The sequence below is a fragment of the Equus asinus genome, chromosome 7 (assembly GCF_041296235.1).
Source record: "Equus asinus isolate D_3611 breed Donkey chromosome 7, EquAss-T2T_v2, whole genome shotgun sequence".
NCBI classification, from domain to species: Eukaryota; Metazoa; Chordata; class Mammalia; order Perissodactyla; family Equidae; genus Equus; species Equus asinus.
The window spans coordinates 101927551-102071729 of NC_091796.1; the positions used below are offsets into that span (position 1 = coordinate 101927551).

The 144179-nt window shown below is 41.4% G+C and overlaps 1 protein-coding gene across 5 annotated transcripts; it reads left to right on the top strand.

Annotated features, from left to right (window-relative positions):
* The first annotated feature begins 41164 nt into the window (after positions 1 to 41164).
* On the top strand, positions 41165 to 121238 carry VRK1 (VRK serine/threonine kinase 1). Of its 5 annotated transcripts, none has more exons than XM_070514282.1 (13): positions 41165 to 41286; positions 75216 to 75380; positions 79940 to 79995; positions 88600 to 88669; positions 89578 to 89665; positions 94607 to 94715; positions 94835 to 94927; positions 96949 to 97081; positions 97860 to 97980; positions 98276 to 98334; positions 101962 to 102140; positions 112970 to 113060; positions 118068 to 121234. In XM_070514282.1, the coding sequence occupies exons 2-13, from the start codon at positions 75221 to 75223 to the stop codon at positions 118097 to 118099; spliced, it is 1191 nt and encodes a 396-aa protein (XP_070370383.1). In that variant the 5' UTR covers positions 41165 to 41286; positions 75216 to 75220; the 3' UTR covers positions 118100 to 121234. The 5 variants fall into 5 exon arrangements, with proteins under 5 accessions (XP_070370383.1, XP_070370384.1, XP_070370382.1 ...); XM_070514283.1 differs by having other exon boundaries at positions 41170 to 41286; positions 112973 to 113060; positions 118068 to 120843; XM_044774291.2 differs by lacking the exon at positions 41165 to 41286 and adding an exon at positions 70375 to 70576 and having other exon boundaries at positions 118068 to 121238.
* Positions 121239 to 144179: the final 22941 nt, after the last annotated feature.

The following is a 144179-nucleotide window of genomic DNA, read 5'->3' on the forward strand; positions in this document are numbered from 1 at the left end:
GGATCGCCACGGGCTGACCCGCCTGGCGCCGCCGCCTGCATCTCCTCCCGGGAGAGGATGCGGGGCGTGCAAGACGGTGCGGGGCGAGGGGGTGCACAGGCGCCTTCGTGTGCATGAGTCCCCTCTGCGCCGGGGGCGGGGGCTGGGCGATTCTATTGCAAACTTTAGGGAGCCCCTTCTCTGTCTGGGGCCGCTGGCTCGTGGTGCCCCACGTTTGACATTCCCTGGACGCACGGCGAGTAGGCCCCAGGCCGGGCCAGCCGCCCGCTTTCGTCCCAGCCTGCCGCCTGCGTTCGGAGGTCGCAGCGCGCCGCGGGGTCGGATTTCCCGGAGAATGGCCGGCTCAGCGCGACCCTCTTCTCCCAGTCGGCTCCGCTCCTCAGTGCACCCCTGCCCGTCTGCCTTCTCGCTTGTGCGCCATCACTTGGGGCTCTCTCGTTCCGCGCCCCGGCTCTCCGACTGCATCTCCCTGTTTCTCTTTTTCCTCCCTGTTTCATTTCATCCCTTCTCTCCCAATATCGGTCTTGCAGTCTCTCTGGTCTTTTTCTTTTTCCCCTGCAGTTTTCTCACTGTTTCTCTTTCTTTGCTTCCCTTTTTCCTTTTCCTGCCTTTCTGCCTCACTGGTTCTTTGCTCTCTCTCAGTTTGTGTTTCTCAGCCTCTAATGTTATATTTCTCTTTATATTTTCTCTACCCCATTTCTCTTCTTCCTCCTCCACCCCTTCTGTCTCCTGCTCCCCAGGGAATTTCACAAATACATCAGGGGCCTCCAGTCTCATAATCTCTAACGCCAGCCGCCGCCTTCTTCATCCACCGCATTCGAATGAGCTGTGGTCCAAACCTTGGAAGATGAGCTGCTGGTCCGGGGGGTCACGGGTTCCCTCTGCAGCCCAGCCGGGCCTGGCTGTTTTGGTTTGGTTTTTGCTTTAAAAACGCGGTGTATCGGAATTCTTGGGGAATTCACTGTCTTCATTCTAGGAGTGGCTTTTGGTGCCGGTTGGAAGGTGGTGGGGGGGCTGGCGAGGAGATCCCAAAAGCCAGCTGGCAGGGGGAGAATCCTCAGCCCGTTCTCAAAGTTTGGACTTTCCGAGAAAACTGTAGCTCCTGCCTGGAGATGTGGCAGTCCCTGAACCAGGCTCACCTTGCTTAAAGATGTGTCCAGTTTCAGTCCCCAGGAGACTGTTCCATGGTTGTTGGGATTTGAGAAAAGGATCAACCACCAAAATAATGAAAGGAGTTCAGATCAAAACACTATGTTGGTACTGTCACCTACGAAGTGAACAGAGATTAGTGTAATAAAACTCCAGGCTGGTGAGAGAGGAGAGAAGGAGAAAAGCAGACAGAGCTTTGGGGAATATAAATTGATACGACCCCTTTGGAAAGAAATTTGGCAATCTGTATCAAGAACCTTTAAAATGCTCATACCTTTTTTTTTTTTTTTTAAAAGATTTTATTTTTGTCCTTTTTCTCCCCAAAGCCCCCCGGTACATAGTTGTATATTCTTCGTTGTGGGTCCTTCTAGTTGTGGCATGTGGGACGCTGCCTCAGCGTGGTTTGATGAGCAGTGTCATGTCCACGCCCAGGATTCGAACCAACGAAACACTGGGCCGCCTGCAGCGGAGCGCGCGAACTTAACCGCTCAGCCACGGGGCCAGCCCTGAAATGCTCATACCTTTTGATCCAGTAATTCCACTCCTGGGAATCTAGCCCAAAGAAATCATCTGAAATGTGGAAAGAGCTTTATGCCTGGAGATGTAAATCCAGCTGCCATTTATGAAAGAAAAACTGGAAATAATCTGAATGTCCAACACGAGTGGACTGTTTAGTAAACTATGGTCTGTCCACCACCTAAAATTGATGCTGGCCTGGAAAATCATGTTTGTGAGAAGACGATGACCTGGGAGACGCGGGTGAGCAAATGTTGAGACAGAAGCACATTCAAAGCTGAAACTGCCACGTGACACAATGATGCTCAACAAAGTAAAAGTCACACACAGGAAACAGGTTCACAGCACAGAACTCTGTACGGTAGAGCGAGGGGTGATTTTTTTTCCTTATCCTAATTCTCTTTTGCCTTCTAGTTTTCTGGAAGGAGCGTGAGTTTCCTTTTAGAATAGAATAAAACAGTTGCCTTTCTTTTTCTTTTTTAAAAGTGGTTGTGAAAGTGACAAGGGCTCCGAGAAGAAAGCTGAATATGGTTGATGGGAAGGAAACCAGGTCCTCGGATGAACTGAGGCTGTGAAATAGAGAGGAGCGATAGAGAGCCTGGTCTCTGAGAGGATGTAGGGGTGAGGGAGAGAGCGTGGGTTTTGCAGAAGAATGGAGCTGGGTCCGATTCCTGCCTTCACTCCCTGACCTGGGGCAGGGCTGGGCTCCGGGGAATGCTTGCTGCCACCTTAGCTGTTAAATGTGGGGATGGCTTCTTCAGCCACCGACCCACCCTCTCTGTGTCTGCAGCTTGCATCCTCTGTGGCCATCACCATCCTCCTTTATGCTGATGCACAATGAAGATGCATAGGATGCTCTCTTTGGAGAGACAGCTACTTCCCAATTGGGGTTTCAACCCAAACCAGACCCTCTGTTGGCTGCACCTGAGCGTTCCCTCTGCAGTAACAGCAGCTCTGGGCTTCAGGGACCACAATCAGCAGTGTATCTGGACAGGCGATTCCCAAAGGGTGTGCAGTGGAACACTGTCCTGGAGATGGTCCAAAATGCTCGGTGCGTGCATGGAGCACCTGCTCTGTGCCACGGCTGTACATTCCTCAAAGACAGGGAGCAGACTCAGCCAGCAGGAGACTGCCGCAGACAAGGCCCCTGACACCTTGACTTTTCTTTCTTTCATTCAACCCATCCTTCACTCAGGGCTGATTCTTGGTAAAAATGGGAAGTTGAGGAAGTTTATTTTAGATGAACTTTCATCTCCCATTTCAGCCAGAAAATCTCCACTTGACAGAAATTCCTGCTCTCTCACCCTCCTACCTTACAGCACTGTCCAATAGAACATTCTGTGATGATGGAAACGTTCTCTAATCTGTGCTGTCTGATGTGGTAGCCACCAGCCACATGTGACTATCGAGCACTTAAAACATGTCTAGTGCCGCTGAGCAACTGAATTTTTAGTTTAATTTAATTTTAATTAATTTAAATTTAAATGAAATAGCCACATATGGCTAGTGACGGCAGTATTGGATGGTGCAGCTCCATAAAAACCTGTCTTCAGTTCTGCCTCTGGTCTCACTCAAACTCAAATCCACCCTTTATGTCCAAATGTTATCAGCTCTTCAGGTCTCAGGCTAGCTGTCACGTCAGCGGCGTGCTGGCGCCGGCTTGCCCTGGCCCGGAACAGCTGTGCTAGCTGACGTCTCTCTTCCTCACTCTGTAGCGACTTCACATGGGTACTTTGAAATCCATTGTTGTGGATGTCTTTACACCATGGCAATGGGCAAACCCTGCAAATCGGTCTGTTTTCCCAGAAAGCCAGTCGTTAAATATTTACCAGCACACCCTTGTGTATCAGTGCCGCTATGAGCAAGTACCTCCTTAAATTTTGCTCACTAAGCACCTTGCTTGTCTCACCCTAGTCCTGGCTCTGCTGAGTAACTTCCCCCTGGCTGCCCAGGGTCAGATTGGGCCCATCCTCTGGGATCCTGTGGCCTCCAGGGCTTACATCTCTCATTGGACTCTCACACTGCATCTTTCTGTCTGCCTCCTCCATTAGACTTAGAGTTCTGTGAGGGTAGGTAGTTCCTGCGTCCTACTAGGTGCTGGTTCCCCCGGGGCTGGCACATAGTAGGTGCTTGATAAGTACTTGTTGAATAAATAAACAAAAACGCTCAGTGGGAAGAACTTGGGACTGGGAGCCCATCTCTGGGGCCCCAGGTTTGTCTGACTGGCTCTTACTAGCTGTGTGACATTGAGTATGTCCCCTTTCTGAGTCAGCATCTTGGTGTGTCACATGGGCATAATAATCCTTTTCCTGTCCACCTCAGGGGATATTGTAAGAATTAAGTAAAATATAAGGCTGCTTTGACAAACTGTGCAAATAAGCAAATTGCTTTTGAAAGTCCAGGGACATCTCGAATTCTCTTTGGTTCTCTGCTGTCTCAGGTTTGGGCGTCATGTGGATGAAAGAGGACCAAGGGGGATCTCTCTTCTCCCACTGAGCTAAGGGAAATGGGACCAGCGCAGCAACCGGCAAGTGAGGGAAAGGGTGTGCATTTGCTGCTAAGCAGACCCTGACCTTCCCCTAAGGCTGCAATTTCTTTCATCTTCCTCAACAGGAAAGCTGAGCCCGGCTCCAGCCAAGAGGGTTCTTTGTGTTTATGGACTTGAGCAAGGAAGGAGCCCTGGTGGTGAAGGCTGAACTCTTGGATGAGAAATTGTTTTCTCCTGACATTTAGGAAAGAAGCTTTTTTTTGAAAACCCACAAATATTTGTCAGTTATTTTTCTCTTTGAGAAATGTTTTTCTCCGATCTGCGATGCTGAAGACCGTCGTGGGCATTTCAGCTTCTGTGGCCTGTGAAAGCCGACTGCGTACCAGCACTGCTCCGAAGGGTTAATTGCATCTAAGCATTGGAAAGTGATTATCTAATTAAACTTTGAAATGGAATGGTAAAAACACTGGGTGACAGACTGTCTGTAGGAGGGTCCCCTGAGGTGCTCTCCATTTATTGCTAATCATTTTCCCCGCCCGGGCTCTGCCGGCTTCCAGTTGAGCACATGCACAGCCCGCGCTCTCGGAGCTCTGGCTTCACTCAGAGATTTGCCAGGCAGCTCTCCCCCTCGGCGTCTTGTGCCCTGCCTGAACTCCACAGTTGTGCCTGGCAATCTTGAAAGACTTTCATCCCTGGTCTTTCGCTCCCCAATTCCTATTTAAAATCAAAAGGTTATTTCTATGCTTAGAATCATAAAATCAAAGAAATTTGAAGTGTTGGGAGTTATTCTGGATAGTTATGAATATTGCCCAGAAAATTTGGGCTCGAGACCTAGGATGCCAGCCATAAAGCACCTGTGTCTTATCTGCTGGTGTTCAATTCTTCTGAGCAAGGACCTGGGTAGGCCCTCCGGGATGCAGACCTGAGTCTGGGATATGTGCCCTGGAGCAGCCTGCAGGCCAGAGGGAACAGACGGGATGTGCTGGTATTCAGACGGCTCTTTGTAACCTAGAAAACTATCCTGTTTGCTCCTCGTTGCTACCTCGTGATGCAGCTACCTGCACCGTGGCCATTTTGCAGATGTGGAAACTGGGCTCAGACTGCTTCAATGACTTCCCTGAGCCCCTCAAAGCTGGGCCGCCTGACATGGGAACTCACTTCTTTGTACCTACTGCTCACCGTAAGCAGCAGCCTGTGCTGGACACTGTGGAGACACGGAGAAGGAGGAGTTCGTTCCCACAGGTGGCAAGGAGGACACTGACATAGAGGAGGTGGCCTTTGGGCAAGATGTTCGCAGATGGGGCTCAACCAGGAAGAGAGAAGGCACAGAGAAAGAAAGGCAAGTGGACGTTGAGTTTGGGGACCAACAAGTTGGCAGCACTGACTTGAGGCCTTGCACTTGGTTTTTATTTTTTATTTTTGAATGACTCCTTTATGTAGCAGTAAACATTTCTTGAACACCTATCATGTGCCAGACCCTGGGGGGTTAGCGAGAAACAAAACAGACAATGGGTGCTCCAGCGTCCTAGAGGGACAGTGGCAGGGTTTTGAGCATGACAAGATATACTTAGATCTAGGTTTTAGGACAATCGCTGGGGTGACAATTTGGAGGAGGAGCTGGAGGTGGACAGGGTCAGAAGCTGGGGGACCCTTGAGGAGACTCCTGTGAAAGGCTAGGAGAGACGAGGAGGAGCTGGTCCGGGGCCACGGCGATAGGGATGAGGATGAGGGGACCGATCTGAAAGCAGCTTAACTAAAATTCCAGAATTATTCCTGTGTGCTCTTTGTCTAGAATTAAGGCACTAGAGTTACTTAAATTTCCCCTTAGAATTGCCTTTGTGCAACAACACTTTAATATTTTGCCCTCAGCAAAGGTTACCCAATGATATAAGAAGAACCACATGAGGAACATCACTGCATTTGTTATAAAATGACTATTGGGGACGTAATTCATTACACTGCTCAATGCCACTTATGCAAATGTCCCCAGACAAATGCATCCTAGGGCGCTGGGCCAAGAAAGATTGGTTCTCCTGACATGCCGGCTGGCTCCTACTCTGGACGATAAGAACCCCACGGCCTGCCATCCCTCCCTCTGGACTCCAGGTGTTGGGGAGGTCGGAGGGAAGTTTTGGGCTTAATTTTTGTAGCATTACCTGGAATCTTGTACTCGGTTGCTTGATCTAATTGTATTCTGCTTTTACTGTCAGCTGCTTTTTCGGAAATGGAGGTGGGGAGAAAGCTCATGATGAAGTCAATCCCTAAATGGCTTAAAATAGCTTCTAGTAGCTATTTATTAAATGGAGTTTGCATATGTCTCCTGAATACTATTTCCCAAACTCTGTTCCGTGGCATCCAGAGGTTCCGTGAGATGTTCCAAAGGAGGGGAAAAAGTCACATCTGGTGGTATTTTTTATCTTCAATTCCTTTGCAAGTATATAGAAAAATGCTAAGCTCACTGATAGAGCTGTTCTAATGATGCAATGAGAGGCTGAATGACGTGAGTTAGGAGTGCAGGCTCTGGAATCAGAGTCCCCAGGCACAACCTGACCTCGGAAATTACTCCATCTCTTTGTGACTCAGTTTCTTCATCTGTAAAATGGCACTAATTGTCATATGTGCCTTAGAGATCAGAAGAGTGTCTGGCACACAGTCAGCCTTTGGCTGGAGTAGCTTTGATTTCTAAGTGATCCCCTACCTTAGGGAACAGGCCTCCCGTACCTGACAGTGTCAGGAAGTCATGGGACAGATGGTGGCGGGAGGGTGATGTTGGCAGTGGATTGTATATTTGTCTGGCCACTGCCAAGCTGTGTTCTTTCTACTGGATTTGACAATTGCCGTCTTTGTTATGCATTTTATCTCATAATTTTAACATTTATTGGTGCAATTATTCAATGTTTACTTTATATTAAGCATATGGATCAAATTTTGATCATTTCTTACTGCAATTAATTCAACTGTGAGACCATTATTTTGTTGTCTAGTTTAACTTAAATGATATTGCATGAGCCTCTATTGGCACCTCGACAAAACAGTACAACTTAAGTAACATTTCATGGTCAAGCAAGTTGGGGAAATACTGCCTGAGGTTGCATTCTGGTTTATACAAGTCCTTTGCGCAAGATTACTATGTGCAAGATACAGGAGCAGCCAGCTTGTTCCTTCAAAACACCTCCACTCTTTATATGCAACCTTGATCTATATAAGCCCTAGGTGTTTTTACCATGGGTAATGGTTCTACCCACCAACACCAGCTTGAAATCAATGACTGTGTGTTTATCATTCCTTTAGTCATTCAATAATTATTCACTGAGTCCCTCCTATGTGCCAGCTACCATGCTAAGCATTGGCGGCATTGAGTTCAACCTTCTGTGTTCTAGATCTGTGCTGTCCAATATGGGAGCCATGAGCCACATGCAGCTGTTGAGCACTTGAAATGTGGCCAATATGAAGTGTGATGTGCTGCACGTGTGAAATACACACCAAGTTTTAAAGACTTAGCATGAAAAGGAATGCAAAATATCTTGTAAATAATATCTATCATATATTAGAAATATATAATAGTATAATTTAAATAATTAATATTGGTTACATGTTGCAATAACAATATTTTGGATTTATTGGGTTAAATAAAATTTATTTGTAGAATTAATTTCACCTGCTTCTTTTTACTTTTTTTAATGTGGCTACTGGAAACTTTTTTAGATTACATATGTGGCTCACATTCTGTTTCTATCGGACAGTGCTGATCTAGAAGATTCTCAGACATGTAATTGGCTAACTACAACACAATAAGGGGAGTGCTGTAATTTTCTGGATCCTTCTAGAGCTGGAGCCTGACATGGAGAGGACTCCCCTATGGCAGGTTGGAGAGGTCAGCTAAGGCTCCAGGTCTGTGGGGATGCTCGAGGTTCTAACTGAAGTTGGGGTCAGGAGGCTGGAGTTGGGATCCAGGGAACTGAGAATGAGCATAAACATAATGGGATCAAATGGTGGTTTGGGTGTGTCAGCTTTTGCTGTGTAACAAACAATCACGAAACTGCAGAGACAAACAACAACATGCGTTTTCTTCTCACTCACATCTCTGCAGATTGGCTGATGTCCAGCTGATCTAGACAGGGCTTGGCTGGGCTTGGCTTCTCCATGGTGGTGGGAGTTAATTTTCTGAACAATAACCTAATCTGTCCATGGGGTTGGGGGCATGGTTAGAAGTGGGGTAAGGTTCTGAATGCTTGTTATGAAGGGAGTAGAAAACTCCTGGTCCATGGGTAGGATAGGTGACCATATAATTTATCATCCAAACAGGATGCTTCTGGGGGAACGGGGGGGGGGGGGGCTATCAATAATTACTCTGGAATGATTGGGATAAACCAGGATCATCCCAGGAAAACCAGGACATATGGTCACCCCAGCTACAAGCCAAATCCCCAACACGGATGTTTTGTTTTACTGTCATAACATTTTTTCTTTTTAAAAATAAATTAGAATGTTCTTCACAGAGGCTTATGTTCTCCTGCTCAACATAGGCCCAGGCACTCTCTTTGGTGTCGGCAGGCTTGGTTCTTCTGCACGATCCAAGTGAGAGTCCATGCCGCTCTCCCAGCTTCTGGTGTTGGCCGGCAACCCTCGGTGTGCCTTGGCTTGTAGGTGCATCACTCCAGTCTCTGCCTCCATCTTCACGTGGCCTTCTCCCTGTGTCTGCCTGTGTCTCTGTGTCAAATCTCCCTCTCCTTTCTGTTATAAGGACATCATTCCTAAATCCAGGATGATCTTATCTTGAGATCCTTAACTTAATTGCATCTGCAAAGACCCTACCTCCACATACAGTAACATTCACAGGTGCTGGGGGTTAAGGCTCGGACGTCTCTTTCCTGAGGGGCACAGTTCAACCCAGTAGAGTGTGGATGTGTGGATGTAGGGCTGGGTAATGGCAGAGGTATCAGAACAGGCTGTCAATTCTCCTGGTGCAGGGGTAGAGGGGGGTCTGGGGTGGCATCTTTCTGGAACCCTGAGGCAGGGTGGTTCTGATCACAGCGGCAGCCCCCAAGTGAACCTCTCTGTCACCCCGAGAATGACTCAGAGTGCTCATCAGCTACAGGACTGTGCTTTACAAATTTGCCAGTAGAAGTCTCCTTCGTCCCTCCTCCTCGGGGAAGGACAATGTCCTGATCTGGTCCTTTTGTGTTCAGGGGCCAGCAGGCTCTCAGCGGATGTTAGATGCAATAATACCCACTTATTTTAGCAGCCTCTGCTTTGCTGCCCACTGGTAGCTGGAGGAGACACACATATGCACACACACACACACACACACATACACACAGCCCATGGGGTCTGGCAGATGCAATTAGCCTCTGGGTCCCTCCGAATTAGATGCAGGTGGCTAATTGTCCATGCCAGGAGGCAACTGTGGGCACAATTAGTCATGTCTCTTTCCCCACTCGGGGCTAATAATGGGTGGGGAATCTGAGGCACAGGGAGAAAATCCAAAGGGGCTCAGTTTCTCCCTTAGCTCAGGGCTGTGACAGGCAGCTTTGGGTGGCAGTGCTCATCCTTCGGGCCTGGGGAGGGCTGTGGGGGCAGGGGAGGGGGAGGGTGGCAGCTCTTCCGAGGAAAGGACCCTGTGCGGCTCCGCGCCCTCCCCTCCCCCGCCCCTTCAGCACGCTAGATCTGTGCATCCCAATCTCATAATGATGCCAACCCCTTGCTTTGTGTAGCTTATTAGGGTTTTCAAAGCCCTTTTGCATACATTATTGCATCCAACAGCCACACGATTGGGAGAGGGTGTGGTTCTTAGGTTTCATTTTACAGATGAGGAAATGGAGGTTCGGCTGGCAACCGGCAGAGCCCGTGTCAGAGCCCAGGCCTGGGATGCGAACCCCGTGCGCCGTCTTTTTACTTCATCACGCTGCCTTCTGTCCTTCTTCTCCTTCCTTTCTTGTAGGGGCAGAGGGGTGGCACCACAGGGAGCAGAGAGCAGCTTAGGGCGGAACAGGCCTGGGAAATTCCCAGTGTGGAATTTGCTTCAGTAAATTGTAAACAATGCTTTCTTAAGCACGGACGGTCTTCCCTGTCCACTACCCCTTCAAGGAGTCCCGGGGGCTATGGAGGTGGAGCAGGCGCAGCTCCGGCTTCTCAGGAGCCTGCGGCCCAGTGGAGAGAATAAGATGTGTCCATAATGTCCATTATCCAGCAGGAATGTGATTGGGCACTCAAGGCATCCTAATTAGTCCCCTAACTTGTGGAGGGATTTTGGGGCTTCTCGTGGCCTCCCTGGGCCTCAGTTTCCCCAGGTGCTAAAGTACGGTGTTAAGCCTCAGTGGCGTCTCAGGCTCTGTCCAGTCCTTCCAGCTGACTTCCAACAGGGCAGTGGATCAAGGAAGACGCGATTACTTCTGATCCGGGAGGAGAAATTGGGAGAGTGGAAGGTGGCAGAAGGGGCGCACCACAAAGCGTGTTTGATTGGGGCTTGACAGGTAGGATTCCGCGGGAGAGGGCAGAGCAGCCCTGCACCCCAATCCAGGCTCTGCTCAGACTTGCTTTTGGTTGAGAGTGATGACAACCTAACATGAGCACTTTTAACTCTGGCTGATGGCGGCAGCTCGTCTCCAAAGATGGCCTTCCAGCGAATCACGCCTCCGGGTATTCTTGCCTTGCATAGGCTCCTCCCCTTGAATCTGACCGAACCCCGAAACTCGCTTGTAGCCAATAGAAGTGGCAGAAATGATGCTGCCTGACGTCTGAGGCGGAAGAGGTGTTGCATCTTCCACCTTCTTCTCTTGGAACGCTCACTCTAAGGAAAGGCAAACACTGTGTGAGAAGTCCAGCTATCCTGAGATCTCCATGCTATGACGAAGTCCAAGCTAGCCATGTGGAGAGGCTGTGTAGGGAGAGACGCCTGGCCAGCCCCCAGCTGGTCCAGCCAGGCCAATCCAATAGACATGTTAGTGAAGATGCCATCTTGCACATCCAGCTTGCTTGACGTCTGACTACAACAACATGAAAGATCCCATGTGAGAACCACCTAGCTGAGTCCATCAACCCACAGAACCATGAAGATAATAATAAATAACTGTTTTAAGCCACTAAATCTTGAGATGGTTTGTTATGCAGCAGTAAACAACCAGAATACATATATAACGCAAAAGTCCAAGCTAGTTTCAAGTGTGGCTGGATCCAGGGGCTTAAATAATATCCCTGGGTCTTGCTTTTCTTTCTTTCTCATGTCTTGCATCCTTCTGTGCTGGTTTTTTTTCCTAAACCACTTCTCTCCACTGATATTTCCCAGAATGTCCAGACTTGTTTCACCTCTGCTTCTAGCACTACCAGTGGACAGACCTGCTCTTTCTCAGGAGTTACAACAAAACTAGGGATGTGTTCCTGGAAATATATCCCATTGGCCTACTAACATGATCGTCCTTGAACCTTTCCTGATGTGGCTGGAGGGGAGGGATGTGGAAGGAACATGAACATTCTCCACCTCTAGAAGTGGGCCTGGGTATCAGCCCTGCCTTGACCCTGGGGGATGACACTTCCTAACAGGATGTTTAAGGGGCTATTACCAAAGAGGGGAAAATGGACCCTCGATACGCATAAATAGAAGTCCCTTCCTGTGACCTTGTGTATGATTCATAACTTTCCTAAGTCTTTGTTTCCTCTTATTGCAGGAAAATTCAGGAAATAATTCTTGTCCTGCCCAACTCATTGTGAGGCTCAGATTTGAGAATGGCGTGGCAGGAGGCCTGGGGAAGTTGTCCCCAGCACCTACTTGGAAGAGGGGACCGTTAGCACTGTTAGCAACCTGGAGACTGGTTAAAAGCTGGACAAAGCAGGACAAGATGTGCTCCCCCAAACCCAGTCCTGACCCTAATGAGGAAACCTCTGCAAGGTTTCCAGATCAGTAGGCAGAAGGAGGTGTCCCCAGACACCCTGCCCCGCGGGAGACTTGTATCCTGCGTTTCCTGGGTCATACATTTGTGTGCATCAGCAGAGTCTGGGTCATCTAAGGATTCCCTAATATCTCCTGCTCAGCTTGAAGTGAGGGGGAGGAGAGGGCCATTGGCTGGAAGGAGGAGGTTGTCCCCTGAACCTGCGGAGGGATCAGAGACACTGCCCATGAGGCCCCAAACTGGAATGATACATTTTACTTGAGGGCATATACACACATTTTTTTCTCTCTAGCCATTACCCTTAAAAGGCCCTGAACATATCTAAAGAAAAGAGACTTTCCCATTAGTCAAGGACACAGAGCAGAAACACAAGGCAATGTAAAAAATAAAAAAAGAGCCAATGCTAGAAGAAAACCAGCGCTCTTTCTACTATGAAGGCAATTCAGTTCTTGAAATTCTTAAAATTCTTAAATCCAGTGCATTAAAATGGTATCATTCATTCTTTGAGCCTTGGTGTTCATGCGATGATGCCTTCATTCATTCATTCATTCACCCAGCCATCCACCCACTGCTCTATTCACGTGGTCAACTATCCACCTGGTCATGCCCACACCAGCCTCAGATGGAGAAAAGCCCCCATGCCTGGTAGAGGCCTAGAGAGAAATCCTCAGAGCAGGGAAATGGTTAAAATAAATCAAAATAAAATCGGAGTTGGCTGTGGTGCTTATTCTTAATGACACACAGGAAACTATAAACCAGCCATGCTACATAATTGACCACTGAGGATTTTTCGCTCTCAGTCAGTTTGAGATGTACCGAATCCAATATCATATCAGTGATTTGATTTGTTAATAATCAAATTGCAAATACCTTTTCATTTGGCTTCAAAAAGCAAACAGCCATTCGGAATAATTTTTATGGGTCTTGGAATGCAATATAAACTTAAAATATTGTGTTTGAAAGTCCTATTGGCATGACCGTATTATAATTTATATTGGCCTATTTTGATGTACAGTGGCATAATGAAACTTTAAAAAATATATTCTGCAAAGCTGCATCTAAGCCCAAGCTGACAGCACAGATTAATGTAAGAACATCGTGGGGATTCTTTGCATATTTTCTTAAGGAGATTTCTAGAGAATGCTTTTCTACTCCTGAAATTTTGACTCAAGCAGGGATTGCAAAGTCTTTCAGAGTTTTGCTTCTTGTCACCTTTCTGGGCCCACTGCCTGATGCTCCTCCTCCTGCCCCCCTCCTCCATGTACCCCCACCCTGCCCTACTGTTTGCAGTTTTCTGAATATGTCGTGTGTGTACATTTCTGTATTCAGCTTTCTATTCCCTCTGTCTGTAATGCCTTTCCTCTCTTCCATGCTTGGAGAATATCTCTTAGACATTCTTCAGCTCCTGGCTAAAATGCCATCCCTCCTGGAAACTTTCTCAGACACCCTCAGAAGTTATTACTTCCATTCTCCCACAGCAATTTAAAGGGGACTCTATTATAGCACTTGTCACAGTGTGTTCTTGTTATTTGTTTACACACACTAGACTCTGAGTTCCTTGACAGCTCCCCTGTGATATGTTCAATTCCAAAGCCCCAGTGTTTACCACCATGCCTGGTGCATAATATGTGTTCAATAAGTGCTTTTGGAATAGTGCTATGGATGGATGGGTTGATGGATGGATGGATGAGTGGCTGGGTGGATGGGTGGGTGGATGGATGGATCAATGTTTGGATGGATGGATGAGTGGCTGGGTAGATGGGAGGATTCATGGATGCATGGGTGAGTGGGTGGATGGATGAGCAGCTGGGTGGATGGGTGGGTGAATGGATGGATGGGTGGATGGGTGGATGGATGGGTGGGTAGGTGGATGGATGGATGGATGGATGAATGCATGGATGCATGGATGGGTGGCTGGGTGGCTGGGTGGATGGATGGTTGGATGGGTTGGTGGATGGACTGAAAGAACAGATCCTCCTGGAGGATAACGCTTTCTCTGGCATTGAAAACATTCAAGCACAGGTTGTACAGAGACTTTAGGACCTAGATAGGTTGTTGAACAAACTAATCTGTTAGGTTTCTTCCAACCAGAGAACGCTTGATTCCATTTTATTCCTTTAGGGCTTTGCCTCAGCACAGAAATGCAATAAAACTTTATTTTACTTCTAGTGCCTTGGAAAAGAAATCTTCTTTCTCTTGTAGTAGATAGATGTGTGAGGTTCCCAATTACAGCTGTTTGAGAAAGAAGGGAAGGAACAAAACTAACTGAAGGTTTCTATATTCCAGGCATGGTGCTGGGCATTTCGCAGTCTTTTTCTCATATAATTTTCACGATAATCTCATGAGGAACTATCATCCCCATTTTGCAAACAAGGAGCGGAGGCTCAAAAAGACTTAATAAGTGGTGGAACAGAAACTTAAATGGATGTCTTTCTGGCTCCAAAGTCCAAGTCCTGTCCACTACAACACGGCCTACAGCGGCAGGAGTGCTTAGACAAAGGAGCGTGTCTAGAATGTCAGCTTTACGAACGTTGCATGGACAGCAGTGAAGACGCCCAGTAGTTATTTCAGGGAATTCATTTGGTGTGCAGAAAATATGACACTGATCCTATTTGGCATCCTGGTGCTTCTTACCTATCCTACTGTAGGGTTTGGGGCAATGGTGTGGAATGAGTTTTCTCATTAACACCAACGCTCAAGTTGCTATTCTGGGGAGGCATTGTGGAACAGGGAAAACTCCCTGGACTAAGAATCCAGGGACCTGAATTCCTGTCCCAGCTCCCCCATGGATCAGCTGTGTAATCACGTGCAAGTCAAGCATTTGCCCAGAGCCTCCGAACTAGTAAGTAAAATGTCCAGATCCCCATCTGTCCCCTCCCAATACCACTGCCCTTCCCAGATAACCATCTGTCCGACTTCCCACATATCTTTCTGGTCTTTTTTACTATTATTTATAAACACATACACATACACGTGAAAATATTTAGGATTTCTAAAAACATAAATGGGATCATATTAATGTATGATTCTGTGACCTGGTTTTTGCATGTGTCTTGAAAATCTGCTCTGTTAGCAATTCCAGTTAATCTCATTCTTTTTAACTTCTACATACTATTCCAATAGTACAGAGCTATGATAATTTACCCTCCCATGTTGACACACACTTAAGCTGTTTCCAGTGCTGCTATGGACATGCTTATTACATATGTTCCTGTGCATACGTGTACGCATTTCTCTAGGATGGAGTCCTAGCAGTGGAAGTGCTTATTTCAAGGCTATGTACATAAGAATTTTGCTAGACACGTCCTAGATACTCTATCACGTTACCACTAACGCTCCAACCAACGGGAGAAAAGAGCGCTTTTTCTCTCACCTTCACCAACATGAAATATTATCAATCTTTAAGAATTTTTTTTTTTAGCTTTCAGGTGAAAAATAATCTTTCATTGTTTGAATTTTCACTAATTATATACTAGTTGTGTTGTACATCTTTCATATATTTACTGACCATTTATATTTCTTCAGGGAATTGCCTGTATACTTTGTCCATTCTCTGTTGGGTTATCTTCTTTATTTTGTCGTAATTATTTTATATATTCATTTAGTTGACAAACACTGCTTGAGCAGCTATGACGGGTCAGGGACTGTTTCCATCATTGGATGGGGAGCTGTAAATAGAAGACACAAAGTCCTTGCCCTCAAGGAGATTCCTTTGTACTGGGGGAAGGGGGAGACAGACAGCGAGCTGATGAATAGCAAAAGCTGCAGTTTGTCAGAGAGCTGTGAATGCCGTCCTAGAGAAAAATAAAGCAAGGAAGAAGGACAGGGAGTGCCAGTGCCAGGGTGCGGGATGGAGTGGGGTTGCTATTCTTTAAAAAAGAGTAGTCAGGAAAGGCCTCATCAGTAAACTAATATTTAAACAGAGATCTGGAGGAAGAACATTTTAGACATAGGGAACAGCAAATGCTAAGCCTCTGAGGTGGAAGCATGCTAGAAATGTTCTGGGAACAGCTGGGAGACCAGTGTGGCTAGAACAGAGGGAGAGAAGGAAGGGGCCACATCACAGAAGGCATTGCATTGGTTTCCTAGGACGGCACCACAAACAGGGGGACTTAAAGCAATAGATATTTATTCTTTCACAGTTCTAGAAGCCAGAAGTCTGAAATCAAGGTGTCAGCAGGGCCATACTCTCTCTGAAGGCTATGGGGGAGAATTTGCTCCATGCCTCTCTCCCTCTCAGCTTCTGGTGGTGCTGGACGTCCTCGGCATTACTTGACATGTAGGCACATCCCTCCAGTCTCTGCTTCCGTCATCGCATGGCCTTCTGTGTGTGTCTCTGCTGACACCTCCTTCCCTCCGTGTGTCTCTAGATCTCTGTGCCTCTTCTCCTCTTCTCATAAGGATACCAGTCACATTGGATTAGGGCCCACCCATATGACCTCATCTTAAGGGCACATTTTGAAGTACTGGGGTTTAGGACTTCAATCTATCGTTTCTAAGAGACACAATTCAACCCAAAACCGGCACCACAGGTCATGTATTAATTCACTGTCGATTATAATATTGGAAATCTTTTCTTCAGTATATTCCTTGTATTCTAAATTGATGATAGTGCTTTTTCATCTTACATAATTTTAAGATTCTTTTTTGATACCGAATTTGTTCATCTTTCCTCTTGTGAGATAATTGAGGGATTGCAAATTGACAACAAGTGGATTGAATTTGGCCCCCAAGAATTTTCTGATTAGTCTGCACCGTGCTTTAACTGTAAAATTGTAGATGTCTTTAGGCTGGGATCACGTACTCCTTTTATTCAGCTAGTCTCCACCATCCTGATCAACTTCACCCCCAACAGATTTATAACGTTCTGTAATCTGCCAGACCCCTGAGGGATTTGGGTTTGAGATCCACTCTTGTTGCTTCTAGGTTTTGTACCTTGCTTATGCAGGTTTCACCCATTCGTCATTCTAAAAACTGTTCTCCGATGTTTTATTCCTATGCTTTTATAGTCTAGAATTTCACCCTTAGCCCCTCGATCTATGTTAAATCCGTTATTGTGTACGGTGTGAGGCAGGGTTCTAAAATTATTTCTAAATGGACAGTCAATTATCCCAAAGTCGTTTATTGAATAGCCCATGCTTTCTATTGATTTCAAATGCCATCTTTCCCACAAACTAATTAGTCATTGATACAACGGTTCTTTTCTTCACACTCTCTCATTTCATTGATCTATTGGTTTATTTCTGTGTTGATCCTATATTGATTTAGCTGCTTTAACGTTTTAAGATGTTTGAAATCTTTCGTTTTCTAGGACTCTCTTTTGTATTTTCTTTTACAGATGGACTTGGAAATCAGCTTGCCAAATGCCATAAAATTTTTATTGGGAATACATAACATTTAAAGGTTAACTTAGGGAGTATTGACATCTTTATAGAAGTTTACCATCTCAAAACAGTATGCCATTGACTTTTTTAAAGTTTTTTTTTTCAAATAGGATATGCACATTTCTTGTAAAGTTTGTTTCTTGGCCATTGTCTGACTTTTGGTGAATAGAAGTTTTTCCTATTGTATTTTATAATAGGTCATTGTTAAGTATAGGAAATTGAGTCTCTGTGTGTGTATATATATGCATGTGCATATATACATATGTGTATATACGTATATATGTGTATATATATATGTACACGTGCGCCAGTCACTTATTGACATCTATTATTATTTCTAGTACTTTTTTAGTAAGAAAGCAGATAATAATAGCGCCTGCACATAACGGACATCTTAATCTTTCTTATTTTATTCTCACCCAATTGCTTTGGCTAGGACATCCAGCAAAAATGATGAATGATAAAGAACATAGCAGTTATCATTTCCTTGTTCCTGACTTTAATGAGAACACTTCTATGATTCATCACTGGAAATTATGTTTGTGGTGATTTCTGGTAACTACTGTATTAGTGTACCAGTTAGAGCATAGGCTAAATGGCACAACAAAGAGACTCCAAAAAGCTACAGCTTAAATAAGATAGAAGCTAATTTCTCACTTACATAAGAGTTCACAGTGATAGTTGAGCGTAAGTAGCCTGGGGCTGGTTCTGCCATTCTCTCAGGTAGCTTCCAAACTTGCTCCAATCATTGCCATTTTCCAGCCAGCTAGAAGAAGGAAAGGAAAGTCTAAGGAAAACAGCTTTCTCTTTAGAACAACCACCTGGCAATTGTAGGTATCATTTCTATTCATATCCCATTGGCTTGAACTTAATCACCTGATCACACTCAACTGCAAGGAATGCTGGGAAATGTAGTCTCTGGCTCAGGGGCCGTATTGCCAGCTAAAATTTGGGGTAAGGTACAATTACAAAAAGAGGGAAAGAGAGAATGGATGAACTAGAACAATCTCTGCCATAATATTCTTTATCAACTTAAATAAATCTCCTTCTATTTCTAGCTAACAAGCAATTGGTTTTATTTTTAAATCAAGGATTAGATGCTTAATTTCACCAGATTATTTTTCAACATCTTTTGTGATGACCATGTGATTTTCTCCTTTAATCTGTTAATGAAGTGGACTTCCTAATGCTGCACCATTTTGCATTTTTGGGATTCGACTCTTCTCAACGAAGTTGCATTATTCCCTAAACAGACTGTTGACCATGTTTTATTTAGGATTTGCTCTTATATTTATAAATGATATTGACCTATAGTTTTTATGTGTGCACTATTCCTGTTTTCAGTTTCAGGGCCATGCCCACCTGAAAAGATAAACTAGGAAACTTTCTGTTCTTTTCTATGCTCTATAATAGTTGATATATCATGAAACTACCTATTTTTTTAAGTCTTGAGAGCATTTTTTCTGAAAACCATCTGGCATGGTGATTTTTTAGAGATAGATCTTCAGCTACTGTAGCAGAGAATGCCAATTGTCCACGATATCTGTTTTCTCCTTTTTCTAAGATGAGAGAACTCTCAATTTGTAGCTTGGTATAAATGCCTGGAATGAGACAACTTTTCCCAGCTTCTCTTGTGGCTAGACGTGCCCATGTTCCAAAGTTCGGATTGTGGAAGATTTCAGAATTCAGGTTGTAAAGGAAGTGACGTTTGGGTGAAACTTCTGGCACGTGCCTTTCAATGTGGAAGTGTTCCGCTTCCTCCCTCAGTGTGCTGCCTAGAAGGAGGCCCTAGAGGTGAGGCAGCTGGCAATGAGCTAGGACGGCAGATCAATGAAGCAGAAGGAGCCTGAGTCCTTAGCACCAGGCCAGCTTCCATGCCAAGTGCAAAACTGACTGCTCTTTTGTTTAAGCCATTTATTTTAAGTTCTTACTACAACCACTGACCGCACATCTCATTGATATAAGCCATATATTCAATAACTTGCCCTCTCCTTCCTCCCTCTCTCTCTCATCAGTATCTTTCTTGCCTCTTTTGCAAACACATCAGGCATACTCCGCCCTCAGGGTATTAGCTCTTCCTGTTCTCAGTGCCCAGAATGCTCTTCTCCAGCTGGCTGCATGACTTTATTCCATGGCCTCCTCTTGGTCTTTTCCCAAACGTGCCTTCTCAGTGAGGTCCGCCTCCACCATCCTATTTATAATTGCAAACCAACCCCAACCTGGGACTCAGTACCTCTCTTCTATGCTTTACTCCTCTCTGTAACACTCATCATCACCAGACATATTTGGATTTTACTTGTGTGTTTACTTATTATCTCCGCACCTCCACCAGAGGGTAATCTCTGCGAGGGCAGGGATCTTTCTGTTTTGTGCACTTTATTTTCCCAGTGCCTAGAACAGCGCCCGGCACATAACGAGTATTGCAGAAATTTTCAGTGAATCCTTGATGAAGCATACTTGCTGACAGTATGTCTACTTTATTTGTCTCTTAAAGTGTGAGCTTTTGTTTTTACTGGTTCTCTGTTTTCTGATTTTCTATTGAATCAATTTCTGCTTTTATGTTTATTAATTTCTTCCTTCTACCATCTTCAGGTTTATTTCATTGTTCTGCCCACCTCTTCAGTTTCCTGAGTTAAATGCTTAGCTCATTTATTTTCAATCTTTCTTAATTTCAAATAGAAGATTAAAGGCTATAGGTTTTCCTCTGAGTATTAATTTGGCTGCAATCCATAAGTTTTTATATGTAGTACTCTCATTAGCGTTCATTTCTAAATAGTTTTTAATTTCAGTTTGCTTTTCTCTTTAACCCAGAAGTTGTTAAGAATGACATTTTAACATTTTGAGGCACATAGACTTTATTTGGCTGTCTTCATTGTTGTTGTTAATTCCCAATTTTATTGAATTATGGTCAGAAATGTGTTCGCATCATTTCTCCTTTTTTGTTTCTCTTTTTAAAAAAAGACTTTCTATTTGGTTTACTATATGGCCAGATTTTATGAGTATTCCAATATAAGAATATAAATTTTATGATTACTGGATTCAAGATTACATTTTCTATTACATCAAGCTTGTTAATTATGCTGTCTAAGTCTTCCGTATGTTTCTTTCTTTCTCTATTTGATCCATTCATTTTTGAGTAAAGTTTGTGAAAGACTTATACTATGATTTCATATGAGTAAATTTCCTGCTTTATTTCCATCTTTTTAACTAAAATTTTAATAATGTCAGGTACAAAAATTTCATAACTATTACATTTTCTTTAAACTGTACTTTTTATCAATATGAAATATTACTTTTGCGATGTATTCGATGTAGCCTTATATTAACATTACAAAAACTGCCTCTTTTTCTAACATTTGCTACATCTTTTCTCATGCATTTATTTTCAGTCTTTTTGTGTCTTTTTTTAAGTTATGGCTTGTATAAATTGTATATATCTGGATTTTTTTTTAAAAAACCTCAGTTTGAGTTGCTGACTTTTAATGTAAGAATTTAATGCATTCACAATTATTTTTCTACTGAGATTATTTTATGTTTTCTAGTTACCATACTTTATGGTATCTCTTTTCCTCCTCTTTCCGGCTTTTTTGGGAAAGATTGAGTTTTCTTTGTTCCACTAATTTTTCTTTTCTTAACATTTATAGTTATACATCTCGTTCATATTCATAAGCTTTTTTTTTTTTAAAGATTTTATTTTTTCCTTTTTCTCCCCAAAGCCCCCCGGTACATAGTTGTGTATTCTTCGTTGTGGGTTCTTCTAGTTGTGGCATGTGGGACGCTGCCTCAGCGTGGTCTGATGAGCAGTGCCATGTCCGCGCCCAGGATTCGAACCAACGAAACACTGGGCCGCCTGCAGCGGAGCGCGCGAACTTAACCACTCGGCCACGGGGCCAGCCCCAATATTCATAAGCTTTTACCCTTTAATTATTAGCACATACATTTAAACATATATTCCTAGCATCAACTAGAATGAATATTCTCCTTCCACACAAGACAAGAACTGTTGTCATTTGATATGTGTCCCTCCGGAACCTTGTCTGTGTACTTATACACATATATATGTTCCCGTCTGTGGTAGATAGAATTCTAAGTGTGACCTCTCATGACTCTTGTCCTGTATAATGCTCCTTGAGTGTGGATGGAACCTGCAAATATGGTGAGATATCATTCCCATGATTATGTTGCTTTATATAACAAAAGGGAGATTATCAGGGTGGGTCTTTAAAAGCCCTTTAAAAGCAGAGAGTTTTCTAAGGCTGGTGGCAGAAGAAGCAGACAGAGAGATCTGAAGCAGAGGAAGGATTTGATTTGCTGTTGCTGATTTGATGATGGAGGGGACCCCAGACAAGGACCAGAGAACAGCTGCAACAATCTGACAGGACCCGAGTTCATAGCCAACAAGAAAATGGGGTTCTCAGACTTACAACCACAAGGAGCTGAGTTCTGCCAATAACAGGAACAGCTTGGAAGAAGACCTGAACTCCAGATGAGAAGGCAACAGGCCAACATCTTCATTTCAGCCATGTGAGACCCTGAGCAGAGAGACCAGCCACACCATCGGTGTCTTCTGACCTACAAAACTACCTTCTTCCCTCCCTTCCTGATCCCCCCTCCCTCTTTCTTCTTTCTCTTTCCCAGGTCATATTACATGAGACACCATACTGGACCCCAGGTTGCCATTAAAATGGTCACAGCTCGGGGAGGGAGGCCACAGAAGGCACACTCAGGTGCCTGCATCAAGTGATACAAGACAACATCTTCCAGCCTCAAAGCAGGTTGGCCTTGACTTACTGGGAGAGGAGGGGCAGGGGGGAATGAAGGTTAATCCAGTGATTTTCCTTACTGAGTGTGTTAATCCGGCAGGGCTGCCATAACAAAATGTCACCAACTGGGCTGCTTAAACAGCAGAAAGGTATTACCTCCCAGTTCTGGAGACCAGAAGTCGGAGGTCAGGGTGTGGGCGCCAGCTGCGGTTTGCAGGTGCCCTGACCTTGCTGAGAAGAATGCGCTTCCCTGGGTGGGCGTTCGCGCTGCATGAAGTTATTTGAGGTATGGTCACCTCAGAGCCACACTGCTGACCCACCTGCGCCTCCATCCTCGACCCCTAGGGATTTGCCTTTGAGCTATTTCACATCCCTTCTGTCGGTCAAACACGCCCAAGGTTATGTCTTTAATAAAGGATGCTTCTAGAAAAGAGGTTTGAGTTAGGACATGCTCGCCTCGGACCTGAGTTCCTCCTTTTCCTCTCAACTTCAGCACTTCAAGTAAGTGGGTAAAGGGGCTTCTCCTGAAAGAACAGAACCCTGTGTGCAAAAAAAAAAAAAAAAGGCCATTCTTGAACAATTTATCTGAGAATTTGTCTGGGGCTTCTAATATTCACTGTTGGGAATAAAGGCAAAGTTCTACCTTGAAATGAAAAGACAAAAACGTGTAGGTGAGGGAGGGGGGTATTCATGGCCAAACTACCGGGAAAAGTCGGAGGTCCAAATTCCACGATTTCTCCCTCACGTGTTTTCCTTTTGAGAGTAGTACACAAATACACTGAGATGCAGCAAGGAACTAATGAGTAAAATCAGGTAAATTAACATAAGAGAGCAATTCACAATAGGCCTCCATTTCACGGTACCGTCTATGCACAAAGGCCCCAGGTTAGAGCATTCATTTTGAATTTGTTACTCAGTAAGAACAACATGTATGAGGCTTGAATAATTGAAAATTCCCAATTACAGATCCGACAGGTGGGGTTTTCCAGCCGCGTCTGAGTGACGAGCTAGACAGTCTCGCTAAAGCCAGTCATAACGTGAGAGGGAGACGCTGTCCGTCCTACCTTTTTTCCTCCGAACAAAAGCTGTGATGGCTTTGTCAGGTCCCATTTGGAAACACAATATCAATCTTGCCTTATCCATATTATTGATGGGTTGTGGGTATTCTACTGTAATTATGTCAAAAATGAAATATTTCAAAATGTGATTGGCAGGCTGATTACAATAATGCATGTGATTAAACCCAGGGCTTGCTTGTGTAACTAAAGGGAGAATGTCAGTGGCAATTAACTGTATTTTCTTTAAAGTTTGCCAAGATTTCTCTTGTTTTTCATTGTGTCGTTGTGAAATAACCCACCGAGGCACCTGGTGGTAGGCGTCCTTAGTATTCTTCCTTAGAGGAGCCAATGGGATTGGAGGCAGGGATAAAAGGAATCCTCAGCTTTTGTCTCTACTGGAGAACTTTGCCAGCTTCAGGAAGGGACCAGAACCAGGAACAAAGACGGATCAAATTCTCTCTTTCTCTCTTTCTTTCTTTCTCTGTCTTACTCTCTGTCTTGGACGCTCTTGGTGTCCCTCTGTCTCTTCCATCATCTCTATTCCTCACCTATTCAATTCAAAGTCCTTGGAAGAAGGGAGGTAATGGCTCAGCTTCCGTCAGAAGGCCAGCTGGCTGCCATTCTGTATACTGTGACCCCTCCCTCCCACTGCTGACTCGTCGCATTGGCCTCAGACGAGTGGACTTGATGAGTAGGTCCACTGCCCGGTGTGAAGGAGCTGGTAGTCACAGTGGTCTCCAGAGCTGTGCAAACACTCCAAGGCTGCCTCGGAGCCTGATGGCCCCGGGAATGGGCTGGACTGGGGTTCAGTTCTGCTCTCATTTCAGTTCAATAAACACTTTCAGAGAAACTCTTAGCTGCCAGGCTCTGATCTTGTCCATGAAATACAAGACTTCTCTGCCGCGTGGAGTTCAGACAGAATTGTGAAGTCACAAGAAGACCTCACTGCCCTTCTCCAACACCCCTAGCTGCTCTTCTGCTAACAACAACTCCTATGTGGAAAACAGGGTTCTTGTCTCGGCCACACCCTGCCATTTGGGGTTTTACTCTTGGATAGGAGAGCATGAGTCAAGTGCCAGAATCCTCCAGGTGAAACATAACAGTGACCCTTGTCAAACGAGGAACTTGTCCTTCCCAGCCCTGTGGGCTACCCAAATCTTAGATGTCACTTCTCAGAAGCCTTCCCCGATTCCCTGGGCTGGGTCCGGAGCCTCTTCTCCGCACCTTGGCACTGCCATTATTTTGGACTTAGCACGTTGCTGGGTCATGAGTTTCTCTCTCCAGAAGGCCCTTGAGTACAAGGAAGGACTGTGTCTTATTCATCTCTCTATATGAGGCCCAGGACATAGAAGGAGCCTAATCAATTCATGTTTGTTAAATGAATGGGCCATTGCGACAGTTTCCCAGGGCTGCCATAACAAAGTGCCACAGACTGGGTGGTGTACACCAATAGAAATTTATTCTCTCCCAGTTCTGGAGGCTGGAAGTCTGAGAGGAAGGTGTCGGCAGGGCTACGTTCCTTCTGAAGATGCTGGGGAAGGACCTAGCTTCTTCTAGCCCTCTCTCCTAACTTCTGGGGGTTCCTGGCTTGTGGCAGCATAACTCCACTCTTCACATGGAGTGTGTGTGTGTGTCTGTGTCCATATTTCCCCTTTTTCTGAGGACACCAGTCACATTTGACTGGGGGCCCACCCTACTCCAATTGACCACATCATAACAAATTGCATCTACAATGACCCTATTTCCAAATAAGGCCATTTTTGTAGGTGCTGGGAGTTAGGACTCGAACACATAAATTTGGGGGAGACACAATTCAACTAACAAGAACTCTTTTAGAAAGCTGATCGCAGGCTCCTTCTCCCAGACTTGACAGATCGTTTGCAAGTTTACCCCCTCACTGTGGCCCCACAATGCCCGCTGAGACAGATAAACAGCTGTCACATTCAGGGACTCTCAGGTTCCGAGTCAGGATCTGAGCTCAGGTCCCCTGACCCCAGGGCAGGCGGGGCCTCTCAGGGAGTGTGCTGGCAAGGATGCTCTCTCTGGGGCCCTCCAGGGCTGTCTTTCTCCTTCCTGCAGAGTGGCCTCCCCTTCGCTAGGCTGCTCTCTGTCCCCGCACTTCTGTTCTAGGTAGACTTCGAGCCTTGGAAGGAGATGAATGGCTTGAGAGTCCCCCAGATGCCTTCCTCGAAGGGAGGTTTTTGCTGGCTTTGCAGTCAGGTCTTGGATTTGACCCAGGAACAGAAGAAATTGCTGCAGAGATGATTCTGCCACAGGAACGAAACACCGACTGACATGGTGTTATTGCTCGGCTCCTGGAATTGCATTAAATTCTCATTAGTTAACGAAATCCACCTACTAATGATGTTCTCCATATTTATGCCATGCTCTTTCTCAAATGGACCACGATCTCTGTGCCTTCAGAATTGTAGCTATGAAGTGACACAAGCTGGAGCAGGAGACAGGGTGAGAATGCACTATGAAACAGGAGATGTGTCTGAGAAGTGTGTGTGTACGCACAGGCGTGCGCTCAGCACTTATCTTTTTTTATGAGCCGCGCATGCCAAGTAGCTTAGGTATCCTTCTGAGGAACTGGAGAGCTGTATGTTTGTGAGTATGTGTGCATGTTTTTTTATAAGATATTTTTTACTAGATTTGATGCTTGGAGCTTGTCTAGTGTTCTGTTTATCTCCTGCCGTGTAACAAACTACCCCAAAACTTAGTGGCAGAAGACAATAGCTGTTTAATTACATGCACAATTTTATGGGTTAGGAATTGAGGCAGAGCTGCACGAGGGACAACTGGCCTCTGCTCCACCATGGCTTGGCCTTGGCTCGGATGTCTTGAACAACTGGAGATGGCTGCGCAGCTCAACTGGGGCTTCAATGCTGGGAACTTGGTCCTGGCTGCTGGCTGGGCTCCTTGATTCTTCACATTGTGTTTGTTGGGGCTGGATTACCCAAGATGGCATTCGTACTCACATGTCAATGACTGGACTGCGACAACCAGAAGAGCTGGGGCTGGCTGGCCATCTCACTCTCAATACACAGCTCTCCTTGTGGCCAGCTTGAGCTTCCTTCAGTCTGATGGTCTTAGGGGAATTGGATAGCTGGCCTCCCTCTAGAGTGAGTATTCCAAGAAGGTTAAGTGGAAACTCTAAAGGTTCTTGTGACCTAGCCTTAGAATTCACACAGTGTCCCTTCTCCCATAGTCTATTGGCCAGGCAAGTCACTAAGGCCAGTCCTGACTCAAGAGGATGGGAAACCAACTCTACCTGTCGATCAGAAGATTGACAGCGAATTTGTAGTCATCTTTAACCTCTAAAGCTCATCCTGCCTATCAGCCATTATCTAATGCTCCAGGTGGTCTCTCCAAGTCCTCCTCCATGGGGGTCTCAGAAATATCATTCTCAACTGTAAATCTAACCATGTTATCCCCTGCCCCATGCGTGTGCATGCACACACACACACACATACAGCCGTCAGTTCCTCGGAAGGATACCTAAGCTCCTTGGACAACAAGCTCAGTAAATTCTTCATGGCCTGGCTCCCACTTACCTTTCTACTTCTCTCCTCTCAGCTCCTATTTTCCGTCCTAATTTAATTCCTGGTAATTCCAGAAATGCCCATGTCTTCCTTCTGGGTCTTTGCAGGTACTGCCCCTGCAGCATTCCCGCCTCCCCCAACTATTTCCTTGGGCAGCAACTCATCTTTCGAACAATGCTTCTCTGACATTTGCGCCACTCCATACCAGCCTACGAGGTGCACATTTATCTTATGGGCCTTGTCACTTTGTCTGTTTAAGTGTCTAGCTTCCCTTTTACACAATGAGTTCTTTGCAGCCAGGAGCCATATTTTGGAGGGCATTCTCTCTGCCTAGAAGGGGACATGGGAAGCGAAGCACACTTTGTGAACGTGGGATGCATGCATGAATGAATGCTTTGAGAACAGGTGGATGGTGTGCCCTGAGGAATGGCTATATATTGGAATACTCGAATGGAAGCACATGAAGTATCAGCGGAAATATCAGCGCTAAAAAATAGCTAAAAAATTCCATTCAGCTTCTGGAACCTTGGAGCCCCAAGTGTGCTCTGCCTTCCATTACACGGCTGTATGTGCGGTAGAATGGTGCTGGACGTTGCTTGGGGGGAAGATGTTCTGCGATGGAATATGTTTGGGAAGCCCAAGATTAAACAAAATTAAAACTTTTCCCTTTGACACCTTTGTAGGAGTTAAATATGAGGATGGGTCTTGGAAACCTCCTCACAGAAAGTACAGGGTGCCATCTTTCCCAAACTTATTTCACTCTGGATCTCTGGTAGGGCCACTGGTCCATGGCACACGTTCTGGGAAATGTTGTTCTATTATTCTGGCTTCTCACCGCTGCTCCGTCCACGGCCCATTTCAGCGGATACTCCTGCCCTTAGTCCCTGACAACCAGTGGAGCAAATGTCCCTGGACCCCAGCTATTGGCAAAGGATGAGTCAGTGACCAAAGGTGCCAATCACATTCTCTTTTCCATGGCAGGTGACTGAGCTGAAAGGTCACATGGAATCGGGGTGGAGGCAACCATATTGGTCCAGGCACAACCTAAGTGGCCATGACAGTTCTGTGACGTATTCAAATGCCCCTTTACAACAAGGAAGTGAAGGCTTGGAGAAGCGAGTGACTTGCCCGGGGTAGAGCCGAGAGATCAGCGGTCTCTGGGCTCTAAGTGTGGGGTTCTTCCCACTGCACCACTGCTCTCTGTGGGACCTGAATCCCTCACTTACGGAAGAATCACATCAACCGGGGTCATGGAAGCTGCATACACTGAGCACCTGCATGTATCAGGCTTCTTAGCAACTGCAATTAACTGACCCCTCACAAGAACACCGGGAGCAGGTATGATTGAACTTATGCTATAGATGAAGTGACCCAACCAAGGAAACACACTGGCATAAGGAGGGGCGTCGAAGTAAACACCATGGGCTTTCTGGATGGCTGAGGGAAGTGCCTGGAGAAGCTCGTTGCAGTCCATCGGAATGGTTTTGATGTCTGCAAACGGGTGCATGGAAGGTGCAGCTCTCTGAGACGTGTCTTACTCATTGGCTGGAGGTCCAAGCCGGCCAGGGGCTTTGCTACTGTCATGGGCTGCCTCTGGAGCAGGCTTCTGGGGAAAAGGATCGACGGCAAAATTGGTAGCTCTGGCAAGGCTTCTGCAGTCAAAGCTTTTTATGCTTCTTGTTCAAAGCGTTTAAGTGCCTTTCAGATCAAAGATTGAACCGTAGACATTATAAAGTGGAACCTTTTAATACCAAAATACACTTCCAGAGTAAAATTCCATTACGGGAAAAAGCATTTCACGGCACCAGGCTAGATAATAATTCTCTCACGTGTAATAGGATGTATGAAATGTTTGATGATAAACCAAGTTTCTCAGCATTGTAATAAGGCAACTCACACTGCAGGGTATGTGTGCATGTGTTATACACACATAACAAATCACATCTCATTCTGGACACCAGTTTCTTTATCTGGAAATAGTGAGAATTGGACCTGATGTACTCTGAGGTGCTTCCTGCTGTCAGATTGTTGGGAAGAGACATTTTTCCACTCTGAGTTTCCATTTCCTCATCCTTAACATGCGGGCTTTTATATCAATCAGAAAACTTTTAGCTGCAAGTGATAACTCAAAGTGGCTTAAACCAAAAAAAAAAAAAAAAGTGTGGGGGGGAACTATAATGGCTCATTAACCAAAAATCTCAGCGATGTCTGGGTTCTGGCAAGGGTGCCTCCAGATGCTCCAGCAACGTTACCAGGACTTGGCTTCCCTCTGCCTCTTGACATCACTGTCAGTCAGGCTCCCTCTTCATGCTGCCCTCCCTTTGTTCCAGGTTCACGTTCTCAGTGCTTGGCAACTGCCAGCAAGAGGGCAACTTTCTCCCACTATTGTCAACAAAAGCCCCTGGAGTGAACCTCATTGGCTCAGATTGGTTCACGCGTCTATCCCTGAACCAATCACCATTTTCACAGTGCAAACTACACTGATTGGCCAGGGCTGGGTCACATGACCACTCTAGAGCAGAGCTGGGAGTGGGGTCAGCCCATTGCAACTGTAAGGTAAAAGTGATAGAGGACAGGTCCCCCTTGGAACAGTGGGAAGCTGCTGATAGAGGGCGGAGGAAAGGATGTCAGGTAATGGAAACAGCAGATATCTGTTTGGGATTTGAATGAGCTCTAACTGGCCTTGAGGCTCATCCAAGCTCTAGAAGCTTATGAATAATAAATGCTTAGTGCTAGAGGCGCTTTTTAGCAGACCTACCACTAAAACTCGGGTCTCCTACCCTCAGCGCCATGCTCTTTACCTCTCCTCCTTGAACTATGCAGCTAGGGGGGCCTCCTGGGAAGGGTTGACCCAAGGGAGCCTCTTGGCAGAGTCTGGCGAGGACTTTGCTATTTAAACTTCTTCCACTGACACAGCCAGTGTAGGAGATTTCAAATTGGCCGATATCTTCCAAGTTTCCTTATGCAGAGTTAGGACCCCCAGGTGTGATTTCTGATCATGCTACTGATTTGCCGCATACTCTTAGTCAAGTCACTTACCGTCTCTGGGCATCAGTTTCTCAATTTGTAAGTTTACTCTCCTATTTATTGCCTCTTTCCCCACATGCATACCCCTGGGATCTCTAGATCCCAGATAGGGATCTGTTCTAGAAGGCAATCTAATACACTCTTCCAATCTGGGTTTCCATGAAGGCTAGGGTTCCCTTTCTCAGGAGGTGTTTGTGTTTTAACAAAGGAGCTTAAGGATATGGTGGTTCTCTAACAAGAGGAGTGTTTCTGGCGGGTGGGATGGCATATGCCTGGCTTTGGAGAAGACACACCTGAGTTCAGACCTTGACCACTCCATGTGTGTGACCTTGAGCAGCTGAGTTCACCTTTTCAGCCCTCTGTTTCCTTGTCTGGGGAGTGGGGGCCTTGCACAGTGGTTGCGCTTGGGTTAGAGCGGGCTCCAACTTGGGGAGGACACATCGCAGCAGGAGACGTGCCCAGCGACACCTGAGGTCAGCGGGAAATTGTCAGCGCGGCCTCCTCTCTAATTCCATTAAAGGGAGCATAGCAGCAACATCGGCCATGGCTGCTGTGCTGGGTTGAATCATGTCTCTCTAAAAGATGTCCAAGTCCTAAGCCCCATACCTGTGAATGTGACCTTTTTTGGAAATAGAGTCTTTGCAGATGTAATCAAGTTAAAGATTTTGAGATGAGATCATTCTGGATTTCGGGTGGGCCCTAAATCCAATGACCGGTGTCCTTCAAAGAGAAAGGAGAGGGAGGTTGGATGCACACAGAGAAGAAGACTACGTGAAGATGGATGCAGAGATTGGAGTGATGCCACCACAGCCAAGAAACGCCTGGAGCCACCAGAAGCCGGCAGAGGCCAGAAAGGATTCTCTGCTAGAGCCTTTGGGGTGACGGGACCTTGCTGTCACTTTGGTTTCGGACTTGGGGCCTTCAGAACTGTGAAGGAATACATTTTTGTTCTTTTAGGTCACCATTAGTGATCATTTGTGGTGGCAGCCACAGAAAACTAACACAGCTGCCAACCTAAGTTTATGATAAAACAGAAACTTTGTAAGTTCTGGAGGGTTGACTCAAACTGCCTTTCCGACTACAAAAAATTCTTCTCTCTCTCTTTCTCGCTCCCTCTTTCCCCTCCTCTCCATTCATTCTCAGCATGTGTCCCATCTTTATGTTCAGTCTGATTACCCATAGATATTTTCTTTACTGAGCTGAGTAATCAAAATACTGAGTCATTCATACTACACTTAGAAATTCCTGATCGTGCTTAAAAATAGTCAGTAACAGATACGTACAAACAAACCCAGCTACAAAGCAGAGGAATTATTGGTGATTTAATTCACTCCAGGATCATAAGGGGGGATGTGAAGTCATGTGGCAGGAATGCATTTATAATGATATGTCTTTAATAATAGAAAATATATTAATACATTATACACGCATAGGCGTTGGTGAGTCAGCCATCCCAAACTAATCATTTATTCACTCAGTAAATTCTCATTGGACTGTGTGCCAGGCACTGCGAAAGCCCTCTGCTCTTATGGATCTTCAGTCTAGTGCAGGAGACAAACAGCTGAATGTGCAGCAACATTCGATATTGAATTTGGTGAGGAGTGCTTTGAAGGAAGGATGCGGGGTGCTGAGGGAGACATGGTTGGATGCAGTGGTTGAGGGCATGGGCCCTGGAGCCACACCCCTTGGGTTTGAATCCTAGCCCAGCCGCTCATTAGCTGCATGCCTTGGACAAGCTACTGACATGGCTGGGCTCCGTTTCTTAGTTCCCTAGTCCTTGGACATACCCTTTCCTCTGAAGCCATGGTCTTTCTTTGGATTTCAATGGACAGCCTGAAATGTCGATCAAGCTCCTCTAACTTAGAAGGGCCCAAATTCCAAAAGTGGTCTCCTCTGCCATGGGCTGCTGCTCCTCTGCCTGCTCTTTCAGCTCTCCCAACTGCTGCGTCCTGCTTGGGCTGCCTAAAGTCTTGCTCACGCGGGTGCAATTCATTAATCAGCCAAGGATTTCAGGCGTGTTTATATGGAGGTTTTGGGGTTGCTCCTGTGGCTCCCTTCATTCTGTGTCTCCCCCCGCGCCCCCATGCTGAGGTGCTTCTCCCGGTCTTACCAATCCAAGTCACTTCTCATTTAGGAGGAGTGAGTGGGAGAAGGGCTGAAATTCCTTTCTTACAGTGCTTCTTCCCCTGGGGTGTGGAATGGAATTTTCCTTATGGGAACTTGAGGGTGAGAACAGCATTCGCCTCCCATAATGCAACCATCCCCACCCTGTAATGGTCACTTTGTGTCCACCTGTCCCAGTAGAGTGTGGCCTCTTAGAGACAGCAATCTCATCTTGTTCATCCCCATCCTAGAACCTAGCACAGCACCTGGGGCATAGTAGGTGCTCAGGAAAGTCTTGTTCCAGAGGAAATGCATAAACTTCAAGTTAGCTAGTGAATGCATCAAAGGGCTCTGCCATATGTCCCGAATCCTCTTAAAGCTGCTTACCAGATTTTTAAAAACACTTGAGGTCTTCTCTCTATGCTAAGCTAAGACCCATGACAGGGGAAAGAATGATCAAGTTCACAAATTATCCTTTGGTTTATGTTTAAATTCCCAAAGATAAACGTTACCTCCGTTAAATCGTGCTTTATGCCTCTATCGCAGGTGTTAGCTTATGAAAATATTGGCTGAGCTCAGCTCCCTGGTGTGAAATGCAAATCCTGGGAAATTCAAACATACTGGTGAATTGCAGCCTGGGTTTCTTTTATTAATGGTCACTAATGGTCTGCAATCAAGCCACACCTGTTAGAGGCAAACCCGCAATTGGCTTGTTTGCTTGAAGTGAGTATAATTTATCAACTTGCTGATAATTCATTCTCTCTCAAGGTATTAGCCAGAGACAGTTAGGCAGATAAAGACAGAAAAAAATGTCCATTTACCTAGTTTTAGTAGGCAGTGTGGAGTTATCATGGTTCTGGAGTCAGACAGTCCCGGTATAAAACCCCATTCTGTCACTAACTAGGCACAACCACAGTTAAAGACCCTGTTTGTCACCTGTAAGGTAATGATACTCAGACCTCCCTTTCAGCGCTGATAATGAGGATTAAATAAATCCCCTCCCAAGGCCTCCCGTCATAGAAGTGAAACACATGTTCATTCCTATTTCCTTTTGCTATTTTCTAGGAATTCTGTCCATCTAGTTTACATTTTAAAGTCCCAGCATCTCTCCTTTGGTTCACACTTTTGGCCTCATAGAAGTTTCCCTCTAAACAGAGTGACAGAAGAAAAAAGTGCTCCGGGCTGGTGCACAGCAGGTTGATGCAAAATGTTGGTGCGTGATAGGGATGGAGCGCTGAGCCGGAGCGGGATCCAGGCCTCGGGAGGGCCGGAGGAGCAGACTCTGGGGGCGTGGGGATGGCCTTACATGCAGAGCCACCCAGCTCTGCAGCCCTCAGTTTGGGTCACCGTTCATGTTAGTTTGCTTAGCCTGCTGTAACAGAATGCCACAGACCGGGTGGCTTCAACAGCAGACATTCGTTTTCTCTGAAAGTCCAAGATCAGCGTTAGCAAGGTGGGTTCCTTCTGAGACTCTTTCTTTGGCTTGTAGATGCCCGTCTTCTCCCTGTGTTTTCAGGTGGTGTCTGTCTGTGTCTAATCTCCTCTTCTCAAGAGGACACCAACAGATTGGACCAAGGCCTACCCCAACAGCCCCATTTAACTCGATCTCCTCTTAAAAGGCCCTCTCTGTAATGCAGTCACATTCTGAGCTACTGGGGGTTAGGACTTTAACACACAGACCTTGGGGGGACACAATTCAGCCCGTAATACCGTGGAAGCAGAGGGGCAGCCCAGAGTCTGGGAGACACGGTGAGACCCCGTCCTCTGAGACAGATCAGATGTGTCCCAGCCGGGGTTCTCTCAACACCACTATCTGGGGTGGAGAAGGGGCGAGATACACACAGGGCCCTTCTCAGGGATCCCGTGGCACCCTCACCTTTTAACTTCCCCCTTCCTTCTCCCCTTCCCCACTCTCAGTGTTGGACTCCACAGGGCTCTGCTGAAACTTCTGCTGTGCTCTGGCCTTTCCTCCAAGGCCCCCGAGGCCTTGACCTGTGACCTGAAGCCGAGATTTTTGAAACTCACAAATCCTCTCTGAATTATACTGCTTCTGCCATGAGTTTCAAAAGCATATTTTAAAATTCAAAAGGTGAGAATTGCCATCTTTGTTCTCTGGTTCGCTTCCTGGTGGCGTTCCTACTTGGAGGCACAGAACTGGAATATCCTTGTTGTCTGATCTGGGGAGAAACTACAGGGTACAGAGAAATTGATGGAGGGAAGAGGAGGCGGATAAAGTGATTCATTAACAAAATATAGCCCCCTGCACTCTGTCTTCTTAAAGAACCCTGGCCCACTAAGATCTCTTCCGCACCTGAGCTTGACACTAATATCAATGATCAGATCCCAGATTCCTGAAGATCAGAGGCCACGTGCCATTCTTCACTGTATGACCCAATATTCCCTTTGACAGAGAGCAACAGTATAATCACTGACATCATCTAGCTGAATTCAAATCCTGCCTACACCACTTCTCATCTGTATGACTTTGGGCAGGTTGTCTGTGTCAATACATCAATTATTAGTATTTAAAAATATTATTTAAAAATCATTTAAAAATATTTGCCTATAGATTAATTGATGTGCTATGGGTTTTGTTCAAGCAAGGTGATGATGTGTGGAGAAAAGGAAAAATGCATTTTCCATGCAGTGACTATATTTGGCAACAAGTCTCTCCAATTTTCTTGTGATGAAAGGATTTTGTTTTGCTGAAAGTCCCTTTGAGTCTCACAATAATGCTTATATATAGTGCCTTTTGTTCCAGAATCTTGGAGCATCCCTGAAATCAAAACATAACAAGAGTTGGACGGTTGCAAAAATAAAAGCAACAATTTGCTTTTGTTTTTGGAAAAGCTCTCCTTCCTTTCCCAGTTTGCAACTTGGCAGCTGGGTATGAACATGTATGTATATTTGACCTGAGTCTATGACGAGCCACTGCCAATAAATCATGACAGCTGTTTGAAGCTGGGTCCTGGAGACAGAGTGATGTGTGAGATGGACTTCATGACATTTTGAAGGAGGAAAATAAGAGAGGGATGAGCAGAAGGAGGAGGGAACAACCTTTGCTGAGTGCCTCTTAGGGGCCAAGAACTTTACATACACTATCTCGTTTAATCCCAACAACTACTAGCATTTACAGGCGAGGAGGGAGGCTCAGAGAGATTAATCATTTCTACAAGGTCACACAGCAATTAGGCGGCAGGAGAAGGTTCCAACTCAGGTCTGTCTCATTCACAAAGCCCTTGTTCCCATCACAAGACCACACTGCTTCTCTCCGTCTCTGAGGACATTTGTCTTCACTTGCAAAAAGTATCGAGTGGGAGAAAGGAGGAAATGTCCATGCTCTTGGGAGTTTGGGAGTGGCAGATCCAGTGTGCAATGTGGGAAGTGGAATGAAGGGGAGAGATGATCTGGAGAGAAGTTCTAACAAAGCAAGCACAGGACGTCCTAGAATTTAATCAATCTAAGACTCCATCAATTGTGAGATGCCCTATTATTTTAGGAACTACTTCCAATTACAGTTGGCATTGATTGTAAGACACATCCTGATTTCAGGGACATTAAAATGTGAAAAGTTCACATGTTAGAATTGATATGAGATGTCAGTTATCAGGGCCAGCTCCTCTCTTGTATTAAAGTTTAATGCAGGAGACAATAACCATTCTAGGTATTTTAAGCACAAATGGATCTAATACAGGGAGTTAGGAACTTATAAAATGGTTGAAGGGCTGGACTAGTAGGCTTTTGCTAGAGCACTGCAGAACTGCCTTGCTGAGGAAGCCACTAGTCTGGCCACAATCAAAAAGGAAAGAATGAGGAGTCCACCACTGGGACTACAGAGTTTAGGAACACTTTGAGAGTTCCAGCCAACTGCACAGTTAGAAGGAACACAGTCCACCACCTTCACTTTTGACAACAAGTGCAAGTTTGGGAGTGGTTTCCCAAACCACCCTCAGTTTTGATAATTTGCTAGAAGGATTCACAGAGCTCACTGAAAGCTGTTGTACTCATAAGTACAGTTTATTGCAGGGAAAGGATACAGACTAAAATTGCCAAGGGCAGAAGCAGAGGCCAGGAGGGTTCCAAATATGGAGCTTCTGTTGTCCTTTCCCTGTGGAGTCAGAACAGCTTTCCTTTCCCAGTATCAGTGTGTGACAATATGCATGGAGTATTGTCAACCAGTCACCTAAGCCTCAGTGTCCAGAGTTTTTATTGGGGCTCCATCATAAAGGTATGATTGATTGCCCATGTGGTTGATCTCAGTCTCCAGTCCCCCGGAGGTTGACTGATACTGCGTGACCCAAAACATTCATCATAAATTGAATTGTTGGTCCTTCTAGCGTGGTCGGCCACCACCTTAAGACTATCTGGTATGGCCAGCCTGCACCCTAAATCACATTGTTAGACCATCTGCTGGTCCAAGTCTCCTAGGCAGACAAAGGCACTCCTATTAGGCATGACATTTCAAGACCTTAGAAATCACCTCCCAGAAGCTCATGGCAAAGGCCAGAGCTCTTTTGGGGCAAGGTTAAATTCTTTACTATACAAACTCATGGGTGTACCTGCCACCCAGAGATCAAGAAGCTGCTACTGCCATCAACACAACTGTCTTCTGACACTCATGAAATTAGACACCTGGCACTGGAAACAATGCTGCGGAAAAATCCCAAGACTTCAAGACTTTGTTGACACCTCACTTCTGCCTTCCAAATCTTCCCTGAGGAATCTAACTGGTGGAACCTAATTTTCATGCAGAGCCCTAAGCAGTAGGTAGCCTGGAAAATGCACCGTTTAGCTTTGCAGTCACTGCAGTAGGAAGGGACAGTAGAAGGTGGTAGAAATGTGTGCTGAATGTCTGCAGACCATATCTGCCACTCCTCACAGCAAGTGGGCAGAAAGCAACCCATCCATATGCAGCTTATATCACCCTCAGCTCAGAGTTTCACCAGCACACTGTGAAACAATTCAGTCATTCTTGCAGGCACACGTATTAAATTTTCCTGTACCGCTAATCTCTCAAAACATGGGGAAGACAAAAAACTACGGCATCTTGAAAACCTGCTAAGGAGATATTAACACACGAAAAGATGAATGGTTGGTGCACTGCATGGAGATTGGTTAGACATTTGGTCTGCCAAGTTAGTAGAAACCTTGGCTTAAAGCCCAACCGCATCACTTACTAGCTGTGTGACCTTGAGCCAGTTACTTACCTTCTCTGAGCTTCAGTTTCCTTATCTCTGCATTGGGGGAGGGGATAATAGCAACCACCAAGGGTTATTGTGAAGATTTCCTGAAATGTTGTTTGTAAAGTACTAGCACAATTCCTGGAAAATGCTGAAAACTTAATAAATGGAAGCTGTCATCATCATCATTATCATCATCATCATCATCATTATTATTGATGTCACTATTACCAGGATGAAGAAAAGAAGAAGGAGGAAACATTTTCCTAGGCCTTTAAAACCCTATCCATCGACTTCTGACCTCAGGATAACTATAATCATCAATTTTTGGGTCATTAAATCTAAAAGGCCATGTCTCCACTACTGTGGGAGTCGCTAGGTAAGTTCAGCAGAGTGTCTGGGTCAGTGTTACCTTGTCTATGAAGCCAGGCAAAACAACTTACTCTTCTTCCTGCATTCTCACTTCCCAGAGTCTATGTGCCACCAGTTAGCTCTTATCTCATGACATTTTCCGATATCAGCAGCTGTGATAGATACCAGGAGGGATATGGAGTCAGACAGCTCTATTGGTCACCAGCAGTAAAGCTGAGCAAATCCGTTCATTTCTCTGGGGCCTTGTCTCCTCATCTGTACCCTGGGGACCATGTTACCCACTTCTCAGGGTTACATGGGATGGTTTTCCCAGCACAGAATAAAGAATTTGTGGACATGTCTGGATCTCCTACCGGATGAGAAATCTTTCAGGACACTGTGCCTGGCACATGGTAGATGGTCAAAAGTCCTTGCTAAAATGGAAATAAGGGCTCTGGGCCCCTGGGATGAGATGACAGTACAAAACCAGGGGCAGGGGACTCAGAAGACCCCTGAACACATTCTGGTCCTCACTCCTTTCCCCTTTCCCGCCTCCCAGAAGGGAATATTTCCTTGGGTTGTTGTTAGGCCACCTACACCGAGTAACGCCAGCCCAGCAGTGTTGTTCCAGGTAGATCAAAGCCCTTCTCAGACATTGCGTCATCTCCCTCCCATGAGCCGGGGGAGGCAGAGAACTGGTTGGCCCAGGATGATTGTTCCCATTCTACAGGTGAAAACAACAAGGACCAGGACTCATGAATTGACTCATGGGTAGAACCAGCATCTGCTGGGCAACCGGCCAGGGCAGTTGCTTCCAATGACTATCGTGTTTGTTTGAACTTCACAGACTGAGTTTCTGCCATGGTCTAGCCAATACCAACTCCTCTCCCTTTCCCAAAGTGCCCTGTACTCTTATTACCTTTCTGTGTCTTGATGCTAGGGTTACCAGAGTTGGAAGGGCTCCTGGAAATAAAAAGGGCACTCCGGGATCTGACTATGTGGCAAATCAATAGAGATGCCGTGCACAGATTTCTAGCTTGTCTGCCCTTGCTAGGCGGCTAGAAAACTTTTATTTGTTGGGTCACTCAAGGGTCACGCTGCTTTATCCATGATGACCCGTGAGCCAGGAATCCCATTACCTGACTATGACAGCATTTTGTAAAAATCTCTATCCCTGCATTGAAATGATTTTTTTTTATTAGAAGTTTCCTCAGGTACTGAGGCCGTACATTAAGGGGAAGTAAAAACAACACTCAGGAGTAGATTCAGGGGGCCTGGAATAATTTAAACTCTTTCAGATATTTTTTTTCCTTTAAGAGTTGAGATAACGTAAGTGAAAAAGCACAGAGCCTGCCACACAGTAGGACCTCCTTAAACATTATTTAAACAAGAATCCCGAGAGTCCCAGAGGTTAGTCCAATCCCCGACTCACAGTGAGTGCTCAGTGAACATTTGTTTGGACTGTCTAGATATTTTGGAATATATGGCAGGGCTATATTCATGAACCGTTCCTCCCTGGTTCAATTCTTAAGTTCTAAAGCCCAGCCACAGCAAGTCTTCACTGGTCAACCTTCTGTAGTCTTGATCTTGATACCGAGTTATCAACTCATCAAAATTCATCAAGGGTCTCGTATGTCTCAGAATTGTATCCCCACCTACAGCATTTCAGGCACGCTGTCTCTGTGACGGAGCTTGGACTGATCTCCCGCATACTCTGCACTCATAGGACATCTCAGCATGTGTGGGTGGTGTTGGAGGTGTTGGCAACTGCCTTGGAACTGCATTTAAGTCGCATTTAACAGTATGCCATCTGACTGAGGGTGATGTAAGCATGAGCTCCAGAATGAACACATTCTGGTCTCACCTTGGAATACTCAATGCACTACTGCTGATTTAATTGCGCTTTAAGGCCAGCTTGTTGTTAACCCAGTGTGGAAGCAGGGACATTTCCTCTGCATGTGTACGGTGAGGTTAGGGGAACACGGTTCAATGTGACAGATAAGTCCTGTTCCAAGTCTTCTTAGTGTGTGTGCACGCATGTGTGTGTGTGTGGAATGTCTCTTTTAATGGATTCTGCCCACAGAGTCTTGCTGCAGAATTCCACACCCAGGAGATGTGTGACTCTTGAGACCTCCTTGCCAACAAAGACTCATCAAGTGCTCACCTTGTGCATGTGTTTCCGTCAGGGTCTCAACAGGAAGCAGATGACGCATTTGACGCAGGATAATCTGAGGTGGGTTTACTGGCAATGAGACTATCAACAGGTGTAGGGGTGGGAACCACAGGAGTGGAGCAGTAACTTGTGGCTCAGCAGCAGTCATGGTATTATCACCTGCAGATCTGAGGCACAAAGGGAGGGAGCTGTCACTGCAAACTGGAGGGGAGGGCCAGGGAGCAGGGACCTTCAGCCGAGAGACCCAGCCACCTGGAGGTGACCTTGCCAACAAGGATCCAGAGGAATACCTACCCTTCGCAACCTTTCTCCTTCCTTCCAATCCTCTGTGGGATTTCCTACCAGCCAAAGCCATCGGAAGCCAGGGGCACAGGAACCTTGAAGTGGTTTGTACAGCACAGCCTCCTGGGATCAAGGGCAGGCTGGAGAAATATCAGGAGCAGGGGAGGGTATCTGGAGGGGCAGATGTAAGCCGTCGGGCACAATGCTGCACTGTCCAATGGACAGAGTGAATCTAGGTTTTGTGAGGACTGAAGCTCGCACAATTTTGGGGGTCCACCTTAAGAAAAATCATACAAAAATATCTAACTTTGGCAAATAACTGGTTCGCCCGTCCCCCCACCCCCCAAATCCCTATGTGAACGCATTGTTAAGGCCCTCCCCAGGACTTTGGAAGTGACCCATGCAAGTGAGGCCATGAGCTTAATGCTTTATTAGCTTCATTGTAAATCTCCCGCTGCCTATGGCTTTGGTGATTTTGATCTAAAACAGTGTCCCAGTCTGCAATAAGCTTATAGTCTCAGGAATGATGGAGGCTTAGACAACTCTTTATAAATGCAAAGCAATGAAATACTACAGAAGGTTACATAGACATTGAAATAGGCTTTGAAAGACAGGATTTAGACACATGGCAATGGATGGGCAGAGTAACGTTAACACGATCTACTATTTATTGAGCACCTACTATGTGCAGAACACTGTCTATAAATTAGATCATTTAATCCTGACAGGAATAGGAAACTGAGACTCATAGGGGTTAACCAACTTACGTCACAAAGCTACAAAGTGGAAGAGCTGGGATTTGAACTGGGGGCTGTTTGCTTCCGGAGCCAGGCCATGGTATACTGAACCAAGCTGCATTCCAGGGTAGCGGACCACAAGGTGGGAAAACACAAGTGCAAGTAGGCAGGAGAGACAGCCAACGAGAACATAGGACTTTTACATCCAACCTTTTGTCAACACACTTATTTAATAAATCAAGCCACTGTGAACATTGGCAACATTTATTTCGCTTCCTAGAGCACTGATGGGTACAGCATCTGATCGCAAGGACCGACTCAGAGGCTGTGGACCACATTCCTCAGAAGCCCACGGGGGCAGAGACCGGGTTCTTACTTTCCTTGTAAAAGACTCCATTTCCCAGCATGCAGCGGCAGCGCCTGCCCACTGCTCCCGGCATTCCTGCGGAGGCGGCAGGCGCCAGCGCGGGCTCCGCCCCCATACGCGACGGTCCGGCTCGCCCCGCCTCCCCCGCTCGCCCTGAGCCAATAGGAAGGCCCCATACTGCGGGGTGTGACGGGGCCGGCGCCGCTGCGGAATTGCGAGTCGGCGAAAGCGGCGGGAAGTTCGTAGTGGGCAGAAGGCGACGGGTCTGCGGCTCGGGGTAGGGCGACCGCGGGGGCCGAGCGGGGGCCGCGGAGGGGGCGGCGGGGGCCTGGGCTGGCGCGGGGAAGCCGAGCGCCGGTGACCCCGGGCGGCGCCGAGGGCTCCGGCGGCGCGGCGCGGGCTTCCCTTCCTGCCTGGTGTCCCTCAGGCCGCGCTGCGGTCCCGGGCTGCCTGCACGGTCCAGGCCGACCCCGGGCCTGGCTCCACGTTCTGCACGGCGTTTCGGCGCGGGCAGACTTGCACCCGGGCACCCGGGTCTGGGAGATGGGGTCCGTGCCAGCCTGGACCGACGAGGTCCTTCCGCTGTCATGGAGTTCACGCTCCGGACGGCAACAGAGTAGAAGCGAAGACGATAATTGGCAGATCGTGAAAAGCGCCCTTAACTCGAGGAGGGACGATTGTCGCCGGCGTGATGGGGGTGAGGGAGGGCATCTCAGAGCAGGTGATGTGTGACTTGAGACTTGAGAGGGGAGAAGGAGCCTGCCGCCCTGGGGATAGCCTTCCAGTTCCGGGCAGCAGGAGACCGCCTCTTGCTTGCCTGTCCACCCGCAGTGAGGCCCGGGGAGAGCCTGCCCTTGGGAGCAAGGTGCCAGGCGGTGGAGCTCCGTGGGGGAGTTTTGGGAGGGATTTTCGTGTCTCTCTGATAGTCCCTCCTCCGTTCTCTCTCCCCAGCTGACAGGGCGGCACCCTTTACTGATGCAGCTGTATTCAAGGGCAACAGATAGTCTTTCCTACTGTCGAGATAGCTTTTGGCTCTGGTCTCAGAACTCTTAGGTGATTTAGTGAAATTCGACAAACACCACCAGAGTCTCTGGGTTGAGAGACAGGGAGAGGGAGGGGAGGCAGAAGCTAGGCTCCTATTGAGGCCGCCCAATTTTCTAACTTCTTTCCTATGAAGTCACCGATTTTTGTCTCGCTTTGTATCGACTCTTCCTTTCCCTCCCCCATCTCCCTTTCTTGCAACAACTTGGAGATACGAGTTTTGCCTTTGGGAGGGTGTTGGTTTTAGGGAACTGTTGAAGAGCCTCATTAATTATTCCTGTTTTTTTTTTTTCCTTCACTGGCATTGCCCATCTGTTGAGTCTGAAATTTGCAAAAGGAAAAAAAATGTAGGGCAGCGTTTATTTTTGAGAGTTCAGAATAAAGGCGCCTTACTTTTTATGACATGCTGAGCGTGATACTTTTGGAGAGAGTTTAATGGTAGATTTAAAAAATGGTAATTTTTAAATTTTAATTCTCCATTTAAAAAATGGTAATTTTAAGGCAATTTCAGAGGAAAGCAAAGTTTCTTTGTATAGTTGTTTTATTCAGATTGTGTTTATAGTGTTCAAAATGGCATGTGGTAATTGGAATTAAATTTCTGAGTAGATGAGAGTATATTCTTATACGTGTAGAAGAGAATGTAACTTAAGTAGTCACTTAATAGCTTTCTGTGCTGAAACTACCACAGATGGTATTCTCTGTGCATCTCAGCATTGCTGATCAGATTCTGTGTTAATACAGTAACACAACTTAGATTTAATAACAATAAACTTGTGTTAAGCATTACTGTCAAGTTAGCGCAAGTGTCTAGTACAAATATCAGGTGTATAGTGTATTGGCTTCTTATGTTCAGTGCTGCAAAAATTGTGAGAGGATATTTGTTAAACAAATGAGATAATGGAGTAACGTGTCAAGCATAGAACCTGGCATGTAGTAAGTTAGTAAGTGCCCAGGAAATGGTTACATGGAAAGCTTATGCGAAGTTTTATTCCAGGATGCAAGTGTATATTTTAAAAATAACAGTAATGGCATTCAAAATGTTGACAGACCCTAAAATTAAATTTGTTAATTAGGCCAGCTTTTTTTTTTTTTGGATTTGAGAACTCATGTGAAATAATAATAAATATATAAATGAATGTCCCAGATGTCTAAAAAGAAAAAACAAGATTTTAATTTTGACAACTATATATTTTTTCCTTAAAGCCATCTTTCATAAGATATAATGTACTCTGAATAAAATTTTGATTTGAAAAATAAAACTTTGAAAATATTTTTGATTTGAAAAGTAAAACTTCCTGGAAATGAAGCAAAGCATTAAAATTTCCCTTATATCAAATGAAAGATGACTCCTGAATTTATGTAAATATGCACCTGCTGCTATCTCCACATACCAGGCATGACCCTAATGGGAGTTACATGCTGCCTCTTTGTGTGTGTGGGTGAGGTGTTCATGAATATTGGTCTTGATGGGTTTGAGAATGGATTGGTAACTGAATGGGACTGGAGAATATTTTTCAGACTGGTAGGATATTATATGTGCTTGCGGAAGTTATTTAAGCATGAGTAGAAATGGACTCCTTTATTCACCAGATACCTCGTGCTTGCTCTGTGTTAGGAACTGCTAGGTGCAGTCTGTTCTTGCTGTTATAGCATTTTGTTGAAGCAAGTTTTCAATTAGTAGAGGTCATTTGTTTTTTGATGTTTTTTATCTAGCCTCCAGTGCACAAGAAGTCATTATTGACTTCTCATGTGCCCTGCACATTTGAAGAAAGTATGGAATTTTTAATGAGGATGTAAGATTAATTTAGAAAGGTGATAGAATCCTGACAATGCATCTGGCTAGGTGGTGGACCAAGATGGGTTTGTACCCTAGGATATGTTTGGTCCTTTTGACCAATATTCCTGTGAATATGTTCCCACTTGCCATTATAAAGATGCAGAGGGCTGTACCCTTAGATTCCCCCCCTCCCCCGGGCTCCTGAGTGATAAGTGCCTGACATTCCAAGGTTGCTGTTTTGAAGTACTCATGCACTTTCCCAGTAACTCCTGCTCTGTCTCTCCCAATGTTGTCTTAAGTCTCTGCACTCAAACTCAAGCACCTTCTACTTATTATTCTTGTTCTGGATGCCCTATGGACAATACTTTAAAAGAGAAAAGTTCTCTACGGAGCCTAGACAGGTATGAGGTGTGCCCTTCCCCCCAATAGGAGGTAGATTTTAGTACTCACCAATAAATACTGTTGACAAGAACTCCTCTTTTAGTAACATTCTTCGGTAAATTTATTTAGAATTTTATTAGACAGCGTCTTTGTCAATTTGGAAAAATACATCGTGAATCGTATTATTTATTTAGTCGTCATGTAGGTGCATGGAGTTTGATGTTTCTTTGCTATAACTCCTGTCTCTCTATGGGTCTCTGGCCCGTAGGATGGGAACCAGTACTCTAGGATTTGAGAATGAAGACAGACGCTGTTCACGCTGGCAGATATTTAGGATGAATATTAAATATATACACACACTAAAATGTTTATCAGTAAAGCCATATACATGAAGGGGGAAGATATACTAGGTTGAATCATATAATTAAGTTGCAAGGTTACTAGTTTGAGATTTGGGAATGTTCTGTCATATTCTTTTTAAATAACTGGGAGACTTTATTGGAAGGACTCATTTGTCTTATGGAGCTCAATATCCAGAACACTATAGTTGGTTCTGCAAGGAACTGATAAGAACTGGAAAGTCATTAGGATCAAGGGCAGCACCATCCCACTCTTGGGGGCTTTATAGTTTCATTCTGTGCGTTTATTTCACTTTCTCTTGGCAGGCTGGCTGTCTTGCTGCTGTTTGCATGTGGGGCAGATAAGTCTGCTCCAGACCCAGCTCCTTGTTTCAAGAACCTGAAAGAGACCCTGTCTATCTAATTGTCAGTTATATCTACAATCAAAAAAAAAAAATCGTCATGTTAGAAATTTTATAGCTAAGATAACTTCAGCTTTATTTCAGGTTAATTGCTTTTCTCAAATTGTTTTACCAAGTAACAGCTGAACAAATGCCGTTGTTTGGTGATTCTATGTATAAATGAATTGCGATCACATTTCACAATACTAAGCGTTAGAAAGTGCTGTTAAACCTTTAGTCTTCATAGACTATGTCTGCAAGACATAGAAACAGAAACTTTTACTGTTTCTAGGGGCAGTGTTGCTTTTTTGCACTTCTTACTGCAGTGTACTATATAATATGACAGCAGAGCTATCAACATACAGATTATGTCTAATTATAAATTCTTTGTTAGAAGTAATAAGAAAAAAGTATTATTTGGGAATCAGGAAAAAAGGTTTTAAAATTCATTTTCTAAAAACTAAGGTCAGATTATAACGTTTAAGAGGCTTAATCTTATTTTGGGGGGGCTTCAAAATATTTTATAAATAGTGACTTTCAAACTTATATTACTTCTCATGTTTCTGGTAGGAATGTCAAATGGTACAGCCACTCTAGAAATAGATTTGGCAGTCTCTTAAAAAGTTAAACAAAACGCTTAAACATACGACCCAGCAATTGCACTCCTGGGCATTTATCCTAGAGAAATAAAAACTTATGTTCACGCAGAGATCTGTACTTGAGTGTTCATAGCAGCTTTGTTTATAGTAGCCAAAAACCAGAAACAACCCCACACGTCCTTCAGTCGGTAAATGGTTAAATAAAATGGTGCAGCCATATAATGGAACACCACTCATGACAAAAAGGAACAGATTATTGACACATACAGCAGTTTGGCTGGAGCTTAAGGTATTGCACTGAGTGAAAAAAGCCAGTGTACAAAGAATGGATGATTGGGTTATTCCGTTTATATGGCCTTCTCGTAATGATGCAATTGTAGAAATGGAGAAGAGGTCAGTTCTGGCCAGGGTGGGCTGTGGGTGGGGTGAGATGTGACTGTAAAGGCGTAGCACGAGGGAGTTTCTTTGGGGCGATAGCACACTTCTCTGTCCTGATTGTTGGGGTGGTTACACGAATTTTTAGACATGATAAAGTGTCTCTGCACACACAAACAAAAAGAATTAAAAACTGAAATTCGAATAAGTAGTTTAGTTACTAGTACTATATCCATGTCAATTTCCTAGTTTTGATCATTGTATTATGCTCGTCCACTGTGTGGCTCTACCACATTTTGTTTAACCATTCACCATTGAAGGACATGTGGGTTGTTTCTAGTTTTGACTATTACAAATAAAGCTGCTGTGAACACTCGTGTACAGGTTTTAGTGTGAATCTGTGTTTTCATTGTTCTAGAGTAAATGCCAGCAGTGCAACTGTTGTTTTCAACAAATGGTTTTGTAACAGTTGGACATCCATAGGCAAAAGGAAAAGAAAAAAAGAACCAAGATCTAAACCTCATATCCTTTGCAAAAGTGAACCCAAAATGATCCCATTGAATCACTTTTTTTTTTCCAGTGAGGAAGATTGGCCCTGAGCTAACACCTTTTGCCAGTCTTCCTCTATTTTGTATGTGGCATACCGCTACAGCATGGCTTGATGAGTGGTGTGTAGGTCTGTGTCCAGGATCCAAACCCATGAACCCCAGGCCACTGAAGCAGAGTGTGCAAACTTAACTACTCTGCCACCGGGCCGGCCCCTGAGTCACTTTTTTTACCTTTATGAAAAATCACTTGGCCATACACTCGAAACTGCACACCAAAATGAAGATTGGAGGAAATGAGTAAGTGATTAAGTATGAAAATTAATACAGACTTAGGAAGGTATGACATGACTTTAGTCTTGAAAAAAGTGTGTATAGATTTGAGAGGAAGTGGGAAAACATTTTAGAGAATAGTCTGAGCAAAGACAGGTCTTAGAGAAAGGAAGTAAGAACTGGCTGTTGTGATGTGAGTGAAGGGGAGGAGGGAAGTAAAGGAAGGGTAGTTAGTTCAAGAGTGCAGAAGCTGCTGGCTAGGTCGGAGAGTTGGCAATCTGTTTCATTGGCCTCTAGAAAGGTGCTGTAGGTTCTTGAGCAGGAAAATGATATGGCAGAAATGGTGTTCAAGAGAAGTTGTTTTAGGGCCATGTATGGCGTGGTAGTTTGCAGGAACAACAGGGTAGAACCGTGATCCTTGACTTGACTTACCACTTTGTGTTACAGATGTCTACCATAAAGCTAAAAAACTGGTGTCCCCTCAGAATATTAAGTCCTTAGCCGTTCCCAGAAGAATTACACTAGATTTCAGACTTGGCCACTCTCTTTGGTGACGGATACTGATAACTCTGCTGGACTTGCAAACCCTTTTGTGTTAGTGCTACTTTTAATATGTTGTACCTGTGGGAAGAAGAGTAGTTTCTATTGGCTCCTTGTTGATGTGGATGACATTTCTTATCAGGCCTAAAGGGTTTAAGAGGTGAGCAACTGAGATGATAAAAACATAAGAGTTGATTGGTTCAGCGAGGACAAGTTAATGGTTCACTTTTATTTATCATGGCAAAGAGGAGACTCGGGTTATTTAATGAGTATGTCCTGATACTTGTTTATGAAGACCTATGCAGAGAACGATGAGGACCAGCTGTTCTTCAGAATTGCCGAGGACGGAACAGGACAAAAGGCTCAAATTGCAGCATGAGGGTTTTAGTTTGAGGGAAGGATTTCCAGGCAGTGAGGACATTAGATATCTAATGCCAGTGGTCCAGGAGATGTTTAAAGATGGAACAGGAACCTAGTGCAGTTGAGGAACATTTTGCTTATAGTACAGGGGATGTGACAGGTGACAGTCCTTGAGTCCTAATTTATTAATTTGTGACTGAAAATAGTTTCTGTTTCCTTATCACCCATTTTAGTTCTTGATTTCTTTCTCTGAACAAATTATACTTTTTTCTTTTCATCTCTTAGAGTCTCATTTGGTTTCTGCTTTCTTTTGTGCATCTAAAAGATTATCTTGGATATAGATTAGACTTCTGGTTATTTTTAAAGTAACCACCAACAAATATAACTTACTTAATGTCAGACAAACTCCTAAATATCAATGCGTTTCTGCTTTTTTATTTAGAACGTAGAGACACATATCATCCCATTTTTAAAGAAAAATCAGTGATGACTTGTTGAGCAAAGGATTTTGCTGCATGAGAGATTACCACGATGTGTATTAGGGTAAGATTGGCAGTGTGAAAAGCTTTAATGCAACCGCTTATTTGTCTTCAAACGACCTTTTCTGTTTGATCGAACTTCTTTAGTCTGATTCTTTTCTACTAGTCTAGGTCGTTTTCTACTGTAATGTTGAGATTGACCAAGAATGTTTCACTTGTGATTGTAACCCTTCGGTATTATCACAGAATTTTTTTTCTTCTGCAGAAGAGCAAGCTCTTACAGTGCTATGCAAGCTGCCCATTTAAAACTATCATTGCTTGGCACCTATGCCCTAGTGACAGTTTGACCAACATGTGAGCAGGCACACTGCCATCGTGACAGATGGGCCTGAGTATAGGCAGCCAAGAAACCATGTATCTGCATCTAGTGTATTTGTTAAGGGCAGGATTCCCAGTCGGGGATGTTCAAACGTCTGTCCATCCTGAGCTTTCACGCCTATGGATAAAGGGATGTCATCATTAATCTCAGCTTCTGACTGAGATTCCATGGGTATATAAGAGCTTCTTGGCTCTTACAGAAGTAGGCACTTGGGGACAATCAGGATAATTGTTCTCTCCTTCTTCACAGGACTACTTCAAACAGTCCTTTCCTCTTTCTCCTAGCCAACTAAGTTTGCAATGAGTATAAACCTGTTCAGACATTGTCCTGATCCTTCTAGAATATGTGCTGCTTCATTTGTTTTCTAGAGTACAGAAGCTTTGAAAGTCATTTCACGTTTCTGCTTTGGACAGCTATGCATATCGTTGGAGTCAGGTAGATCTGAGTTCCAGTATTGACTGCTGTGTGACATTAGGGCAGCCTAATTTTACCATCAAATTAAGGTGAAATAGTACCTGTTTCCTAGGGTGGTTGTGAGGATTAACTGTGAAATGTGTACCTGAACCACGTGTTATAACGTCTGGCCCACAGTAAGCGTTCAATAAATGTTTGTCATCATCACCACTTTAACGTACCTGAGGGTGTTTTTCTGTGGAGAGTTATCTCAAACAGAAAATCTTTTTCAACTCATTTCCCACCATTCTTGAAAGTCATGTATTGGATCATGCTGTCTGGTCCATAATGGCATGCCTCCAATGACAGGGAACTCATTACCTTTCGAACAAGGTTTTTCAACCATGGGACTAGTGACATTTTAGATGGGTCATTCCTTGTTGTGGAGGGTTGTTCTCTTAATTGTGTGATGTTTGGCAGCATCCCTGGCCAGGGGGACAAAATCGTCCCCAGTTGAGAAACACTGCTCTAGAGACAGCCTCTCTGTTTTTAGTAAAGTTTTGACTGTTAGTAAGTTCTCATATTGAGTAGAAGTCTGCTTTTGTATTTCTACCAAATTCTGTCCTGTGGAGACATGTAGAACTAGCTGAAGCCCTGTTCCACAGAACATCCTTTCACATACATGCAGGTGCTCATCAGGTCTTCTCAGTCTCTTTTTTTGAGGAAGATCAGCCCTGAGCTAACTGCTGCCAATCCTCCTCTTTTTGCTGGGGAAGACTGGCCCTGAGCTAACATCTGTGCCCATCTTCCTCTACTTTATATGTGGGACACGGGCCACAGCATGGCTTGACAAGCAGTGCATAGGTCCATACCTGGGATCCGAACCTGTGAACCCTGGGCCGTCAAAGCGGAACTGGAACATGTGAACTTAACCTCTGCTCCACAGGGCCAGCCCCGCTTCTCAGTCTTTTTGAGTTGAAACATGTCCAGTTCATTAACTATTCCTTCCAAGACATGACTTCATGTCAGTTCACCGCACTGGTGGCTTTCCTTTGATTTAGTTCCATCTTTAAGCTGTAGTGCTTAGACTGGAATGCAGTACTCCAGGTATGGTTTGATAGTAAGAAGTAGAGTGGCTTCTCTTGTTTGAGATATAGCACTTTTCTTCCATTATATAGGAATTTCTTCTGTATCCTGTATTCTTATTATTAGGTATATTCTTCTGATAATCACATCATACACTGAACCAAGAGTTAAATAAAATCCCTAGATCTGTCTAAGCCGTATCTTCGCCCTGTTTTATGCATTAGTTTCAGGGTCCAACCATGGGAGCTTATGTTTATCCTGTTAGATTTCTTTTTATTAGATTTGGCTAATTGCAATCCTAATTCTTGGTCGACTCTGAAGTTTCTAGGTTAAAAGAATAAGTAGGTGATTATGCCATCAACTGAAGTTGAAAATACAGGAGAAAGGGATGTGTCTGCGTGCGTGAAGAGAGGATTGGGGATGCCTGGGTAATCCCAGCATTAAGAGGCAGCTGGGAGAAAAGAGGCAACAAAAGACACCAAGAAGGGGTGGGAAGAAAATGAGAGGAGTATCTTGGAAGCTGGAGTGGCTATGTGTGAAGTATTATGGTTGATACTTGGATACAAAATGAATAAGACCGGGCCTCTGCTTTCTGCTCCTGTTTTTATTTGCCCCACGTGCACTTACTGGCACTGCCTAGTCAGTCATGCCTGAGAACTTGTCATCATTTCTTTCTCCACACCCTTGCATCATCTGTTGGGTTACCAAGTTCCACTGATTAAAAAAAAATTTTTTTTGAAGTATAACATACATACTAGAAAAACTGCACAAATCTTCAGTATCTAGCTCAATGATTTTTTTTAACAAAGCAAACACTATAATAACCACTTCCCAGATCAAAACATTTACTATTCTAGCACTCTCTTGTTCCCCTTTCCAGTAATTACTCCCACCCAAGGTAACCACTCTTCTGACTTCTATAACTATAGCTTACTTTTGCCTGGTTTCGAACTCATATGTAAATGGAATTATGCCACATGTACTCCTTTCTACCAAGCTTCTTTTGTTCAGCATTGTGTCTGAGAATCATCCGTGTTGTTGCATGTAGTTTTTTTTTTGTTTTACAGCTCTATCATTCTGGTTGTCTCTTCTTGCATGCCACGTTTGTTTTGGTTATTGATTACTGCATTACACACCACTCCAAACTTAGTGGAGTAAAATAACAATGATTTTATTGTGCTCATGGCTTCTGTGGGTTAGGAATTGGGTGGGGAGAGCTTTCCCTTCTCTGTGTTGGTTGGGATCTAGAATCATTTAGAGTCTCCTTCATTCACATGGATGGTGCCTTGGCTGGGATGTCTTGAAGACCAGGATCATCTGGGACTACAGATGGTGTACTAAAACACGGTTTCAGTGGAGATGGAAACTTCTCCCTGAAACTTCTGTGCTTTTTTGCACCTTCTTTGCAACAGTCCCTGGTGGACGGTTTAGGTAGTGTTCAGTTATTGCTGCTGAAAAGGCTGTAATGGGCTTGGTGATCGTATATGACCAGAGGAAGGTTAATGTCGGTATCCAGTAGCAGAGATTCCTTCGAAGAGGAGAGGAGGTTTAGGAGATGCCTGGCGAGCACAGTCGTTCTGGGACTGGATAAAATAAGCCCAGTTTGGGGCAGGGTGTGCTCCTGCATCCTCCTTCTGGGCCCTTGTCCTGAGACACCAAGCTTAAACTGGACATGGCGTGTGTAGGGGCTTATGTTGGTGGCATATTTTCTTCGGTGCAGATGCTTTCTCTTCTGTTTTGGGAATAAGCCTTATCACCTTATCACCAGCATAGTGGTTGCTATGAAAGTGGCTGTGCCCTGGTTGCAGATTCTCCACTGGGAGATTCTCCACGAGGCCTTGGCTCTTCACAGCATGTTGGCTGGCTTCCCAGCGGAAGCTTCCTGAGAGTGACTTACCCTCGTAAGTCACATAATATCATTTCCACTCTATTCTATTGATTGAAGTAGACAAACGCCTGCCTGGAACTTAGACCTCACATCTTTCTGGGAGGTGGGTCAAAAAATTTGTGACTGTTTTTTAAAACCACCACAAATTATATACTACAATTGATGTGTTCTATTGTAGATGGTTACTTGAGTAGTTTCTGCTTCAGAGCGATTATGCATAATGCTGCTGTAATCATCCTTGTTCCTGTCTCTTGGTTCACCTGTATGTTTATTTTAGTTGAGTACATATCTAAGAGTAGAATTGCTGTTCATAGTTAATGTGTGTCTTCAGCTTTAATAGACTGTTTCTGCCAAACGGTTTTCCAAAGTGGTTATACCAATTCCTACTCCTGCTAGCAAAGTGTGAGTGTTCCAGTTGCTCTGCAGCCTCACCTCCACTTGGTACTGTCAAACATTAAAAATTTTTTTTTGGCCATTCCGTGGTTGTGTAGAAGATCTCAGTGTGGTTTGAATTGGCATTTCCCTGCTAACTAGTGATTTAAGCACCTTTTCATATGCTGGTTAGCCATTTGTATATTCTCTGTTGTGAAGTGCCTGTTCAAGTCTTTTGCTCATTTTTAACAGATTGGGTTATCTTTTTTCTTATTTAAGTGTTGGAGTTTTTATATATTCTGGATATGAATCCTTTGTTGAACATAGGAGTTCTAAAAATCTCTTCCCATCCTATGGTTTGCCATTGCACTCTTGTAATGTGTCTTTTTTCTTTTTCATGAAGAAGACTGACCCTGAGCTAACATGTATTGCCAATCTTCCTCTTTTTGCTTGAAGAAGATTGTTGCTGAGCTAACATCTGTGGCAGTCTTCCTCTATTTTGTATGTGGGACACTGCCACAGCATGGCTGGACAAGTGGTGTGTAGGTCTGTGCTTGAGATTCAAATCCACGAACCCCAGGCTGCCAAAGTGGAGTGCACAAACTTAACTGGGCTGGCCCCTTTGCAATGTGTCTTTTGATGAACTGAAGTTCTAAATTTTAATCACTTCTGGTTTACCAGTTTTTCCTTTATGGCTAGTGTTTTTTTTTGTGTCCTGTTTAAGCAGTTTTTGCTACCCTATAGTCGTGAAGACATTTTCTTACTTTATCTTCTAGAAGCTTTATTGTTTTACCTTTCACATTTATGTCTAAGTCTCCTGGAATTGATTTTTGTGTGTTGTGGGGTAAGGGTCAAGGTTCCTTTTTTTGTCTGTGTGCTTATCTATACAAAAACAGCAGGTAGCACATGGACACAAGCCTGGGAGCTAGGGGTCGTGTGTTCTCAGCCTTAATGTAGTGTGCCTTTAGTGTACCTTCTGAACTTGGGCGTGTTATTAAACCCTTCACACTCAGCTTCGTCTGTAAAATGAAAGATTTGAATGCAGTGTGTTCTGTTTTTCATTCTGGCTCTGGTTTGTTAGATCATTCTACCTAGTTTTACAGTTTCACTTAGGCTTGTGATAGTCTTCTTGGATCTGGATTCTGTTATCTAGTGATTCATGATCTCCCAGCTTTATGTTGTCATCAGTCAGGTTGAGTATGCCATCTAGATCTTCATCCAGGCTACTGATGAAAGACAGCTCTCTTGACCACGTTGGAAGTCCCTGCCCAAACATGTTCTTTTGGTCTTCTTGGTGTGCTGTTTCCCTTGCCAGGAGCTCCTCATTCTGCTTCGTAGCCGTGGCTCAGGACACCAGTTCCATTTCTGAAGGTTATTTGCGTATACTATTCATGTTACTTGTCCCTTCCTTCAGTTTCCTACTTGAACTTGTAAGAATCACAGAAACAAGGTAGACTTCCAGGAGTCAGCAGAAGTTATTCATGATCAATGAGCTCTAGTCTTGGCAAATGATTCTGCAGTATGTGCTCTCCTGTAGTGTTTCTTTAATTATCAAAAAGGCATTTTTCCAAAAATTACACTTTCCATACGTATTTTTTGAATCTTGACACTATTAACTTACTGGTTGTGAGGCCATGGACAAATTATTTAACTTCTCTTATCCTCAGTTTCCTTGTACAGTCGGTACAATAATACCTATTTTTTTTTGTTATTGTAAGAATCAGAAATAACGCATTTAAATCATCCACTGTAGAGCCTGCCACATGGCTGCTTAACAGTGATGGTAGCAGTTGTTGTTACATGTTAGTTCATTTGTATGTAAGAGCTGTAAGTTAAAATTAATGGTTAACTGATTCTTTCTGGTATAGATATATTCATATTTATTTATCGTTTATTCACATTTTTACTTATTTGGGATTAATTGGGCAAAAATAAGTGATCACGTTAATGTAAGAACCTCATGTCAGTATTCCCTTTCAATTCATAGTCTTTCACTCTCTGAAGACTAGAGATTCTATTGATCTTTAAAGACTGACCTGGTCTTTACATCAAAACATGAAGGTATGGTCTTGTCTGCAAATGAAGCTATTGAGAATTGTTTTCTACAGAGTTGATTGTGGTGTTTTTAATTTGAGACAGTTGCTGGGGCTAACTTGTGCTGATCCTGATGTTAAGGAAGCACTGGCAAATTCCAGATAAATCACATTGGAAAGAGTTACTTGGTGTTTTATTTAATAAAGCTCTTTCATTATTATTGAAGAATTCTTAAAAAATATTTTAATTGAAAAATTAAAACATACACACAATAATAAATTTAGACAATATAAAAAAGATAAAGAATGAAAAGTAAACCTCCCAGCCCAAATGTATCATCTGCTACTAGTAACATGCTGCATATACACATGTGGGGGGCGGTCCCTTGTCCAGTTCCCTGGCAATGCTATTCATGTGTGTTCAAGCATATGTGGTATATGTATAATAGATCCCTTTATTTTATATAAGTAGGAATGTTTTGTACATGGTTTCTCCCATTCATTTTTCAGTTAACTATGCCTTGGAGACCATTCCATATCAGTATATGTAGATCTGCCTCATTTTTTAAATTGCATAATATTCTATTCTGTGGATATGCCGTCATTCATTTAATAAGTTCTCTTGTTGTAAATTAAGGATGTTTCTAGTCTTTTGTTATTATATACAGTGCTGCAGTGAAGATCTGTGTACATTTGACAGCATGTGAGTACATCTATAGGATAAATTGCTAGAAGGGGAATTGCTGAGACAAAGTGGGTATACATTTAAAATTTTGATAGATAATGCTAAATTGATGTGCCTTTTTCGCATACTTTTACTAACTCAGTACATTTTCTAACTCTTTGAACTTGGCTATTCTGATAGTGGAAAAATGTAATTTTAATCATAAATTGTCTCATAATTTTATTTTGCATTTTAATTTTATTATTGGATGAAGCTGAGCCTATTTGCTATTGAGTTCCAGGATATAGTGTTGGTGAAAGAAATCATGGTGAAGAACAAGCTGTATAATCTACCTATTATCTGAGAAGCAGGGGATGCAGATAAAGTATTTTATTTCTTACTTAAAAAGAGAAAAAAGGAAGGATAAAGTAAAAACTAGTGAAAGCAATTACTTATATGGGGAGGGAAGGAACCAAAAGGCGGGGGAGAAATGGAATCTAGACTTCTGAACACACCTTGTATTGTTACTTTGTAAATTCAATTTATTTAAACTGAAAAAACTCACCAAAACAGTTCTCCCATTTTTCTAACTCTCCAACCCCTGCCTCTGGCAACCACCAATCTATTTTCTTCATCTATGAGCTTGTTTTTTAAAAAATTAATTTATTTTTAGATTCCACATATAAGAGAGATCATATGGTATTTGTCCTTTTCTGACTTACTTCACTTAGCATAAGACCCTTGAGGTCCATCCATGTTGTCACAAATGGCAAGATTTCATTCTTTTTTATGGTTGAATAATATTCCACGGTATGTATATACCACAATTTCTTTATCCATTCATCCGTTGATGGACACTTAGGTTGTTTCCATATCTTGGCTATTGTAAATAATGCTGCAATGAACATGGGGTTGCATATATCTTTTTGATTTAGTGTTTTTGTTTTTTTCAGTTAAATACCCAGAGGTGGAATTGCTCGATCATATGGTAGTTCTATTTTTAATTTTTGAGGAACCTCCGTATGGTTTTCCATAGTGGCTGCACCAATTTACAATTCCACCAACAGTGCACAAGGGTTCCCTTTTCACCACATCCTCACCAACACTTGTTATTTCTAGTCTTTTCGATAATATCCATTCTAACAGGTGTGGTGTGATGTCTCATTGTAGTTTTAATTTTCATTTCTCTCGTGATCAATGATGTAGGGCATCTTTAATGTTGGCTGTCTGTATGTCTTCTTTGGAAACGTCTATTCAGATCTTCTGCCCTTTTTTTTTATGAGGAAGATTGACCCTGGGTTAACGTGTGTGCCGATCTTCCTCTATTTTATATGTGGGATGCTGCCACAGCATGGCTTGATGAGTGATGTGTAGGTCCGCACCCGGGATCTGAACCCGCGAACCCCAGGCCACCGAAGCAGAGCGTGCAAAACTTAACCACCATGCCACCGGGCCACCCCCTTCTGCGCATTTTTTAATTGTATTGTTTGTTTTTTGCTTCTGAGCTGTATGAGTTCTTTATATATTTTGCATATTAGCCTCTTATCAGATATATGATTTGCAGATATTTTCTCCCATTCAGTAGGTTGCCTTTTCGTTTCGTTAATGGTTTTCTTTGCTGTGCAGAGCTTTTTCATTTGCTGTATCCCACTTATTTTCGCTTTTGTTTCTCTTGTTTTTGGTGTCAGATTAGAAAAATCATTGCCGAGACCTATGTCAAGGAGCTTACCACCTGTATTTTCTTCTAGGAGTTTATGGTTTCAGGTCTTAACATTCAGATAGTGGTCCAGTTTCATATTTTGCATGTGGCTGTCCAATTTTCCCAACACCCTTTTTTGAAGCGGCTGTCGTTTCCCCATTGTATATTCTTGGCTCATTTGTTGTAAATTAATTGACCATATATGTGTGTGTTTATTTCTGGGCTCTCTATTCTGTTGCATTGATCTATGTGTCTATTTTTATCCCAAGACTATACTGTTTTAATTACTATAACCTTGTATATAGTTTAAAATCAGGGAGCATGATGCCTCCAGCTTTGTTCTTTCTCAAGATTGCTTTGGGATTTGGGGTCTTTTGTGATTCCATGTAAATTTTAGGATTGTTTGTTCTATTTCTGTGAAAAATGCCATTAAAATTTTGATAAGAATTGAATCTGTATAGTGCTTTGGGTAGTATGGACGTTTTAACAATATTAGTTCTTCCAGTCCATGAACTTGGAATATCTTTCCATTTATTTGTTTCTTCAATTACTTTCATTAATGTCTTGTGGTTTTCAATATACAGGTCTTTCACCTCCTTGGTTAAATTTATTCCTAGGTATTTTATTCTTTTTGATGCAGTTGTAAATGGGATTGTTTTCTTAAGTTCTCTTTCTGATAGTTCATTATTAGTGTATAAAAATGCAACAGATTTTTGTGTCTTGATTTTATCTCCTGCAACTTTACTGGATTTATTAGTTCTAACAGTTTTTGATGGACTCTTTAGGGTTTTCTAAAAATGACATGTCATCTGCACATAGTGACAGTTCTCCTTCCTTTCCAATTTGGATGCCTTTTATTCATTTTTCTTGCGTAATTGCTCTGACTAGGATTTCCAATACTGTGTTGAATGAAAGTGGCATGAGTGGGCATCCTTGCTTGTTCCTAATTTTAGAGGAAAAGCTTTCAGCTTTTCACCATTGAGTATGATGATAGCTGTGTACTTGTCATATATGGCCTTTATTATGATGAGGTACATTTTCTCTATACCTGCTTTATTGAGAGTTATGAATGGATGTTGAGTTTTGTCAAATGCTTTTCTGCATTTATTGAGATGATCTTATGATTTTTATCCTTCATTGTGTTAATGTGGTCTATCACAGTGACTGATTTGTGGATGTTGAACCATTCTTGCATCCATGGAATAAGTCTCACTTGATCACGATGTATGATCCCTTTAATGTATTGTTGAGTTTGGTTTGCTAATATTTTGTTGAGGATTTTTGCATCTGTGTTCGTCAGAGATGGTAGCCTGTAATTTTCTTCTGGCATCCTCATCTGGTTTTGGTATCAGGGTAATGCTAGCCTTGTAAAATGAGTTTGGAAGAGTTCCCTCCCTCTTCTAATTTTTGGAAGAGTTTGAGAAGGATTGGTATTAATTCTTGTTTGTATGTTTGGTAGAATTCATCAGCGAAGCCATCTAGTCTTGGACTTTTGTTTGTTGGCAGGTTTTTGATTACTAATTCAGTCTCCTTACTAATAATTGGTCTGTTCCAATTTTCTGTCTCTTCATGATTCAGTCTTGGTAAGTTGTATGTTTCTACTAACTTATCCATTTTTTCTAGGTTGTCCAGTTTGTTGATGTATAATTGTTCATAGTAATCTTATGATCGTTTGTATTCCTGTGGCATCAGTTCTAACATTTCCTCTTTCATTTCTTTTTTTTTTTTGAGGACGATTAGCCTTGAGCTAACTTCTGCCAGTCCTCCTCTTTTTTGCTTAGGAAGCCTGGCCCTGAGCTAACATCCGTGCCCATCTTCTTCTACTTTATATGTGGGACGCCTACCACAGCATGGCGTGCCATGTGTTGCCATGTCCGCATCCAGGATCCGAACCGGTGAACCCCAGGCCGCCGAGTAGCGGAACGTGCGAACTTAACTGCTGTGCCACTGGGCCGGCCCCTTTTCATTCCTTTCTGATTTTATTTACTTGAGTCCTCTTTTGTCTTGGTGAGTCTTGCTAAAGGTTTGTCAGTTTTGTTTATCTTTTAAAAGAACCCCTTCTTTCATGGATTTTTTCTGTTGTCTGTTTAGTCTTTATTTCATTTATCTCTGCTCTAATCTTTGTTACTTCCTCTCTTCTACTGACTTTAGGCTTTGTTATTTTTTTCCCTAGTCCTTTAGGTGTAAAGTTGGGTTGTTTATGTGAGACTTTTTTTGTTTCTTGTGGTAGGCATTTATAGCTATGAACTTCCCTCTTAGAACTACTTTTGCTGCATCCATAAATTTTATGTTCCATTTCCATTTCTGTCAAGATATCTTTTGATTTCTCTTTTGATTTCTTCTTTGACTCATTGATTGTTTAGTAGCTTGTTGTTTAATCTCCACATACTTGTGAATTTTCTAGTTGTCTTCATGTAATTAACTTCTGGTTTCTTACGATTGTGGTCAGAAAAGATACTTGATATGATTTCAGTCCTCTTAAATTTGTTAAGACTTGTTTTCTGGCCTAACATCTGATCTATCTTGGAAAATGTGCCATGTGCACTTGAAGATCCTGTGTTTTCTGTTGCTTTTAGATGGGATGTTCTGTGTCTGCTGAGTCCATCTGGTCTAATGTGTCATTTAAGGCCATTGTTTTCTTGTTGATTTTCTGTCTGCATGATCTATCCAGTGATTTAAGTGGGATCTTTAAAGTCCCCTGCTGTTATTGTATTGCTGTTTCTCCTTTTAAGTATGTTAATAGTTGCTTTATGTATTTAGGTGCTCCTGTGTTGGGTGCATAAATATTTACAGACGTTATATCTTCTTGCTGGATTGACTCCTTTATCATTATGTAATGCCTTTCTTTGTCTCTTATTATGTCTTTGTTTTAAAGATAATTTTGTCTGATACAAATGTAGCTACTCCAGCTTTCTTTCTTTTGGTTTCCATTTGCATGGAATATTTTTTCCATCCTTCCCTTTTCAGTCTGGGTGTGTCCTTACCTCTAAAGTGAGTCTCTTGTAGGCAGCATATAGATGGGTCATGTTTTTAATCCATTCAGCCACTCTGTGTCTTTTGATTGGAGAATTTAGTCCCTTTACATTTAACCTGATTATTGATAAATATGTGCTTATTGCCATTTTGTTAATTGTTTTCTGACTGTTTTTGTAGTTCCTTCTGTTTCTTGCTTCTTCTCTTGCTCTCTTCCTTTGTGGTTTTATGACTTTCTTTAAAGGTATGCTTATATTCCTTTCTTTTTCTCTCTTGTGTATTTACTATAGGTTTTTGCTTTGTGGTTACCATGAGGCTTATGTGTAACAACTCATATCTGTAACAGTCTATTTTAAATGCATAACAACTTAAATTTGATTCCATTGTAAAGCTCAACATTCTTCTTCTCCCCACCCCCCCACCCCATGTTTTATGTTTTTGTGTTTTGGCTTTGGAAATGTAAGTGTTTTACAAACTTATGAAAATATAAAGAGAAAAAATATAGATCAGTTAAATATTTAGGTTAATGTTGTTAGGAACCAAGATTTTTGATGAAAGGGAAAAGAGAGTATAAAGTCAAAGAAGATAAGCAAAAATCCTATAATCCTGAATTTGAACAGGAAATATCAGTATAAACTCATGATATATTTTCTCTTTAGAAAGAATTCTCCTAGCTCTGTCCACTCAAAAGACCTAGAAATAATGACAACCTAGAAATAACAAAATAGTGAATATCCTAGCACCCAGATTTTGGTCTCCAAATGTAATTTTCTACTGAAAGGAGACAGGCTCTTTATAGAAGTGATTGACTTTAGTTTTGGGACAGAAAAATGTACACGAGGAACCTGGAACCTCTAGTACTAGAGAACAAGGAAAATATCCAAGACTATTGGGTCATGTCAGGAAGACACAGTGGCCAACTTGAAGGACTTCCATTGCTTAGTGTGGAAGGAAAGAAAAGAGCAGGCCTGGCTCTCAGAAGCTGGCCTGGCACTCACAGATAGGCCGTGTTCTCCAGTTATATGTAAGCAGTCTCACAGAAATCTCAAACGAGGTTTCTCTGAGATCATGATAAAATGAGACCTAGCACAAACAAAACCAAGGTCACTGTGCCACCCACAAAATACTTGGCGAGAATGAGTGACTGCAGCTTCTTTACCAATTACAGCTTTTTCTTTGTTCTACTCTCCCCTCCATTAGATAAGATTTATTGAGATGCCCAATCATAGAATCACCCCACTTTCTTAGAGTATCCAATTTAGAGAAACTCCTGCTTCCTTAGACCCTCCCCCAAATTACCCACCCAAAGCCCAAATCTTCTAATGGATTCTTTAGAATCTTATTGAGGTTACTAAGTGTCTTACTGAGATGCCTCATCGTTCCCCATGGTGTGTGTTCTCCCAGCTTCTTTAACTGCAGGTATGTAATGTTCCTGGTGTTTTTTTGCTGAAGGGCATTGACACCAGAGATAGGACAGTTTGAGCAAGAACAACAAAAAATACAGGGAAACAGGTTAAGTGACAATAAAATTAGGACATAATCAGCAAAACTCAAAATGTGGGAAATTTTACAGGACAAATGACTAGGGGAAGGAAACAAATAAAAGAGGGAGGTGACCCTTGTCCATTAAAGAGCTTAAAGAGACATCAGCCAGATGCAGTAACTAAAAAGTCAACTATAAGAAGACTCTTTTTTTTGAGACAATTATTAGATGATATTAAGGAATTACTAATTTTCTTAGGTGTGTCAATGATATATGGTGGTTATATTTTAAATATGAAATGATAATGATATTTTGGTTTGCTTTAAAATAATCTTGGGAGGGGCTGGTGGTTTGGGTATACAGAAGAAACAAATTGACAGTGTGTTAATAATTGTTGAAAGTGGGTGATGTGTACATAGGAGTTCACTATATCACTTCTCTACTTTGTATGTATTTGAAAATTCCCCTAATAACAAGTTTTTTTAAACCTATTTGTATTTTTCTGTGAATTTGCCTCTCCATATCACTTTTCCATTTTTCTGTTGAGCTTTTGTCTTTTTTTTTTTTTTTTTTACAATTTAAGTGATTCTTTAAATACTAGGAAAATTAGCCTTTTGTTATGTTTTGTAGATTTTTTCATTTGTCTTTTGAGTTTATGGTATTTTTTAACCTGTGGAGAATTTTTATTTTTATTTTGTCTAATTTATCAATTTTCTTTTTGTTTCATTTTGTGTTTTTCTTGGAAAAATCTTCCTGTCTCTGAGATTCTAAAAAGTTCTTTTATGTTTTAATGAAGAATTTTTAATGACTGTGGTACTACACTTCTGATATACTTTGACTATTTGGTCATCTTAATTTCCGTTTACAGTATATAGAAATGTTCTCTCTTTGAGCCCTGCTGCAAGGATAATTAAGGAAAAATGTTCAGTAGCTGTCCCGTGTAGATTTCAGAGAACACCTAGAGAAAAAGCTTGTAAAAAAGTTTGGTAGTTAATTTTGCCTCCCAAATAGAAGAACTAATGGGAAGTCTATCATTTACAAAATTGTCAAAGTACTATACTAAATGTTATATAAAGATATTACAGTATAGTTAAAATTTCTAATTTTAGAAAAGTTTCAGTGTTTGTTTTACAGAAAGAAGCATTCCTTCTACTTCTTTTTGTAGGGCTTATGGGTCAAGGAGCCAGGCATCACCTCCCTTTGACGTCGGCGTTTTCAGGCTAGCTCCTCTCTTAGGTTTGGTGCCTCTGTGTAGGCAGAGCAGGAAGTTTCTGGTTTCTACTCTCTGTAGGATGGATGAGTGAATGTTACTGTAGTGTCTTCTTCATGATTGGTTCCTGGACGAGTTAGGACCCCATGGAAGGATCTTTTGATCACTGCATCAAAAGTCAGAGAGAGGTGCACAGCAGGGACTTCCTGGAATCGGTCCCCTTTGAGGGGAAGTGGTGGCAGTGAAGGATCTTGGGCTGGTGTTTGGAATGGTACCATGCTGCGTGTTCTCAGGTGAAAATTAATTCTGCAGTTAGTGTTCCTCTTTTAGAACTTTTAGAAATCATTTAAAGGAAGTAAAAGTTGAGGAAGGACATTTGACACTGTATTTTAAACATTTTATTCACTCTACCACAAGATTTTATAATCTAACTTTAATCAGTTTTCTAATACAAGTAAAAATATTCTGACTAGGAAGAAATTTTTCTTCTCTGTAGATACTTGCTTTCTTTTTCAGAGTTAGAAGAGTCTTCACCTAGCTCTTTCCAGCTTAAGTGTGAAAACATGACTAGTGTGACAATTGCTTCTGAAGATTGTATCACAGTTTGAGTTTGGCTTAATGTTTTTTGGGAATAAACCTGGGAATTTATAGGATCATTATCTCTGGAGGTTTCTATATTCTCATGGATTGTTGTGTTATGTTTGGCTCTTGGTTTGTTATGTTACTAAAGGTTCCATATAGCCCTGAATGTTTTTCATGCTTTTATTGATATGCGTGGTTCTCTGCGTGAAACCAGGGGACTGATTGGGTGTCCCTCACATGCATTCAGTTAGCCTGTGTCACAGGTTTTTATGTTAAATGGTATGGGTAATAACTATGTTTTTATTCCATGGATATCCTTACACTTCTGTTGCAACAGTAGGATTTGTGCAGACAAAATGAAGTAAATATATGAAGACCCTCTGTATTGATGGGAGGTGGTTATATAAACTCAAGATTTTGTGTTTTATTTTTCAGATGATTTCTTAGCGGTAATCGGATGCATTAATCAGCTTCTGATTAGCTGGCTCATTTGTAGGAGAATTATCTGTAGATGTATTGCTTTCACGTTGTTCCTGATGTAATTTAGCAAAAGAGGTGATGAAGTTCTTTGTTGACCGATTATCTCGTGTTTGATTTTATTCTTTGACTTACTGTACTTTGGCAGGAAGCCATTTACACCAAAATATGTAATTACTTCTTAATCCCAAATAAGTTTGAAATACAAATGAGGGATTTTGGCCTGGGAAACAATGGAATGAGAAAAGGGCAATTTTTTGGGCTTCTCTTGAGTCATTCATTCACTAATTTATATTTTTTACCCAACTTCTAAAGTGAACTGAAGGGATATTTTATTAAAATCCTCTAATACAGTAAAGTTGTATGTAATAGAGCCATTACATTGAAAATGAATAACTTAATGAAGAAAAGAAGATGGACCGGAATATCCAGATCAGTGGTTCATTCTGTGCATCATAGTGCCTGTGCAGCATTAAAATATACAGATGCTAGAGCTCTTGTGGAGTGGGCCTTTATTGTTTCAAAGTTCCACTGGTAATTATGAAATATAGCCAAAATTGAAAATTACTGCCTCAGATGATGGGTAGTATGTAATTGGGTTTATAATTTTGCTCTGAAGTCTGGCATTCATTGAAAAAGAAGAAACAGGAGTTTCATAGCTCTTAATATCTTAAAAACTTACGTCACTGAAAGGGGCACTGTTTTCCCACCGTGAAAGTAACAATTTGATTTTGTAGATGTCTACAACTGCTCACTTTTTTAATAAATAGTTTCATCAAAGGATTCAGAAACATTTTTTACCTGCAGGGCTTTTTATTGATCCTTGTTTGAAGCTGATGGGATAATATTAAATCATAACTGTGTGATGTTGTTTCTGCGTGAAGCTAAGTGTAGCTTCTTGAGGCCAAAGGTTGTATTTTATTCATATTTTTGTTTCCAGCCCCTAGCGCAGTTTCCGGCACATATTTTGGAGATGGTTTATAAATGCCTTTGGGATAAATGAGTTCAAGTGTTTAATTTCCTGGTGAACTAAATTCCCATAAAGATAGAGCTTATGAAATCTAGAGTAAGAGATGATTAACATGCTTCCTAGACCATCTGTCACTAATATCAATTGTTTCTAGTTGGCACTGAAGATTTGTTTTTTGGGCGAGGGAAGCTTGTGTAAAGTTAAAAAAAACAACAAAACCTCTTAGATTATTCTGCACCCCTCTGTTTAGTAGCTAAAAGTCAGTGCATTTTTTTTTAAAAAACTGACATTCTTCTTAGTCAGTGAGGATTAGTGCAGTCATTGGTTATACCAGTAGCAACACCATTGTAACAACTGGTAGTTGTGTCTGCCTTGCCCCCTTCCAGTCTATTTGATGCATCCACCAGAGTGGTCCTTTGAAAATGTAAGTCACAGCATGCACTCCTCTGCTCAAAAGCTTCCCCATAATTTCCCCTCTCACCCAGAGGTAAAGTCACTGTCCTTGCAGTGGCCCTGTGTGTTGGGGTGATCGTCACATTGTCCCCTTTTACATCTCTGACATCAGCCATTGCTCTCCCCTGGCTAACTGTCTGCCAGCTGCACCACCCTGCTTGCTGCTTCTAGAATAAGCCAGGCATGCTCTTGCCGTAAGGCCCTTGTGCTTGCTGCTCCCTCAGTGTGGGTGCTCTTTCTCTAGGTAACCATGTGGCTAGCTTCTCTCGCTTTTTTCCCAGGTCTTTGCTTAGATGTCACTTTCTTTTGTGAGGTTTTACCAGATCATCTTTTAAATTTCACTCCCCTGCCCCTCTCTTGCTGTCCCCACTTTACTATTTCTTTTCCTCAGCACTTTTTACCGTTGGACATGGCACATGTTTTAATTTTAAAAAAAATTCTCTCTCTCTCCTAAATAGACTATAAGCCCAGTGAGGGGAGGGTTTTTGTCTGTTTTGTTCACTGCTTTATTCCCGTCTGCTAGAACATTTCCTGGCATAGAGTATGTGCTCACTAGATATTTGTTGAACAAATGAATTAATGAAGCAGGTGCTGTACATTGTAATGATATTGAAGTCAATGGGACTCAGTATTATTTTTATTTTAAATTAAAAAGGGGGTGTAGCATGGTAAAACTTTTTATATTTCCTGTCAAAAAGTTGGAGACCATTTACTCTAGTAGCACTATCAAATTATTTAAGGGGAGAATAGGACCTAATCATATTCTCTCCTTTCTAGGGATGGAATTAGATCCATTATAAAGCCATTCCTACTTTGAGGTGACTTTTGTGACAAAGGCACTTAAAATTTTGGATATGTATCAAGTTTATGTATCTCAGTCTATAGATGGAATGGATTTTGAGAATGAAATAATACGTGTTAGCAAGAAATATAAAAAGATGTAAAATCTATGGTGAGAAATTGCTCAATGGGAAAATTCTTGACTCAAGTGTTCAGAATGATTTTTATTTTGATTGAAGTATTGCGAGTTAACGTGCAAGTATAGGACAAGCTCTAAAACCTTGCAGAAGTATGTTTGCACTTTTGCTCAAGTCCGAGTCCTTACAGTGACCTTCTGGCCTCTATTTGATCCTTGCTCCCGTGCCACCTCTCTGAGTTTCCCTCCTACTTCCCCCTTGCTCACTGCACACCTGCCACACTGGTGTCCCTACTCTTCTTTGTTGCCCTGCATACTCCTACCTTAGGGTCTTCGCACTACTCATGCCTCTGCCTGGACTGTCTACTCCAGGTACTCACGTGGTCAGCTTCCTCACTTCCTTCAGGTCTGCTCAGGTCTACCTTCCCAGTGAGGCTGACTGTGACCACTCTGCTAATACTGCAGGCTGCCCCCTGCCACCTTGCACTCCCAGTCCTCTGTCCCCCTTGACCTGCTTTACTTTAGGATTTTTCTAAACATAGCACATACATTTTCTACAATATTACATCATTTGCTTATTATGTTTTTATCGTCTGGCACTTTCTGCTAGAATGTGTCAAAGGGTAGGAGCTTTGTTTGTTCCTTGAAGTATAGCAAGTGTCCAGAACAGTGCTTGACACATGACAGATTATCAATAATTTGTTGAGTGAGTGAATGAACAAACCATTACTCTTTTTCATAAATTCACAGTTAACCTTTATTTATTGCTGTGGTAAGAGTAGACTTATCTAATTAGCATCTGTGAGAACAATCTTTGAAATAATACCACTTGTAGTGCTTTTCCAGTTGTGTGTGTGTGTGTGTGTGGTGATGGTGGAGGGGAGGTGACTCCATAATCACCAAGAATATATTGCTATTATTTTGGTTCAAAATTATAGAAAGTATAATTATTTGATAGAAATTAGGTTAATTTCTGTGTCTGTTTTATCTATTGCATTTATAAACTGTTTTTTGTTGTTGTTTCCTGAGGAACATTTGCCCTGAGCTAATGACATCTGTTGCCAATCTTCCTCTTTTATTGCTTGAGGAAAATTAGCCCTGAGCTAACATCAGTGCTAGTCTTTCTCCACTTTATATGTGGGTTGCCGCCACAGCATGGCTGATGAGTGGTGTAGGTCTGCACCTGTGATCCGAACCTGGGAACTTGGGCCGCCGAAGCGGGGCACACTGAACTTAACCGCTGTGCGACAGGGCCAGCCCCCACTTTGTTTTTTTAATTGTAGGAGAAAGCACACAGCATAAAATTTAGCGTCTTAACTATTTTTTAATGTGCAGTTCAGTAGTGTTAAGTGCATTCACATTGTTGTGTAAGCAGTCTTCTGATTTGGGACTATACAGATTGCACAACAACTGCCCTCTTCCCCTCCCCCAGCCCCTGACCCCCATTCTGCTGTCTGTCTCTCTGAATTTGCCTCCTGTGGGTACCTCATGTTGGTGAGATCCTACAATGTTTGTCTTTTGTGACTGGCTTATTTTACTTAATGTCCTCAAGGTTCATCCATGTTGTAGCATGTGTCAGAATTTCCTTCCTTTTTAAGGCTGAAATAATATTGCATTATTATATATATACCACATTTTGTTTATCCATTCATCCATGGATGGCCACTTGGGTTGCTTCCACCTTTTTGCTGTGAATAGTGCTGCTATGAACATGGGTGTGCACATATCTTTTTGAGGCCATAAACTCTTTTCTTAAGATCTGTTAACTTAAAGGAATAAACAGATCAATCAGTTATATTTTCAGTATATGCTTATGTCTTGATTTTAAAACTCTTAATTTTATTTCCAAAGACCTGAATTTTATTTAACAGCTTGTTTTTATTTTATATAATTTATTCTTATATAATAAAATTCATATTTTGGTGTAAGCTATGGAAGTAAAGGTGGTCTGCTTTTTTAACGTGATACAGTCATGGAAAACTGTACATCAAAAAGTGGAACAAACTCCTTGAAAGAATGAGCTGTTACTCGTTGTATCTCCCAAATTATCTAGACTGCGAGTGGCCTAAACAGTAGAATGAAAACCAGGACACTATTGTATTGTGAAAGCAAAAGGAAGAGAATGGTTCCAGAAAGAAAGAATGGACAACTGTGCTGAGTGCTGGTGAGCAGGCAAACGAGATGATTCAGTGTCATTTGCATTTAGTGACCGTAACAAGAGTAGTTCGAGTGGACTCAAGAAGGTAGAGTACAGGTGGAGTGAGTTGTGGGAGAGTGAGGAGAAAGGAAATGTTAGGAAGTGCAGACAATTATTAAGACATTTGGCATGGACAGGGAGAAGATAGGATGACACTGGAGGGGGTTAAAGAACATTGGTTTTTAAATGGATGAGCTGTGAACAGATTTGTAAGCTGATGGGAAGGATCTAGTTGAGGGAGATGCCGAGTATGTGAGAGAAGGGATAATTAATAGTTTATCCTGAGGAGGTTCGAGGGGATGGATACAAGGCAAAGAAGGACCTGATGTTTGATAGAGGAGAATAGTTTTCCTAAATTGTGAGAAGAGGTATGGAAGGCAGGATGGATGCAAAATTGGGCTTGAAGTAGGTGCAGGTGGTTTGTAGGTTTGGGTCTTGGAAAGATATGGGAATTTCTACCTAAAGCTTCTGTTTCGTTCTGTAAACTAGGAGATGAGGTCATCTGTTGAGAATTATGAGTTAGGAAGCAGAATTATAGTTTTGAGGAGAGTAAACAGGGTTTGCAAAGTCAGTGTAGAGGATGGTAAGAGATTTCAGTTGCTGGTCTTTAAAAGGTGTAGCCGTATCCACTGCAGTTGGGTGATGCATGTTAAGCATAAAGTTAGATGTCTTTATGCTTAACATACTTTAAGCATAAACTTCAAGCATACTTGAAGAACATACTTCATAGAACATAACATACTTCAAGCATACTTGAAGGAAAAAAAAAACTTAACCTTCTTGCTGTTTAATTTTACACGTTTATTGCATTCCTCCCAAATGCAGTATATTGTGAGTAAGACAGTTCTCGTACCCAGGGAGCTTGTAAATTTACAGGGAACCTTTATCAAATGCAGTAAGAGGGTGAAACAGCACTGGAACTTCAGAGGTCATATCTGACTGAGGAAGAGAGAGATCTTTCGGCATGAAAAAGATTTCAGGAAATGTAGATGGGGGAGAGTGAGAAAAAACTTGACATTGCCAAGAGTGGAGATAAGAATATGTTGGTTCCATGTTACTGGAATGGTGAGCAGTCCAGCTTGTTCAAAATTACCCTTGAATCATTGTGTCTCTATGCAGTTTAAAAACATCAGAGAAGCTTATGACATTAAAGGAAATTTCATAAAAATATATGCCCCTCCTTCCCCCTCGGGGCCAGCCCTGTGGCCAAGTGGTGAAAGTTCTGTGCGCTTGGCTTCAGTGGCCCGGGTTCATGGATTCAGATCCTTGGTGTGGACCTACTCCACTTGTCATCCCACATACAAAGTAGAGGAAGATTGGCACAGACGTTAGCTCAGGGTTAATCTTCCTCAAGCAAAAAAAGAGGAGGATTGGCAATGATGTTAGCTCAGGGCGAATCTTCACACACACACACACACACACTCTCACACTCACACTCTCACACTCACTCTCTCTCTCCCTCTCCCTCTCTCTCTCTCTCTCTATATGACCCCCTCTAAGGAACTTATGTACATACCTATTTTAGGGAAAATTTATGATCAGTCATCCAGTGTGTGACAAGCTTTATACAGCATTGTAATTTCCTAGTCTGGGTATGATGAATTTGTAGAGCTCATTAAGTATAAGTGGCATTATTTGATTCATTCAAGCTTTTTTCTCTCTTCAGCAGATTAAAAAAAATTATGTCAAATTTGAATCCAGGACTTGAGAAAGGCCACTTATCTAAATACAGTACCATATTGTGATAAATATAGCTATTGAAATTTAAAAAATCTCTTCACAAAACTTTATTTTAATATTCATAGCATAAGTTTTTTTGGAATGTTATCTGAAAAACAGGACCATTATCAGAGCTGACTATTAATTAGGGTATTGTTTCAGATGTAAAATTTGATCTGCCACTGAAATTCTATTTGAATATGTATAGTTCCAAGCCTGCTTTGTGTATTTAATAACTTTAGTGCCATAATTACTCTGTTTACAATTAAATTTTGGTGAATATGCTAATATGAAATATACCAGTGAGTGATTTCAACAAAGGGCAATGTTGATTTGCATTTTGATGTGCTTTTCACTTGTTTCTGAATTTCATTTAATATCAGTGGGAAAAGAAGTGGTTAGATTATGTAATGGATTATGCAGTGGTAAACTTACTTTCTTTGAAACCTCTCTGTTGGATTGGCTATCATAACAGTGGATTTGCTTTGCTCCAAGTGGGCAGAAATTATGCGGAAAGATTTAATTTGGTTGAGGTTTGTGCCCTCCAGTGTATTCTTTAATAGAAGCCTTAATGTAGGTATTTGTTTTATTATTAGAGGAAACCTATAATATACTAAAGCAATTGTTTAATTCAAGTTAGTGTTTTAAGTTGTTTAGAAAATTCACTAGCTTACTGAGGCAAATGATTGTGGTTATGTTATTTATATAGATTTTGAGCAGGGACTTTTGGTTTTAAATTATTCTCCTTTCTTTTCAGAAATCACCTGAAAAGGAACAAGGAGATTGAGAAACACAGATTTCATATTCTCTGAAACTAGGAGAGTTCTGTAACCTTGAACCAGAAAATAAGAGGGGCTGCCAAGTGCCGCGAAGGTCAAATAGAGGTGCAGGAGCATGCTGAAAGGGGACACTGAGATTTGGGCCGCAGATCTCAGACAAAGCAGGCAGAGTAGTGTTCTCCAGAGTAAGTGGCACACCCTGAGGGGCACAACCAAAAAGTCTTTGCTTAGAAGAACAGGAATGGATGTTGGCAGAACAGGGCTCTAGGAGGCTTTATGGTGTGATGAAAGTGATCTGTATCTTGATCCAGTTGGTTGTTGCTCAAGTGTATACGTATATGTAAAAATTTGTCAATCTGTGTGTACACTTGTGCATGTTACCAATTTTTTGCCTCTCAACTTCAAATGCACCTTTCTTTGCTCTGTTTGTGATACTTGAGCTAGGTTCTGTAAACGTTTTCTCCATTCCAGCACAGTCCTAGGTTTTGTCAGTAGAGTTGAGGGAGGGACACTGCAAGGCACAGTGGGCTGTGCAGTCTGTTTGTTTTTCTCTCTCTCTCTTAACGGTGGGTGCCAGCCCTGCTTACTTGCTGACTTTCTTTAGCACCCCTGTAGGCAGCTTCTTGGTCCCACCGGAAACCCAGAGGGCAGATTGCTGTGGACCGGCTCCAGCCCACTGGCACCCCAGAGAACTCTGCTAGCCACTGGGCTGGAGCCACAGCCCGTCCGGTGAAGCGTTCCTTTCTTGTGTGCTCTCCCTTAGCCTTGTGGATTGTAACTCCTCCCTGTATTTGCTCTGCCTGCACTCCTGAGACTTCTCTTCTGCCCCTTTTAGTAGTCAGTCACCTTTTACAAATTAATAATTTTTTATGTTAAATTTTCCTTTTTAAGTTACTTGTGTATTTTTATCTCCTGACTGGACTCTGACTTATAACACCTATGATTTATGTAATTTACTGTTAATTTTACATAAATAGAAAAAAGTGAAATAAATCATTAGTATACAACTTGATTAATTTTTGTGAAGGGCACATACAGTTTAAGTATCACCCATGTTGGGATATACGACGTTACCAAATCTCCAGAAACCTTCCTCTTCTAACTCTGAGTCGTTTCCTCACCCAGATGGTATCCGCTATTTGACTTCTATGATCGTGGATTAGTTTTGTTTATTATTACACTTCATATAAATGGAGTCGTACAGTATGTTTTTCTAGTGTCTAGCTTCTTTTTCTCAACATAGTGTTTGGTAGATTCATCTGTTTTATTTTATCCATTTTCCTGTTGATGGACCTGTGGGTTTCTAGTGTTTGGCTATTTTGAATAAAGCTGCTGTGATCATTCTTGCGCATGTCTTGGTGGACAGGTTTTCATTTCTCTTAGTATACACATAGAAGAGGTATTGTTGGGTCAGTTAGCAGTTACTGCAGAACGGATTTTCAGAGTGGCTGACACAGTGTACAGTGTCAGAAGTCGTTTTCTCCACGTCCTTATCAACACTTGGTTTTGTCAGGCTTCACAGCTGAGGACTTCAAAATCTTTAAGGAATAGATCACTCAAATACTGTTTAAACTCTTTGTAGTTGGTAAAAGAAGAAAAGCTTCTAAAGTCTTTTTATGAAGTAAGTATAATATTGATATCAAAACAGGTAAATATAGTAGAATAAAAGAAAATTGTGGACCAATCTTACTTAGGAATTTCAATTTTATTCCTAAATAAAATATTAGCAAATAGAATCCAGCAGCGCACTGTAAGCATCATAAGCATTATCAGGTTTTATTTTTTTTAGGGATGGTTGTTATGTTAAATTGCCCTGTGCAAGTGTGTGGTACCGGCTGCACTTGTTTAAGTCTCTTGTGTCTGTCAGCATTTTAAAAGATGGGTTATTGATCCAATGTTTGTTTATTAATCCACTGCCTTTGGCCTCCCTGGCACCCAGCAGCAGCCAGCCCTTGATCGCTGACATGGTCGTTGGTTGCCTGAGGCCCGCCTGAGATCTTAGGGGCTGACAGAAGGGAGGCCTCCGCATCTATCTCTGTGAGAAGCCGCAGGAGGAAGGCAGTTTCATCTGGCGACATTTTAAAGAAATATTTGTGTTGTAGTGGCCTCTTTCTATCAGAGCAGCAGAGTAGATTTCAGTGACTTCTTCACATTCACGTGGAGTAGATGTAAGTGTGAGGAAAATTTTAACGCAAGCGCAAAGTTAGTTTCAAATGCTAATTAATGTATTTTTCTTTTTTGTTGTTGTTTGTTCGCAAAGAAGCTGGTGATCTAGGACCTACATTGAGCGACATTATTGAACATTGAGCTTTTTTTGTACTTAGCGACTTGCGTTGGTATGATATGTTAAGTTCCTTAAATACTGTGGCTCTCCCTAATGCGTGTGAATGACTGCAGAAAAGGAAAAAAAAACTGGGGAACCATTTGGGAAAAGCTGGATTCCCACCTCATATCATATACCAATGTAAGTGTAGACAGATCAAAATTTTACCAGCAAAATATGAAATCATAAAATAACTAAAAGAAAACGGGAGATATTTGAAAAAAGTAATTTGACTGAGAAAGGTCTTTCTAAGGATGACAAAATGTAAAAGCTGAAAATAAATGATATCAAAAGACATGTAAATTGGGAAGATTATTTACAATACAAAGAGCTAATTTCTTTAATATAGAATATATAAAAGTGTATAAATAAAAAAACAAAAGGCTACCAGTTCACAGCAAATAAAGTACAGATGTCGCTTAGCAGTCTCTTTTTTTCTTTTTCTGTGGGTGTATGATTGGACAAGCTCATGGAGTATGAAAAGATTTCCAGTTTTGATCCCTTGGTGATTGTTAATTATAGGAACAGTAATTTTTTAATGTTTAAAACCATAAAATATTTTACAATACAGAAAACCTTATCAAGCAAATGTAGCCTTGACGAGTTATAAGGGTGCTTTTGGAACCACCACTTAGGTTGAGAGTAGAACTTGCCCAGCAGGTGCCCCATCCTAACCACAACTTGCTTATGCTGCCTTATAGTGAGTTCTATCTTTTGTGGTAATCCTTTCCTTTGCTTGATGGTTTTATCACTCAGATGTGCATCCCTAAACATGTAGTTTTTATTTGCCTGATTTTGTTTGGTTTCAGATATGTTATTTTAAATCTTTTTAAATCTAGTTTTTGTCTCTCACTTCTCTTCTTTTTTTCCCTTTATTTGTTGAAGAAATGGGATGAGATGTCCTGTAGGTTTCCCCCAGCTAGGATTTTGCTGATTGCATTCCTGTGCTATAGTTTACCTTGTTCTTCTGTCTTCTTCATAGCCTGTGAATTGGTAGGCTTGATCAGATTCAGAGTCTGTTTATTTTTTCTTTATTTTTTTCGGCAAGATTGCTTCATGGGCAGTGGTGTGTTCTTTTATTGGGAGGCACATAACGTCTGGATATCTTTTACATTTTGATGTTAGTAGCTGTCAGTGCTCAATGTCTGGATCCATCAGTTCATTAGGAGGTGGAAATGGTGTTAACCGAAAACCATGCTTATTCATTTGTTAGCTGAGATTTTTCTAGAAGGAGAAATTTCTCTTCATCTTCTATTTGGTTATCCAATGATACAATTCATGTAAGAAAGAAAGGATAAATGCTTGATTCTTTTTCTTCATTTGCTAGTTTTCAAAATTGAGTGGTTTTCTGTTATCCTTTAGAGGTGACCACTAGTTTTCTTACTGTTATAAACTCTTGGATTTGTCTATTTTATGTGTTTTAATCCATTGTGGTTATCATCTTTATTGGCTCAAATTGGCCCGTCTTTGGTCAGTGGGAACATCTTCCAAGCTGGCTCCTTAGACGTATTTGACGTAACTCTAGCAGTTTTCGATAGTTTCCTTGATGTCTAGAAATGACAAGATGTTCCAAGTTTATGTTGTAAATTTGCAGCTCTAGTCCTGGAATCAGTTATTTCTTTAAGGAACCTGGTTTCATTTAACAGGAAATGGTATTTCAAGAATACAATTGAGAAGGGAAGCATAGAATGCTGGGTGTCACCAGCTTTGCCTTTCCTGTGAACCCAGACGACTAAGCAACCACAGTTTCTCCTTGTCACTCTTTGAAAGTCTGCTCCTCCTTCGTGGGGGCGTCTGGAATTGTGGGGCGCGTTGGGGAGGCTTTGGAGCTGGGTAGTCCTCAGTGCAGGTTTCTCTCGTTCTCCCACTCACTGGGCATAAAACCCTGGACAGGTTGCTTAACTTTGCTGAGCCTTAATTCCCTCATCTATAAAATGGGGATGACAACGTAATCTTCACAGAGTCATGAGGATGGATGGGAGCCTCTGTGTAAAGGATCAACTGTCATCCCATAAATACTCCTTCCCCTTACCCTCCTGTGAATTGTCCTGTGTTTTCAACCTCTGTATTATGTTCCTGTCACATCAGTATGGACCTTTATAAACTCCTCATTGCGTTACTATAAAGTGTGCATTCTAATTGGATGCACCTTTTCCCCTCAACTTCGTACAGCAATTTTTGTTGTTGTTAAAGAACACTTTTAGTCATGAGTGATATTATACCACTGAAACTTAAAACTTAAAGAGTTATTTCTTGAAATAATTGATTAGATCATTTTATTTATTGTCCTCTACAAAGTTAAGAGATGAATAAGATTTGAGCAATTATACATCAGAATTAACAGCTGTCCTTTATTTAGTTTTTTTTAAGTTTTATTTTAAGTTTTGGTGTAAGTGGGAATTTGAACAGCATCTTTGTTGCACAGAAGCTTTCCTTAGTGACAAATGTTTTCCACATTTCCAAGATTATAATTCTGAGTGTTACTTTGTTTTACATTATAGTGAAAATGCCTCGTGTAAAAGCAGCTCAAGCTGTAAGACAGGGCCCTGCAAAGAGACGTCTTGCAGAACACTTTGCAGCTGGGGAGATAATCACTGACCTCACAAAAAAGGAATGGAAACTAGGATTACCCGTTGGCCAAGGTGGCTTTGGTTGTATATATCTGGGTAAGTGTATGACTACTTCTAATTGTCAATCCAAAGATTATATGCTTTCTTATCAAAATAGTTTCTCAATTGTGAGCTTTTACAGGATGTTCCTAATAATCTACAGTCAACTAATCATTGTAGGTTAGGCAGAAATGCATCTCTGACATAGGAGTGGAAAAGAAGATGGATGATTTAATCACAATATAAAAGGATGAGAATTATCTGTAATATTGTCACTAGTGAGCACTATGGCTTTAGATTTTTAAGATATTCTATATAATCTTAATCTTTTTTGAGACCCAAAGAGAGCCATGTACATCTTTCTTTCCTTGCCTCCACCCAATTAGGATTTATTTCTTCTATTTTGGTTTAATATGGAGATTTTCAGATCTTTAACAACTGTGGGTTTTTTTCCTTTCTCTACAACCCTAATAGTTATAGTGGAATTAGGGGAACAACCTAGAAATTGCATATGAGGCCTGATTAAATGTACTATTAATTAGCACACTTATCCTGAAATTTTGGGGGACCCATTGTAGAACCTGAGATTCTGTGGGTTAACTAACTTGTTGATTTAAAAAATGTGTTACCTGATTGCTTCTAAAGCTGTCTGTTTCTCTAAGACTGTGAGTAGCGACACAGTGTATTTCATGTTCGGTTTTGATATTTCTAACTCTTCCATTATATGTGCTTACCACCTTTAATCTTGATTTAATTTAGTTAATTATTTAATTTCTGCCGTGAGGTTTATAAAGTTTTATTTTTAGTAGTGGGACTGTTATTTTCTTTCAAGCACCATCTTACTCAGAATTCTAATATTAGATACTAGATTAGCACCACATGAAACTTGTTAGAATTGCAGATTCTCGGGTCCCACCCCAGACCTATGAAGCTGAAACTGTAGGGAGGGCCCAGCAATGTGATCGAGTGAGTCCTCCAGTGATTCAGATGCGTGCTGTGGTTAGAGAACCACTGACGTGGAGAGGTGAGCAGCTGCTGTTACTCAGACGGTCCGGCTAAACCTCCTCCAGGACCAGTGGGGTCTGATTGGTCAGCTCCAGCCTCTGGAGATATTTCATGAAATACAGCTGAAAAAGCAGTGCTTTGCTATATAATAAATATGATTCCTCTGGGTCAGTGGCACTCACCTTTGGAAAATACGTGTTGATTCTTTAGTTTTGTTCAGAGCCAACCCATTCCAGTGAACTGGCTATCTCTGACTTAAGGTGAAAATCCTCATAAACCATAAAAGGTCAGTAGCTGTGTTAGCTAGGTACGTATATTTTGACCTTGTGATTTAGAGATGGTAGATTATATAAACTGTCTCTACTGCAGAACGTGTGGACTTTTGACATCCCATATTAGGAATGGGAACTTGTCTTTAGGCAAGTATGTTCTTCATTTTGCATTAGTTAATTTGCTTTTGTAATCTTTGGCAAATTCGCAATTTGCTTTGCGTGTGTGCAGTATGTGTTTTATTTCTATTTGTATTTATTATCAGAAAGTGCCATCTAATAGTATTTTTAATATCCAGTGGTTTGACAGATATCTGTAATAAAACTTTGCTTCTGTAAAACTGAATTGATCAATCTAGAGTAGGAATTTGCTTTAATATTGCTGCCTCCAGTTTATGTCTCTGTGCCTACTGATAGAACAAAACAGCCATATTCAAGATTATCAGCAATTTCTGCTAATGAATTAAAAAGATTGCTTTTGAATTTTCTTTGGATATTTTCTGCAGCATTTGATGCTGTTTGTCTTTCCTTCTCATAAAAATTGCTTCCATGTCTTTCACGATAACATACTTCACCTCTGGTTTTCCTCCTACCTCTCTGGATGTGCTTGGTCATCTTGATAGGTACTAACATGTTCTCCAGCCTTCCTTCCTGGCTCACTTTTCATTCTCTCTGATTGATCTCATGGAGTCTCATGGCTTCTGTTACTGTCTTTGCTGTTGATTTCCGTGACTTTGATCTGTAGCCCAGGACTTGATCTCCTGAGTCCAGGCCCATAGCCAATGGCCTACAAGGGATCTCTACTTGGATGCCGCACAGGCATCTCTAAAGCTTGTGTCATCCTCTTCTATCTCTTGATTTTCTCGTGATCAGGAGAGAATTAGTTGAATGAATGACACCCCTCAGGGCAGACACTGGGAAGGCATTCTCCAGTATTCCTTCTCTAATATCCCTAGTACTTCATCTAGTCCTCTTGGTTTAGCTGTGTGATTTCTCAGTTCCATTCATTTCTCTCCATGTTTGCTGACACTGTCTTAGTGCCTCTCATTTTCATGTCTTGCCTAGATTCTCACTCTAGCGGTCAATCTTCTCTGCTCGGTCTTGCCCCTTGCATCCCACTGTTCACATTGTCACTTGAGGGACCTAGCCTAATTAAACTTCTTGAATGGTTCCCCAGTGCCATTAGGATAAAGTGCCAAACTTTCGAGAATGCCATACAAGACCTTCATAGTCTGGTCCCGTGTAACTTTTGTGTGCATCCCTTTATTTCCTCAAAATCTGTGCCTTGGCCATCATGCTGCCCTTTGCCTCATTTTTACAAAGCTGAGTTTAGGGCAGGTACTATCTGTTTATAGTCCTTGCGTTAACCCTTTCATGATATGTTCCATGCTGCAGTGAAATTACTTTTCATTTTTCCGTAATAAACATGTGCTTCTTGCTCATGGGACAGCTCTTCTTACTGTATTCCTAGTGCCTGGCATATTTCGCAGTACTTGTTGTTTGAGTGAATTATTGTTTCCTTTTCCTCCCTTTTCTTATTTGAATTGTGCCGTATTATTAGGATACTGTCCTCATTGTAATATTTTGTACACTAAATGCTTATTTTAAAAAATCTGACCTTGCTTTATTACTAATTCAGTATCTAAGTGCCGTTCCTTGGGGCTCGTCCTTAAGGAGCTCAGACCTCTTCATTTCCCCCTTTTGGCCAGTTTTGTTACCTGATGTTCCTTTAGTCTGAAGTATTTTAGCTGCAGCCTTTTCACAGTGCTGCTGCTTCCCAGCTGCTTGGTGGTTTCTTGGTTTCTCTTCTGCTTCTAATGTGAGAAAGCCTTAGGGCTCAGTCCTAGGGTGTCTTCTTTTCTCTCTCTGCACTCATTCCCCAGCAGGTCTCTTCCAGTTTCGTGGCTTTAAGTAAGTAGTGTTTCTATGTTGATGACTCTCAAATTTATTTCTCCAACTTGACCACTCTTCTGAACTCAAGACTTGTATATGAACTGCCTCTGTATTATCTGAACTTGGATGTTTAATAAACATCTCAAACTTAAGACACCCCAAAGCACCGGCTCCTTCTGCGGTTCTCTCCACCTTAGTAAGTAGCAGCTTCCTCTTCCTAGTTGCTCAGGCCAAAACCCTGGAGCCGTCCTTACCTCATTTCCCCTCTTACCCTCTGTGTCTGATTCATCAGCAAGTCCTGTTGGCTCTTCTTGGAAAATATGTCCACAGTCTGACCACCTACCACCACCTTGTCTGCTCCGCTCCGGTTCAGGCCCCCACCTCTCACCTGGAATACTGTCATATCCTGATCTCCTGGCTTCTGCCCTTGCCCTCTATGCTGCATTTCTTCACAAAGCACCCTGAAAAATCTTTTGAAAATCAATGTCTGGTCCTGCCACTCTTCTCAGAACGTCCAGTGGCTCTCCATCTCATTCATAGCACCAGCTTTGTGTCACCCATCGAGCTTGTCGTGTTTGTTCCCTGCTGCTCTTGTGATCTGCCCCCTGTTACTCTCACCTCACTTCTTCCTTTCCAGCTGCTTTGACTTCCTTCCCTCAAACATGTCAGAGGTTCCCACATCAGGAGCTTTGTGCTGGTCGGCCTGGAATGTTCTTACCCCAGACACTTGCAAGGTACATTCCCTCACGGCCTGCAGACCGCTGCTCCAATGACACCCTGTCAGTGAGGTTTCTCTTAACTGCCTCGCAGCACTGTCTCGCTTCCTTAATTTTTCCTCTATACCACTTATGTTCCTGAGTCAGTATTCCAGGGCAGCTGTGCTTCTGTATTTGCATGAAATAAAATGACAGCCACATTAAAATTATTCTAGTTGTCAGTTCAAAGTTCTAGTGCCAACATCCTGAACATCCTGATCTAGATGAGTTTTTTTCTCCTAAACTAGTGCTTTTTGGAACTTTAGCTCTCTCTTTTCTTAGCTTCCTGATGCTTCTTCTTAAAAAGATTCCCTAGTTTGTTAAATTTAAGAAATTGCATCAGTTATTATCCTCTTGGGAGTGCACCACATACATTAGCATACCAAAGGTCATGCGTACTTTTGAATTAAATCTTTAACTCAGAGTTTTCCATACTTAACTGAGGATCATATTGAAGATACCAGCAATTGTAAGATACATTCCAGTTTCAAACATATTTTAAAACATGAAAAAAAGTCTTAAAATTATTAAATATACTGTAATGATATCCTGAAATACATATTGGGAACTGAAATTTATTCTATCAAGGGGTTATAGATATGCAGACCCAAATATTAATAAAGGGTTAGTAACAGGCTATTTATAATAATGGTACTTCTTGTTCTGATAGTACATATATCACTTTTTCAAACAGCTGATATGAATTCTTCAAAGTCGGTGGGCAACGATGCACCCTGCGTTGTAAAAGTGGTAAGAAAATATTTTAGCTGATTTTTTCTTATCTGTTGATTTAGTGTAGTATTTATTTTATAAAACATCCTTTTTGATAACTAGAACTAATTAAACATAAGGTATTACATTTTTAATAATGTTTCATGCATATTTAATAAGACACAAAAGTAGCTTTATAGTTTGAAGTCATTTGAGTTCAAAAAGTCTCCTCTCTCGAACTATAGGGGCACTGGTGTTGGAAAGTGAAGGAAAGTGTGGGGTGTGCAGACGCGGTGCAGACATGCAGTTCAGCCATACTTACGGTGCATGGGATGCGTTTTATATTTATAGCTCACAAGACTAGGCTACTTTAATGAAATGTTACTGTATTTTATCTTGCATTTGCTTCTGAACTTCCACTTGGTCAATTTTTTCTTTTTCTTTTTTTAGGTTTGTTCCCTTCCCCTTCCGCTTTAGTAAATTACATTATTTATTTAATTATGATCGCTTTGAACCTCTTTTTGCTATACTCTTGTGGAAATTAGTTTGTAATGAGTGAAGGTTGACAAGGTTCCACCTGACATAAGCATACTTTGAATAGCCAGTTTATATATTGGTGTATAAAAAGGCATTTTAGCTACTATTTTTTTTTTATCAATATATTATGTATCGTTTTGCTCACCAGCATTTATGTCTTCCCTCTCTCAAAGTTCCTTAACACATGTGAAGAACATGTTTCTGTTCAATAGAAGAGGTAACAGGGTCTGTTATTTTGGCAAATTACCACGTAAGTCCCCCACTCCTAAAGGCTACCAAACTCTAGAATTAGAATTACTACAAGGTTTTCTGTTTTGGTTTATTTTACTCTCTTTTCAAAAAGGAACATATTTGATCCCTTATGAGTTAACTTTTTTGGACCTGAATTGTTTTAGTGATTGTTTTTAACATTTTTTATTCAGGCATAGTTTTTACAGGGAAATACAAAGATATTAAATAATTTAAAGACTTTGACAGGAGCATTATACTCTGTAACTCCCACCCCTATTAAAATGTAGAATGTTTCCGTCACCCCAGAAAGATTCCTTGTGTCCTTTTCTGGTCACACCCCTACTTCCTGCAGCCCTGGAGACAAGCACTTGTCTGGTTTTTGCTGTGGATTAGTTACTCCTGTTCTAGAACGTCACATAAATCGTGTTATACAGGATGTACTGTTCTGTCTCTGACTTTTTATGCTCAGCATAATGTTTTAAAGGTTCGTCCACATTGTTGGCGTATCTTCCTGTTTTAGTCTTCTTGCTCAGTAGTAGTGTGTCGTGTAGACATACTGTAATTTGTTTTCCACTTCCTGTTGATAGACATTTGGATTGTTTCCAGTTTTGTCTGTTATGAATAAAGCTTCTAGAAACATTCTTGTACAAGTGTTTTTATGGATGTAGGTTTTTATTTCTCTTGGATAAATAGCTAGAAGTAGAGTTACGGCTTTATAGGGAAGGTGTATATTTAAATTTATAGGAAAGTACCAGACGGATTTCCAAAGTGGTTGTACCGTGTTGCACACCCACCAGTAATGTGTGAGAGTTCTTATTGCGCCACATCCTCTGCAACGTTTGGTGTCGTCACGTGGTTTGTTTTTAGCCATGATATTGAGAGTGTAGTAGTGTCTCATAGTTTTAGTTTATATTTACTTGATGACTGATTTTGAGCACTTTTTCTCTGTGCGTCTTGGCCATTCATATCTTCCTTTGTGGAGTGCCTCCTCAATCTTTTGCATGCTCTGCCCTCCCCCCTTTTTTAATAACTAGTTTAAAAAAATTTTTTTTGAGGAAGATTAGCCCTGAACTAACATCTGCTGCCAATGCTCCTCTTTTTGCTGAGGAAGACTGGCCCTGAGCTAACATCCGTGCCCATTTTCCTCTATTTTATATGTGGGACGCCTGCCACAGCATGGCTTGCCCAGCGGTGCGTAGGTCACCCCCCAGGATCGGAACTGGTGAACTCCAGGCCACCGAAGCGGAGCGCGCGAACTTAACCACTGCGCCACTGTGCTGGCCCCAATAACTAGGTTGTTTTGCTTTTTATAATTGAGTAGTAAGAGAGTTGCTCTGGATGCGAGCCTTTTTGCAGATATCTTTGTTGTAAATATTTTCACCCAGTTTGTAGTTTGCCTATTGATTTTCCGAGTGCTTTTTCTGCATCTAGTGAGATAGATCATACGGTTTTTCTCCTTTATTCTGTTAATGTGGCAGTTATATTGATTGATATTTGAGTGTTGGAGTAACTTTGTATTCTTAACATTTACTCCACTGAGTTACGGTATATTATGCTTTTTTCATAATGCTGGAATTGATTTGCTAATATTTTCTTAAGGATTTTTACATCTTTGTTCATGAGGGATATTGGTGTTTAATTTTTTCTAGTATTTCTAAATTTAAAAAATTTCTCATCTCGTTTGGTTTTGGTGTCAGATTTGCTGGCGTGCTGTGTTTGGTTGTCCCCGCCCTGCCCTGCAGTATCCTGAGTCTCCTTTCTCCTCCCGGTGCCTCTGGAGAAAGCTGGGGCTGTCCCGGGGCTCACTTTCTTTCCTATCTTGTAGAGGTCGCGGTCCTGTACTGCCTGTTCTGTCTGATGTCTGAAGATGGCAGTTTCCTGTATTTTGTGGAATGTTTGTATTTGGTCACAGTGAGAGGGCTGATTGGTCCCAGTTGCTCCGTTGCGCCTATAAGGGGATGTGGAGTTGGTAACTTTAAAGCGTGTGCCATTGGGTTGTTTCCTCTGCTGTTTCAGTTTTCTTCACGCCCTTTCATTTTGGGTTTTTCTTTTTTTTCACTTGTGAAGTAACACTCCTTTTGAAATAGTTTGCTGCTGTGTCAGAGGAATGAAAGATCTTACCATTAAATTGGGTTATTTGCATGGAAGTGCAGAATATTATCTGCATTTGTCTTTGATATGACAAATTAAAATACTAAAATCTGTGGGTGAGATTAGTTTCTTCTTAGGAACTTTCAGAAGTTTCCATTGTGAGAAGAAATCAAGTCCCCTTGGGACTTCTCATAATCTTAAGGTTCAAAAATATGGTTACCTCGGGCTGCTTTGCGGTTGGTTAATCTGCACAGTCATTTCCGTGTCTTGGAAGGAAAGTGTGCCGGTACCATGTCTTAGAGGTGGGCCTGGTGTGTAACCACATCTTTATGCTTCTGTATAGCCTGAGCTGCTTTAAATTGTGTTTTATTTTAGAATTATGAGACTCTTCTTTAGAATTATGATATTTAGAATTATGTTATTCAGTGTAACTTTACTTTGACTACCTTTTTTACTTATAGAGTTATTAAAAAAATGGGTAGGAACAAGTATTTCCTAAGTGCTTAAGGCAGCAAATTATATTTCTAAGTTTAAAGCCATTTGTTATCAAACCTGATTTGGTACTCTGCATCTTCTGTCTCCTAATTCAGTTCTGTTTCCATTATCCTATATTACTCCCTCTCTTTGTAATTAAGACAGTGATAAGTATTCAGTTGATTTCTCTTTTGCATTTAATATTTCAGTAACATTTTCAGTGTCATAGTTTGTCTGTGATCCTGGAAGAATGCCATAAACAAAACTGTGTTATTGACTTTCCTCTCTGAGGGAGCTTTTAGTAACTATTCTTTGCTTCTTTCTTCCCTGATACCTGTCTTTTCGGAACTCCTTTAAACTCCTGTAGCACTCATTCTATTGCTTTTTATTTTACAATTTCACATGCTAATATCCTTCTCATGCTACCAGTTATTTTTAGTTTTTTATGTGTTTATCTCCCTAAGTAGGTTTTAAGTTATTTGATAAGAACCTTGTTTTAAAGTTTATTTTCTGTACACCGCCCTTAAATGCCTATTCTTTTGGAACCTTTTTAGCCATAATTCCCCACCACGTGTTAACTTCTCGATACCACACACTTGCATCTCTTGTCTGTGCATTTCACAGTAGGCCCATTCATAATTTGCCTTCACTTGTGGTATGCTCTGCCATAGCTCTGTCCATTACTATTCTGCATCTTTTATTCTCAGAGCTTTATAATGTTAAAACTTGAAATGGTTCATCGGATCCTGGGTGCGGACATGGCACCGCTCATCAAACCATGCTGAGTGGGCGTCCCAAATAGCACACCCAGAGGCACTTATAACTAGAATATACAACTATGTATTAGGGGGTTTTGGAGAGAAGAAGAAGAAGAAGAAGGAAAAAAAAGAAGATTGGCAACAGGGCTGGCCCCGTGGCCGAGTGGTTAAGTTCACGTGCTCCGCTTCTGGGGCCCAGGGTTTTGCTGGTTTGGATCCTGGGCGCCAACATGGCACTGCTCACTAGGTCATGGTGAGGCAGTGTTCCACATGCCGCAACTAGAAGGACCCACAACTAAAATATACAGCTATGTACTGGGAGGATTTGGGGAGAAAATGCAGGGAAAAAAAAAAAGGAGCTCCTTTTGGGGCTGGTCCCATGGCAAGTGGTTAAGTGCGCACGCTCCACTTTGGCGGCCCAGGTTTTCACCAGTTCGGATCCTGGGCATGGACATGGCACCACTCGTCAGGCCATGCTGAGGCGGCATCCCAGATGCCACAACTAGAAGGACCCTCAGCTAAAAATATGCAACTCTGTACGGGGGCACTTTGGGAGAAAAAGGAAAAATAAAATCTTAAAAAAAAAGATTGGCGACATATGTTAGCTCAGGTGCCAATCTTTAAAAAAAATTAAATTCATGTTTTCAAAGAACAACTACTACTCTTTGGGGAAATTTCATAATTCATTATTGGAAAAAAAAGCGAGAAGGGCTGGCTGGTGGCGTGGTGGTTAAGTTCACGTGCTCTGCTTTGGTAGCCCAGGGTTTGCAGGTTTGGATCCCCGGCACAGACCTACACACTGCTTATCAAGCCATGCTGTGATGGCATCCTTCATACAAAATAGAGGAGGATTGGCAACAGATGTTAGCTCAGTGACAATCTTCCTCAAACAAAAAGAGGAAGATTGGCAACAGGTGTTAGCTCGGGGCCAATCTTCCTCACCAAAAAAAAAAAAAAAAAAAAGGCAAGATACAAAACTATGTATAATATGGAGATAATTTTATGAAATAGCTATTTGTGTGAAGAAAATATATCAAAATATTTCCAAATTTTCTAAAATGAGCACATATTCTATTTTTAGAGAAAAAGCTCAGCAAATGTTATTTAAGAAATAATCAAAGGCAAATTGATTTTTAGTGTAAAGTTATACTTAATAGTGTAATAATTAATGTAATAGCATACCAACTCAAACAGTGGTTCTCAGCCCCAGTTGTCAGAATCTCTGGGTGCAGGGCCTAGGCATTGCTATGGTAAGTAAAGCTCCCCAGGGGATTCTTTCGTGCATCGGGGTTGAGAACCACTGACAGAGTCTGGCACCCAGAGCACCTTGAGTATTTTCAGTGGAATCATGTGTGCGTGCCCATGTCCATCTTTATCTGGGGATCTTTTTATTCAATAAAGCCGTGCAGGTACGTGCTGCTGTAATGTAGAAGATTTGGCAGACGGTTTGGTGGCTGCTAATATGCATATCTGCTCAATGAAAGAGCTCCAAATAGTTAACCCACAAATTTCTTACATTTGGCCTTGAAATGGAGTTAAGACACACATATTCAAGACAGATGTTTAGGTACACACTAAATACATTCTCTCTTCTACCAAATGACGGTGTCTGGTTTTGTTTAGGACCTTGATCCTTATTGACTTAAGGAAACAGTCTTGGAGTTGTGGTGCTGGGTCACCAGAGATGGTAAACTTGTATAGTCTGCCTCTAGATAGCTGGGAGACACTATCTATATTTTATGTCAGGAAAGTAAATGTACAGAGAGAAATGGTAATTGAGAATAGTCGGTTGGATAATACAAGGAGAAAAAATTCTCTTTTGCATTTTCTTGTTAACAGACTTTGTAGTGAATTCGTGTTTCCAATGACACTCACCCTTTGCAGTCATGTCAGTGAGCTATTAGCAGAACTGGAGGTGGAAGTCAGGCTTTTCAGTCTTATATCCTAACAGTTCTTTACATGGTGGTCACTTCCCAGTATGAAGTGATATAAATCTGTATTTTGAAGTTCCCTGGAAAGAAGTTTGCAGACTGATGTTTACTTTCCCTTACTGATGTTATGAGAAGTGACCTGAATTTTCAATTCATATATCATAATTTTTTGGTAGGAAGGAGAAACTTTATACAGCTTCATTTTTAAATGGCAGCCAGTTGCTTTTAGATGGTGCCATTGAAATATATCACATTTTAATTTTTTTTTCTGTTGTCATCTTCATTTTGACACTTAGAAGTCTTAAAGAAACGTTTAGTGATATTCTAGTTAAAATGTCAGTCCCAATTTCTTTTCTAAATCTTGGCTATTATAGAGTTGGCAAAGTATTTTAGATTTGAAATATGTTAATAAAATTTTAGTTATGAGTTAAGGTATTTTCTTCAGCAGAAATAGCTAGCTTTGGCTAGAGTGCAATGCCAAGGAAGTAGCTCCTTTATTTTGTTATAATGGAATCTTTCTGGATTAGAAAAAATATGAAATGAGCTCAAAGAGCCTTCATTGCAGTAGGGCTTTCATTATAATAGCCTGACTTATATAGGTTGAGTCTCATTATTATGAGTTTAATAAATTATTGCCTGAAGGAAAGCTTGAAAATTAAAGTTGATATGACATAGGTTGAAACTGAATAAATCAGAATTTTATACTGATGGTAATAAGCCAGAATTTGTCTTAGGAAAACCTCTTTCAAACCTGAATTATATTAATGAGCTCTTCTACAGGTTAGCCTTTGGAGAGTAACTTTACCAAAATTCCTTCTCTTCAATTTCTGTTTCTTTCTTCATTTCTTACACTGAGTCTTTTACTCCTGCTGAAGGCCTGTTCTCAGCCACAAGCTCTGAACATTCACAGGTGTCTGTCTAGCTACCATTGCTGGGCAGGAGTCACAGGTTATGGTGAAACTTGAGATACTGAGTCCACAAATTACGGATGTGGCACTTAGACCTTAATATATTGTTTAGTTTCTGCTTCTTAAGAGGCGACCACATGTCAAACCGTTGTGTACCATTCTCTTCCAAGGTTGGGCTGAAAAGTAGACTTAACTGTCACCAATAAGGCAAGCTTACGTTCAGGTTCTGCTCCAAGTGTTGTCTGTGTTGCCCGTTTGATGTTGAGTGCTCGTTCTTAACCAGGTCCTGCCTGACACTTTGCAGGTGGGCTAATCAGTCTTCCTGTAAGTACTTTAACAGGGGATCCCTGTTTTTCTGAATTACAAGAAATGTGAGGTGTTAGAACTGTATGTATGGAGTGGCTTTATTTAAACCTCAAGGAGCAAAATTAGCTTTTATGACAGGGAGGATGTCTTGAATGAACAAAAGTGAACATATTTTAAGTATTTGTAAAAGTCATCTCCAGTAGTTGAAAACTTCATCTTTTCACAAGTTTTCTCTCAGTTAACGTAGTGGGCCTCATTTATCACTTCTCCTAATGCTCTACCGACCCTTGAACTCCAGCGACACAGATATTCTGTCCAAAATAACTTTCTTCCCATACTTCCTAAAAGAAAAGCCATCCTAAAATTTGTTTGGAAATGTTCGCTTCTTCATTTGAAGTTTTCACTGCTTTTCACAATTTTTCTCAGACTCTCAATAAACAAGATAATACCAACACAAACATTAAATCAATACAAACCAGTTTTAATGAGGAAAAGTTTACTATATAAAAAGTCCACAAAATTATAATATCTTTCCCACCCTTCCGTGTTTGTTTGACAGGGCAAACCCCCGACAGGCTAATGTCCCTTGTTTGTCAGATACCTTTTTGTGAGTATATGCCTCTTTACAAATAATTTTAACTATTAATATCTCTTAAAATGTGAAACAAACATAGTCCGGTAAAGTTGGTGGAAAACAACTGTCATAGAACTCCATTTTCCTCCTGTCTTTAAATTATCCTGTGGGAAGTAAATTGTATGGCTCCTTAGTTTGAAAAACATGGGAATCAGTGTCAGAAAGGAAAGGATGCAGTTAAATGGACAGTGCTTCCCCACTCTGGAGTTCCAGAATATTCTTGTTTGTGGTAAGGTTAGTTTCTGCCAGTCCTGATAAACTAGATCTAACTGTAATGAAAACCAGGGAAAGAGTGGGATTTTCCATTAATTGGTTAAAGCAGATATTGAAATTTTATTAAATCTCAGAAATATCTGTAGCCCCTTGGTGAAACAGTTAACATGGTTGCTGATTTTTGCTTAAGAGAGAGCTTAATAAAAATGAAAATAAGTTTAAAGATTTTTCTTAAACTTCTGCAAAGCCTGAGCTGTATGTCTGATTTTCTAGTTTATCACTTACAGAAGTGGAGCTTGAAAGAAATATAACACAGACTGTTCTGAGAATGTCTAAAACATTTCTAAAGCAGTTGACTTAAACTTAAGTCTTGGTTAAATCTTAAATCTTAAATCAGTTATAAACTTAAGTAACAAAATTACATTGGAAAAATTGATTTGAATTTTTTTTGTTTGAAAAAATTGGAAAGAAAAATTGATATGTTAGTCTTTTTTGAGGGTTCACTGAAAATAACTCTAGTTTTAACTACTGCTAGTGTTAATTAATGCTTATCTTTTAAGGAACCCAGTGACAATGGACCTCTTTTTACTGAATTAAAGTTCTACCAGCGAGCTGCCAAACCAGAGCAAAGTAAGAAATATAATACATGTGTTTATACTTTTAAAATGACCACTGTTTGTTTTGTTTTGTTTAACCCAAGACTGGAGCATTGGATCTTATATTATAATGCTTTGTTATTTCTTACTTTATAAATAAATTCCATTTAAATGAGATTTGTATGACAGAATTCTGATCTCTTAATGAATTTGTTATGATAAGATTTCACCTATATTGATATATAGAATAAAGTCAATAAATGATATATGATTCAGGAAATATTGTTAGAAATTGAGACTTAACCCTAATCCATGGGTGTGGCTCAAGGATCTCCAAATCTTTTTGAGGATTTTTCTAAATTCTGGAGAACATGATGTGGGGGGATGCCATAAGTAATGATACAGAAGAGACTATCAAGGGAGAGAGCAGGACCTCTTCTAGCTACCATGGTCCTTTCTGCCGTCCCCTCCTCTCCTCTGCACTCCCAGGATCCCAGGAGTCCCCCAGTGGGATGGTATCAGGCGTGGCAATTTCTCAAGGAAGTCTTCCGTCTCTCCTAGAGTTTGATTTCCTAGCTGACGACTTTTAGAATGAGTAAAAACCTTGTAGATTGGAGTAAAAGATAAGTCTTTCTGTGAAATAGAGATATTAATTGCAGCTGCAGTACTGTGATTTGATTTTTTTAAAAATATTTTTTGTAGATTTTTCATTTAAAAGACAACGTTTAGGGCAGGATAACAAAATTTTGTGGGTTAATAAAAATATTTTGATTGTAAAGTACTTTTCATTTGTTGTTTATAATGTACTATTCACTTCCTTTTTTATGAATAAAAGTGAAATCTTAATGCATGTATAAGTACATTTTGTTCTTAATGATTTTTAAAAAAAACTTTCTTATGTATAACAAAATTCGAATTACAAACATGTGTTTTAACTTACAGTTCAGAAATGGATCCGTACCCATAAACTGAAGTACCTGGGTGTTCCTAAGTATTGGGGGTCTGGTCTACATGATAAAAATGGAAAAAGGTAAAAATATGCATGTTTTGTTTTTCTTCTCCCCTTCTGAGCCTTCACTGTTGAGTTTTTTAGTCAAGGATTATTTACTGAGCGCAACACTGCTAGGCCTGGATCTGGGCTGTGTGGGGTGTGTTTGACAGAGGTGAATAGATGCTGTCTCCGGTCTGGAGGACTTGTACAGAGCAGCAGCAACTGACTGGAACCCAGCTGACAAGTGGGAGCAAAGCTAAACGTGCCCCGAAGGGTGTTTTTGCCGTTAAAAATAAACAAGCAAACAAACAAACAACTCTATGTCGTTTATGTAAAAAGGAGCCCTTCAGGTTTCAGTTCGTTTTTTTCATGTTAGATATATAATCTGCTCACTGTAGAGTCCTGCTCTTTATGAAAAAACAAACATGCATCAAACAATTAGAGAACAGTTAGGTGCTAAACTGTGTGATTCTGACTCATATGTCCTAGGAGTTGAGAGAATGGAGAGAATATTGTTGACATAGTTGAGTTGGAGAAAACCTCCAATACTTTGATGCGTAATTGACACTTTTAAAATATTTGCATGAATAAATGAATGAATGAATGGAGTAAGGCTGGTAGCTGAGGTTTGGAGAGTAGATTTAGTTTGGAACTAGGGGGGATTGGTAAGGATGCTTTCAGCTGCAAGTAAAGGAAAGCTTTGACTCAGCTCTCTTGAGTAATCATCAAGGGCCCAGACTCCTTTTTCTTGCCCATTTGCCCTCATCTTGGCTTTGTTCTCTATTAATTCTCCATTGTATGGTCTCAAGGTGGCTGCCCCATTTCTAGGTGCCCAACAGAGGAAAATGGTATTGCTTCTTGTGAGTTTCACTTTCCTGGCAAGGAAACCTTTCCCAGGAGTCTCATGGCAGACTTCCTCTCATGTTTTCTTGGTCAGAGTTTTACTAGTGCTCATTCTTACACCAGTCATGGCAGAGGCAAAGTGATCACAGTGATGAGCATGGTGAAGCACATGGCCATCTGGAAGAGGATGGAACGCCTATGCCGAATCGTTGCTCTGTTAGAAAAGATGGAGCGGAGAGGTAGTTGTTGGACGGGGAACCAAACAATATGGACGTTCTTATCCTGGAATCCATGCATCTCTTAGGGAATGTTGGAACTTCCTGAAATGATATATGACATTTTGTTATCTTTGGTTTTGCTGGGACAAGTTTCTGTAGTTTTTATGCAATTTTCTGGAGAAATGGTATAGAGCAAGGATTAATTAAGTTAAGTGCAAGAATTCTATAGCCAGACTGTTTGCTTTCAAATCTATGCTTTGTCCCTTAAAATGTGTGTGAGCGGGTAAGTTACCCCTTTTTGCTTCAGTTTCCTTGTCTGTGAAATAGAGGAACAGACCCACTTAACAAGAGGGATTAAACAGAAAGCTGTTAGAATATATGTAAAATATATGTAAGTGTTAGCTTTTACTCTCGAAGGGGACTTTAATCCCTTAAATGTTAAGAACTACTGGTTTAGAAAATCATTGATAAGGAGGAATAGCCTCTCAAATGGGAGAGTCACATGAACATGGGGCAGGATAGGCTCTGGCCTGCTGTGTGGGCTTTTGGCCATTTTTCTTTAATAAAGGAAGAGGGCATGCATGTGAGAGAGAAGAGGAAATAAACTTGGAGAAAGAGACTGAGGCAGGTAATGAAGACTGGGGAGGAAAGAGCATTTTGAAACCGAAGTGTAGTGGGTAGTCAGAAGCTAGTCCACGCTCTGAACAAGGGCCATTGACATGCTGGTGAAAGTGGCATTTGAGAATTGGTTTATGTGGTGACTTGGGGCCCATCTGGAAGGGACTTGGGAAGGGAAAACCTTTACAGATGACTTGCTGGAAAGCAGAGGCAGTTCGAGTGTACTCCGGTGCACAGTAGTTGTGTTCCTAAGAAACCGTACACTGTCAAACCACGTTTTGTAGAAATAAGTGGAGGAGAAATGTGGCTGAGGCTAGAGCACTTTAGACTTGGAATAACTGGGTTTTGTCCCTTGTTCCAGAATTTCAGTATAAACTTGAAGTTCTTTTTTTTTTTTTAAACAACTAAAGTATATCACAGTAAAACCTAAACCTCACTGAGCTGGTTTACACTCGACTCTGTCAGATGTGGTCCTGGGCTAGTCACTTTCAGTGTCTCGTCTTTCCTCACCTGTAAGGTGAGGGTAATAACATTTACTTTATGGAGTTATTGTGAAGATGAAATGGAAACATGTAAATCATAAGGGGGATTTTCTGGCACATAGTACATGCTCAGTAAATGTTAGTTGCAGTCAGCATTATTATCATCATTATTGGTTTTATTTATTCATTTTTTTGTTTGGGATTTGTGACTTTTCTTAAAGTTGTCAACACTGTCATAGCACATTTTTCCTTTTACATTCTTATCACCTATTTTGTGATAAAATCACAGAGCCAGTTGAACAGGGCTTGTGTGTGTTGCTCCTGTGAAGTGCTCAGGGCCTGGAGAGATGGTGGGGATCGGGTTGACTCTCTGAGCTGTCTGATGGGAGTGGGCAGGAGAGAGCTCCGCTTCGTGGACCAGAGGATGCTATAAGTGCAGGGACTCCGGAACCAGACACACTTGGGTTATATCTGAGCTCACCACTTCCTACTGGTGACTTACCTCTCAGCCTGTTTCTTCTGTAACATGGAGTTGTAGGAGTGTCTCCTTCTAAAAGGGAGTGTTAATCACCTGTGCGGTATTGATTTACTTCGTAGGTTAAAGCTCTTAAAAATGATCATTTTAGTTCTTACAAAAGTAGAGAAATAGGAAGTAAGATTTTCCTTCTAGTCTTTCTCCCGTGCCAGAAATCCTTACTTTTCCCTGTGACTCATTTGAAATAATATATATAGTACTTAGAACAGTAAGGATTGTAAAAATGTTAGTCCCCAGGAAAGTAGACGTTGATGGTTTTACTTTAGAAGAGTTACTTAGAAATAACTTTCCTTTTACTACTCAGTGGTAGAAATATCCTTGTGGAAGAATGTGGTATGAATTTCTATGCAATGTACAAAATCGTGCTTCAGTTGATGTGTATAGTTTAGAAATGGTGAGGCAATTAAGGGATTGTTTAGAGAAGTGGTGGAGGGATCTATGAATGAAAACAAAGATCCACATAGTGTGATGTGTTAATAGATCGCACGTTGAATTAAGCCCTCTTTCAGACTGTCAACAGAGGTGGTATTTTTGTTACCCATATATTAGTTTGTAATAATTACACACATCACTTATTTGTGAAAACAAACATGTACACGTGTCCTTGGTCTCATCCCTTAACCTTTCAAAACCTGTTGTACAAAGGAAATCAGGAAGTAAAAATTATCGTTCTCTCTTTATTATCTTAGAGGTCAGGGTGTTGGAAAATCTTACATGAATAAATACGTTTTGCCACTGACTAATTGTGTTAACTTTGGACAAATCACTTTACCTCTGTAGACATTAATTATTTTATTTATTAAAAGATGTTTAGGCGAGATGATCTCTAATTCTCTTCCAGTTGGAAATGAATAGAAACCTGAACTTTTCATCTGGCATGTTGTCTTTTAATGTTAGCTCTTCCTTTCCTATTGAACTTGTCATATTGTTTTTTATCTTAGAAGCCTACAACATAGAAGGGGATTTTTGTGTCCTACAGATGTTTGTTATTTCAGTACTTTTAGTGGAGTGGTTGAAAGCACGGCCACCGTTTGCTAGAGGACAAATTACAAATCATCAGTTTTCTTCTGCTGTAAAATGGGGCTCATAGGAGCACCCACCTCGTAAGGGTGACCTGCGCCAAGTGCACTGATTCATCCAGAGCGCTTAGAGTAGTCCCGTGCTCGTGCCTAAGCTTCCTAGACTGCTGGCTCTTGTTACGATGATTATTAATCTTATCCACATTGGAAGATATCTTGGTATATTTTGAGTATAGTGTTGTTTTGAGTGATTAAACTAGACAAGTGAGAATCTGGAAAACTTTACAAAGATAAAAGCGGTCTTCCGAGCAAAAGATGAACCGTGTCACTGCAGCCAGGTGATGCTTTTCAGTGCACCCCGAAATAGGACGAGTGGTTATTGAATCTTAGAACTTCAGTGCTGGGAAAGACCTTAGAAAGCATGCAGCCCCACTTTCTCGTTTGATGCCTATGGAAACTGGGGCCCAAAGAAGGAAGGGACTTGGCCAAGGTGATATACTTGTTTTGTGGCAAAACCAAAAGTCTTCACATTTTTCTAGGATATTTGTTCTTCCCTCAAATCTTGTCTGTTGAGTATTTAGTGTACAATCCTTTTACACAATTTAAGCAGTTTTATTGAAATTAGCTATTGTTACAGCATTTCTTGACAGTCTTGATTTTAACAGAATGTTAACACTGCTAACATGTGCCTTAAAAATTGAGAAAAACAGTCACAGGCAGGAAGCTAATATCCAGAAACATAAATTAGCTCTATGAAAAATCAGTGATGTCAATCTTACTCAGAGAGTTTTGTCTTTACTGTGTATGAATCTGTTGGGTTCTCTCTGTGGACCTTGCCTACTAAGACGAGGAGGAGGCCCTCAAGGTAAAATGCACAACAGGAAAGGACTCTCGACTCTTGAGATTTCTGGTCTGAAGAAATTGTTTCAAATGTTTTCCTTTTCTTTTCTTTCGTTCAACTTTCTTATAAACACTGCCTTGAAAAAATTACTTTTTAGGGGCCAGCCCCGTGGCCTAGTGGTTCAGTTTGGTGCACTCCGCTTTGGTGGCCCAGGTTTGGTTCCTGGGTGTGGACCTACACCACTTGTTGGCAGTTGTGCTGTGGCAGTAACCCACATACAAAATAGAGGAAGATTGGCGCAGATGTTAGCTCAGGGCGAATCTTCCTCAGCAAAAAAAATTACAAATCTTACTTTTAGCACTCATTGTGAAGTAGGTTTTCCTGAATTATATTTTGTTCATTGATTTCTCTTGTTTGTCTTTAGTTACAGGTTTATGATAATGGATCGCTTTGGGAGTGACCTTCAGAAAATATATGAAGCAAATGCGAAAAGGTTTTCTCGGAAAACTGTCTTGCAGCTAAGCTTAAGAATTGTATGTGAGCTACATTCTTGTTTTTAATCCAGTAAAGGCTAGTAGTTGTGTTGAAGCTCGGTCCTCTGCTGGTTGGTGTTAGGTACTGCATTGATTTATTCTATATGATACTTTTGTAGCTGGATATTCTGGAATATATTCATGAGCACGAGTATGTACATGGAGATATCAAGGCCTCAAATCTTCTTCTGAGCCACAAGAATCCTGACCAGGTAGCTTTATAACTTAATTCCTACCATTTGAAACCTGTTGTTTGAAAACAAATATGGTTGCTTTGAACTTTTGAACCCATGCAGAAGTTTTACTTTTTGAAGTAGATATGGTAATAATAATATTTCTTCTTGACACTTTTATCTAGTTAACATTCTCCATTTTTGATGCGATTTGTTGGCACTTTATCAAGTTGGCTATTTTTCCCTAAATAATATTCAGGAGAAGTGCTCGTGATACAAAATGAATTTCAAATAGCTATTTGGGGGTGGAAGCTTAAAATTATATAGTGCACCAATGAATTATGTTTGCTTGTCTGCTTTGTCATTTTTTTTCTTTTGTTCAAGAAATCCATCAAATGTAAGTGTTCTGTTACTTGGAAAATTTGGTCTTTAACATGTTGATTATTCAAATCAGTTGGTTTACAGAAATATCTTAGCTGTCTAAATTTGTATGCCCTTAGTGTTTGGAATCCAAATGTGCATTTGTTTAGTTTATTACATTTACATGCCCTCAGTAATTTTTACTTTTTAAGGAACGGGGAAAAACTAATACTATTATACCTTTATTTGGGTCAGTTTAGTTGGAGTGAAGGGATTTATACAATTTTCTTCAAGCTGTTTCCATGATTTTGATAAAAGTAAGGTTTAGTTGGCACTCATAGTTAGGCCACTGTACTTAATCTGTTCCATGTGTATTCTCTTTTCTTACTTGATCTTGTATAAGAAAGGAGTATTTAAACATTTTAAGTGTTTTTATGTCGATCCTCCATACTTGGTTCTTCTTTTTCTCAAGCCTATCATTAACTTCCTCTTGTGTAGTTTTTCCTTTTCTTTGGCTCCCTTTTCTTTTTCTCTCATGTTGGATGTTTGCTTCCCCTTCCCCGTTCCGTTATGGTGGCTGTAAGAGATCTGTATACGTGCGACGGAAGAAAGATGCTATACTATAGCATGCTAATGGAAAAATTGTAAAGGTGGTCACAGAATTTCCAGACATGTTGGTTTTAGATGTTTTTAGGTTAAAAACAAGAAGACAAACAAAGCATAGCTAAGAACCTGAATGATAAGGATTCCATTAATTCAAGTAGACTGGACTTGTACAATATAATAAATAAAAATGCAGTTTATTTCAGTTTGCAGTTGACTAAAACATGCTGCCTTTTATTTATACGGAAATTTTTTTGCAGCTATGTTATCCTTTGGGCGTATGCTTTGGATGGGATTATTTTTCTATTACTAGATGTGTGTGCTAGATCCGTCCCTATATTTCTACTTCAGTTCCCTCTTGTGACCAAATACATACATTTCTGAGTCAGTTACCCAGAATTAGAGATGTAATATATGGCTATGGAATAGAAGAAAACCAAATTTATTAGCTTTGTATGCTAATCAGACCCACATGTATGTGCCCACAGGTATGTCTGTATACAGTATTAAAATTTAGTTTTAATTATAAAGATTTGACTTTGATATATAATATGTAAATGTAGGTAAGAGCCTTATCTAAACGTTTTTCAGATCATTATTATAATTTATGAAATGTTTTTGTGGAGTGAATTGATATTTGATGATTTCATAAGTGAAGACACAGAGGAATAGAAGATAACTAATGTATTATGTGTTTGCAGTCTTATACTTGGTATGTGGCAATTGTTTTGCAACAAGTATTGATGGTTTATTCTGTGGTTAATTTTGGTTTAGACTGTAAGAAAAAGTATGAGGTTTACAATCTTTGCTCAAGTTGAAGACAAGATTACTTGCAAGCATGACACATACTTGTCTGCAAAGTATATAAAGTCAGATGATATTATCTGGACTATAGCTACATGGTCATTTAACCCTGTTAAATAAATGAATCAAGTCTTTGAGAATTAAGTATTTGCTGTTCTTTGCATATTGGATCTAACTCGTTTGGGTGCTGTGGTATGTCACCCTCAAATGACAGTATTTTGTTTCAGGGCTTTAAAGGGGAATATGTGCAGTCATTTGGGCTTTACTGTGTCTTGGTGCTTGGACATTTATAGGTGTACTTGGTAGATTATGGCCTTGCTTATCGGTATTGCCCAGAAGGAATTCACAAAGAATACAAAGAAGACCCCAAAAGATGTCATGATGGCACTATTGAATTCACCAGCATCGATGCGCACAATGGTGTGGGTATGTCAGCAGCACTTGAACAAGAAATAAGAAATACACTGCTAATGTTTTCAGCTGAATTCCTACACGATTCTTAATTCTGCATAAATAAATAAGTAGATAAATGAATAAGAATCGAAGAAGCTGGAGAAAGAAGGGACAAGTTAGACTCCTGCAGTTCTGTAACAGGGCCACTGTGTTCTCTTGCCGTCTTCCTCCCACCCTTCAAAGATTACCAAGGTCTTAGCTGAGAAGGTAGTTCAGTCAGCTGCAGCAAAGGTCTTTTTTGGTTTTATTTAGCTTAATCAGAATGTTGGGGTTTTTTCCCCCTAAAATTGTGGAAGTTTCTTATGTAGCTACAACTTTGTAACAGGTAAACTTTTATTTTGTCACCTATTAGGTTAGGCTGTTTCCTCAGCATTCGTTTCTTTTTTCTGTGCCCAACACGCGGAGGAGCTAAAACTCCTAGTTCTGTGGGCCTCTTAATAGCTTTTAGCGTTTTTAATATCTTTAAGTTTTCCAAGGGCAATGTTAAATGTGTCATTGTTTTATAATTTATTTCCTAGACTAGTAGTCTCAGTTTGAAACTCTAGAGTTTGCCAGTTTGGATTTTAAAGTAAATTATTAGTTGGAGGTAAATTATTTCTTTTATATTGCTCGATATTCAATGCTTTTATTAAATGCAGTCAGAATTTTATGATGACAAACAAGACTATAAAGTTGACTGTTTTACCTTATTGCTTTATATATACTTAAAAATGATGTCAGTATTCCTAAGCTGCCTCTTTTGTGTGCATAGCCCCGTCGCGACGTGGTGACTTGGAAATACTTGGATACTGCATGATCCAGTGGCTCAGTGGGCATCTTCCTTGGGAGGATAATTTGAAAGATCCTAACTACGTTAGAGATTCCAAAATTAGGTAAAAGAAAACATAATAATTTATTTTGGGCAAAATCACGATAAGGCAAGTGTTTTTTAGTCAGAATTTCTTGACGAGAACTATAGTTTTATTGGATACTAATGTAGAAATAAGAAAGTACTCTTAAACAGTAAGATTCTTTGGTTTTTGTTTCAGTTTACTTTAGAAGAATGTCTGTAAGCATGTTTAGGATGTAGCACAATGCTGCTTAATGTGCTATTTACTGTTATTAAACATTAATGACTTTCTGTGGCATCAAGCTTCAAACAATGACTTATTCTTTAATTTTTAACAGATATAGAGAAAATATTGCAGGTTTGATGGACAAATGTTTTCCTGAGAAAAACAAGCCAGGTAGGAAAAGACTTCTTAAATGTTCATAGTGATTTTGTTTTCTTGGAGAGAAAAGAGTTATGATGTCCATGGACTATCCCTTAATGTAAGAGCTGGGTATTTTAGGTGTAATCATTGTAGCGGGTCCTGCTTTCATCAAAAGCACTTTCCTTTCCCAAGGTGGGCTGCGTGAATACTGGAGCTTCATTCAATTATTATTCAGTCCTTTCAGGAAAGGAACCAAATTTCATTCATCAATTCCACTGTATTTTCATTGAGGCTTTATTATGTGCCAGGGACCATTCTAGGCACTAGGGATACACCAGTAAACAAAACAAATAAAAATTCCTGTCCTCATGTAGCTAATGCTCTAGTTGGGAGGGAGAGACAGTAAACAAATGAGTGAATTTTACGGTATATTATGTGGCCATTACTATGGAAAAATAGAAGAAAGCAGGGGAATAGAATTAGGGGGTGGGGATGGGGTGGAGAAGAGGATTGGAATTTTAATTAGGGTGGCCAGGGCTGGCCTGATCGAGGAGGTGACATTTGAGCAGTTGTAGGAAGGAGATAGGGAGTGACTTTTGTGGAAGTCTGGCGAAGAGTGTTCTAGGCAGAAGGAAGGAAGTGCCAGTGTATTTGAGGAATGCATCCTTTCAGGCCATCAAAAGGGCTTTGGCTTTTACTTTGAGCAAGAGTGTAAGGCTTGGAGTAGAAGAGTGACATGAACCGTCTATCTTGAATGGAAGTCTCCCCAGCTTCTGTTTTAAGGATAGACTGCCAAGGGAGCAAGACAGGGTATAAGTGGAGTGGGTTAGGAGGCCGCTGCGATAATCCAAGCAAGAGAGTTAGCAGTGCAGGCGGTGAGAAGGGACCCATCTGGATGTACTTAGAAGTCTTCTCAAGCCTTTGCTCAGCGGTCTTCTTTTCAGGGAGGTCCACCCTGACCTTATTCTGTTTAAAATTGCAGCCTGCCAACCACGTCAAGAAATAGCACCTTATAGGCTTCTCAGAATCCCCCTTGTGCCTCCTGCCGGTCACAAGCCCTCTGGCCTGATGAATCACTAGCCTCACTTCCAGCACCAGGGATTTGTTTTTGAACTATATGGAAGTGGAATCAGAGTCAACGCAACAGATAAAAATCCCCGCCCTCATGAAATGGACATTCTAGTTCTGTTCCAGTCCTTTTTCTTTCACTCAGTATTGTATTTGTGAAATTCATTCCCATTGTTGCATGGGTTTTTTTTAATGTTTTCATTCATTTTTTAACTTTATTGAGGAATAATTGACAAATATAATTGTATATATTCAAGTGTACAACATGTTGATTTGATATACATATGCATTGTAGAATGATTACGAGATCGAGATAATTAACATGTCCATTACCTCACATGGTTAACATAATAAACATTTTTTTTATGATGAGAATGCTTAAGATCTACTCTCAGCAGCTTTTAAGTATGCAATACCGTGTTCTGGACTATAGTCACCATGCTGTACTTCAGAACCTCAGAACCCCACTGCTGCATATTTAACAGTAGTTTATTCTCGTTTCTGTATAGTATTCCATTATGTTTATATACTATTGTTCATCTATGTTGGATTGTTTCCAATCTTTAGTAATTACAGATTGCCAATTACATGTATAGATGTATAGTCTACCTGCAATTGATTATTATGTATTATATGAGGGGGGGTCATATTTCTTCCCCACCCCATAGTTATATCCAGTTGACCCAGCAGCTTTTCTTGAAAAGACCATTCTTTCCCTATGCTGCCACCTTTGTCTTAAGTCAGGTGTGGATCTGTGGATCTGTGTCTGCACTCGTTTCTTTCATTGTTTTTTTGGTCTATTCTTGGGTCTTAATTTCTGTAGCTTTATCTTAAGTCTTGATATCCGATAGTTCCATTCCTCCTGCACTGTCATTCTTTAAACTTGACCCTGCTATTTTGCTCTTCTTGGCATTTTGCATATCTAGGTAAATTTTAGCATCACCTTGTCAGTTGCACACTTCTCCCTCCTTCTCCAGTTTGCTGGAACTTGGAATGGGGTTGCGTCGACCCTATAGACTGAGTGGGGACGTCCACATCTTTGTACCGTTGAGTCTTCCAATCCAGTAACGTGGCGTAGCCTTCATTTAATTTGGTCTCACTTAATTTCTCTCAAGTATGTTTTATAGTTTTCTCTGCAAAAAAATCTTACCCATCTTTCATTGTACTAGATGCTTTTTGATGCTATTGTGATACATATTTTTTTAAATTTCATTTTCCAATTGCTTGTTGCTAATATATAGAAATAGATTTTTATATATTTACCTTGCATCCTGTGACCTTGTTAAATATATCTATTCTAGTTGTTTTTTATAGATTCCTTAGGATTTTCTACATATACTATCATGTTTGTGAATAAACTGTCTTATGTCTTCCATCCCACTCTTTATGCCTTCTATTTCTTTTCTTGCCTTACTGTGGGTGGAAAGTGTACATGAGTGTTGTACTGAACAGAAGTGATGAAAGTGGACGTCCCTGCCGTTTTCCTCCCTCAGAGGAAAGGTTTTCAGTATTTTACCAGACTAGATGTTCGCTTCAGGCTTTCTGTAGAGCCCCTTTATCAGATTAAGAAAGTGGAAGGGACAGATCTTCGGTCTCTTTTGTCCTCCTGTATCCCAAGTATCTGGAATTGTGCCTGGCACATAGTAGGAGCTTATGAAATATTGGAATGAATGCGTGTGTATCTATATGTGTGTATGTAGCACTGATGGGATTTCTTGACTTACTGGATGTGGGCTGTGGGAAGAGAAGATTGCAGGTTTGTGGAGCTGGAAGGGTGGAATTCCCAGTAACCGAGACAGGGAAAAGCACAGGGGGAGCAGGTTTGAGTCGTCGGTCAGGAGTTTAGATTTGGATTTGTTGGGATTTGAGATGACGCTTTATATCCAAGGACCAGTATATGAGGCAGTGGATATACAAGTCTTGAGGTCAGGAGAAGGGGCTAGGCTGGGGATGTACCTGTGTGAGTCATTAGCCTAAAGATGGGTTTTTAATGTCGGGAAGTGTTGATCTTGATGTAAGATTTCTTTTTATGGATGTGGTTCTGCCGCAGTGTACAGTAAACCTTTTATCATGCAGAAGCTGGTTTTTCTCTTTTATGGGAAAATAAGGCCTTTTTTCTTCAGTGTGTTTTTGGTATGTTTTATTTTTCATTTATACAAAGAATGCATCTATCTTCTATGGAACTAGTGGCTTCCATGGAAAAAAAATATTGACCATAATATACATTATTCTTAAGCACATTTTACTTCATAATCTTTATTCTAGGTCCTTTCATACTTTTTTATAGCTTTAAAACTACAGCAGTTATTTTTGCAAATGTTTAAATTTTAAGTATTTCTTTTATTGTCTCTCACAATTACAAAAATGTTTTTACATCGTATCTCAAAATACATTTTTTATTTGACTTGCCCGACAATTCCTGAGTGAAAAAGCATACTTTACATTGAAGAAGTGATTGGGGAAAAACCATATTTTAACAAGATATACACTTGCATTCTAATTTTACTATAACCACAGATTATTTTCTTAGAAGAGATAAATATGTTGTATTTATGATTAAAAACTTACAAAATAATTGTGTTATTCTTTTAGATGAAATTGCTAAATACATGGAAACAGTGAAATTACTGGACTATGCCGAAAAACCTCTTTATCAGAATTTACGAGATATTCTTTTGCAAGGACTCAAAGCGATAGGAAGTAAGGATGATGGCAAACTGGACTTCAGTGTTGTGGAGAATGGAGGTTTGAAAACCAAAACTATAACAAAGGTGAATTTTGTTATCGAATTATCCTTTGGACTTCCTGTGATTATAATTGCAACAAATACTAATTTTAGAGAAGTAAGTCAGTAGCTCAGTAAAGAAAATAATAACAGATTTCTTGGCAATTAAATATTTATTTTCATTCTATAAAGGCAAACTCTTTATGATACAGAAAATCATATAGAGGGTTGTAGAAAAATGAATATTTATATATTTCTTTTGTACAGTAGCAGTTATTCAATTCCTAAGAAGATTCTAACTTGGGATGCTAAGATCTGGCACAGGGACTGGACAGGGTGCTAAGTGCATAGTTTGTGTCCTTTTCTTCCAAGTCGCCCCCTAGATTGATCTGAATCTCAGGTTTTCCTTCTTTGTGGGTGTGGTCATTTGAACCATTGGTATTTGAAAAATTACCATTTGAAAGTTTCTTTGTTTGTTGGTGTGGTGTGTTTACCATTTGAACATTATTTTGCTTTTTACAGAAATGTCATTATGTAAAGCTATGTATCTGTATATAAGGGGATTAGCTTTTTGGAGAGAAATGTTAAGAAATAGTGAACTTCATGGTAGAAGTATTATGCAGGCATGTAAATAACTCCTAGTATCACTTTATATTTAGATTTTATAGGTATACATTAACTTACTGGTTTATTATTGCTTATTTTTAATAATTATTGATCAACCTATTGATTTCCTTTACAATCTGAAATTATTTAATAAAATGTGTTAGCTGCTTTTATACAAAAAAGGAAAACTACTTTTAGAAGAAAGATCTTTTTACATTATTGACCTGCTTTACTGTCATTAACTCTAAGTTCCAGTAGATTTCTTTGGAAATCTCATATTCCAAACTATGAGAAAAAGAGTTAAAAACAAATTTTCTCTCTTTAACATAAACAGTGTATTAAAAGATTTTCATAATTCTTTCTAACAAAGAAGCTAGGAGTTTTGAAATTGGATCATGAATTTGACTTTTTGGCAAATAGTAGGTCACTTTGTAATTTCATCACAGAATCTGAAATTAGACACATGCATCTACATATACATTTTTTTCTTTCGCAAGTTTTGTCTTAATTGCATCTGCTCCATTTTTGTGGTCAACAAATGTGCTGAAAGCCACATCCAGCTTTGAAATGGAGAGGATGAATGGAAGCCTGAGTGGAATTTTTCAGGGGGGTAGTAAACTTTAGTCTGCATGCATATATAAATGTTCAGCCTGCATCTTCTTGCTCAGGACAGATTTCTTTACATCAATATTTATAGCGAGCTTCTGTAGTGTTTTTCTCTAGAATTTTGTGACTGAGAAGTCAAGATCTCTGTTACAGTGAGAACCTGTCCACTGCCACTCCCCTTCCTTTGCAATTCACTGTTTGGACCTTTGTGCTGGAGGAAACTTGGTTTCTGCAGGTTGGCTGACTTTACAGCTGAATAGGTCAGTCTGCTGCAGAGCTGGCATCTGTGACTTTGTAATTCTCCTGTGTCCTTGGGTAGTTCAGAAGTGGAAATTTCCTGTTGGATCATTCCCTATGTGTAAAGCTTCGTTTAGAGGGGGAAATGAATACCAAGTTGAACTCCTTCATTAGTTTACTGCTTTTTTTGGTCCTTGTGGCTGACACAGCACTATGTTTTGTATTAAAAGGAAATTAAAAGTTAAGATTAGGTAAGATCATGAAGCTGCTTGGTAGCCATGTAACTGTAGATGAGTTATTAATTTTGTTGGCCTTTTGTCTTTTTGTTTATAAAGTGAAAGAGTTGAACCAGACCAGTTTCTTTCTTTTTTTTTTTAAGATTCTCTTTTTTTCTTTTTTAAGCCCCAGAACATTTTCTTCAAATAAATTGTAGATACCCCATATCTAAAACAGATAAAAGCAGAGCTCCACTGACTGGAAAGTTGGGGGCTCCCTATAAGGAAAAGCATTCTCTTCTGAGAAGTTAGTATTCCATTTCTTTTTTAGCAAGGGGTATATAATCAAGATGTCTTTTTTTGCTCTGGTTACCAGGAAGCTCAGAGCTAAATATGATGCTTAATCATAGAAACTATATTAATCCTTATAATTAGCATATTTGCTCCCTCCTTTTTCCCTTTGTCATAATTTGTTTTTTTCAGATTTATTATTCAGATAATCCATATTTAACTGTAGTTTTTGTTTTGGAACCCATTCCTGTCTTACAAATCCATTTTTAGAATTGCAAAGGACCTTAGAGATCATTACATGAATTATACAAATTCGAGCATTTGAACTGAAGTTTTTTAACTCTTTTCATTATACACCACTTCCTCCAACTCAATAGATGATTTATTTATAAAAATCTTTGCTAATGCCTTATTTTTTTTTTATTTTTTCCAGTTTTATTGAAACATAATTGACATACAGCACTGTATATATTTAAGTTGTACAGCATAATGATTTGACTTACTTATATCGTGAAATGATTGCCACAATGAGTTTAGGAAAAAAATAAGTTAAAAAAATAGATGTTGTTTGTATTTGTCAGTCTCAAATCTCTTTTGGAAAGGCGTAGTTTAAACAATTCAATATATATTTCTCTTTCTGTTCCTAAGAGATATCCATTATGGTAAAACCTATAAGAATTGATCAACAGTGGAATGAAGCAAGGTTTTTCTGTCCACTTTTTTTATAGCCATGCTTGATTATGTTACAGTGTATTTGGAAACTAGAGTGAAATATGAATTTATCCACTTGGAAGTGTTTTCATCCTCAGGACCCTAAGAGTTTTATTTAAAGTACAGAATCTTGGGCTGACATAAAGCTGAAGAAGAAAGAGTCGAGGGGCCGGCCCTGTGGCCGAGTGGTTAAGTTCGCACGCTCCGCTGCGGTGGCCCAGGGTTCGGATCCTGGGCGCGGACATGGCATCACTCGTCAGGCCGTGTTGAGGTGGCATCCCATATGCCACAACTAGAAGGACCTGCAGCTAAGATGTACAACTATGTACCGGGGGGATTTGGGGAGATAAAGCAGGAAAAGAAAAAAAAAAACAAAGAGTCGAATTATCAATCTCCCCTCGAGAAGTACACAGCCAAAGATGTTCACTGTTGATGAGTGTCTTTGGAATCTGGCACTGTGGTTCCAACAGTTATTGGATTCAGGGTGTACTCTTAAATCAACATTCAACAATTATGTATAAGGTCTAATTTATGTACCTGGTCTAGGCTTGGTCCCTGGGGCCACAAAGATCAATAACATGTAGTTCCATCCTTAAAGAATTCCTCCCTGTCCCATCTGGGTTAAGAACAGCTTAATTTACTGGAAGGAAGGAAGTTAAAAGGACATTAATGCCTCCATTAGCTGTTTTCTTGTAGGGTTTTCATTAAGTTGCTTGCCCAAGCCAGCAAAAAGGGCTGTTTATTAGACTCTCTTGGGGCTCATCCCTGGAGAGTCTTTGAGTAGGTCTAGACTGTGGCCCTGCGGTTTGCATTTTATTTTCTTTTTCAGACCATATATATAACAATATATGTTGTTCCCCATGAATGATGTGCGCGTTACCGTTCTTTCCACCTCCCAAGTTTTTTGGTTTTCCAAGTTATATTGTGCTAGTTGGCTTTTCTAGAGTTTCTCTGAAAAATTATTAACCATTGTTAAATAAATCCCTGCTAGCACTTAGCCTGGAATGTGGTTCCAAGAGTTGAACAAGAGCAAAGACTTCCCACTGCAAGTCAGTGGCCTACGGCTGCCCTGGTGGATGGATTCCTATCTCTTTGAGGCGATTGCACTTCATGCAGTATTTAATTCATAACATGTAGTCTGTAGTTTAAGTCACATTACCCCAAATATACCCTCTGAATTTGGGGGAAATCTATCTAGCTTTTTTAGCGTGATAGAGTAGTCGAGAGAAACCATATTTTAAGTATGTACATTTAGATTGTTGAGGTTGGTACCTTTTGTTCTGTTTTGTAATGATAGTGTAGCCATAGTTGTATATTGAAGAGGATTCAGTGTTTACTAACGAATCTTTTCCTTTAGTCCCCCATTGTTGAGTTCATTGTTTTGAATCTCATCTTATTTGGCTGGATTTTTTCAAGTAGCTTTTTCTCTCTAAATTTTTGTTTGTTTGTTTGTTTGTTTTATTAAGGTTATAAAAGTTAACATCCTTGTGAAATTACAGTTGTACATTATTATTAGTCATGTTGTAGGTACACCACTTCACCCCTAGTGCCCTCCCCCCACCCCCCTTTCCCCTGGCAACCACCGATCAGTTCTCTTTGTCCATATGTTAACTGCCACCTATGAGTGGAGTCATACAGAGTTCATCTTTCTCTGTCTGGCTTATTTCACTCAACATAATACTCTCAAGGTCTATCCATGTTGTTGTGAATGGGACGACTTTGTCCTTTTTTATGGCTGAGTAGTATTCCATTGTATATATATACCACAACTTCTTTATCCAGTCGTCAGTTGCTGGGCACTTTGGTTGGTTCCATGACTTAGCTATTGTGAATAATGCTGCAATGAAGATAGGGGTGCGTGGAACTTCTGGAATTGCTGATTTCATGTTCTTAGGATATATACCCAGTAGTGGGATGGCTGGGTCATAAGGTATTTCTATTCTTAACTTTTTGAGGAATCTCCATACTGTTTTCCATAGTGGCTGCACCAGTTTGCATTCCCACCAACAGTGTATGAGGGTTCCCTTTTCTCCACAGCCTCTCCAATGTTTGTCACTCTTGGTTTTGGATATTTTTGCCATTGTAACAGGTGTAAGGTGATATCTTAGTGTAGTTTTGATTTGCATTTCCCTCATGATTAGTGATGATGAGCATCTTTTCATGTGTCTGTTGGCCATCTGTATATCTTCTTTGGAGAAATGTCTGTTCATGTCCTCTGCCCATTTTGTAATTGGGTTATTTGATTTTTTATTGTTGAGTCGTGTGAGTTCTTTGTATATTATGGAGATTAACCCTTTGTCGGATAAATAACTTGTGAATGTTTTTTCCCAATTAGTGGGGTGTTTTTTTGTTTCAATCCTGTTTTCCCTTGCCTTGAAGAAGCTCTTTAGCCTGATGAAGTCCCATTTGTTTATTCTTTCTATTGTTTCCCTCATGTGAGGGGTTATGGTGTCCGAAAAGATTCTTTTGAAGCTGATGTCAAAGAGTGTGCTGCCGATATTCTCTTCTAGAAGACTTATTGTTTCAGGCCTGATCTTTAGGTCTTTGATCCATTTTGAGTTTATTTTAGTAAATGGTGAAAAAGAATGGTTGATTTTCATTCTTTTACATGTGGCTGTCCATTTTTCCCAGCACCATTTGTTGAAGAGACTTTCTTTCCTCCATTGTAGGCCCTCAGCTCCTTTGTCAAAGATTAGCTGTCCATAGATGTGTGCTTTTATTTCTGGGCTTTCAATTCTGTTCCATTGATCTGTGCATCTGTTATTGTACCAGTACCATGCTGTTTTGATTACTGTGGCTTTGTAGTATGTTTTGAAGTCAGGGATTGTGATGCCTCCAGCTTTGTTCTTCTTTCTCAGGATTGCTTTAGCAATTTGGGGTCTTTTGTTGCCCGATAAGTATTTTTGGATTCTTTGTTCAATTTCTGTAAAGAATGACATTGGAATTCTGATTGGGATAGCATTTAATCTTTAGATTGCTTTAGGTAGTATGGACATTTTAACTATGTTTATTCTTCCAATCCATGTGCATGGAATGTCTTTCCATCTCTTTATGTCGTTGTTGATTTATTTCAAGAAGGTCTTGTAGTTTTCGTTGTATAGATCTTTCACTTCCTTGGTTAAATTTATCCCAAGGTATTTTATTCTTTTTGTTGCTATCGTGAATGGGATTGAGTTCTTGAGATCTTTTTCTGTTAGTTCATTGTTAGCATATAGAAATGCTACTGCTTTGTGTATGTTGATTTTATACCCTGCAACTTTGCTGTAGTTGTTGATTGTTTCTAATAGTTTTTCTATGGATTCTTTGGGGTTTTCTATATATAAGATCATGTCTTCTGCAAAGAGCGAGAGTTTTACTTCTTCGTTGCCTTATTTGGATTCCTTTTATTTCTTTTTCCTGCCGAATAGCTCTGGCCAACACCTCCAGTACTGTGTTGAATAAGAGTGGTGAAAGTGGACACCCTTGTCTTGTTCCTGTTCTGAGAGGGATGGGTTTCAGTTTTTGTCCGTTGAGTATGATGTTGACTGTGGGTTTGTCATATATGGCCTTTATTATGTTGAGGTACTTTCCTTCTATACCTGTTTTATTGAGGGTTTTTATCATAAATGGATGTTGGATCTTGTCGAATGCTTTCTCTGCATCTATTGAGAAGATCATGTGGTTTTTGTTCTCACATTGTTAATGTAGTGAATCACGTTGATTGACTTGCGGATGTTGAACCATCCCTGTGTCCCTGGTATAAATCCCACTTGATCATGGTGTATAATCTTTTTGATATATTGCTGTATTCGGTTTGCCAAAATTTTGTTGAGGATTTTTGCATCTGTGTTCATCAGTGATATTGGCCTGTAGTTTTCCTTCTTTGTGTTGCCCTTCTCAGGTTTGGGGATCAGGGTGATGTTGGCTTCATAGAATGTATTAGGGAGTGCTCCATCTTCCTCTATTTTCTGGAACAGTTTGAGAAGGATACGTATTAAATCTTCTTTGAATGTTTCGTAGAATTCTCCAGAGAAGCTGTCTGGTCCTGGACTCTTATTTTTGGGGAGGTTTTTGATTATTGTTTCTATTTCTTTACTTCTGATTGGTCTATTCAGATTCTCTATTTCTTTCTGATTCAGTTTGGGTAGGTTGTATGAGGCTAGGAATTTATCCATTTCTTCTAGGTTGTTCAATTTGTTGGCATATAGTTTTTCATAGTATTCTCTTACGATCCTTTGTATTTCTTCGGTATCTGTTGTGATTTCTCCTCTCTCCTTTCTAATTTTATTTATTTGAGACTTCTCTCTTTCTTTTTTTTTAGTGAGTCTGGCTAAGGGTTTGTCGATTTTGTTAATTTTTTCCAAGAACCAACTCTTTGTTTCATTGATCCTTTCTACTGTCTTTTTTGTTTCAATATCATTTATTTCTGCTCTAATTCTTATTATTCCCCTCCTTCTGCTGACTTTGGGCTTTGTTTGTTCTTTTTCTAATTCCTTAGGTGTCGTTTGAGGTTGTTTATGTAAGATTTTTCTTGCTTATTGAGGTGAGCCTGTATTGCAATGAATTTCCCTCTTAGGACTGCCTTTGCTGCATCCCAAATAATTTGGTACGGTGTGTTTTCATTTTCATTTGTCTCCTGATAATATTTGATTTCTTCTTTAATTTCTTCAATAATCCATTGTTTGTTCAGTAGCATGTTGTTTAGTCTCCACACTTTTGGCCCTTTCCCAGCTTTATTCTTGTAGTTGACTTCTAGTTTCATAGCATTGTGATCAGAAAAGATGCTTGATATTATTTCAACCCTCTTGAACTTACTGATGCTTGCTTTGTTTCCCAAGATATGGTCTGTCCTTGAGAATGTTCTGTGCACGCTTGAGAAGAATGTGTAACTAAATCCCTGCTTTTGTAAATATTGTGCTGTAACGTGTTTGCTTTACCTTCGTAGAAGATATGGTCTATCTTTGTTTTTTAGTTACTGTTGAGTAACAAATGTTCTATTTTTGATTACCATTAAGGAAGTTAATAATAGTTTGTAAATTGTATAGAGCTGCATGGTGATTTCAGGTGGCCCTAATCAGATAAATAAAATAAGACTAACTGATTAGTACAGTCACGTGTTTGTGTTTAGACTTCTTGGTTCTTTGACTCATATGCAGTACCAAACATTAAAAAATTGTAAGCTATGTATTCTAAGTTTTCATAATAAACGTTTATGACTTTAGTAAAAAAGAGGAAAAAACCAACAACAGTCCCTGGGTACTCATCTCCTTTGATGTAACCGTGAATCTGAGTGGCTCTTCTGAGAGGCTCTTGAAAGCTTCTAGAGGTGATCTTTTGATGTTTGGCCTGGGAAGCAAAAAATTGGTCTTTGGTTTTTGCCTCTGAAGATTTTTATTCTCTCTTCCTTTAAAGCAGTTGTAAGTCTATAACTGGTCTCCAATCAGTGTTTATACTGTTAGTAAGTTAGCAGTCCAAGCGCATCTAGCTGATTTGTCTTTCTGTTTCTAAATTGGAAGTGAGAAGCTGCTAACTAAATTTTAGCCTAGCATATCTGAACACTTCAAAAATACGAAATGTAATATATACACTAATGCCCTTTGAAATAAACCTAATTTTTTGAAGCTATTTTAGCTGTGTTGAATTAAAAGAAAACTCTATCCTAAATTTATTTTATAAGTTACTGTTGTGTGTCATACAATGTTTTGGTTTCATTTATAAATGCAAATAAAGGCACCTGTGAGACCTGGTACGGAATATGACACACTCAGAGATTAGCATAGTCACTTTGCAAAGCCGTTTTCAGTTCAGAGAGAACCAAAATATGCACTATCTGAAGCCTAAGATATTGACAGATAAAAAAATGAAGCATTTAGAGATAATCAGGAGAAAGAAGCTGGCAGCAAATTGTTTGGAATGTTACTCATTGTTTTATAAAATGAGTAACATACTTAGATACTATTAAACTTGCAGGCTTTGTTTTTTTTAAATTGGTCTTAGTCTGTAGATCATTGGCCCTTTCTACCCAGACTACATACATTGTCAGAAAAGTTGGGCGGGAGATACCCAGCTGGTGTGGATTAATAAAATTCAGTGCTTTACCTAATGCGTACGGCTTAAAACACAGGTGTTTCTTTTGTTGGTTGAATACTGTCTGATTTTCATTCCTATGTAATTTACCTGCATGGAGATTAAGAAAGCTCCTTTTTATTAAATAAGCTTGAAAACAAGATGAATGCACTAGGTTCTTGGGTAGAATGTATTGGAAGGCTCCCTTTATGATGAGCATTTAAAAACCTGCCCTCCTGAAACTGGAAAATGCTCTCTCCTGTATGGAAAGCAATATAGTGCTGAAATATTCCTCCTTAATTTTGGTCCGAATGAACAAAAGTGTCTGTGTTTATTCCTGCCTAATGCATCACAAATCTGCTGACATGCTAACCTTGGAGTCTTGGCTGGCGTTAATCAGGCCTGTGCACCGGCAGGAAAGATGTACCTAATGCACTCCATCAGTGCAGTTTGCATATGGAAGTTCTCACAGGGGAGCTGCCCTGTGCCAGCTGAGGGTTACCTGCCCACTGCAGTTATTGTATGTAATTATCGAACCAATCTGTTCAGCCCAGCAGGGTTTAGATGGTAATCATGAAGCAACACTTTGGAAAAGAAAGATGTAAGGCACTCTCCCCTTCTCTCATCAGTTATATGAAGTTACAGATACTCTTACAGCTATTTTTGAGAAGCAATACCTCCATATACAAATCTGCTAAATGATTGCCTTTTAAAGTTCTTAAGGTTTAGTCAAGTTGTTATTTTTGTATATGTGCAGCATTTTCTTTAGGAACATGGTGGGTATCTCTGAGTTCTAGTCTTTCCACAGTCACCTTAAGAATATTTTGAAACAGTGGGATTAATTGTAATACATAGAAAATAACAGTTCTGACCATTTGGAGGCTTTAAGTTACTGTAGTTTGAATAGAGCTGAGCTTTTCCATGTAGTTCTCTCTGGAACAGAACCCATGGTTGTCATTAGCACAAAGAACAGTGTGCTCTCAGCAGGTATTATGTGCTTTTATAGCTGTACACAGAATGGCCTGAAGCAGGGAAAATTCTAGATGAAGTTTAACTTAATGCTAATGGTTAGAAAATATAAACAAGGACGTTCTGTTGCATTGTGAATCAGAAATTTGAGAAGTATCAGATGATTTTCTAAATGATACCGACTTATTTTAGGTAACCTAGAGAAGCTTTGAGTTATAATTTGGTTGTTAACACATTTAAATTTGAGACTACGTGGGATAAAGTTATATGAAAAATACAAATTTTTAAATTTATTACTAATGTCCTTCTGTAGTTATGCCTGCATACAGAGATGTTAAGTAATTTAAAGAGTTCACACAGGACCTAACCAGTTAGAAAATGCTGTAGTGATAGAAAGTAATAAAAAGAAATCAAATGACCACTTGGGAAGAATGGATGGTGACAGACTGTCAACATTAACTCCTAAGTGACACTCACTAGAAAAGTAAATAGAAAATAGGAAAGACCTGAGAGGATGGTGGAAAATCCAGCCTGTTTTTGAGATTTTAGTAGAGCTAGGTCCTTTTCAGACTCTTCGTTTACAGTAAGATTTATGGCCCTCTTAAACTTTTAATAAAAAATATACCAAAAGAAAACATTTGTTAGAAGTTTGCCATTATTGATTCATGAATAGAATGTTACTACCAATTTATAGAGTATAACCACTGACACAATGTGTGGGACAAGGCATATATTTTCCCATTTATCAAATAGATTTACACCCTCCCACACACACATTGTAAGATGGAAGAGTAAGTATCATTGGCCTGAGTGGTGATATCAAATTTGTAAAACATATGTTTTTAAAAGAGAGTTTCTATATAATCAGTCCTGATGGTTACAACATGGCTTTCGTTGATGAAGTAACTATATGAAGCATAAAAAGTTAGAGGTGGATGTAGCCAACATACCCACCGTCCAGACCAACTGTATAGTTGAAGGTTCTCTTAATCCCATTTTCTTCCATCCCTCACCCCTTCCCTTAAATTACCACTACCCTGAAGTTCTGTATAGTCTTTCTGTATGTTTTGACAAACTCACACATGTATAGATTCATATATATACTAATAGATGGTACGATTGTATATTTACTCATTTGACCGTCAGAGCACATCTCTCTCTCTCTCTCTCTTTTTTTTAATCTTTTAAATGTAAGAAGAGAAAGAAGGAAATTGAGGGCAGCACAGAATCTATTGTTGAAGATATGGAATGCTCAAATACACAGACAGAGGAGGCCACACAAACTCGTAAGTTCAACAGTCTTGCTTATTAACTTCTTCCATATATAAATGCAAATTTCATCTCCTTCCACTAGATAAGGAGTTAAAACTTGGGTCATAACATTTTTATGTTATAATAGAATATCATATAAGACGATCTTACATTTGTGTAGTTTGTATCATAGTCTTTTGTACACACATTGTGTTATTTACTGTTCACAATAATCAGGAAGTTGGGAGCTACTCTCATTTTGCAGATATGGAGCCCAAGACACTCAGTGTTTAAATGACAGAGCCATTGTGAAGGGTTAGATGTAGAGACCAGCGCTCTTAACTCCCAGGCCAGTGTCTTTCCATTTCTGCACGCTGATCCACATATGCGTGTCTATACTCTGGGCATGGTAGTGAACGTCAGGAGTCAGGCGGTGAGTACGCGGCTTACTGTAGCTGCCTGATCATTCCCCACAAAGTCTGCCAACTCTTCTTATCTCTCAACGAGGTGGGACCAAGGAATTAAAGCCTCGAATCAGCACTTTTCAAAGCCCTTAAAGCAAAAAGCAAGGAATACAGTCACTTCTTAGATGGCTCGTACACGGTGCTGCAGGCACTTCCAGTACGGAGTAGGTCCCGAACTGACATTAGCAAAGGCAGCTCTGCAAAGGGCGGAACGAGGTTGAACTGGGGTGTGGTTAGTAAACGCCAGTCCGTGGTATGTAGGCTCACCTGGGGGTGGCTCGAAAGGACGAAGAATGTGTTCCAGATTTCATGAGAGATGAGTTACTTGACTCTATGAGGAAAGATGCACTACTGGCTATAATACCATTTTTTCCTTTTTTTTTTTGTTAGCTAATCTCTCTTTGTCTGCCTTTGGTTATTTATTATTTTGTCAGTCCTGAAATATTTCTTGATTTCTGATAGGAAAGGCTTATTTTTGGTAAAAATTTCATTGACGCGTAAGTGCCCTATTGAGTCAGGCCAGTGATGTATTTTACCTACCTTTTGACAAGTGGCGCTGGTGCGTGTTTGTGCAAATCGAAAATTTCCCTTTCAAGGAGAATCATCTTTGTCCTGATTTTTTTTACCATTTTCTTCATTACATGTTATGGATAGGACATCCCTAGGTTTATGTGAATTTACCCAAGAGAATACTTGGGTCATTTGCAGAGGGAGTGTGTCCCTTCGTTCTGGAGGCTGCCGGGTTTGAAGTAGTTCCTCTCTCTTTGCGGCTGCCGTCTTCCATTCCCTCCTGTTTTCTCTTTTTGTCCTCCTCTCCTGTCTTGTTCATTTTGTTATTAGGAAGTGAGGAGTCCCGAGGAGCAGTACATGGAGGCATGTCTGAGCCAGAGGCTAGCAGCAGCAGCTATGACAGTGAGTGGGAGCAAAATTAAGGAGCATTTATAGAGTAATGTGCTTACTTAAAAGAAAAATCCCTTAAATTTTAAAACCAGCGGTGTTAGTTTAGGAAAGGTCCCGCACTGTTTGAGTAAGCTCAATCCCCATTCAGACCACAGCAAATTCACAGCTGGGCGTGGCGACCACTCACGCCTCTCTTGCTTGCTCGGAGGCCATTTGTTACATGAACTTTCCTTAATGAGCAGCAGAGGTATTTGTGTTGATACATAAATGATTTTAAATTCCACTATAATTATGAGAAATGTTTTTTTACCTAAAATTTTAATTTGAGGTCCTTATACTGATGGTTTTTACTGTGAAAAAATATATTAGTCTATGTTTTTGTAATGGCAAGAGAACAGGCTTCATTGCTAATTTAAGGAGAACAATCCCGATTGTTTTTACATAAAAAAAGTGAAAGAACAATCACAGTCTGCCTTAGTCATGCAAACGCCGAATCGTTTTACTTCACACTGTTGATTTTCTGCTGTAATTCACTTCTTCCCTAAAGCAGGAGTCCAGTTAAGCTATTTTACTATCTAAATATTCAAAAATGGGAGAAATAGTACATGATTACCTGAGATGGTAAAATGTTATTGCTTCTAGCAAAAAAAGAAAAAACAAAAACAAAGGTTCATGAAAATGTATGTATTTGTGTTCATCAGTTGAAAATAACTTGAAGGAGAAGGTACATTATTATATTGATTTTTTTTTTTAAAGAAATATATAGTATAATTCAGTGAATTCTGTGTTTTAGAGCTTTAAGATTTTGTGTCATGAACGTGTTTCAATAATGGTTACCTCTAACAGCAGCTTTAGAAATGTCAGTTTCTTCATTAACAATTTTATTTTCAAACACAATTTATGGTTTACAATATGGTGAGAGATTTTTCTCACTGTGTGATCTTTCAGAATGCTGTGCCTAGCAAAATGGGAGCAACTTTCCTTTAATATCTATTTAGACCATTTTAAAAACGTGTATAATTTTCTTGATACACCTAAACTCATTTTGACTAGTTGGGGGTCTATTGTGTAAGAACACATTCTGAAAGCTTTCAAAATGTGTATTGTGTAGGTTTTCTCAAAGAAAGAGAGGGGATGACGGGGTGGTTTTCAAGAAGAACAGAGGCCTCTAATCCTTTTATTTTTATGCAAGGCGTAATTTTTACCAATTGAGAAAATTTGGTTGTTTGCTGCAAGTAATTTTTTCCCCCACAAAATGATAAGCCTTAAAAAACCATGCATATTCTGGCACTTCAAAACCATGCCAATATTTCAGAATTGTACTAAAAATTAGTTAACGTAGCCATGATATTTATGGCTAGTGTACTTTGTCCCTTCTGTTCATAAAATGGGCAGTACTCAACAGCCTACTCCTGTTGGTGTTACTTTTGAAGTACCTTGGATTTTGCACCATTCTTGAGGATTCTTTGAAGAAAACATGATTTATCTTTAGCTCTTGAATATCTATGGTCTAGTCAAGAAAGAGGTTTTTGTTTTTGTTTTGTTTTGTTTTTGAGGAAGATTAGTCCTGAGCTAACATCCACCCCCAATCCTCTGCTTTTTGCTGAGGAAGATTGGCCTTGAGCTAACATCCATGCTCACCTTCCTCTATTTTATATGTGGGATGCCTGCCACAACATGGCTTGGTAAGCAGTGTGTTGGTTTGCAGCCGGGATCCGAACTGGTGAAGCCAGTGCCACCAAAGTGGAATGTGTGCACTTAACCGCTGTGCCACTGGGCCAGCCCCAAGAAAGAGATTTTTTTAAGGGCAACCTACCGAGAAATTTCCCACTTGTCTTTTTTCCTTCTGCAGTATAAAATCACAGAAGAATATCCCAAACGTGTATATTTTATTTTTCAAGTATTAAATTTTAAATATTAGTCTTATGATTGGACCTTTTACCAATAATAGTATATTATGAAAATGAGTATATTTTTTGAAGAGATGAGAAGAGAAATAGATTTTTTTCTACAACAATCAGAATTGATTATTAGGGAAAATATTGAGTTGATACATCCAGCAAAGTCTCAGAGTTGCCTAATACCGATTATATAATAAATTCCGGGGGTGATAACATTTTTAGTTGCAGTGAGAAGCTTTAACTCTAGATTGGATGGGATAAGCAGCAATGGTATTTAAGAGTAAAATGTCAAATTAGGATGTTAATGAGAATAATGCTACTTGAATATAGCTAAATTGTTAACTTTAGTGTCCTTCGTAATGTGACTGTAGATTCAAAATTTATCGAAAGGGAAAGGTGCTCTAATTTTGATTATTGACCTTGGTTATGTGATATTCCATTATGCCAGTCTCAGACGATCACAATATTCTCAGTTTTCTCTGCAAAATTAATTTTGAAATTCTTAAAATAAAAACCTGAAAATCTATCATGGGATATTTTTACAAGAAGGCTATATCACACAAATTGAAGAAAAAACTCAGAAGTTTAAACCAACCATAGTATGCATAATGCATGCCAACCATAGTATACATAGGCCATGGATCATGAATGGCAGAAGAAAAAAGATATTCATATAAGTTTGAAGTTTGCTTTAATTGAAGTGTATGGCAATTGAATTGAACTTGGAAAAATAAAAAACTAATTTTTAAACTGATCTTCCAATTAAGGAACTAAATAAACCTGTAATCAGAAAACCTTTAGAAACTGTTTATTATTAGGTATGTGGTAGATATTTTATCCTAGATTCTAAGAATGTTTTGTACATTTCAGACAAGAAGTATTGATCTCTGTTGTTTCGTGCCTTCATTGATTAGTTAGGGGCTCCGTGCTGCCCCTCACACTGGTACCATTGCTCATTCCTGGCAGACGGAAGCGTGAGGCACTGGGAAGGCACACTTCCTTTGCCAGCGCTAGGCAGTCGTGATCAGTCTTCAGTGTGTCCACCTGACTCTGCTGTGCTCGAGGTGGAGGTGGAGGTGGAGTTGGGGGTGGTGGTTGGGAACGGAATCTCCTTGGTGAAGCAGAACTCCCATGCCCCCAAGAAAGAATCACTGATTTATTCCGACTCAGGAGTAGTTGGATAGGAACTGTCATAAGATAGACCAGTATCAGATACGATGCTTTTCTGGAAGGCTGCTCAGTTGGGATCTGTTTAACTCCTAGTGGGAAACACTGCGTTTTGGAATAGCCCAGTGCTCTCCAGCCTACAGACTATAGGTAACAGGCTTTAAAAAGTGACACATTTAGATTAAAATTTCTTGCTTTTCATAATATGCATAACCTCGTCACTTCCCCAAGGGACGAATACTTATCTTGCTGCTGTAGTTTACATTAGGAGTTAATGCTTTAAATTGTACACTAAAAATTAGAGGGAGAGAGATTTCAGTACCAGTGTAAATCGGGTCTGTTTGACCAGTGTGAGAGTGCTGATGTAACGTAAGACTGGGAGTCTTTGTTAGCATATTTTTTGACATCGTAAAAAATTGACACAATTTCCTAAGATTTTCAGGGTACTAACAGTTATATCTTTGTGTATGAATTTCATCTCCACAAATCATCATAGTCAATTAGATTTTTAATATTAATAATAATACATGGAAATACTTATATTTCTGTTCTTCTTTTGCTTTTGTAAATTAATAATTAGTGATTTAAATTTCTTTGTTTTCTCTTCAAGGTTCAAAAACCAGAAAGAGAGTCCAGAAGTAGATCAAAAGCTGTGAACCAGTTTTTCTTTTCTTCCTTTCATTTGATTTTTTCTTTTTTTCTGTTTTATGTGTTTTTTTTTTCATGTGAGTCTTGTGGGGTGGGAGTAACAATAAAGTACCTATGTCTTTGAAAAACATACTTTTTTATTGAAATAAATACTTTGTACAGTTTTTTCGAGGCTAATTTATCAAATTTCAAAATCTTTAGGTTATATTCTTTAAGGTGTCCCATGCTGTGTGTGTTTGAGGTTCTGGAGTATATATAAGAAAAATTAGTGTGACATGTAGCTTTATTTTCTAATAATTGTATATTTCCCAAAATATATAAAATGTTTGACAAAGTGCTTTTAAGGAAATACAGAACTTAAAATAAAGATCTCTTTATGCTTGATACAAATACACAAATTATTGTGGCCCTAAGATTTGGTTTCTATTAATTTTGTTCAGTTCTACAAGCATTTATTAAGCAGTTGCTTTATGAAACAAGTACAAGGAAGGGAAAGGATTATGAAAGAAAAAGCGGAGTAATAAGTATATCTGTGAGAGATAAAATGTATGTCTTTGGAAGTTAGATTACATAAGAATTATGTAAGTATGCAAACTATATGATAAGAAAACAGATGATAAATTATCAAGTGGTGGCATGATCAAAGATTTTATGGACTGACTTCCTTTAAGGAAGTCCTATGGGGGGCAAATATGTATCTTATTGTCATTTACAGGTTATTTTTCTTACAAGTTTAATTTTTTGTAGTATATAATATTTGTACAATAAATCAAGCACTTTAGAGTTTTAGTGATTAAAAATTTTTAAATGTGGACTTTTTATACTTGCCTTGGGAACAAAAGCTTGGAATTTAAACATTTATGGACAATTTCAAGATTTACTTTGTTAGCGAAATTGAGATTGGATTGTATTTTCTAAAGGGTGGTACACCTTACCGCTTGTAGCATGTACCATGTTTTAGATGGTGTAGAGACACACTTTTATTCAAGTATTTAAGCATTTATTTTAAAGTGTATTCAAAATAGAAGTAGACCTTAAACTGCTGATTTCTCTACTGTTTAGGACAAGCCCAAAGTAGGTATTTCAGTTTTTAAAGAAGCAAGTTGATTTGAAGAAAATATTACATAAATAATAGTACAGGTGGGATGCAGACGTATCAAAAATTGTCAAGCTTCTCCCGAGTGTGAGCAGCTCAGAAGCAACACCAGGCTGTGCCTTTGGGCCCTGACCTGGGTGTGGAGTCGTCACGGGAAGCACTGTCCCCACAGTGGTCAGATGCTGAAGCATGCAGAGCAGACCTGCGGACCTTTGAAGGTCCATCTTGTAAACGCTCCTGACGTTCTGGGGCTGTGTGTGTGTACAGAATCGAGAACTAGGTTTGGGGCAGACACTCCTCCTATTTTCCGTAGAACGTTGGATTTAGTGCTCATCAGTGTAACGGTCCCAAGTTTATTTGCAACACCTAAATCAACTCTCAAGTTCTGTTTCAAACACATTTGACGCTTAAAATAGGATGAAATGTGTGTGGTGTGTTTTTGTGTATATGCCTTAGCCTTTTTTATTTTTCAAAGCAAAAAAACATAGCCAAACCTGTTGGTTAAATATTAAGAAAACAAATATTTCCTCACATATTGTTTGTTACAAGTGCTGGCGTTTTCTCGAATGTTACTTTATTGGCAGGACTGCAGGATGGGAAACTAGTAGCCATAGTAGCCAGTTGGATGCGTCATCTGCCCCCTTGTTCTGCTCTTCTCTGTTAAATAACCTCCTTGTTATTCGGAGTCAGGATTCTTTTCCTTTCCTTTTTCAGTTCTATATTTACTGTTTTAATTTTGTGTCATTTTTATTTTCTTTCCAATCCCTGCATTCAGTGGGTTCTGGCGGTCTGTGTTCTCCCTTCACAGTCCAACTTCCCTCTCCACATATTCCCAGCACCATTTTGTCCAGCCTCCTCTGTCACTGTCTGAGGTCCTCGGCGAGCCGAGGTGTTCTGGTGTACTGAGGATCGACTCCTGTGCCAAGTCCTTGTCCTTCACGCAACAGGAGCTGTGTGTGGTCTGCATTTCCAGAAAGGACTGATAAATCTTTGGTAACCAACTAAGCCCGAAAGTGAAATAGCTTCTAGGTGTTCTTCAATGGTGATCTCTTAAGACAAATAAGACGTTAATAGGCCAGAGCTACAAAACCCCAGTTATTTCTTTGAATTACTAAATTGAATGTGCGTATAAAGACGTTAGTTGCTCAGCAATAAATTAGTCATGGAAATATAAATAAATTATATGTATTTATATGTCTGCGTATATATAATTGAGCATGATATGCTTATTTATTCTTTAAAATTCTATTTTTAGTGTTCTGTATTCTAGTTATCAAGGTGTATTAGTAATACGTGGTCATTGTAGAAAATTTAGAATAAAGTGTCAAAAGACAAACTAGCCGTATTACTACCCCCACCGGCAACCACTGTTAATGTTTTGACTCATTTTCTTCCAGTCTTTTCTGTGCATTTTTATCTTTGAATAATTATCATACTTTTTGTATAAAGCTTTATATTTTACTTTTAAAGCTAACATTAAATACTTTCCATGTTATTACAGATACTTCATAAATATAATTTTTGTTTCCATTATATTTTTTCTTATGGGTTTATGGTACTTTTGTGACCATTTCCTTAATATTGGACATTTGTTTTAAGTATCAGGATATTATAAACAATATTCTTGAATAAAACTGGGCAGAAATCTTGGTCTACGTGTACAAATATTTCCATAGATTTTTGAAAAGGAACCACTGGGTCAAAGACTATAAAAATGGAAGATTATTGTGCATATCATCAACTTGCCTTGAAAAATCTGTCCGTTAACACTTTTCCTAGTGAATCAAAGTGCTCAACTTATATTTTTGTCATCCTTGAGTATTACTAATTTTTATAATTTGATAAGGTAATTTTTTTTAATCACTAGTGAACCTGAGAAATTTTTATTTGTAAACTAATCGTTCTGTGTTCTCCTTGATGTATTTGTTTGTACTGTTTCTAACAATGTTAGCACTTTGTCATGTTTGTTGCTGACTTTTTCAGTTTATTTTTGTTGATATATTTTTTATTTTTATAAAGTTTAATTTTTATCGTGTTACTCTGTTGATCGTTTTCATTGTAATTTCCATCACTGCTTTAAAATATTCCCCATCCTGGAATCAGAAATATTTACCTTGGCTTTTTCTAGGTTTTTTGTTTTAATGCTTCTAGATTTTAATCCACGTGAGATTTATTTTGGTGTATGTATGCCCTGTAAGGATCACAATGGATTTTCTTCCAAATAGCTAACTGGTGGCTCCAGTACCGTTTGTTAGATAAATTCTCTTCCCCACACCCTTCCACCTGGGTTTGTTTGTGGTGCCTGCTTTATTACTTACCACTTCTTACACCAGGGTCTGTTTCTGGACTGTGCCTTCCATTTCATTGATGTGTCTGTGTGTTCTTTTGCCTGCACCACACTGATTTAATTAACGCCATTTAACTTACTTATTGCCCAAACCACATGAACAGAAATCAAAATGAAAGAAAAAATTCACTTACAATCTCACCACCAGTACAAAATTCAAACTCCTGTCCTTTGGCTGTGTTGTCTTTTAGTCCTGTTTCATGCCTACATAATTTTTCGTGGTTGTAACGGTTGCGTAAAGTTTTGTGGTTTTCATTTTTTTAAAGTTCTGCAGGTTATTCTGTACCCCCTCATTCATTAAGTTCTACGAGTATAAAGTGTGCAGGACACACTGAAGAAATAATATTAGAAAAGGGTCTTTAGGTAAATACAGGCTCACACCTTGTGTTACTGATTCTGTGCCGTAGACCGCTGACCAGATGGTTCGGCAACTCTGTCAATAAGGTGTTATTTCACAAATAAACTGCGTACCATTTCCACTGTGCTAAAGATGCGTTATTCATATAATGATGAGTTTTCTTTTATTATGGCAGTAGCATTTTGAAACTTAGTAGTAGTTCTGAATTTTTCGGATTTTGGCTCATCATGAAGTTACCTGAAAAATTTCTGCATTTAGCAAATTACAGTTTTATTTATGAACCACTGTGAATGATCGAGAAACTCTCCTGTTTTTGACCTCAAGTCCAACATTTGTTAGAAGTCTGAATTACCAAGAGTATGAGTGGAGATGACCTGCAGGATAATCTTTGTGTCAGGAGCTTTAAAGTTGTGAATCCAGAGTCTGGAGGGAAGAGAAGGGGGCGTAGTAGTCTGAAACCTGTTCCTATTTTTCTGTAGGTTGTCTTTCTGCTTCTGATATCTTTTTAGAAGCAAGTGAAAAATGATCACAATTAGGTAAATGAACACTTTGTAACGCCTGGGCTACAGTTTGTTTAAAAACTGAAAAGTTGCCATCTTCAATGTTTTCTTACCTTGACACACAAATCTTAGTACAGAAGTTCACTATGGTCCTTCTTGGTGTAATTCTTGTGTGAGAGATGCCCCTACGCACTTTCTCAAACTTTCCTTATGAGGGTCCAATGTATGTTAGTATTAAAAATGAGAATAAAGCAACTAAAGGGTCCACTGGTCTTGAACGCTGGAAAGTTCTGGGGCACATCTCACTGGGAAAGTTAACAGCTGGGAAGTACGTACTGAACCTGTTGGGGTGCCTGGTGAAGAGGGAAGAGAGTAGAAGTTTACTCTTGAACTTTTCTAGATACAGAAATGTGCCTTCAAGATCCTTGAGAAGACCTTTGTGTTCTGGGCATTTTAGTGCCCCCCCCCCCCCCAAAAAAAAGCTTTATTCTTTTGTCTTCATTTACTTCATTAACTTGTCTAGAAGGTTTGGTGCTTGCGTCAGTTCAGCTGGAGAAGTCTGGCGCGCATCCTGATCTGTTTGAGGCTGTGGTTGCAAAGGTATGTGGTCTAGTCCCTGTGCAACGCTCCGCCCGCCAGCCCCCTCAAGTTTCTAGTTCAAACAGACGATTGGGAGATAATTAAAAGCTTATGACAAAAATATGTAATTTACCCTACCGTTTATAATTTAAAGAAGGATCATTTGAAGTTTTCTTAAGATACACATACAGTCACAGTGGGCTTTTAAGTTCCTAACTAGGCTTTTGAAAGAAGTCTGTATTCCAGGTGCCACAGCCCCCAAGTAAGTCGTTGATATGTCATGCAAAGTGTTCAGAAAGCAAAGGTGGCTGAAATTACATCAGAATGGTTTCCAAGGCCCCATCTGTTCTGTAGAGGTCAGAGAAACCACAGCCTGCAAAGACACGATTCGAGGTCAAAAATCCTGAACACCTGCTGTTCCCAATGAACTGTGTGATGCACACAGAAAATGTTTGGAGGGGAGGCTCGAGCTAAGTGAACAGTCAGGATAATACCTGGTTGGTCTTTTAGCAGCAAAATTGGGAGAAATAAACTTTTTTAAATGGTGGATTTTTTCCTTTTTGGTGTTATTGTTGATATCCCTATTTGAATGTAAAGTCCCTAACAAAAGAAGCAAGCTGCCTTTAGACTGCATTTACTGCTCTTGATGACTCCAGTTGTGTGTAAATATTAGAAAACAGCGGGGTCCTGCATTCCAAGAATCACTTGAGCGGTGCCACGAAGACAAGTGTCCTTACTGGTATTGTAGTCATACTCCCGAGCTCTCCCGCTGTTTCTAATCTGTGCGCACAGCCGTGAAAAAACTGGACTGACATTTACAGGCACAGCAGGGAGACACTTGACTAGGGAATGTTAAAGACTCCAGTACCTCCGATTCAAAGTGGCCACCACACATGATAAATCTTCACAGGAGAGCAAGTCTGCACTTCAGCTGATGCCGTAATGAGGGTATCTGTAATGAAGCAAAGAAGGAGAGCCTTTTTTTCCCTCTAAGCTTAACTTTTTAGCAGTCAGATATTTATGGTTGTCTTTTTCAGACCTAAGTATCTAAAGGGAGAATCTACTTCTGTATAGGTGAAGGATCTTTACCCTAGATCTGTGCTTTTTGGAGGGTCTGTCCCTTCCATCCTCATTCCTCAGTCCCCACTAGGGTTTTGAGAAATGTCCCTCCGTGAAATAGCACTTACCCCAACTGTGAATAAAGATAAAATTTCCTGGAATCTGCTCTGACTGGTATGTAAAGGATGGTCAGTTGCTTTCTGACTCGAGTTTGACAGACTCTACTCTGTGTTTTGTCCCAGTGAGCTGCCAGATTTGTATGCCATCATACCAGTAATGCAATTCGGTTTGCTGCACATTGTCTGGTTGACTTCTCAGTTAAGAGTTTCTTTCCCTATGGGAATAAGACTAGACAGACTGTCATTTGCTATTACTAATTCTGCTTAGCATTATCACTGGAGCTTTTTTTGTAATTAGCTATCTTAGTTGGCTCTTAAATTTTAATAGCCAATTGAAGCTACGTTTTAGCCAAGTTCCATATCTAAATTGCATTCAGTCCATTAACAAAGTTGGTTAAAAGGCCATTAAAACGAAAGCCAATATATGGTGGTTTGCACTTACATCTTTGCAGCAGTCACAACGCCAGCCTCCCCCGAGTTCTTTAAAGGAACTTGCTTTCCTTGAACAAAGTTACACAAAAGCTGGACTCTGCTTCCCAGTGGCAAGAAATTAATGTTGACAGGATTTTTAGGACCTTAACATATTCACAAATGTCACTGCCCCCTTTCCTTTTGTGAGGGTTCTTTTGGGGTTTGGTTTTAGTTGGTTGGTGTTGATGGAGGGAGGATGAAAGGGGCATTTAATATTCCAACATGAAATTGACGATTTTTGAAAAGTGAATAATTGAAATGATGTTTTTCTCCATTTCAGCTGATCGAAATTATTAGCAAAACCATCTGAGGCACCTTCTGGTAGAATTGTAGTCTTGCTGGGTTTAGTTTGTAAAACATTCTGCCAGACATTAAAAAAAAAAAAAAAATTGTAGCTGAGCCAGCACATAGGCTCTGAGCACTCGCTGCCTGATTCCTGATTGATGGTCTCCATTGTTGTTATTTTTTACATGCGGAAGACCGCTTCTAACAGTAACCCCCACCACCCTTTGCAAATTAGTTTATCCTGATTTTACTTTCTGCATTTCGTCTTCCTCCCTCCAGATTGGGACAGTGGGTCTGTTTCACATTTTCAAAGATACTGAATTTCAAAAATTTTTACAATTTGTGAAGCAGGCTGTCAAAAGAAATTAGACGAGTACAGGGTGTGTTCAGTTGACATTTCATCTCTGAATCATTAGAACCCTGGGAATGAAGACGTGGAGAGAAACCAGTAGGCAAGTGGGTCTTGTCACCTTGACTCAGCCGAGTGCATCTGAAGCAGTTACTCGCCCCCACCCTGCCAATTTTGCCAGTGTCTTGTTTTGAAGTGAATAGTTTTTCTGCTTCAAAAATACACAGATTTTTAAAAACTCCAAATGGTGGCTTTTTCACTTTCTCCCTTCAGGAGATATTAGGAATTGTAGTTTAATCTTCAATCTTTAAAGCAGTAAGTGGGTTTGAACGCTTTCCATTCCCCAGTGTCTGCCCACCTAGTTACTTTCTCTTACACCCTCAGACGTGCTGTCAGGCTTCAGCTTTGATGGTGCTGTCTTCCCTACCGAAGGCCGCCTGGCTGACAAATTCTAGTGAAACCCAGGCGTTTATTCTATGTCCTTTTTAAATATGGTTAGAAGCCCACATTCACATGGGATCCTTCATCCGGATTTGCTTCTCCAGGCTTTGGCTAGATGGCAAAGGCGCCATCAATGCAAGTGATGCAAGTGTGGCCTCCTTGACAAAGGCGCAGAGCTTCCCCTGCCTTAGCAAAGGAGCAGAAATGCTGGAGGGCCTCTCTGGTGATTTCTCTTCTCTGCCCGAAGCTGATGAAAGAGGGCAAGAGGGGCCATTTTATCCAGTGTTAGGTTATATGCAGTAAAATTCATATACTTAAAAATGTATATGTAACTAATTGGCCTTTGATAAAAATAGAACTGGCTTTGAAAGTCACATCACAGGTTCTCTAAGGTCGGGAATTGACGGCTTCTCCCCTGGAAGACCGAAGGCAGGAACAGGGAGCCCACCAGCTGCTGATGGACGACCTTTGTGGGCTTTAAGTGAATGTCTGCATTGTATATTGGCCCTCCCCTACCTGGACAGCATTTTAAACTAATTTTTAGGAAATACTCATTTTTCAAATAGGTAATACATTTAAATGGTACCTGATACAAAAGTCAATAGGAATATAGGTAAATAGTGAAAAGTCTTAGATTGCAGATCATGGACCTCCAAGGAATCTAGATAGACAATAATCCTGTTTTTATTTGTTGCATTAAAAATCAAAAGAATCTATGGTAAACAAATGGAGAACGTTTCCTTTTCCCTTTTCCCAGTCATACTTCCCCTCTTCAGAAATAACAACTGTTACAGGTTTGGATAGCCTTCCAAAGCCACAATATGGGTATCCGTTTGTGTGTGTGTGTGTGAGAGAGAGAGAGAGAGAGAGAGGGCGAGAGAGAGAGGGCGAAAGAGAATGAAAGCTATTTTTCTTTGTATTGCCATTTGTTGGGATAAGGGCTCTAGCCAAGCTACGGGGTCAAATACCAAATTTTAATGTAACTACTCATGATGTTAGGGAATATGTTGTCTCATCATTCAGTCTCAGTTTTACGTCATCGTCTTTGGGATCTCTTGATTCCGTCAATAGGAGAGACTTAGGCTTCGCCTATCCCCGCTGGAGACAAGTGACTGGCTCTGGAGCCCAGCGCCGTCGTCGGGCGCAGATTTTCCAAGCCTCGCCCGTCTGCACAGCAGTCTTCCAGGGTCGCTCCTTCTCCACTACTCGGGTTCCCTCAGCATCTCTCCTGTGGGGATCACCTGTTTCCTCGTCCAGTGTCCCTCTTTCTTGATTTACTCCTCTTATCTGGTGGAGCACATCCTTCGTTAGTTGCCTGAGAAAAAGCTACGTGGGAGGTAAATGTTTTGAAATCTTTTGTATCTGAAAGTGTCCTTGTTCCACCTTTCCTCTTGACTGATGGTTTGACTCAGAGAGAATTATAGGTCAGTAATAATTTCCCTTCGGTGTTTTGAAGGCATTACTCTGATACCTTCTAGGTTCCAGCGTTGCTGTTGGGCACACTTGAGTCTTTCTGTTCTCTCTGAAACATATTATTCAGATGTTGGGAATCATAGGCTGATCTTCTAAGCCTTTTTTCCTTCTCCTCATCACCTACTTTTGTCTGTCTTTTTCCCTCTACTTCCTGGGAAATTTCCTCAATATGTTCTTCTGTCTTCTGACTTTTTAGAATTTCCACAGTCATGTTTTTAATTTCCAAGAGCTCTTTGTTCTTCAAGTGTTCTTTTTTTTTTTTTAATTTTTTTTTTTAATTTTTTGGTCTTAGTTCATGGGTGCAGGATCTTCTTATATCTCTGAGGATTTAAATTATAATATTTGGAAGCTTTTCCTGCGTAGTCTGTTTCTCCAAGTTACGTTCCCATTTCCTCATCCTGTTTGTTTGGTCTTTGTCCTTCATTTTTGATGGTTTTCTCAAATGTCTGGCACTCCTTGGCTGTCTGTTCATTTACAAGCATGAGCCACCAAAAAGGTGACTGGGAGTTCTGAGTCCGTGTGTGAGGGGGAGGGGTTTGGACCTACCATTTTTTGGCTCCCCTGTGGAGTGACTTGGGTGGGTTGTTTTTAGAAGAACCCCATCTCTTTACCTGGGGTCTTCAGAAAATGGAGCCTGAGCAAAGGCTTGTGTGCAAGAAGTTAATCTGTGAAGGTGATCCCAGAGAGGAGATGTGAGAGACAAGGGGATGGAAACGGCAGAAGGGAGCACAGTGACAGGGTGTCTCATCAAGTTGGCTACAACTGAGAGCAGCCAGCACTCACATGTTGCAGGACCTTCCACGGAGCCCAGTGAAATGCATCTCCCAGTCTCCATCCCATCTCCCTTTCTTTGGCTGCCAGCTTTCCCACACTCCTGAGTTGCACCTGTGGAATGTCCACTGTTCCTGGCAGGCATCCCATGCAAATCCCAGAGAGGAAACAGGAGGGGCCCTCAGGTTACGCTCAGGAGCTGGTGAAGGCCTGTGTGGAGTTAGTCACTGTGGCCTGGGCTGGAGTGAGAGAGGATTTGAAGCGATGCACAAGAGGTACCCCACGCACCGCCATGTAGTTATCCTCAGGTCTTTCCTTTTGGACTGGTTGACTTCCCTAGAAAAGCTTCCTTTGCCCAAAGGTTGAATTATGAATGCTAAAGTTAAGAGAACTCCATTGTGTTATAACAAAGATACCATAGACTGGGTTATAAACAACATAAATTTATTTCTTGAAGTTCTGGAGGCTGGAAGGTATGTATGAATAGGAAAAAACAAGTGTGTCTAGGGTTCAGTACTATCTGTGGTTTCAGGCATCCTCCGGGGGTCTTGGAATAAATCCCCCCATGGATAAGGGGGGACTGCTGTAATCTCATTCCTGAGGGCTCCATCCTCATTACTTCCTCTAATCCTAGTTGCCTGCAAAGGCCCCAGCTCCCGATATCATCATATTTAGTGGTAGGGTGCAACATATGACTGGGGAGGGCCACAGACATCCAGTCCATAGCACTCACCCAGTGTATTGACTTTGCCTTGTCTGGATTGTGATTTGATGTCAAGTCTACGAACTCAGATTCCAAAGATTTTCTGTTTTTCCTAAAAGTTTTATAGTTTGGGGTTTTACATTTGTCTGTCATCCATTGAGTTAATTTTTGTGTAAGTTCTGAATTCTAAGTCAAGGTTCAGTTTTTTGCTCTAGATGTCTAGCTGTTCCAGGACCATGTTTTGGAAAGACTGTCCTTCCTCCGCTGAATTGCCTTGGCAGCCCGTTCAGGCCAGAGGACTTTGTTTGTCAGTTCTGGGAAGCATTCCTGTGTTTGATTATGTCCTCCCCTCCAGCTTCGCTGATGGTTCTGGACCTCTTGGCAGTACTTGTTGGACCTTTCTCCTATTTTTTCATTCCATTTTTTGAGAGGTTTTCTTCATTTTATCCTTCCACATCTTTGGAGATGTCTTTGAAATTTCTGGAGCTGCTAGGCCATGCTGAGTGGGAAGGGAGGCGAGGGTCCCAACGAGCTCCCTCGTGTTCGGCCCTGCCCCTGTCCCCAGCTCCCCTGTCCCCTGGGGTCCTGTGCTGCCCAGGGGGTCCTCCAGGGCCTTCCTCTGCCTCCACCCTCTCCTCTCTTCAAAAAATTCACTTATTTAACAAATGCTTATTGGGCACCCACTATCTGCCAGGCACTGTGTTAATGTTGCCAGATGAAAGGACCAGCAGAGCTATTTACCTGTTAATTTGTTTCAGTTTTCCTAATAAAGGAAAATACTTCCAAGGGCTGCTCAAAGCTCAAGAGAAGTGCGGAGTCAGCAGGAAGAGTCACAGACTTCAAATGAGTCCAAGTGTCCAAGCACTGGCCTGCGGCACGCTAGGGGACAGCTAGCGTGTGCTGGCAGAAACACTGCTGGTGTTTCTTGAGTACTCGTGGAAAAAGTAAAAGATGTCAGAGACCTGCAATGGGCAAATCTTCAAACATCAGCGCCACACCGTATTCTGGATTTAGTTATTTAAACAGATGATGCTAACCTAAATCTTTTTCTTTTCTTTTCTTCATTTTTAAAGTTTTCTTTTCTTTTTGTCCCTCTCTCCCTCCTTGCTTGCTTTCTTCTTGTATACTTACTTTGCCAAAAGTTAGGAGGAATAAAAAGAGTGAAACTTTATTTTAGCAAGGCAAAGGGTCCTGGGAAAAGTAGGAAAAGTGCAGACTATTGGCGTGGTACGGTCAGGTGGAGTCGTGGCTGACAGCTCGCCCAGAGGAGTCTGCCTGCCCGGCTCTGATGCTCAGTCCGTCCTTCCACATTTTAATCATCTTTTACATGAAGACTTAGAAATCTGCTTATCATGTTTACAGATGAAACGATTTACTAAGAGTAGCAATATATACTTGGGATGATATCAACAGTCGGAAGAGTCCGGACAGTCTTTCCAATTACCGGTTTCCCCAGCAGTCTGTGAACTTCTTGTGATCTTGGTCTTTGCAGCCTCAGTACTAAGCAGTGGCCCATGGTTGATGTGGGATAAATATTTGCTGAACGAATGAAAGAATGGTTGGAAGACAAGGAAATTAATTTGCCAAGCATTTATAGGAAGTAAAAAATATCAGTTACCCAAGAACAGGATGAAGGAGACATGACCCCGCATCAGGTCATGGGGAGGGGCTGGAAGCTTTAGTTAATGCCCATCTCCTGGGCCGGGTCAACAGGAGGGTAATGCCTGTTGGAGGCTGTGTGGCCGACTCACTGTACTTGGCACCCAATAGACCACATCTTGGCGCCCCCATTTGCATGGACCTAGACAAATTTAGGTGCTTCCAAATGAGGATGGGAAGGATGGAGAATGGTTAAGAAACCATGCCACACAGGGAAAATTGGAATTGTGGGACTATTTAGTCTGGAGAAGAAGACAGAACTGGTCATGGGAGTGAGGCGGTGAAGGTCAGTGTCCACAAATATTTGAAAATCTGTCCTGGGAAAGAGTAAGGCTTCTTTGAGTCACTGGAGAAGACAGAACAGGCCTAATGAGGTGGAAGCTAAAGGGAGGTGGCCGATACCGAGAAGTGACTGATAGTTATTTAAGTCCAGGTGGAAGCAGCAGCCCTGTGAGTGAACTCCTCATCTCTGGAAACCTCAAGCAGAGACTGCTAAATATATTGTTGAGGGGATTCTTATATTAGAACCGCCATCTTGTAATAATAACTAATACATTCATTATATTAATTAATTATAGTTCATTAGTTAGTTAATAAGAGTAACTAACTTTCATTAAGTGAGAGTTCCAGGCACTAGAAGTTACTGTGTTTCAGGCACTGTGCTCTTTTGTATGCATTATCTCATTTAATCTTCACAGTGACCCTGTGACAATGGTGCTATGAGTTTCCAGGAATCTAATGCTTAGAGAGGGCAAGTGGCTTGCCCAAAGTCACATAGTTAGTGAGTTGTAAATGAGATCTGAGCCCAAACTTGTCTAGCTCCAGAGCCACCCTTTTTGCTACTGTCTCCCATGGCCACAACCTCTGTGAGTAACTTGATACCATGCTCAGCCATTGCAACCTGGCCCTTGCACCACCCCAAATATCTTCAGCCCTGACTGTATTAGTCAGTGTAGGCTAGGTCATGCTGCAGTAACGAAGAATTCTCAAATCGCAGTGGCTTAAAAACCACAGCCACAGAGATTTGCTTCTTTTCCATGTTCCATGACCCAGGCTGCACCGAGAAGGAGAACTGGAAATATTTGGTGACCAACATGAATGGCTTTCACACCCATGCAATAGGAAGTTAAAAATAACAATAAATTATTGGTGTCAGATCATGACATAAATGACATGAATGTTAAGTAACGAGACTTGAATTCCCTTATAGCTTAGAGAAGGAGACCTTGTTCTGTAATTGCCAAGGACTGTGAGGACTTTCTCATTCACAACAGCCTGGCGTGCAGGCCTCGATGGTGAAAGTGAGCCATGACAGCACTGCTGCTATAGTTAAAGGAGTGTAGAAACTTTCAGATGCACCCATCCCTTTCTTTTTCTTTGTCTTCTTTTTTTTTTGGTGAGGAAGATTAGACCTGAGCTAACATTGGTGCACATCTTCCTCTATTTTGTATGTGGGATGCTGCCATAGCATGGCTTGATGAGCGGTGCGTAGATCCACACCCAGGATCTGAATCCTCGAACCCCGGGGCACCAAAGTGGAGCTTGCAAATTTAACCACTATACCACCTGGCAGCCCCACCCCACCCCTTTCTTTGGGCATTGGTCCAGGAACGCAGGTGGGAATCCATCAAGCATCTTCCGTCTACAGCCAGGCAAGTCCTGTGCTGCACACAGTTCCAGATCTCTCCCCCTGGTCCAAGTATAACATAGTTCCCTGTCCTTTTTTGAAAAGTCAGACACCAAATCCAGAAATAAAGTAACTTGTAAAAAGGCAGAGGTTCTTATCTTGACTCATAGATTCCCTCCGTTTTCAGAAGAATATGGAGATGATGGGCAAAGTGGCAGGACCTACTCATGGGACAGTATTTGAGATCAATTACAAGATGTTCCAGACGACGGAAGCTCTGTCTGATGTGTGTAGAGTTTGGGGAAACGTTTTCCCCTGATTTTTCCTCACTACTCCAGCAATACCTCTAAAACTCACGCTGTTTCAAAGCTGGGAAGTTCTAATCTCAAGTCATGAGAACATTGCCATACCCCATCTCCCCTCATGGATGGCCCTCCACTAGCCACTACATAGCATCTCCTGTGACACAGATCAGAAAGCTGGCTGCGGCTGCTTCAAGTTGAACTTCATAGATTTCTCTCACTCTTTTTTGATTTCTGAAAGTTCCCTAAAATTAGGGTTGCCAGATGAAATACAGAATTCCCAGTTACATTTGAGTTTCAGATAAATAATGAGTAATGTTTTTAGGATAAGCATGTCTCAGGCAATATTTGGGACATGTTCCTACTAAGAAATGATTTATTTATCTGAAATTCAAATGTGACTGGGCGTCCTGTATTTCTACTCGCTAAACCTCACCTGAAATGCAACTGCTGCTCATGCTCAAATACACGAGAGAGAGCCCAGGAAAGCACATTGCCAAACAGCTACATGGAAGCCACGTCTCAGATTGTGTTCCCGAACATGTAATTTGGGAATCGGTAAGGTGGATGCCAGAATGTTAAAGACAAGTGGCTTTCATCTGCTTCCAAGAAAGGCATGGTTCTGCGTCTTGGGTTACTAGAAATCCTCTCGATTGCCCTCCACAAGGAGAGAACGGCAGCAGCAGACGCTCTGTGGTGACAATTAGCCCTCAGCCGTAGCTGGACAAAAGCAGAAAGGGTAAAATGAATCTCTTCTAGGAAGCAAGTGTGTGATGCCAAAACCCAAGGCAGACCCTTTCCAGCGCCCTAGACAGTAACCTAATAGCGGGAAGTGAAACGGAGTGTTCTAAAGAGGTGGTTTAATTTATCTATATGGCCATTAAAAGCCTCCCCTAGAATTCTCTAATTGTCTTCTGTTTATGGTGGCAACAGAGAGGAAAAAATGTGAGTGGAAACCTTACATTTGGATTGGCTGCTTATCATTTCTTTCCATGCTGTGTGTTCCTATGTAACGGATAGCAATTCATTTCATCTAATCATCTGACACATTTTTGAGCCACTAGTTCTGGGTGAGAAATGAATCCTGCTCTCAGGGGACCACAGTCCAGGAGCACTGCCCAGGAGAGTCTAGGAGCCTTTCATTGACTGGCCGAGAGGTGGTCCCAGGCAGAGCACTGCCCTGGGAGTTTTTCACTGGTCTCAGCTATTCCTCATAATAACCTGAGAGACTTGTCCCATTTTATACACAAGGATTCTAGGCCTCCCTGGGACTTGACATCCTTTCCATGACCTTACAGACAACCTGGGCATCTAGCGCTCCACGCAACACAGCCAAAAACTCACAGATGTTGGCCAAGCCTCTCATTTGAGGTGGGGAAACTAAGGCTCAGTGAGATTAGGTGAAATGCCCAAGGTCCTGGGGGTTGCGTTGGCTTGCAGAGGTGCCCCACCTATGGTCACCTAGAGTCTTAAATCAAGTCTCCAGGAAACTGACCCTGAGATGGAGAGGTGTTGCGCTCAGGGAGTTTACTGAGGCCTGCCTTGGGATTGACAGCGTGGGCAGCAGTGTGCTGGTAAATGTTTAATAACCATATTCTGAGCAGGAGGAGTCCTGATTCATAGTTTGCCAATTTCCATGGTGTAAATTCTCCCACCATGGCCGATTTCTAGCTACCAACCTGATGTGACTGAATGCAGAGTTGGGAAGGATGCTCAGAATCGGCTCCACAAGTGGTAGCAGCCGGCTCCAGCCCACCACTGCCTGAGGGGAGAGAGGGAAACAGGACCAGGCTGAGGGAGACGTGAAGCTGTGCTGCAGTCACAGTCGAGTCCTCTGCAATCCCAGGGAGGCTGGGATGGCCCTTCGGGGTGGTCCCAGATTGAGTTGAGGGGCTGAACCTTTGTACACTCTCCTCCCATATGGACCTGTCATTAGATATAGGCTGCCTGGTGGTGCTCCATGGGTGGGTAGGTGGGGTGCTCTTCTTCCTCTGAATTCCCAAAGCACCATAGATGCAGCCCTGGTAAGCTGCAATCTCGCATGACAGTCACGTCTTATCCTCACTTCCTGCTCTTCATCAGCAAGAAACATGTTGCTTCTGCTTCACCCCTGTATTCCCCATGGTTCTTGGCACGTGGAAGGTGCTTGGCAAACATCTGATAATGGATAGATGGATGAACCAGTGATTGAATGAATGTTCAATAAAGATCTGGTGACTGACGCTCCAGTTCAGCACACGTTTCCGGCTCTTGCCTGCATGCTGTTGTGATCTGTTATTTCCTATGTGAGATCTCATTCCCCCACCTGGGATTATGAGTTCATTTGCACTGGGCCCACACCCTCTCTTTCTCCTGTGATCCGCAGAGCAGCTAGCCTGGCTGTTGTTCACCAGTAAGAGAGATTGGCGGAGTGGGGAACTAGCGGATTAGCATCATCAGTGCATTTGATAAGGAGTTTCCTTTGGGTAAACCGACTTTTCAGAAGAGTTCTGGGTTGTATTTCCCTTTTCTCTGGGAAAATGGGAATATTGGAGATTAAGAAAATAGTTTGAAGTTACTCCCAGATTAAGGATTCCTGTGAACGGGAAGCCCTGGATGATATTTGCATTCTGCGTTACATGGATGGGCACCACAAGGAAGCAGCATTTCTGGAAGACCTCAAGAGGTCAGAATCGTTGCCCTCCAGCATAGTCACAGACTCTTTCTTTCCTGAGTGGACAGGCGGGATCCTGGGGGTGCCTTCCATTCTGTGACTAGCATCCTGGTGATTCCTGGTATGTACACAACTCAGTGTCTCATCTGCCATTATTCCTTTCTGACGAAGTAGCCCTGATTTCTCGGATTTCTTCTCTAGGACATGCGAGCACTATTGCTGGTCTGTTCAACCCCCGACCTGAATAAATGACCTGAGAACCATCTCAGATGTCCCCTAGTTTTGTGTGTGTGTGCGCGCAGGTATGCAAATGGGGAGATGGGATGGCAGAATCCAGCCCCTTGTAGTGGTTGATTTTGCATCTGCCATTTTTCCTGTGATGGTCAGAGTGACTTCCTGTGTGGCCTCTGGGTGCTCGCATCACCAGGCCTTCGCCAAGAACCTTACTGCCTCCCGGTCCTCCGGTTCCCACCTGTCTCCAGAAATTGCTGTTGCCCTGGCTTAGGTATGCTCTCTGATATTTGCTATGGGGATAGACTTATGACATTGATTCACAATCACACCCCAAGGGGGAAAAGGAAGGGAGATTCAAGAAGGTGCTCTATTTATTGGGCAGAAAAACCGATTGGAAATAAAGGTCTTGTCACTCACACTTCATGTTGACGCGTCTTAAAGGAATGACTTGCAGTTCTTCAAATGAACTGCTCTATGAAGCTTCTGTGTCCCTGCACGTGGCACTCGCTCTGCCCAAAAGCCCACTCTCCTGTTTTACATTCAACTCATTCCTATTAGTTTTTCAAGAGTCTGCCTTCACTTCCTCCAGGAAGCCTTCCGTGATCCCATCAATCTGGCTTAGCTATCCCTCCTGTTTGCTTCCTGTTTTACATTTATAAACACTATTTTTATGGTTAAATATTTATATGTTGTCTTGTTCTGAAAAGCTTACAGAAATACTGGAATAATAATTGTCTGCTGACTTAATCCTTGATGTCCAATGTCTAGAACATAAGACACACTCAAGAAATGGTATTTTTTTGTGGGATAAATGGATTACGAAGTTATTTTTTTTAAAAAGAATTGTATTGCTTCAAAAGGGCTTTGATCTTTGAATGACAAAAAACCCCTATTCACAGAGTTTGGGGTACAGACAGATTGAAGATATGAGATGGTGGAGGACATGAGGTTCACCCATCTTATTTCAAAATCTGATTGAAATAGACAGAAGTCAACAAAATTTAATTCATTCAAATAATGTACTATGCATGCTTCCAAACCTAATGGATGAAATTTATACCTTTTGAATCTTCATAATGAAAATTCAGAAGCAAAGAATAAAAAGCAATGATTAGTCACATTATTTAAGTATGAAATGAATACAAAAGATTCAAATATATATGACGTTTTCATGCTGTTTGTACAGACATTGCTTTATATGTAATAATGTGGCGGGGGCGGGGGCATAAAGAATTTTGGCATTTTCTCTGCAACTGGAGCAGTGCTGAGGTCTGGTGGCTCTCCGCAGCCCCGAGCTGTGCTCCCCTCGTCTACAGCCGCGAGGGTTAGCTGCTGAGAGTAATATATGCTCTTCCATATCCTCCCAGTAATTAGGCAATTTTTATGTACGAGATGGTTTATAACACGCATACCTACATCATTCTGACCTTTCTCCCGTTTACCTGCAGCGTGTGGTATTTTGGGAAGTGAACTTTTCCTGGTGAGTGACGGTGTCACAGTGCTCGCCAGCTCCCGTGGAAAGCAGGGCAGCCAACCGCCCTGGTCGCCCTCAGGAGCAGGAACCGCGGAGCCCGCCCGAGGAGCCTCAATCTAATTCGCAGCCCGGAAATGCCAGTTCTTCTTTCGGATGCCCTGTGCGGTCCCGGGGGCTTATTTTCAATAGTTCTCAGCATGTAATGCCCAGAGCCAAGGTGCGCGTTCTCACCCGCAGTGGCCTCTTTGAGGTGATGGTTCTGGGCCAGGGGCTGACACCCCAGCCTAGGGGGAGGCGCATGAAGACAGGAGGAGCATCTTGAGACTGGCACGCTGGCCTAGAAAGGGGTTCTTTGTATGTATCATGTATCTATGTTCAGAATCGTGTTGCCTTGAAAAAGAATTTGCCACCGTTTTTAATGGGAAGGGCTTTGTTACTCTCCCCGGGACTGTCTGCATACAAGGTGTGGCTTTTACTGAGCCATCAGACTTTCTGAAACAAACGTCCACGTTGTTTGTATCTTAGTGAGTATGTTGTCTGTCAAAGTAGGCAGAGCCTCCCGTAGCCTTCTAATCCCCAGTCCAAATCTTGGGGTCTCAGGCTCCTCTGGCTGACCTTGTGTTACAAGAATCTGAAGTGAAAATGAGCATATTTAGACAAGAGTGAATAAGTTGGGTGAACCCCTAAGGTAGAGGTGGGGACAAGGCTGAATGAAGGACAAGTGCCACCTATGGACACTCAGGGTCCTTGGCCTTCGGGCACCAGGTTCCCTGCTCAGAGTAGTCCAGTTAGTGTCCTGGCGGCTAACTGATCAGATGGAGGTTCCTTTCCCTTGGGCAGAGGTGAAGAAGGTGGCGGACTGAGGTACACCTGCCCACAAGGACATATGTCTTTGAACATGCTCGGTGCGGAGGACATCGTCAACTTTTAAGGATAGATTTAATCTTTGGAGATCGTTCCAAATTCTTTGGAGCCAAATCTAGAAATAAAATGGATAGTCGTACTGAGGAATATAGCATTTGGGATCAAAAACAATGTATTACTATAAAAACAAACCCATTATATGGTTTACAAATGGACTCCAGTGGCAATTCTAAGATGAGAATCCAAATGAGGTTAGAGCGATGACAGCCCCAGTGAAATGAGGATGTGGCTTCCCCAGGGGATATCATGAAACGTTCCATGCCAGCATGGAAGTGGGGTTATTTGCCAAACAATTGGATAGCACCCAACCACAAAAAGCCATGGATGCTGAGTGGAGGCCAGGGACTTAACCTCTCCACGTGCTTGATCTCAGGACTCAACTTGACTTTCACTTCCTCAGTCCTCACAGAGTTACTCTCCTCTCTGCCTCACTTTGCATTTGTATAAATCTCTGTTATGTAGACATTCCCACTGCATTATTACAATTGGTTTGCTTTTTATCTCCCCCATCCCCGCCCCCTACACTGGGAACATCTTGAAGGCAGGAGTTGCCTTTTTCGTATCTGTGTTTCCAACGCTTGGCATATAGCGGGTGTGCAATAAAATGCATCGTGAATGACCGATCCAACTTTGATGAGCCTCCGTTTCTTCATTATCACCGGTCCTTCTAAACTTGTGAGAGAAAAGATGTGAGAATTCTGTGATCGTGTGTGTTCTTGCTCTAAGTACACGTAGATGATACATGATTTCTGTACTCTGATGACTGTGTGAACGTGTTTCGTGGGCTTGGTTTCTTGAGCATCCGTGTGTGGCGGGCCCTGTTGGGGGTGCCCCAGATCTGTAGAGCTGGTTCCCCTGATGAAATCCACTTCTAGATCCTTCGTGCAGCTCAACCCTGCCAGAAATACTCCCATTTCAGTGTGATATGTAACAAGTAGTATTTGAAAGTCAATTACCAAAAGGATACCACTGCAGAACAAAAAGGAACTAACAGTGGAAAATTAGAAAGCTACTCAGCACAGTCTTTTGCCTCAATTAGCTGCGTTTCCCCATCTTCTGGCGGCTGAACTCACAGTGTCACTTGAGCGGGAGCTTGGGCCTGGCAGCCCACCGCACTCTGTTGCTTCTGATGTCCCCAATTATGCAATAATGGTAATCAGCGATGGAGAGCTCAGTGGAGAAATGTCTGTTTCCCATGTCTAGAGCTCGGTAATCACAGGGGAGGAGCGCATCAGAGCAGAATTCGTTGATTTCAAATGATGGTTGAGGAGGTGGTACGTGAGATCAGGCTCTTACAGCCTGGACTGTGGAGGCTGAGGGGTGGGAACCCGCCCTCAGAAGGATGCCTCAGGCAGAGAGCTCTAAGCGTGTGCTGCATCTCCATCCCTGAAAGATTAAGGGCCATTTGAGACAGAGCAGAAATCAATGTCTTGTATTAGCTCACTTAGCGCTCAAAATAACTGGTTTTATCATAGTGGACTGAAAGTAGGAATAAGAGATGGGACAGGCTGGTTTCCCATTTCTCACGCCTATGAGGGCTTCCAGGCTTCCATCACGTCTAGCCATTGGCAAAGGCTTTCTGAATTCTCTTTAGATGCCTTTGTCATTTCTGAAAAAATAAGGGCAGCGTTAGATTGTGAAAGTAGCCACAAATTCCTCCCCTCCCATCAAGAGGTGGAGTCTGTTTTTCTACTCCCTGGAGTTAGGTTGGCCATGTGACCTGCTTTGGCTCAGCAGGATATTGGCAAAATGATGCAAGCGGAAGCTTGGAAAGGCTTACCTTCTCTGTCTGCTCTTGGGATCCCTGTGACTGCCGCCACGTGAACAAGCCTGGGGTGGCCTGCTGGGAGATGGGAGAGACACATGGCCCAGACAGCCCTGGAGCCCCAGCTGCATCCAGCTGACTATCCGAGGTCACAGATTGCCAGCACACGCACGAGCGAGCCCCACCAAGACCAGGAGAAGAGCCTCATCATTGGTGTCCACCCAAATTGAAAAGTGACAGAATTGTGAGTTAAATAAGTGATTGCTGTTTGAAGCCACTGATTTTGGTGAGTTTGTTACACAGCAAACACTAACTGATACATGGCTAATGCTTAGATAGCATCTATGTGCCAGGCATTGTATTAAACACATGTATTAATTCGTTTCATCCTCACAAAACTGGATGAAGGAGGTATTATTGTCCATCCTCATGGTGCACAGGAGGAAGCTGAGGTTAAGTGACTTGCATCAGATGACAAGGCTGGTGTGTTGCAGGCAAGGAGCCACACCCTGGCCGCCTGGCTCCAGCATCTCCTCTCCTAACCGTTACTCCTTCTGCTGCTCTCCTGCAGATCTGAGCATGTCCCAACCCTGCTCAGACCCCTCCGGTGGCTGCTCCAGTGCCTGGGGAAAGAAGCTACCACACTCCTTAGTGTGTATGTAACACGTTCTGAATTTCATGCATTCGCTCGAGCTTTTACTGAGAGCTGCGCTATGCAAACGCTGTGGTAGACACTGGGGCTGCAGAGAAGAAAGCAGACAAAAATCCCTGCCCTCCTTGAGGCTGCAGTCTACTGGGGGGAAGCAGAGTGCGCAAGGAAATAAGTAAAATAAATAGGACGTTGGAAGGACAGAAATTCCGAGGGGAAGTGAGCTGCCTGACTGCTGGGTCGTTTCACCGCGTGAGTTGGGGTTTATCCACCTCGCAGGCTGGAATGGAAAGGGGGGTGCTAGGATGGGAGATGGGGCTGCATTTTATGTAGGGGGTCAGGGTGGACTCGTCAGAGCTTTGAACAGAGCCCCTGCCCTCCCACCAGTCTCAGTCCCACCTTCTCCACTCGGCCCCTCTGCTCCAGTTCCATGGAGCTATTCCACGTTCCCCCAGCCGGCCTTGCTTTTCGACAGCCATCTTGGCCCCAGAGGTTGTCTGTCCTTGACTCTCTGCGGGGCATCGTGGCTTAGCAGAAGGGGTGCAGGTTTTGAGGTTAGCCAGACCCGAGCGGGTTTTTATACGTCTCTGAGACTCAGACCTCTCATCAGGGAAACTCCCCATGGCAAAGGATGGTCGTGGGCGTCAAAGCACGGGTACAGCATCTGGGGTTCACGCTCCGTGAGGGGTCCTCCCCACCTTGGCGAGGTGCTGCTGGCCTTCTTTCCACCAGTGCAGTGATCGCGTCTCCTGAGAAGCCTCCTTGGCTCCCAACTGGCATGTAATTTAACAGCAACCCTGATGTATCAGAACCATCTTTGGGGCATCAGTCTTCTTCCCCCAGCCTGCGCACATACATGTTTCTAGGTGTTTCTAGGAAGGACAGACAGGGGCTCAGGCACAGATGCTCTGAGCCTTGCCTGGAGGTCAGGGCAGCGGGTGGATGTGGCAGAGACGCCTGCAGTGGTCTGTCCACCAAGCCGGCCCCTATGGCAGCGGCTGTCCTTGGCCACTCCTGTTTGTCCGCATGTTTACCTCTCGGTGAGTGAAGCCGCCTGATGGCCGCATTGTCTCACGGTGTGAGATGGGCTGTGTCTCCTCCACTGGCTGGCACTCCCCTCGCCATCCTCTCCCAACGTGTAGAGCCTTTCTACTCCCTGCAGGTATGGCCTGGGCTTCCAATTCCTTACCATGTCTTCCGCCTCCCTCTCCTGGCCTGAGCCTTTTGTGGGCACATGAGGAAATAGGCAAATTGTGGGGAGACTGACTTTTGGAGTCTCATGCCCAGGCTCAAATCTCAGCCTGCTCCTTCTAAGCTGTGTGTCCCCAGGCAAGAGAGCTTCCTTCTCTGAGCCTCAGTTTCCCCATCTCTAAAGTGAGGGCAATCATGCCTGCCTTGGCGGATTGTTATGAGGTTAAATGAGCACCTGGCACACAGTGGGTGCTCAATAAGTGGTAGTTCTCTCCCCTGGACCCAGTTCTCTGTCCCTCCCTCTCAGAGCCTCAGTTTCACCATCTGTGAACTGGGGATGGTCAGAGTAATGAAGATTAAATGAGCTGAGCATGTGACCCCTCCTGGTATTTTCAAGACCCCTCTCTTGTTTTCATCACGACTGCTCCTATTGTTAATGACTTGAGTTAATTATTCCCCTTTCTTCCCATCCCCTCTCCTTTATCCTTCCCTCCACGTAGACAACCATTCCAACAGTTTCAGGAGAATTCTTGTTGTGATTGACGCAAACAATCGTGTGTGTGCATCCCGTCCAGGCTTCCAGCTGCTGCATATTTCTCCCCGGCGTCTGCTCCTCATGCTCCCGTGGTTCCCAGCCGGCCTCCAAATCCACAGGCACTGTATCTCAGGGATCCTGAGATGCATGTTTTTGGTTGTTTTAATGTCTCTGAAATGGGGTAGCCTCTTATGCTTGCTATCGGCTGTAGTGATGTCATTGCCCCTCCCGCCCACGTTATCAGTCCCTGTGTTGGACTCGTGCAAGGACAACTGCAGCCTGAGAGAACATCGGGAGATGCTGAGTCTTCCAGGGAGCACCTCATGATTCCCGCTGTGAAGGTGGCGCAATTTGGGACAAGATGGACTCTGCCGGCTCTGGGTCAGAAGCTGGTTCAGAAGAGCTGGGCCCTGGATGTGAAGAAGTGCTGGGAAGACGTCATTCCATTCGTCTCACATGTATTTTCTCTTTTATATGTGCCTAAGAGTAAAAAATGATTTCTAAAAGAGAGCTATGTCTAAGCAAGTCTAAAAGAGCCCTTTCAATGAGGATAAAAATTCTAAGCGATAAGGAAGCACTTTGTCATTGTTTCCTTGGTGGCATTTTTTTTCCTTTCTTGGACATCCATAAAATATTGGTGCTTCTCACAATGGAGTGAGGCTTTGCTTCGGTGAACCGCTGTGATGCTGCTGGGAACGCCCTCACGTTCCCCCTGTGGGTCAGGGGGAATTGCTTTGGGCCGTAAACCCAGAGGGGAGATTGTTCCAGTCACGGGGCACCTAATTTGGCTAAGTGATTCTTTGGCTCATATCCTTACCAACACTTGGCAAAACTCGGCTTTCTAATTTTCGCCAGGCTAATAGGTCTAACGTGCCATCTTTGTTTCAAATATTTCTCTATCACTAATGCGCTGGAGCATCTCTTCACATACTTGTTGGTCCTCTCATTTTTTTCCTCTGTAAGTTGTGGCTCTTTTTTTTTTTGTCCCTTTTTCTATTAGGTCTGCTCTTTTGCTTACTGATTTGCAGGAGTTTCTTGCACGTTCTAGATGCTAACCCATTGCTAGCTTAGATGTTTCACATATATTTTTCCTTTCTGTTCCCCTGAACTCTTTGCAAACCGTGATGTGCCTTCTGGATGCTGGTTCATTACAGGCTCTCCATGAGATGTGGAAATGACCACACTCACTTGGCCCTGCTCTGGCCCTTCCCCTTGCCTCACCTGCCTCTGAATCAGGTCTTCAAGGAGCTGCGTTTTGAGGGAGCTCTCACGCTGCCCACAGACCCACCTGCAGCTGCAGGGGCTGGTGCGTCTGAACTTCACGGTTACCAGTGTCTGCGCCCCTGGGTGCCTCAAGCAAGTCAGCTAGTGGTTTCTGAGCACTGAGTAGAAATCAGGCTCTGGGCTTTCAGAGATGAGCAAGGGAAGCTCAGACGTGGCAGAAGCATGCAGACCCACAAAGCCTAATGTGAGACAGTCCACTTGCCACGTGCTCACAGGGCGCAGAGCCGGGGTGGCCGGCTCGGGAAGGCTTCCTGGAGGAAGCTGCACTGGAAGGGGACTTTGAGGATAAGAAGCATTTCTTGCCTTTCTTCCTGTCCATACTGTAAGGTCCTGGGGGCAGTGATTATGTCGGGGCTTCTGCTTCCAACCATGACTCTCATGCAGAGAGCCCCGCCCTTCAGAGGTGGCCACTCATGGTGACAAGGAGAGGCTGCCACCCTCACACAGCACTAGGGGATGACTCCACTTTGCAGAGATGGCCACTGAAGCTCACCAGGTGGGGCTTAGTGGGCCTGTGACTTCCCCAAGGTTGCCCACTCAGAAAATGGTGCTCCGCACCCAGCCCCTGACTGTCCTTCCCGCCGATGCTGCTCTTGTATGTAACTGCTTCCTTGGCCTCAGGGGGCCTTCTCCCCCATGGGACTGAGTGTCCAGAGTCCCCAGTCTCCTCTCTATCCTCGGGCTTGTCCGGCCCACTGAGCTGCAAAGCCTGGGATAACCAGGAAGACTGAGCCTGCCCTGTGGGCCCCACAGAGCCCTGGCCCCAGTAGGCGGGTGAGCATAGGGGAAGTCGGATGTGCCCAGGAGGAAGAGATTTAATTCAGTCCTGTTGTGCTTTTCCTTTCCAAGAAGTCAAAGACACGCTGGAGTTTAGTTTGCCCGCTGTCTTCTCGTGTAATATTGCAGTAGAGAAAAATTCATTCACGTGAAAAAAAATTACAAAAGATGCACACTGATAGAAAACATATTGCCAGAAAAAAAAAGTAATGAATAACATTGCACACAATAGCGACTAACAGCAAAATAGTCTTCGGCTGTGGTTATGAGTTGAGTTCAAACTGAAGGTGCTTTGTGATACTGATAAGGTCGCTGTCCTTTCCAGGAAAAAAAAGATTGTACCATATTTTATCAAGTGGCCAAAAAAGGGGGACATTAACTAGGAGGAAACCGCGTTGGGAGGACTTAGGTATGTGGTGGGTGGGTGGACGGTGATGTTGGGTGTTTCT

What these genes read in the sequence shown, in the direction of transcription:
- VRK1 (XM_044774290.2), top strand. Translation starts at nt 70,507, where the DNA reads ATGCTGAAAGGGGACACTGAGATTTGGGCCGCAGATCTCAGACAAAGC. An exon ending in GCAGAGTAGTGTTCTCCAGA is followed by an intron (nt 70,577 to 75,215) that starts GTAAGTGGCACA and finishes TTTACATTATAG; the next exon opens with TGAAAATGCCTCGTGTAAAA. An exon ending in TCCTGAGAAAAACAAGCCAG is followed by an intron (nt 98,335 to 101,961) that starts GTAGGAAAAGAC and finishes TTATTCTTTTAG; the next exon opens with ATGAAATTGCTAAATACATG.